General features: G+C 37.6%; 6 protein-coding genes across 16 annotated transcripts; 3 read left to right on the plus strand and 3 right to left on the minus strand.

Annotated features, from left to right (window-relative positions):
* The first annotated feature begins 879 nt into the window (after positions 1-879).
* On the plus strand, positions 880-21,833 carry LOC135461250 (HMG box transcription factor BBX-like). Its single transcript, XM_064738258.1, has 11 exons — positions 880-964; positions 7,199-7,401; positions 8,317-8,488; positions 9,197-9,525; positions 10,919-12,165; positions 12,651-12,752; positions 14,519-14,682; positions 15,546-15,683; positions 17,933-18,439; positions 19,050-19,160; positions 20,514-21,833. Exons 2-9 carry the CDS (start codon positions 7,201-7,203, stop codon positions 18,391-18,393), a joined length of 2,814 nt encoding a protein of 937 aa, XP_064594328.1. The 5' UTR covers positions 880-964; positions 7,199-7,200; the 3' UTR covers positions 18,394-18,439; positions 19,050-19,160; positions 20,514-21,833.
* A 3,589-nt stretch (positions 21,834-25,422) lies between these two features.
* On the plus strand, positions 25,423-67,608 carry LOC135466486 (anoctamin-1-like). Of its 8 annotated transcripts, none has more exons than XM_064744018.1 (28): positions 25,423-25,667; positions 26,869-27,010; positions 35,995-36,041; positions 36,990-37,151; positions 37,987-38,082; positions 39,015-39,059; positions 41,306-41,332; positions 44,945-45,093; positions 45,979-46,094; positions 47,595-47,633; positions 50,784-50,839; positions 51,514-51,617; positions 52,011-52,145; positions 53,072-53,232; positions 54,595-54,677; positions 55,337-55,417; positions 57,101-57,130; positions 58,020-58,097; positions 58,801-58,965; positions 59,428-59,576; positions 59,791-59,845; positions 60,166-60,266; positions 60,959-61,095; positions 61,609-61,761; positions 62,328-62,380; positions 62,661-62,836; positions 63,287-63,401; positions 63,862-67,608. In XM_064744018.1, the coding sequence occupies exons 2-28, from the start codon at positions 26,938-26,940 to the stop codon at positions 64,165-64,167; spliced, it is 2,892 nt and encodes a 963-aa protein (XP_064600088.1). In that variant the 5' UTR covers positions 25,423-25,667; positions 26,869-26,937; the 3' UTR covers positions 64,168-67,608. The 8 variants fall into 8 exon arrangements, with proteins under 8 accessions (XP_064600088.1, XP_064600112.1, XP_064600120.1 ...); XM_064744027.1 differs by lacking the exon at positions 25,423-25,667 and adding an exon at positions 32,289-32,496 and having other exon boundaries at positions 26,901-27,010; XM_064744042.1 differs by lacking the exon at positions 41,306-41,332.
* Positions 67,609-67,724: 116 nt separating this feature from the next.
* On the minus strand, positions 67,725-90,876 carry LOC135466528 (EF-hand calcium-binding domain-containing protein 6-like). 2 transcript variants are annotated; one of them, XM_064744071.1, is made up of 22 exons: positions 90,674-90,876; positions 87,601-87,683; positions 87,130-87,227; positions 86,631-86,705; positions 86,155-86,221; positions 85,074-85,237; positions 83,608-83,745; positions 82,497-82,848; positions 81,651-81,799; positions 80,803-80,910; positions 79,812-79,931; positions 78,254-78,430; positions 77,509-77,656; positions 76,432-76,485; positions 76,128-76,198; positions 75,510-75,661; positions 74,524-74,729; positions 73,556-73,642; positions 73,287-73,372; positions 72,829-72,916; positions 70,161-70,229; positions 67,725-68,326 (listed from the first exon to the last, which is right to left on the minus strand). In XM_064744071.1, exons 3-22 carry the CDS (start codon positions 87,219-87,221, stop codon positions 68,111-68,113), a joined length of 2,619 nt encoding a protein of 872 aa, XP_064600141.1. In that variant the 5' UTR covers positions 87,222-87,227; positions 87,601-87,683; positions 90,674-90,876; the 3' UTR covers positions 67,725-68,110. The 2 variants fall into 2 exon arrangements, with proteins under 2 accessions (XP_064600141.1, XP_064600133.1); XM_064744063.1 differs by having other exon boundaries at positions 90,231-90,876.
* Positions 90,877-90,945: 69 nt separating this feature from the next.
* LOC135466538 (baculoviral IAP repeat-containing protein 7-like) lies at positions 90,946-99,549 on the plus strand. 2 transcript variants are annotated; one of them, XM_064744091.1, is made up of 7 exons: positions 90,946-90,989; positions 92,611-93,822; positions 94,931-95,103; positions 95,824-95,842; positions 95,963-96,133; positions 97,432-97,620; positions 98,402-99,549. In XM_064744091.1, the coding sequence occupies exons 2-7, from the start codon at positions 92,877-92,879 to the stop codon at positions 98,596-98,598; spliced, it is 1,695 nt and encodes a 564-aa protein (XP_064600161.1). In that variant the 5' UTR covers positions 90,946-90,989; positions 92,611-92,876; the 3' UTR covers positions 98,599-99,549. The 2 variants fall into 2 exon arrangements, with proteins under 2 accessions (XP_064600161.1, XP_064600153.1); XM_064744083.1 differs by lacking the exon at positions 90,946-90,989 and adding an exon at positions 91,000-91,493.
* A 2,938-nt stretch (positions 99,550-102,487) lies between these two features.
* LOC135473720 (uncharacterized) lies at positions 102,488-108,263 on the minus strand. Its single transcript, XM_064753589.1, has 6 exons — positions 108,014-108,263; positions 107,676-107,740; positions 107,134-107,171; positions 105,460-105,539; positions 104,172-104,234; positions 102,488-103,544 (listed from the first exon to the last, which is right to left on the minus strand). Exons 1-6 carry the CDS (start codon positions 108,197-108,199, stop codon positions 103,440-103,442), a joined length of 537 nt encoding a protein of 178 aa, XP_064609659.1. The 5' UTR covers positions 108,200-108,263; the 3' UTR covers positions 102,488-103,439.
* Positions 108,264-131,602: 23,339 nt separating this feature from the next.
* Positions 131,603-139,936, minus strand: LOC135477914 (uncharacterized). Of its 2 annotated transcripts, none has more exons than XM_064758145.1 (2): positions 139,814-139,936; positions 131,603-135,346 (listed from the first exon to the last, which is right to left on the minus strand). In XM_064758145.1, exon 2 carries the CDS (start codon positions 134,666-134,668, stop codon positions 133,637-133,639), a length of 1,032 nt encoding a protein of 343 aa, XP_064614215.1. In that variant the 5' UTR covers positions 134,669-135,346; positions 139,814-139,936; the 3' UTR covers positions 131,603-133,636. The 2 variants fall into 2 exon arrangements, with proteins under 2 accessions (XP_064614215.1, XP_064614207.1); XM_064758137.1 differs by having other exon boundaries at positions 139,464-139,934.
* Between the last annotated feature and the right edge of the window lie 4,243 nt (positions 139,937-144,179).

Here is a 144,179-nt window from a genome sequence, read left to right on the forward strand (position 1 = left end):
TTACTAACTCGGCTGTCAGCGGACCATTTGTCGACCCTGTCTTATAGTTTACCTTCTCCTTGAGATGCATGTGTGGGACTCTAACATATTATCTTATTCATAATTTGTTCAAGTCGAAAACACTCGTGTCCTTGACCTAAATTGGCCAGGTATAAATTTATGATACCTTGAGGGTCTCTTGTGGGGGCATGTATGTAAATGGTGGCCTGTCAAAAACCCTTGTGCCGTGGTCGCATGACCGGTAGGCTATGGCTATGGTCAGGTTACGATTCCTTAGTTTTATTATTAAGGTTTCAGGCATTATTACTGACAGTTCTTAGCCTTTGATCTAATGCGCGGCACCAGCTGAATGACTCCACCGCGTGGCCCAGATTAGTCCTACCTGTGTAGATGTCAGTTGTGGAGCGTCACCTCTGCGAGGTCACGTGGATTGTCACTTTTTAATTTGCAAGTGTAAGTGAGAAAAAAGAAGCCCAAAGTACATGTACTCTACCGATGTGGAATCCATCATCCCATAATCTACCATCATCGTAAAATTGAATATAAAGCTATAGTACAATTGCTGCATGCAGAAAGGAAGGCTTAGGCCTTTAGAGATCGACATGCATGGCCCATAAAGCAGCACATGGTTGCATGTTGAAAGATGTACAGTGTTTAATGAAAGTCAGGACATCGCTTGGTTGATCTCAAAATGACAGTAATCACTTCAACAATAAAGTAAAAGTCCGATCGAAGTGCTAGAGATAAAAAAATTTGATCACCGACGATCGTGGAATGAAATAACTTTTCATGTAGTCCGAGGTTGATGTGTGTCTGTCTTGGGACGATGACTTTTCACCATATGGAGCCCCACCAAAGTAGCTACAGCTCGCAGCCCGGGCGGAAGCCACGCGGATTCTCTCATCATATGTGTCAATTTCTACTTTATTTTCTTGTTATCCGAATTCTGATTTTCCCTAAAAAGGTAAGTACAGTAGGGATTAGTGTGTTAGTTACAATGTGACAGTGACGTCTGAATGAGTTTTCTGTCAGAAATTTACCCCAGACCTGTTGAAGTTGTGCGGGTGGACTTGGCTGGCCGTGCGGTTCACTCCAGTCTGCAGCCAGCTGACAGTTTATACCAGCCTGCATGTCCCCCTGTGCACTCTGCATGCATAATTAGGCGAGATGTTTCACGGAAAAGTTTGCCAATCATGGCATCAATGTGCCCATGTCATTTGGTTACCAAAAGGGGCATATATCCGGCGTGAATTGTGTGATAAGTTGAAGCACGAGCCCCGTGTGCAGTCGTTTTCTTAACGACTTACGAAGGGTGATGGCCGATTGAGGTCATATGCTACTTTGTTGGCTTCACGGGTGGACCGGCCCATGTACTGTGCGCTCATCTACAAGCCACAAGTTAACGTTTACCTTCTCAATGAATGGATATCCGTCGCAATTTTATCTCCAAACCCATCTACTATAATTATACATTCGCCTGTGTATTACGACTTCATATCTGTTACATCCCGCTAGACACTTTTGGATGGGGATTTTGAAGTTTGATTGTTTACGGCTGAGGAACACGTGTCATGCCGACATAGAGCAGACACCGCTCTCCAGCACTAGTGTGATGGACGGCTTTGCAGTTGGGAACGCGAACAATAGCTGTAGGAGCAGACATTTCGTGCCGGAAAGTTACAATAGAAGACACTTTTCAGTGAAAATAGGGCAGTTTGTGGTGGTTTTGTATTCGTGGCCAAATCTAGGGCCGATCTACAGAGCCAGCTGTGTCATGTGTATGATGAAACATGCATGTCATTCTTAGAAACATTTCATAAGTCTCTGCTTTAATGGCCCCAAATGATTTAACTGGGAATAAAAGATTTTATTTGTCCAGTATTTGCACTATTGTTACTAAATGATATTAAACAGGTGTGAATATAGCCCAAAGGTAAGCTGGACGTCCCTACAGTAACGCGCAGCTTCGCTCATGGACTTCCACACGGACAATTTCACCAAAATTCCAGCTCGAACCCTACCTTATTTTTGCCATCCACTGATTCTTTGATACAAAAAAACTGTAAACATTTTAAACCAGGCATCAAGAAATCATCTTAAATTGCAAATCTTAAAGGAGAACTCCCAACACCTTTAATTTCGTACTAAATGTTTGTTAAAAACAATATTTTTGCTATGTTAGTATGTAAATTACATGTTAAAAAATTGCAAGCCCTGTAAACAGATTGTTGGGTGGGATAAAATTTTCGCAGCCCATCACCCTGCCAAAATTTCAGACATGGCAGAGGTTAGTTTGGTTTGCCCGATTCAAAAATTTAACACGTTGACTGTCGGCTACGAGATATCTTGTGCCAGCATGTGTTATCCTATATGTCCCTGTGAGATAACTCGTATTAAAACACACGGTGACGTTTTGCACCACTGATCTGCTGTCAGTGGTGATAATACAACTGGGAAACTTATGGCAGTTTTTACAATACATGTACTAAATGAAAATAATCCCTTGGACTGTATCATTTATGTTTCATCACTTTTATTGGACCTTTCTCATGCAACATTTATGAGGGTCAGTCAGGCCCGGAACTCAGTCAGGTGAACACCAACTGTCAGTTGTTCAAGAACGTGGTATAGTTTGAGGCATTTGTCAATGCGAAGCGCTGGTTTTTCAGGACAGACATCACACATGTACCAACTTTCTCTTCTGTGGCCTGCCTTTGTGCATACCCAACATGGTTTAGTCAGTTTTAGTTTCTTCTCAGTTGGTGGTAAACAAGATAGGAAGTGAAATGTGTTCACAGGTATTGGTACAGGAGATGGGCGACAGACTTGAGCAACAGCATCACCGAGAAGATAGATTGTAATGTGTTCTCTGAATTTCAAGAGTTTCATGTGGTTATTGGGAGAGTTTTCGTGTTCATGAGACCTACTTCAATGATATGAAGTGTCATCCTTTTATACCATCTGAGAGTCTTACGTAGGGTGCTGTAGTATGAGAGGGTCCGGCCAGATCTGTCTATACCGGACATTCCAACATTGTAATCGTGAACTGTGTTGGGCTTTCGTGACACCTTTTGGTTGCTGTTCAGAGTGTCTACCATTTCGATTTGATTCATCTTACTGATGGTGATAACATTACGTTCTCCCTCCACTTACACATGACTACTGAGTCTGAGCACCTCCATGTGTAGTTGCCTTTTTTTCGACTTTTTGCTTACCACCTCCTTTGGATTTTCTTTCCGGTCAAACCACAGTGTGCCGCACAGGTAAGTAGAGCGTTGAGATATTTCACCAGACCCAGAGAGCTGTAATAATTATCTGTAACGATAACATGGCCTTTATCTAGATAGTCAGACATCAGATCTAACAAGCCATCTGTCCCAAGCCATCATCGCCATCAACACCCTTGCCACTTTATTTGCGAACTGTCAGAATCAGGCCCCTAGACTCCTACAATTCATACAGTTTGATTCCGTATTTGTGTCTCTTGCTCTTTATATATTGCCGAAATAACAGCCTGCCACACCACAACACCAAGGACTCGTCTATAATTAGTTCTTTTCTGGGATAATAGATTTACTTCGTCTTGTTGAAGTGATCTAAGATTGGTCACACTTTGTAAAGTCTGTCTTCAGTGGGCTGTGCGTTATCCGCAAATTGCCAAAATTGCAACCGTGAAGGGAAACGATTTGTACTTCATCACACCTCCGATGCTCCGGAGTTCCGAATTACTCCAATAGAGTTCTAATGTTGGGAGTGTAACGGACCCCATCTGGATCAACAACCCATGGAGCTGCTTCATTTCTACAGCATTTGTTTCTACCCAAGAGTTTATGTGTGATGATCAGCGGTCTTCATTTATTAATTTCAGCCTCATCATACCGGTCAGTCTCCATAAGGAGGTTGACAACTTGTTCAGCATTCATTCGCGATAGCAGTTTTTCTAAGAAAAAATATAAAAAAAAAACAAAGCAAAGAAGAAACCACTTTGTAGAAAGAATAATTTTAATAATATTAAACAGTAGGCTTTCAGCTTATTCAGACATCTATTTTTATCTGCTGCAGTGCCATAGTGGATGACTGTCAGCCCTATAAGCTGTAGATCAGGGTATGTTTGTATGCTTGGGTTTATACGTAATTTTTCAGTCATATGACGACGAGGAGTCATTTGGTGCATCTACATATGCTGTGTCCTCTTCCATCGTCATATGACTCAAATTGTTCAGTAAGAGGTGAAACCCCAAACATACAAACATACATCTTGTGTCTCCTTGTGGCAGATCGTGTCCATGCTGCCAAAGTGCTGCCACCACTGAAGTATCCTGCTGAAGACACCAAACGTGATACCCCACCCAGTCATGTTATACTGACACCAGGGCCCATTTACTTGCTTGAACTTTTCAGCCATGTCAGTGCTGAGCACCAAAGTAGATACTAAGGAGAGTGCTTTAAATTTCAAAATAGGAACCCTAGTACCGCCTTGCTTGGTGCTGAGCATAAGAGGAATAAATTGGGTGAGACACCCAGATCTGGTGTCTTTAACATGGCATTTCAGAGAGGCAGTCTTATAAATATGCTGACATTGGGTGATGCCTTCTACAACGCACCACGGATGTGACATGACTGAAATATTATTCAGAGAGATGTTGAGCCCCCAAAACAGACATTACATATTGTACTGTGTCAGTTACTATGTGTGTGCAGCCAGTGTGGGACATTACATATTGTACTGTGTCAGTTGCTATGTGTGTGCAGCCAGTGTTGGACATTACATATTGTACTGTGTCATTCGCTATGTGTGTGCAGCCAGTGTTGGACATTACATATTGTACTGTGTCAGTTGCTATGTGTGTGTTGGACATTACATATTGTACTGTTTCAATTTCTATGTATGTGCCGCCAGTGTTGGTAATGTACATTATTGGTCCTCTTTTTGGCGAAGAAATAATGTGTGAAAATGCATTTATTTTCTTTTTGAAAAGTTAATGTTGTTCTAGCTGGGAGAAGCACGGATGTGCATCATTTGGAGACCTCAGATGCTGACGAGGGATTCGCCTTTCAAATCTTTCGTTTCATTCAAATTGATTTTTACAAACTGTCTCTTTCTTGACTTACTACTTTGTTTTCTTTCCTGTCGTGGAATGGGTTTTGGAGGAATCATAAGTTCAAAAGATAAAGTTTGAATCAGGAAGTAAATGTGCCTGTATCAGTCTGCTCCATGCCCATGCCTATGTAATGTAAATGCACACTCCCAGATTGAAGCTGGGATACTTGTCAGTAAAGTGTCATAGTAAAAGTTTCCTTGTTTGAGCCTAGAATAGCCCTGAACAATAAAGTATCTTGCAGTTGAATATGGCTGTCACCAGCTCAGAGTGAAACATCTGGAATGTGAGTGGAATATGATAAAGCCTACATCTCCCACCTTCTTAATGTTGTGGAATTAAGATTCAACATTATGCCATTGTACTTGTAAAACCTCGGCGCAGAATCAGGAAGCTAAAGTTAAAAGATGTACATGTGCATCAAAACATACCAAACTACACCAGCAAGCAGGTTAATTAAAAGCATATTGCCCAATGGTTTATTATGAGTGATGATGTAGAAAAATCAGTCCCTCAGGAGTTCGGTGGTTTTCAACCATTTTTTAGTGTAGCCCAATAGGTTTTGACCAGTGTGTTTCGCCTAGGTGTGACAGTTTCCCCTGAGCTAAGACTTCTTGATTTTCTTCTCCATAAGGTTGCCTAACCAGCTACAAGTGTTCACCTGTCCTTCTTCTTGCTCACTGTTGAGCCTTGTATGATACTATTCAGTAAGAAGCCTTCAAATCATCATGAGAAAGGAAGTTTTCACAAAACTAACTGCACAGTTATGCCGAAAGTTGCTGCCCAGTGGCTGACAAGAATTGTGTTGCCAGTGTACTCTCAACAGCTGGGTATTGCTACTAGGATGTAGGGTGAGATAAGGCACAATTGCTGGCTAAATGATCGTAAGTTCTCCCATAATCTTGCAATGTTTCAGACATGAAGTGAAATATTTTCTAGTCCAAAATGAAACACCATTTGAACATATGAATGTGTAAATGTATGAGAGAGAATTGTGAAAGAAAAGAGATGGATCAGGGAGTGGGCCTATGCCTCATGGTCATTAAAGAAGCTAGTCTTTCAGCCTCAAAAATTGCGTAAGATGTGGGTTCAGTCTAAGGGGGAGCTTTGACTGATTCCAGTGTTCAGTGGGCCATGGTGGCAAAAGATAGTCGATGCTATCTCTTGTGTAATCGTACAAGAAGTTGGAGACCACTTTTCTTACACCAATAGTCAGTTCATGTCACATGGAAAATCTTGCCTGTACCTTGTCGTAGGTCTCTATATCTATGTACATAGCTTAAAAATTGAAAATGTTCATATTGAAAGCGTTAATATTTGGTGAGAAAGCGTTACCTTCAAGTCTGAAATTATAGTGAGCATGATGTAATGCAAGAAAAGTACACATGGCATACATGTGTTTTAATGAGAAAAAAGCCAAAGAATGAAGTTTTACATAGTATACAATGGCATCGAATTTTGGTGTGTCGCAAAATCACTCAAAGAATCACCACATCGTTAACAGATTGAAGAAAAAAAACTGTGGAACGAACTGGCTGAAGGATACTTTGTAAGCTGTAAGATTTGGAAAATAAGACGTACGTGGAGAAAAGGTTTAAGTAGAGAAATATAGTGATTGGTTAAAATGTGAACATATCTGTATTCGATGAAAATTGAAGAGAATGGATGGTAAATGGGTGAAAATGCAGACCTGTGCATTTCAGTAAACAAGCCTCCCTGGGTGAAAAACCTAACCTTGCATTATGAGATGGAGAGTCAGCAAAGGCAAAGAGAAACTGAAATACTCATTCATTGTCTGGTTTCCTTACAGGATCTGTAGATCTGTTTTCTAGGAAATTGTCTTCATTGCAGTTTACTGTTGATAAAAAGAAAAACATTTTTCCACAACTGAATCTGGCATTGATGAAATATTGACGTCCTGTTGTCCAAATATGTTTATATTGGGCGTAGTTTGATAAATAAATTTTGCAGACAAGTATAATTTTGACTTATATTTTTGATTGATGAAATCTTATTGGTCGGTACTTGATGCTCAGTTTGTATATTTTCTGCTATGCTGTATGCAATTTGAGTAGAACATTTTTTCTTTTGCTCGGCAGGTATGGAGAATTCCGAACACTCAGATCGGAAGGAAATCCGTAGGCCTATGAATGCCTTCCTAATTTTTTGCAAGCGTCATCGGAGTATGGTGAGAGAAAAGAACCCACACTTGGACAACCGCAGTGTGACTCGCATTTTGGGAGAGTTATGGGCTAATCTGAATGACCAGGAGAAGACTGTGTACACAGATCTAGCAAAACAGGTATTCAAGGGAGTCTTTTGTTTTTTCAATGCCGTCTTTACTCACTTCCCAGTGTTATCCAGTGTAATCTCCTATCGTGACTTTCCTCTAGGTTTCAGATATAATCCAGGTAGGAAAGTGTTGCAGGAACAATGGTCTATTTTAGGGTAGGAGGGTGAATGAATGTTTTCCTTTCTATTTGAATTTACCATAATGTGTGTTTTTTTGACAAACACAGTGCACATTTTTCCTGAATAAAGTGGTCATTAGCCTGACTGCTTCCTACTATATGAAGTTTCACATCATTTTCTCAACGCTCAACAAATGAATATACATATAGGACAAGTACAGTTTGGCCCAGTGACAGTGTACTGAGACCGAATGAGACTTTATATCTCATGTATTTATCTCTCTTTATATCTCTTTATTGACTGAGCAATAAAAATCAACAGTGTGGTGAATGGGCCAATCAGGTGTCAGTTGTTAGTTCACCCATTTAACATAGTATTATGACTGCTGAGTTATAAGATATTAAGGTGTAAGTTGTTTGCTACATCTAACTAGGATGTGGTAGAGAAAGCACGAACAACTGAACATTCTTATCCACAAGGGCTTTCATGAACTTTACCAACAATCTAACATTGGCCACAGTGAACATTATTTTTCACAAATGTTGAGGTATCATTGTGGATAGATTACAAGAGCAATTACAGCACAATAAAAGTGTTACATTTTTACACAAATGCAAAGGGATGAGCACGATCATTTACAGTGACACGAAATTGTTAAAATTTATAGTCACAATTTCTTGACCTAATGGATGTACTTCATGTACAATTGGAAAACATTGACACATGTATTGACGTACATGATCTTTCATATTATATATATGTGTGTTATCAAAGTTCAATATGGGGCTTATTGCTTGATTTTCAGTACAAGGAAGCCTTCATGAAAGCCAACCCTGATTACAAGTGGCACAATCCAGAGAAGATTTGTTCAGTGGCAATCAAGCCTATTGTGGTCAAACCTCCAACACTATTGAGAGGTGCCAAGAATGTGTTGGACTCGCTGTCTTCAGATGGCATCGTCCCTGGAAAATTGGCAGGTAAGAAAAGTTTGAGAATTGCAAAAATTTACAGTAAAATTTCATGGAATTTGTCATTGACTGATGTTTGTGAATCTCTTAGTGAAGCACATACAACGCCGCGTGATTTTTCACCAACTACTGTATTATCATCAAAAGTTTATCATTTTTTGTTTGATTGCCACTTAAGAGTTTATTTGTGAAGTTTGATAACTGTAATTCTTGAAACCTTTTGCAGGTTTGGAAAGTATTTATTCAAGCATATTCTAAAGACATTGTTGTCTTATTATTCTGACATTCTGTTGACTGATAAAATTGTATTTTTTGTGAAGCTCTGAAACTGGTAAATCTAACCAATGTAGTTTTGTCTCCAAAATCAAATAAAAAATGTGCATAAATTGCACTGAAAGCTGCTCTTTCATATGCAACAAAGTTGAGAAATTAGGGTAAGTTCTTATCAGAAAAACTTAAGTGTTCGCTACAAAAGAATAATTTTAAGGACTTTATCTGCTTCTGAAAGTACATTTTCATATTTCAGGTGAAATACAGTAATCACCCTTCTGTACAACAGCTTAGCAATTAATTCATAAAAAAATGTCATGAAACTTCCACAGTGTTTTGCTGTAGTGTAACCTGAAATTTAGTTGTCCTGCTCAATAGTTTATATGTGACCAAATTAATTTAGAAATCAATAATCATTAATGAATTTTTTATATGTTTCCATTAAAGATCCATCCAACATGGGAGGTCTAAATCTGCTGTTGATGGCGGGTGAGCAGTCACTCGCGCCCAAATCGCAGAGTGGTGAGCAAGATCCAGCCATCGCTCCACAGACTGGTGAGCCTGACCGATTACCCATGTCAAGTGGTATCCTTGCATCGCCGGGTCCATTTATCACTTCACCAGGTCAACTCGTCACATCAGCACGTCCAGCCTTTACATCACCAGGTCAGGCTGTCACATCACCAGGTCAACTCATCACATCATCAGGTCATGGTCAGATGAAAGAAGAATCAACAGCATCACAAGAAAACACAGCACTGTTGGAACTAGCAGAGGTGGGTTTACTTAATTTGAAGGGGCAGGCACGTACCCACATAGTTTTTGATACTGTTAACTGATATGGGTGCACAAAATTTGTGCGCTTTACAGAGCATTAACATTTCTTGTCAGTCATTCTGGTACATGACTAAAGGCGATGACTTACCCTATTACCAGGCCCCCCTGGTACCCCCACCCATAAACTGTATGTTGTGTGCCTGAAGACTGTCTTCATTCTTTTATTGTTTCATGTTCTTATTTTCTTATTCTTCTTTATGTTATGTGGCTTGTGTATTCATTTGCTGTGAAAGACACTTTCAATGTGACGCCTACATTGTCTGGAAATTTGCAATGATTAACAAGGTATAAGAGATTTAGGAGATTAATAAATAGGTGTCTGGGAGCTTAAAGACAAAACATGTTGCTCCATACTTATCAGTCTCATGTACTTTGTCAGTATGCCTCTTTTTTTTTTTTGTGGATGTTGAAGTCTGTCTTCATCTCCAATGGCCCTCTTTCTGATAGAGCATGATGTGAAACTAAAGCCAGTAAAACTTGATTCCTTGTTTCTTTGTCAGAATATTTAGCAAAATTCGAAACTTTTTTGTGGCTTGTTGTCGGGAAAATTTCACATTTTATTATCATCATTTGGCTGTCTTTTGTGATAGTCTCAACTTTTGTGACAGTTACTGGAAAGAAAAAAAATAATGAGTTCTGATGGGGGGTGGCAGTGGGGTGGTAAAATAGCATGTGGGTGATGATGGGAAACTGTGAATCTAGTGTGATTGGCCTAATGTTTAAGGGTGAAAACAGCCACTCCAATTTCAGATGTGGAAGGTGCATACATGCATGGCTTGAGTTGGACTTAAATCCTACTTCCAGGTCTTGCTTCATAACAAATAAAGCTGTACTCCAGACTCTAAAGTTTATATTTGCAAGGATAATTCTTCGTTTTATCTGCCGAAAGAACCAGCAGAACTGTTTGAACCATTAAGGTGCTTAAACAGTAACAGAATTACATTTTGGTGCTGCTACTAAAGCAAGGAAACAACTTCATTGATTCATTTATTTATTTATTTGATTGGTGTTTTATGCCGTACTCAAGAATATTTCACTTATACGACGGCGACCAGCATTATGGTGGGTGGAAACCAGGCAGAGCCCGGGGGAAACCCACGACCATCCGCAGGTTGCTTACAGACCTTCTCACATACAGTCGGAGAGGATGCCAGCATGAGCTGGACTTGAACTCACAGCAACCACATTGATGAGAGACTCCTGGGTCATTATGCTGCGCTACCGCTTTAACCGACTGAACCACGGAGGCCCCAACTTCATTGATGTTCTGCTTTGCTTTTTGTATCATCCATCAGAAGTAAGTTTTTGTGTTTGATCATTTCATCATTTCAGATGTGCAGCACACAACTTGTGGATTCTAGCAAGGTTGTGTCACTCCAAGGTGTAAAACTTGAAAGAGTACCCTCTACAGAAAATACACAAGTACCAGTGTTGTCCAGCTCTTGTTCCCAGTCACCTATGACAGGCTCCAGCAACCTGGTTCCTTCCCCAGTGATCTCCAGTGCAACAACAAATAGCAGCAAGTCCAGCGCGCACTGTCCAGCATGCAAAACATCGTCCAGATCAGCCAATCAGCTGCTGTACAGCCTGATCGCTGAGAAGCCAGAAGTTTGCCTCCTGCCAAAGGAAAACAACAATGAGGAGCAGAAAGAAAGCAGGCATGTTCACGAGCCGGATAAACCTGATGGTAGCGACCAAGTCATGAGCTGTGATAAAGTTGTTGTGAACCACATCATAGACCAACTGTTTACGCGCGATTCCTCAGCCCAAATTGCCCAGAAACCGTTGGCGTGCGAGATCAGCGAAAAGCGAATGAGTCACTCTCAGGTGGAGGCAGTGGTCAAAGAGCGCCTCAAAGCCATGAGTGCACCACAAAGCATCGAGGAATGCATGACCAAAATAATCACTGAAGCATACGCTACGCAAATTCAAGGTGACCTTTGCAGGGACAAGCAACGATGCGAGCAACCTGTTGTTAGTAAGTCTAACTCCGAAAATTCGTTGATGAGCCAAATGCTGCGGACGGGCACATACCGCACACCAGGGAAAGTGTCTCAGGAAAGTAAGGAGAGTGTAATGAAGTCACCACCGTCTTTGCACACCAGTTCAGTCTCGGCAGTTGGAACGCGCTTTGTGAAACCAGATCCAGTGGTCTGGGGAAAGTCGATGGAAGCCAGGATGAGGCTGCCCAAAAAACGGCCTTATCCAGGTGACATTGACTGCAGTGATTCTTATGTTAGTGATGACGGGCAAATATCACCCATGGTGTCGCCGAACCCCAGTACTGCGGAGTCTGTGCTCTCGCCGGTATGCAGTGATACGGCTTCCAGCACAAGTCCTAGATACGACAACATACAGTACTCGTCAACGCTTGACTGCTCAGGCAGCAACAAGTGGTCAGAGGTGCTATCAAAAGACTATGATAAAATGGAATCAAATAATTCCAGAGCCACGAGGAAATCCAAGCGCCGCAACAGAGGCCAGCGCTACATGGAACTGATCAACGAGGGAATAATTCAACCTTCGAAAGAGCGACTTGCTGCAATACGAACCGAGTCTCTCTCCAGTGTGGATGACAGGTAAGAAGGTTATCTCGTTTGACCTGATATATTTCTTATACATGCTTATCTTGAAATTTTGTGAAAGGTGAAGTATTAAATATTGATACAATCTTGATACACATTTCTGTGCACTACCTTGACCTCCTCTAATGGCTCCTCTACAAACTAGGTTAAACTGCTGAAATTATAATCTTAATGCCATACTCAGGACTTTTTCACTTATGTAATGGCAGCTGCGGAAATGTCAAAGCTTATATGTTTCCATCATGTCATGTGTTTTGATGAAGGTGAAGTTAATTCATGCCAATTTTTTTTGGACGCTAAGTGATACTTTAGCATAAAAAATTCAAACAATCATTTCAAACATGTCTTAGATTTTAATTTACTCACAGGCACAGTAACATACACAGAAGCTTTTCTCTTAGATCCTGTGAGACAGATTTTCTTTAATGTGGGTCATGGTAAGATTTCAGTTTGGTGTGGATTCATTTGTTTCAGTCCAGTGATGACGAGTGGAAGATAGAAATAGGTGAAGAATCTTCGTGTCAGAAATCAAGGGGAGATAATGACAGAAGTGACTCTGAGCACTCACGGTACAAGTCTGGGTGAGTGTAAATTGTGTGTGAATGAGCGCAATGCTTCTGTTATTATCCGATGTCCTACGCGGGTCCTACGGGACCTAACAAATGTATGTTGTATATGAATTTAAATTTTTTGGTCAAATCATGCTGTCCCTTATTTCCCCCTACTGCACATCTTTAAATTAGATATGAGGCAGGACTTCATTTGATTGCTATTGACTCTATTTCTATTCACTCTACTAGGACATATTGTATTAGCTGAAAGATATTTTAGTGGCCCAGGTGATTAACACGTCAGCGTAATGTTGGCTGCCATTGTATGAGTAAAATATTCTTAGTACAGCGTAAAACACCAATCAAGTAAATAAATAAATAAATCAGAGATATTTTTAGCTCCGATGAGTAGCTCATGAGGAGTAAATGCATGTGCATTTTTGAACAATTTGTATAATAGAGTAAAAGTATAAGAACTGGTGTGGTCCCAAGCTTGTCAAGTGATTTTAAGCTTGGAGAGTGATCTCAAGCTGACCAAGTGATCTCAAGCTGACCAAGTGATCTCAGGATGGCCTAGTGGTGAACCACTAGCCACTTCTGCTGACTATAACACTAGCCAGTGACGAAAGAGGCCACAGATCCTGATCCAGTTGTTGCTGGGTTATCTGAGGAGATAAAGCAGGAGATTTAGTTGCTGGTGAGGTTCAGTCTACCCGAACTACTGTTGTATTTGGAAAATATTTGAGTACTGTTATGTTGTGAAATACTTGAAAAGTGAATCACACTAAGACACCATTGGTGACCACTGTGCCTACATGGAGCATCTGGGTCAGCTTGAGGTGTCACTAAGCTTGTGCTGTTTTGGCTGCCATCATGGTGATATTTTACATGTTGTTGGTTTTACGAGAATGCCAAGCCCATAAATACATACAGATAGATTTCTTTTTATTTGTAGGCCACAAGTTCATTAAAAAAAACTTTGTTGTGGGAAGAAAATTTAATGATAATAGAAAATATAGAGAGGCGAATTATTTGGATAAACTGTCTGTGCAGTCTTAAATGGAACAATTAATTTGCTGAAGGGTTTTATTGAAAAGTAATATAAGTGGGAAAATGATATGACTGCTCTGCAGGATACCTTTTATAGCAAAAAAAGATGACTGTAAAATGTTAGATTTGTCTATGATGGCTTAATTAGGCTCGATCCTTAGTTGATTTAAGTGTAGGATTTTATTTTCCAGCATACTTACATTTGTGCTGTGGGAGCCTTCGTGGCTGTGTGGTTAGCATGTTAGCACAGCAGAATTACCCAGCCTCTCACCAATACGCTGGCTTTGAGTTCAAATCCAGGTTGTATGTGAGAAGGTCTGCTAGAAGTGATGAAGGGGATAGTGCAACGACTGGTTGACCCGTATCAGTATAATGGCTCGGGCGGGGGCGGCTTACTTGCCTTTGGTAAGTCGTCTCAGTGAAGCAGCACTAGATAAAAGAGCGGTGGAAATCTGTCCTGCTAGAAGGAGGCACATTATACGACATGCACCCTAAGGATTCCGTTCGTCGTCATATGACTGAAAAATTGTTGAGTACGACGTTAAACCCCAAGCACTCACTCACTCACTACTAGAAGTGTGCAGATGGTCGTGGGGTTCACCCAGGTTGTGAAATATTTTTGAGTACGGCTTATGACACCAGCCAAATGAAAAAATAAATCACTTTGTCAGGTTGGGGAAAGTGGTTCCAATGCTTATAATATGTAAGATTGAGTTGTTCATTGACCCTTTCTTTATCTGTTCCAGTGATTTTGACCTTGAGGCTCACATAGCCACGCTCCCTCCATGTTCTATGGATTCCTTAAGCAGGAAGAAACGTCGTCATGCATCCGGTGGGAATCAGAATAACAACAACAACAACAACAGCAGCAGCAGCATTTGTGGGCACAAATCCTCATCTCAGTCAGAGGGTGAGTCAAATCAGGTCATTTCTCCTGCTATTAGATATTTTCCCAACCCAAACTTTCCCTGCTAACAGTTTCCACACTGACAATTTGCATGATGATAATTTCACAACCAGATGCATGAATTTTCCCTATATGAGTGGGGGAAAATATCTGGTGGAGAAAATGTGACTTGAGGGAAATTGTTGGTTGAGAAATTGTCTGAACTGCAGGCAAACCGGGCTAAGTGAGCTGGAGGGAATGTATGCACAAGGTCTCCTTAAGCAGCCTTTGCATATATATATATATATATATATATATATATATATATATATGTGTGTACATAAAGACCTACCTTTTGAGTTCTCATGGTTAGTGATGTTACAAGGAAATCTGAAAGTTAAATGGAAAAATTCAAATTTTCAAATTCCTCCATGAGGAAGAAATGAACCGTTTTTAAGCAAGTATCAGACCAATGATAAATAATTGAGTCAATATTGACATGGATATGGGACATGAAAGCATAACACATACTGTTTACCCTAGTGTGGTTAGTATACAAGCGTGACACAATGACTCTGTAGGTTCTCATCAGTGTGGTCGCTTTGAGTTCAAGTCCAGGTCCAGCTCACTTCCTCTCCAGTCGTGTTAAGGACGGCCAACAACCACTAGAGAATTGTGTGTTTCCTCTGTGCTCTGCCTGGTTTCCTCCCACCACAATGCTGGCTGCCATTGTATGAGTGAAATATTCTTGAGTAGGCCGTAAATAGATAGATAAATTTTGCCACAGTCCTTTAAAAAAATTTATTATGTGTGAATCCATCTGCAAAAGTAAAAATAACTGATGTGCCTGATTAAAACAGCAAAAGGCCTTTGTCTCTGTTGTTCAGGTGGAGATGTTGAGGTTAGCCTGACCCGTCCCCCGCATGTTAAACTGACTGACAACGGTGTAGAGGAAACAGTCACAGGCAGTCGCAAACGGAAGGCTCGCAAACACAAAATTACACATTTAATAGCGGTACAGCCAGGTAAGGATTAAGTTACAAATTCAGTTCGGCTTGATATGATCAATATTAATGATATGAGTCTTTGCTGGTTCAATCAACCAAAGCCTTGTTCTCAGTGAAGTGCCAGACTCAAATCCCTGTTTGCTGGTTTGTATGAAGCTTAAAACAGGAGATTTGTGAATATATGGCTTCGGCTGGGTCTAACTCTCCTGGTGGTGTGTAAAAAGTTAAAACGTTCACCTTGGTTGGTATTCAGCATGAAGATTCAGTGTCAGTATATTGTGAGTGGGTGGAATGTCCTTTCTGGTGTCATTGGAATGGTGTTCAAGTGAGGTAGCACTGTGCCATCATTAGTCACATCATACTTCGAAAGCAACCCTGTCGTGATGTGATCATCATAAAATGAAAGGGTATAAAACATACGCACGTGTTGATTTAAACACTAATCACGCCCATAAAAAAGTATGAATAATGATCCTGGTTAAAACCCTAATTCCTCAACCTTTTTGCATATGAAAAGAGCAGATTTCAGGGCAATTTACCCTTATTTTTAATTGTATTTTCGAGACAAAACTACATTGGTTGGATTGGTAAGTTTCAGGGCTTCACAAAATTATGATTTTATGAGTCAAAACAGAATATTGCCTTCAGAATATTGTCTACCATATATTGTTTACACCCAGAGAATATGTACAACAACAACAACGTAATGCTAATTTCTCTGACCGATATCGTTGTTATAACAAATCCTACTCTAAACAGACTTCTGAGACTATTACTACATGAGAATCACCACTCACTACTCTATACCAGTCTCAGAATGATTCCAAGGATAAAACCATAGTTACGTCTTGTCCTAAATGTCAAGAAATGCCTTCCACTTTGAATGGGAACTAACAACAAAAACTAGTTCTCAAGGATCGACCTAATAAAAACTCTGCCAATATGACTGTTTAAAACGTCACCAATTAGCATTTAAACGGCAAGAGACAATAGTAATCCACATTCATAGTGAAAAATAGCACTTTCAAGAAACCAAATCTCTTGTAACTGTAACAAGAACTATTAAATATCAGATACTATACTGACATTATCCATCATTCTGTCAATCAATCATGGGGCTACACTCATAGATACACAAAAGTCACTAAAAGTCAAATTCAGTGATGGTATCATTCCTGAGATGTAAAGGAAATATATTATTGAAATTTCAGTGTTCTGTTTACCATCCATAGAAATGTTCTGGAAATAATGAGTATAATTAAAGTCTGACTGTCTTATGATGTTACTACTCTCTCTGTATCTACAGGTATGTTGAATGTTAAATTTGTCACAATATGCTGGAATAAACACCTTGCAAATATGAAGATTTACAGTAAATATTTAAGAAATTGAATATAAGGTTGCCATGCAATAGGTTAAACTCTTGTGATCATGTTCAAGTTTTGTAGACTTTGTGATTTGGCGGAAACGAGCAGATTAATGATGTTTTGTTAGGATTTATCATCGGCTTCCTGCGTTGTGTGAAAAGAAATTGCTCCTAAAACTATTCTCTACTGGTACATATGCAGACAAACCCATGCAGACACACCCACGCAGACACACACACATGCAGACAAACCCACGCAGGCACCCACCCATGCAGACACCCACCCACACGCAGGCACCCACCCACACGCAGACAGATACACACGCAGACACACCCACGCAGATACATCCACGCAGACAAACGCACATGGATGGACCACTGTTTGATATAATTTATATTTTAAGCGTATACGTACAACATGAGCGTAGACATATACGTTCGCACATGGATAACTTGCTAAGCTGTGTCCAGTGGCATGAAACACTGTATTTGAAATTGGATAGTAAATCTATTTGAAAATCCATTCGGCCCTGGACCTGTTTTAGCATATGATCAGCTCGAAGTAAAAGCATGAACAAATGCCTGTCAAGAGATGTGAAAGCACACTGGCCATCGAAAATCTTTTTGCCAGCTGCATTGATTGGGATTTTTTTTTTTTTTTTGATATTTTTCTTATCACAAGACAGGTCACTTGAGTTTTCCACTTAAATCATCTCCAAAGTATCACAGAGCGGCAACCAGGCCAATTTGGTTAGGCTTTTTTGGTACTATAAATCTGCTGTAGTGTGTGAAGCTCTTAGTTGTTTTCAGACACTTCACCATGTGAATCAGATTGTATATGTGCTTTTAGTGACCTTGGATATGTTAGAATGACATTTGTGTTTGGATGTTGTATTGTCAGGATCGGCACCAGCAGCAGAAGTGGGGCCAAGAAAGACAGACATAGTTGCTGAGGAACAGCCCCAACAACCATGCCTCCAAAATCAACCATTTACTGCAATAAAAGACGGACCAAGCATCAAATCTGAAAAGAGAATAGATTTTGAGGATAACATCAGCGTAGCCGTCAGGCTGAAAGATGAAAATGTTGCGGAGAATGCGCTAGTGGAAAACATTTCCTTGGACCCAGTTCCAGCAAATTTTGGTCGCTCAGTAACATTGCCGTTTCCACGGACAGCAACATCCTACAAAAGTAACATTGTGGTCAAAGAGTGTAAAAAGTTTGATATTTATGAGTTTTCAGAAGACAGTGAAGAACTAGAGAGTTCGCCATCATTAGCTCACCATGGTTACTCAGACAAACCTTTCGGTGTTAGTCCAAGGAAGGTCCAGCACCGATTGGTTCCTAAACAAGTAGAGTAGACATTCCGGGCTTAGGCCCCATCTGACACAGCTTCCTGCTTGACATGTAAGTTATTAACGACTTCCTTGGCTTTAAATTTGAATTAGTAAGTCATTAATTACCTACATGAGTAATCTTTAATGTACTTAAATGGGATATATTGGAAATTTTCTAAGACTTTTATGGCACTTTCCTTCTGGCAAATTTATATTTCTGGTGAATTTTTATGTTTAGTAAACTCATTATGTGGCTAAGTTCCACATACAATAATTTCAAACTCAAAAAGAAGAGGATGTAAAGTTCTGCTTTCGGTCATTTGGAATTAATTAATTTAATTCAATTCTGAGAAATCAGTTAAGCTACTTGTTTTTGTTGCTTTACATGCTAGTCTAGTGTGGTTTCAAGAATTTTTGAAGGAGTTATTTTGGCAATTCCATGTACTTGTTGTATTTCATGTGTACATCATTTGATGATATTTCACTAAGTAATTACCATTTTTATGATTATTAAATAGATTGCTGTGCAAATTTGATATGGTTATTTTGAGTGCATGTACTGTATATCCTTTGAAAATTATTGTTGATTTTCTGCACAGATAAGACAGATGTGCTAATGTTAAAAGCCTTGTCCTGACATGTTGTATATCTAACCAGTTTCTCGCCCTCTTCTGTGCCAGTGGGGCCTCCAAAGATCGTGTATAGCCCTGTAAGCTATCTGAGGGGGCTGGTGTGTGTTGTCTCACTGCTCAGTGTAATCTCCCTCAGGTTTGGTACTTCAGTGTTAGCAGGTGAGAGTTCATACAAAACTGTCTGGCTTTTTCACTAGATTACTGTACCTTTTTGCATGTTTGCAGTCTGTAGCATTATTCTGTGAAGACTTTTTGAGAAGCCCTGAAGTTGGCCAATGAAACCAATTTAGTTTTTTGTCTGAAATCAAATGAAGAAGGTGCATAAATTAGGATGATTGGTTAGTGCAATGGTGCAGCATAATGATCCAGGAGCCTTTCACCAATGTGGTCCTGTGAGTTCAAGCCCAGCTCATACTGACTTTCTCTTCGGCCGTATGTGGGACGATCTGCAGCAACCTGCGGATGGCCATGGGTTTCCCCCAGGCTCAGCCTGGTTCCTCCCACCATAATGCTGGTTGCCGTCGTATAAGTGAAATATTCTTGAGTACAGCGTAAAACACCAATCAAATAAATAAATCAATAAATGAGTGATTATGGTTTAATGGGGGGCCTCCGTGGCTCAGTTGGTTAGCACGCTAGTGCAGCGTAATGACCCAGAAGCCTCTCACCAATGCGATCGCTGTGAATTCAAGTCCAGCTCATTCTGGCTTCCTCTCCGGCCGTACGTGGGAAAGTCTAATAGCCAGAAGATCTGATAGCAACCTGTGGATGGTCGTGGGTTTCCCCTGGGCTCTGCCCGGTTTCCACCCACCATAATTCTGGATGCCGTCGTATAAATGATATATGACCTAGGCATGTAAAAGATGGCATAACAAAGTTTATTACAGCTAACAAAGTAACAAAGCTGAACATCTGACAAGCCGCAGACAATCCCGCATCAACAATAAAGATGTTTGCTTAGCAGCAGTTACCTCACTGACTATAATCACCAAGGAATAGTGGCTGAAATAGCATTGAGGTGGCGTTAAACCATAATCACTCATTTATTGATTTATTTATTTATTTGATTGGTGTTTTACGCCAATCTGTTATCTCTACAGAGCAGCTTCTCTTATGAGTTGGGGGCCTCTGTGGCTCAGTTTGTTAGCACACTAGCGCAGCGTAATGATCCTGGAGCCTCTCACCAACGTCGTCACTGTGAGTTCAAGTCAGGCTCATGCTGGCTTCCTCTATGGCCGTATGTGGGAAGGTCTGCCAGCAACCTGCAGATGGTCGTGGGTTTCCCCTGGGCTCTGCTCAGTTTCCTCCCACCATAATGTTGGCTGCCATCGTATAAGTGAAATTCTTGAGTACAGCATAAAACACCAATCAAATAAATGAATAAATCTTATGTGTTAAAAGGCATTGTCTGTAAGTCTACCATGGCAGATGTATCTTGATGTTTTGAAACTCTTGATATAAGAGTGTGCGTGTTACCAGCTCTTAAGACCTTTTCTGTTTTCCCTGTTTCAGTGCACTCCTTTATGGATAATCTTCAGTGTCAGCAGAAGCTTCTGTGTTGCTTTATAAACTGTCAGTCAAACTGCTCGAGTGATTGTGCCCGTCCCCGGGAGAAACTGCACGCATCCTAATCATCATGGCAGTATTGTCCCGTGAAAGCAGCTGTTGAACTATTTATACATGAATCTGTCTGGTTGAAGAATCTGTCAATACAACTATGTCCTGTTCCTGCTGGTTGATCAATTATACAATCCGATCAACTGAAGAAGAATCTGCGACTCCATGTGTGTTTGGTTCCTGGTCAGCCAGTTAGGTGAAGCTGACTACATGTAGTGGAAGATTTTCTCTAAAGAATCTGTGAATGCAGACATGTTTCGTTCCAGCTGGTTAATTAGTTATGTGAATTTGGTCATCCTCTTTCACGAAACGGACTGGTAGAAGAATCTACGTCAAGCAGCAATGTGTCTGGTATTGACAGTTACGTCAATCTGACTGGTTGGAGAATCTGTCCTAGTTCACTACTTTCCCTGCATAACCACTCTCATGAACCTGACTGGTTGAAGGATCCGTCAACCCAGCTGTTCCCTCAGATAACCAGTTCTGTGACTTGGACTGGTTAAAGTATCTCTGAATCCAGTTCTGTGAGTCTGACTGGTTAAAGAATTTTCTCTGATTTAACTTGTGCTCTGTTCCTCTGCAACCAGTTCCACGAATCTTGCTGTTTTCTTAACCAGCTTGTTGTGCAAAGAGTTGCTGTTATTGTTGCAATTTTTGATTCCATGGGATCTTGTTGGCTTTGCCAAAATGTTAGTAAAAAAAGTAAAGATTCTGGTGTTTTCATTGTGTGAATCGATTTTATGAATTCCCCCTGATGTTATCAGCATGTGATAAAACACACAGCCCATGAAATGTGACTGGTTTGCATAAATGTGTCTTGAGCATATTAAAAATATAGACATTTATCTAGAATTTCAATTGCCATGGAAATCATTTTTCCTTGCAGAGTCATAATAATGAAGAAAATGCATTTATTAAATGCATCTCATCTGTGTATAATATAATTTTTCTAAATACATGTACATGTAAAATTTTGTTAAATGATGTATATTAAATTGAAATATATTATTAGGAAGTGCCGATATGATGTCCTGAGTGAGAAATACCAACTTGCCAAAGTCATAAAACTGTTGAATGTTGGCCAATTCCTGGTGTATGACAATGAATACACCTGTGAATGTGGGAAGAATATGTTAATTGATACCTATTAATATTTATCAGAATGATTGTCTCTTGTTTGGTTGTTATGTACATGATTGCTTATAAAAAATAATTACTGTGATATCAGAAAGTGCTTTCTGTTGAATTATCTCTTTTTCATAGGCTTTAAAGGCACATACTCTCGAAAGAAATTTTAGAATTTTTGAGTTGGTTCAGCTAAATACGATTTGTATTTGACTCGGGCCTATATTTTCTGAAAAATGTCAGTTAAGAGAATTATAATGGGAAATCCGTCACTGTTCTACATTGTCCATCCACCATGGTAACACACACATGAAGCAGCGCAATGTTTTCCTCAGCGCCAAAAAAAAAAAAAAAAGTGAAAAAGTTCGTTTTGGCAATGACTGTTATACCTAAGACATTAAAATCATTGACATTGTTTTCCCCCATCGTCTGGGTGTGTGCACAAGAGGGAATATGTCAAGTACTGAACATGGAATGACAAGTGAGTCAGCCTTGTGTTAGTATAATGTGACTTGATCACGTGTCATGACTGGTGTCTGGGGCAGGGCAATCCAATCCAGTGAGGCAGCGCATGAACACCTGGACAGTGGAAGTGGTCTGTTACAGGGTGACAGTCTCATGACATGACTAAAACATTGTTGAAGGTGACATTATACTCAAATTAAAAGATTCCCTTGCCGCTAATGTTCTTGCAGCTGTGGTGGTAAAAATGATCCCAACAAAACCTTTAGATACATTTAGATAACCTTATATTTTCATGAAGTTTGTTGGGGATCACTGGTTTTAGTAAAATCCAAAAGTAGGCCAGGCCCCAGGATCATGAAGCGATCTTAGACTTCAGTTAAAATTTAAGTTATTAAAATTTGTATGTTCCTTTCCATTATTTCAGCTGAAATTTGCTTTAAAATAACTTACCAAAAATTTCAGTGGTGAGGCAATATTTTGATCTTGTTACGTAACACATCACAAATTTAATCTGATTTAAAATTTTGACTTAAGTCTAAAATCGCTTAGTGATGCCTGGGCCTGTAACAGAGAATGAGCCGAAGTTTATTAGTGGCTATATTAACAAACTGAAGCATGGAATTACCGCTGATATTATGAGCATACCAATACAGCATACACATTGACCTTGTGTTTGTGAAATTTGTGGACCTCATTTAGGAACATTTGTCGTTACTGGCAGATGGCTTGTGATTTATTATAAACATACTGGTCTCCTCCACCTTTGAAGTGAACTCCTCGTGCGTGAAATATTTTTGAATGCGGACCCCAGTTCTACCAGTCAGAGCATTAAGCCTGTACTGGAGATCAGAACTACTGCCACATGAAAAGATTCTTGAAACCATTTTTGGTTCTGGTTAGTAAAACTGGCCAAAATATATGATATATGTCTAAAACATACCGTGTATGCCTGGTCCCAGGATCACAAAGAAATCTTTGAATTAAGTTATATTTCAGATCACTTCAAAATCAATATTACTTACATAACAAGGTCAGAATAGTGTTGACAACATAAATTCTGTGTAAATCATTGTAAAACAATTTTCAGCTAAAATAACGGAAAGAAAAATACCAAGTTTAATCGTATAAATTTAGACTAAAGTGTAAGATTGCTTTGTGATCACAGGGCTTAGAGCCTCCAAAGTAAGCACATGTTGGTTGGAAAAGGAACGTCGCTACTATACTTTCTCCTTTTGTATAGACTGTATCTAGAAAGAAAACATTCATCATTAAATATTTGCTGACATCAAGCAATCATAAACAATTCATTGCATTGGGACAGACAGATAACATGCAGAACATATTCTGAAATCTCCACATAATAAGGCGTGCTTATCACCCTTGCAACAACTTATTAATTTGGGCATGGAACACCCTCTTTACTCTAATAGGTGTTATATTATAGGACAAATACAATCACAAACAGAGGTAATATCAGAAAGTTATCAGATAACAAGCTCTCTTTTTCAAGTCATAGTGTGGATTCAACCCTTTTCATGCTGAAAATTTCAATAACACGACATCAATGTACTTCAAGCATGAGCTTATAAGGGATTGGCAGGACTATGTTTAATAATGCAACTAAATGTAATGATGTAATTATATGCATTCACAGTCTACAGTAATAGCCTTGTTAAGCCGCAGCGAACATCTGTCTGATAATATAGTTCAGTCGAGGTGCGTGAGAACTGCTTGTTATATCTTCACTCAGATGAGTGAATTATAAAAATAATAAGAATAATATATATATATATATATATATATATATATATATATATATATATATATATATTTGTTGTTAGACTGATGTCCTTGAAGCCGAGCCGTGATATTTCGCAGTATGTTGATAAACACGGAAAGATGGAAAGAATTGCTACATGTAGCATTTAGTAATGTGCTCTCTTTTTAATAAGATGTAAACTCTACAGAATAAAGTGGGAATTATTTAGTAGTTCTGTCATAAAGTGCAATTTTTATCCATTCATGAAAGAGAAGAAAAGAAAACACTTCCTTTACAACACAGACCAGTAGGCCTATACTTTGCGTGGATATTAAGGGTGTTGGGTGTTATAGCTTGCTGAGCTCAGCATGTTCACACCATGGGATCAACCTGTCACTATGGACAAACTCTGATGTGGGTGAATGCCTATGTCATTAACCCAGTGTTCCAAGTGTGAAATATCTGACATCCCTCAAGCCATGGTTATATCAAGGCCTAAGGAGGATTTTCACCGCTGACAGCTGGTGTCCATGCTGTGACAGACATTCTACTGCCCAACACCTGTGGTGCTGAATATATCCTGATTATCACACACTAAGCATACATTTATAGGGCCTATATATAAATGCTTATCTCAGGAAGGAAGAATGGTTTGCAATAATCAATGTGAAGATCTTAGACTATACAGGCAGCACAATTTCATTCCCTGCAGGACATTTACCCATTTTACTTTACTTTGACATACCCCACCCTTCTACCTGCCTTCTCCATTTAGGAAATTTAGGGCCATGAAGTTCATCAGGTCCTATCGTTCAGTTTATCCTAAATATGGTATCATCAATCCAGATGCAGACTCGATCCCTTATAATTAGGAAAAAAAAACATTCTTCTGACTTCTGCATATGTGAAATTTATCTCATCAACCTTTACCGATCATTTTTTCTGACTTTTCGCGCATTGTTCAGTTAGGTTCCACCCTAAAGGCTAACTTAACAGGCTACTTGATTCCTTGTCTCAAAACTTTGGACAGTTAATTGGTGTGGGTAGTATTGAAAACAAATTTTATTTTTCATTGTCATTGCTGCCATCTTTTGTGATAATTTTTCGCCCTTTTCGACAATTTCTGACAAAAACATGAAATGATACGTTCGGATGCAGGGAGTAATATGACGTGCCGGACGGAAACTAAGAATGTACTGTGATGTGATTGGCCTATTGCAGCCAGTGCATGCTATAATATAGGACTAGATAAATTGCTTGCCACAACCATCTGATCTTTTCAAACAGCTTTGGTCATTTAGATTTTCCCATTTATTTCATAGTATTAATAACTGTATGATCACAGCACTAGATCCCAAAATTTTGGAAATAGCACTTCATAAGCCTTCGAAATGTTGGCTTTTAGGAATTAGGAATAAGACAAAATTTTTCAACAGGCAGCTGCAATCTGTTGGGGAATATTAAACAATGGAGTTGATGGAAAAGGTGATGTTTAACCCCCGTAAAAGCCAGAGTTTACCAAAACTGCCCGTGGCCGGCTTTCACTTCTCGGACACGCCCACCGTGAGGTGCCACCGGAAATGAGAATGTGCGCATGCGCGGCTCAATAGCCTGTTTACGGAGTCCGGAGAGCGAAGACTTGCAGGGATAAGCTCGATGAGCTGTAGACTTTCTCAGATAACACGCCTGCAGGAGTGAGGGTGAGTACTATCGTGTGGTAGAAACTTCCAGCGAAGTAGCAGATTACTGTGTTAGCGATGTTACTGTGGTGCCTAGCCTGTCTCTATCACTGAAACTGATTAGAAGCTGTTGTGTGCGTCTGCGACAGCGCCTCTCATTCAAAGTATCAATACGGTCACTGAATGCTTACATGTTTTCCTTCATTTGTTGCAGACAGTATTGCGGTAAGAAATCAATGCCACAAAATCCCATTTCATTGCAGCTAAATTTGGCCTTGAAAGTCCCATAGCTGATCTTAATTGTTTCAAACAAGATCTTACTACGTCTTTGTTGTGATAAGGTCACCTATGTATCTTTATTGTCTAGTGAATAGTGCATGTTGAAAGGTAGAAAAACTTAGGGTTAACCATGAAAAGTCTAGATCTGGCCCTAGAATTGTGCTACATGTAGTTGTAAAGGAGGTTTTCTTGAGCATTCATAACATTGCTATGCATTGAATGATTCACAATCTTTTAACCTATTGATAGACATTTTCATGTAGGATTGCCTGCTTTCTTTTGTGCTATTCATAAAAACACACAACTTACAAGTTTAAGTGGGTAATACATGTGCAGTTTATCTAGATCAATTTATGCTTTATATAAACAGATTTATTAAAAAGGTGACAGTGAGGAAAACCCAGAAATATAGTTCTGTTCTATGAATGGCCAAGTGGGGTTATCTGGGTTTATTTCAGCACCAGTGTCTTTAGTGAAGTTGAGAATATGGCAAGTTATGTATTGGGTTCATCGCACAGTGCGAGTTAATTGTAATAGTGGAAACAAAAGAGACTGAGTAGGTCATGCTGTGGACTATTTAGCTACTACATGTACTTGTAACTTCTATGAGGAGTCCACCACGATATAGCCGAGATATTACCGATGTGGCGTTAAGCCATAATCATTCATTCTATGAGGAGTGGAAGGAAAGTCTGCAAAGTTTTTAAGGAACTTTCAGTCAAGTGATCAGAAACATTTATCGCAGTTTTGGAAATTTTAGATTCAAATAGAAGTAAGTCTTGTGATGATGAATTTTTGTCCAGGTTTGGCAGAGACACATCTTGAGACGCAGTGAATTTGTTGCATCATTAACAGAATTTCACTGTGGCATTGCTGACAAAGTTGCATTTTTTTAGCCTTGATCTACCCACAGGTAGTAATTATTCTTAATTTTTTTTTTCAGCTGGAGTGGCTACCACAAGGGCCGGAGGTGCAGATTTTTATTTGTGACTGAGATTTTACCCTTGCCAAAATGACTGAACCCAAGGAAGAGGCCACTATTGATATGAACCTGCCTGTAGAGGAATTACTGATACCTGAAGAAGGTGAGGTCAAAAGAGTTAGTTCATTTTATTCCCTCAAATTACACTAAAGGCTGAAAAGGAAGTAGAGCTATGGTCAGAATTATTTCGTTCCCAGGAATCCAGAAATAAATGTGTACAGCAGAAATTCTTATAATACTTTGTTTATATGGCTATGATTAGATACATGCACTTGTATGTACGTGTGTGTACATATTCATGTCTGCCACTTTATTATCCCCTCGCTTTGACTGCTTGTGAGGCCTTCTTGACAATGAGTGGTTGATGGTGCTCGAGTGCCTGTTTGTGCATTCTCACATTCGGTTTTAAAGACCGTTTGCTTCTACAAATATGGTATGCATGTCTGTATGTCATTCTTGTGTGAGGAAAGGTTGTGAGTGACTTGGCAAAGGTTGGTGGTTTACCTTGGGTACTCAGTTTTCCTCCTCCACCCATTAAACTGACAGCCATTGTATTTTTTTTATATATATATATCGGGTGCGCATAAAAAATGGGTCGTACTTTGATGCTGCATTGCTCAATTATCCTTCGTTCAAACCCTTTCAAACTTTAGACATTCAGATGGCATGTTATTGTTAATATACTGACCAATTTTCAAGGTCATAGCTCGAGTAATCTGTACACAGGGTTAAAATGAAAATATAGCCTCAAAAACGCACGTCCCTGTGACCCACATTGCATCACGTGTCAGATGTCATGAGTAGAGCGCGCGCTGCACCTATTTGACACGCGTCAGTCAAGTGTCGTCTGGAAAAATTGTCTGGCTCTAGTGTCAGAGAAACCCTTCTGCCAGATAGGCACAAGTTTTGCTGAATCAAGACGGTTTTCTCTGCGGCGGACAAGGTTTTTGTGTTCCATGAACAGAAATTTGTTTGATTGTGGCTTAACATCCTCAGGAATCTTTCACTTGTACAGTGGCAGTCAGTTTATGGTTGGAAGAAACTGTAGTGTCTGGTGTAAACCACCAACCTTTGGCAAGGTAGTGACAAACTTCCCTACATGTGAGACTGCCATCATATCATTTTGTCACATGAAAAGTTCCAGGTCCTTTCCGTTTTTGTCCCTTTCTGCATATGATGTCTTCAGCTACTGGCATCCTGTGATGTTAATGAAGCAAATAATCTTTCAGCTAATAAGTACCCATATATAAATCAGTTTTAGCTTTGACTTTGAAAACTACGTGTACTTGGCAAGTGATGCATCTTATACTAGGTGATGATGTATATGTTATTCTTTGTGGAGTATGCTTCGGGGCAGAGTGTAATTGTTCTGAGATGCATGTATGTACTAGTATATGATATGATATTTTGTATGATATGGGATTTTAGGCAAACTGCCCAAGTTCACAATGTAGGCGTCACATGTATTTATACTCACATTGCTAGCAGTAGGCTAACATATTATAGTATAAATTGCTGACCAGTGCAAGATTATTACCTTTTATATATCTATACATACACATTAACATAATCCCTAAATGTCATGATAATCGAGCCAAAATAGTACGTGCATGTACATGTATACTTTGAACCTATATTTAGCAGTGAATAGTAACCACATACATTTATCTATGGAACTTTAATACACGTAGTTAGCTTCACTGGCTGACATGTAAATGGTGTTCTTGCTGCGGACGACTGGCCCTTTGTCAAACGGGTGTTCAAATCTGGATAACACTTTGGGCCTGCAGCCTTACGTCAGTAGGGCTGTCTGGTACCTATCAGGAGGGTGCAGATCTCCACCAGTGAACTTGACAAGTGATATTCATCTCGTACCTCACACTCATTGAGTATCACTTCTCTCAAGCTGACAATTCCTGACACTCTATCCTTCAGCATATATGGATAATATTATACAAGTGATCTATACATGTGTGTGGCAGCAACCTGCTGATGATTATGGGTTTCCTCGTGCTCTGCTCAGTTTCATCCCTCCAAAGTGCTGGCTGCCGTTGTAAAAGTGAAATATTCTTGAGCACCATGGGGCCTCCGTGACTCAGTTGGTTAGCTCGCTAGCGCTGCGAATCTCTCATGACCCAGGAATCTCTCACCAATGCGGTTGCTGTGAGTTCAAGCCCAGCTCATGCTGGCTTCCTCTCTGGCTGTATGTGGAAAAGTCTGACAGCAACCTGCAGATGGTTGTGTGTTTTCCCCGGGCTGTGACAGGTTTCCTCCCACCATAATGCTGGCCGCCGATGTATAAGTGCAATATTCTTGAGTACGGCGTAAAACACCAATCAAATAAATAAATTAATCAATATATTCTCGAGCACCTGGTAAAACACCAATAAATACATGTAGGTAGATGAGTTTACATATATATTTGTCTTGTGCATGAACATACATGTGTCTTGTATTGCATGTTATGCACTGTTACTTGAGAAAGCTGCATGCGCTGTAAACAGATCACTTGGAAAAGCCAGCTTCATGTATAATGGGTTTTCATTCAGCCATACAGGGACTGTCATTACACAGCATTAATTAGTGGAAGGTGGACAACAGCATTCCTTATATGACTTACTCATCCTTATGAAGGCAGTCCATAACACGCCCAACTAAACAGAACTACGCAAAGGAGTAATTCAGAGTAGCACATGTAGGTGGAGGGGGAGGAAGGAGTGTCAGGGACCTGCACTGTCATCCACACATATACTGTAACCTGCTTTCATTGTGTTACACACGTGCTTATCATATGGGTGTATTTCTCTATGTCTGTGTGTAAGAACAGTACTTTCACATGTTATAAGACTCAGCATTTTTATTTCGCATGTGTTAGAAGGCAAAGCCATTATTCATAAATACATAGTGGTGGCATTCCTGTAACATTTATAGTTTGTTTTTAAATCAGTGCACATGTATGATCAGAAAAGCAAGATAAAAAGCATTTACATAAATTGCCCCAAAGAACAAATGAACTATGTGAGTTGTTCTCATGCTTTTTTTTAAAAACATGTTATTAAAAAGTAATAAAGCAGTGAACTTGTGGATTTAAAAAAGTATAAACAATAATACAGATATATCATTAGGATTCAGTACTTGTAGTGCTTGGAGTTGTTACTATTTTGAATGGGGGGGAGGGGGGAGTGGGGGGGGGGGACAAGTACCTGAAAGGAAATCATGCATGTGAAGGTATCACATACAGTTGTATGGTTAAGCCTAGAAGTTGATCGTATAACAGATTGTCATATGTTCAATGTACAGTGTGTATAAATGTATGCACACTTGAGGTTATTTGGGTCAGTATGGGTTTAAGGAGCTATGGAGTAAACACTCAGCTTGACTTGGTGCAATTATGGTGTGTGCATGCAACTGTGTGGGACTAGTGATTGTGTATCTGTGAACTTTGCCAGGTACAGTATTAAAGTCAGACCTTGGTAGGGGAGATATATTATAGCTGATTATCCTGGCAAGATTGGAATAGTGTTCCAGAGCCCATCACACAAAGAGGGTGTAACTTACATGTTAGTTGTGTCAAACTTAACTGTCGTCATGAAACGTTCTACAGAGATATGTCACCATGGTACATGTCTGCAGTTACATTTGATGTAATATTACACCCTCTCCATAAAACAGGCTACAGAAGACTGGAAACGATCAAAATAGGATAAGCTGTTGACTGAAAACTTGCCAGTGTTACATTAATACTTATTTATTTGACTGTGGTGAGAATGACACATTATGTGCGTGGGCTGATTGTCCTATTTAAGATGAAATAAAGCAGTCAGAATGATACAGATGTTATACAGTGCAACTTAAGAGTTAAGTTACAACTTATTAATTATCTAGAAAGGCTTACAAGGGTTATATATGTTGGCTCATATACTTTCAGCAGTTTATAAATGCATCAGCAGCATAAATAATGTTGGCCTACTGTGCCTTCTTGCTGTTCTGATGAACTGTCACCTTAGATTTAATACAAAACACAGAAGTGGTATTTTGTTGCAATTTTGAAGCCAGCATATTGTTTAACTTTAAACATTTTTCCAGTTACACATTTACAGTTTATTTTTAGGCTTTTAACTAAGTATTTTGAGTTGGGCTCAGAAATGTTTCACTCATTTGAGGACAAAATTGGTTGTAGTTATATAAAAACTTCATATGCAGCTTCATAACATTACCTTGGCTCACCCAGTCTTAATGTAATCCTGGTAATGCTTTCTTTAATTGTCTATAAGTTCTCTTGACAGGATGATAATCACCTTTATGTAATATTCACATGTACATGTGTGTGCATGTAAACAACAACAACAGCAGGAATGTCTTAATACTGTGCATGTATAGTATACAGGACAGCCTCATGTGCTCTAGTATATGCTTAATGTACCTGTATTAAATGAATTCTTTTTGTTTCTCAAAGCTGTCATAATGTTATACCCAGCTAAGTGGCTCTGATAACTTAGTACTATTTATTGCAGGGCATAATTGCTTAGTTAATTGATTTTTATGGCCTTCGGGAATATTTGGTGCATCTTGACTTGCATTAATCAGTATGTATTAGTGTATTCATGGGTTACGTAATCTACATGTATTATCTTCTCATCAAAGTATCTCAAAAACAAATTGAATAATACGGCTCAAATTTGTCTCTCATATTTTTACTATTGTTATGATCTACATATTTTTTGAAGGACATTGCACTTTTTATTTATTTATTTTTTATCTTGTCTTTTAGCATATTTTACTGGTTTTGGCCTTTATCAGTTTTCTTCTGATATAAATTAATGTTAACTTACACAGTTAGCAGGTCGATTACAGCATTTAGTTTGTTTTCATTTTGTGTTTTTAAATGCAGAAAAGTTAATGTGAAGTTCCAATTAAGTTCTGATTACATGTTTCCAGCTCTATTAGTTTCTTTTTTTTCTATTTTATTTTAATATTTTGATTTTTTAAGATGCTGTACTATAGCTTTTCCACATTTGGTGATTTTCAAACTCAGTGAAAGTTAATATCGTATTGATTGTGCATGTAATCAATATATTTTTAAGAATTACTGATGTATGGAACAAAATAGTTCACTTTTAGGTTGGGATGCCTTGCGTAGTGTATTGTTTGCTTTGTTGACTAGTGTTTGTTTTGGATTCATCAGATTTGACATCACAGTTGTTCCCAGTAGTGTAAATTAGAATGCATGATTCATTGCCGCATTTACTTAGCAGAATTAATCTCATTTTGATTTAATATGTTTTTGGTATTGTGTCTAGCAATCATGAGTATGTACATTGTGCATGGTAAGTTCTGTTTATCTAGTGTGTGCAAGTCCGTTGTTTATCTTTTCCCCACAGTTGAAATCTAACCAAGTGTGACACATAATGCTTGCATGAGAGCTGATGTCCACCGCTGAAATCACAGCTCGAATCGGCTTCTCTTGCGGTTGACGCAAATTAAAATCAGACCGTTCAGTCAAGGGAATAGTCGTCATGAATAAGCAACCTGTAGAGGGAATTCGCATTCATGATCTGCGGGATATTGAAGCCAACTCTTCCTCAAAGCGTAAGCCATTCTGGATTCGGGTGTTACTGCTTTTATACTCGCTTATTAACACTGCACGACGCCATCATTACTAATAAAACATATGCACACACCTCTTCCTGATTACTCCAGAAGCCTCTCACCAATGTGGTTGCTGGGAGTTCAAGTCCAGCTCATGCTAGCTTCCTCTCTGGCCGTAAGTGGGAAGGTCTTTATGCAACCTGCTGATGGTCGTGGTTTTCCTCCAGGCTCTGCCCGGTTTCCTCCCACCATAATGCTGGCCGCCATTATATAAGTGAAATATTCTTGAGTACGGCGTACAACACCAATTAAATAAATAAGCAAATCTTTCTGATTACAACGCTGTTGTTGGGAGACAAGTCTGCCTACTGTGATGCGTGCTGGATGAAGTTTGTTACCTACTGATAGATAGGCTGTAACATACATGCATAAACTAAGGGAACGAAGCGATCTTAGACGTCATTCAAAATTTCAAATCAGTTGTTATTTCTTATGAAACAATGTCAAAATATTTCTTAACAACATAAATTCTGGGTAAGCTGTTGTAAAAGAAATTTTAGCTAAAATAACGGAAAGGAACACACTAAGTCTAAGATGGTTTTGTGATCCTGAGGCCTGATTGATATAGGGTGTTTAATAATTGTAAGCCAGATCACTATAGTATGGCTTTTATTGACTGAAGACATAGGATTACCAATTCTTCATGTGAAAAGAAGCTAAAACGTCCGAAAGTTTTTTCACCAAAATTTCTGAAAGAATATATACAGATGTGTGCAATAACAGCTCAACACAAAAAAATGGGGGAACTTACTTAGAACAGTGTTAATATATGACAGAGAAACTGAACTCATTGTCTGCATCCTATCATTAGGGTATCTGACTGGTGTGGTGTGGATAGATTCTCTAACCCTTAGACTCCTCTGTTGAATTAGGCCAAAATAGCACAGAAAATGGTGTTAACCCCAAACTTTGTTAAATCCTTTTAGACCCTTTCAGACATAGTGGAAACTTCATCGTAGTGTAATTTGTGCCTGCACGCAGTAACAAAAGACGACTGATGGAATTATCCATAATACACACCAAAATAATAAAAAAAAGAGAACAAAATACAGTAATTGCTCTTTGACAGTATTCCATATTAAAGGGTGTGCATTTTGCAGTTACATGCTCACATAGCTAGGATAGTGTGTAGTGACCCTGTGTGATCATTTCTCCGCCTTTTAACTTTGTTTTGCTTGAATTTGGTCTTGTGATGCAGATTGTATGCTGGGTACATTGATTGTTTCCCTTTTACCAGCTCAGACAAAGCAATACTGTTATTTATACCTTAATAAAAAACATGTAAATTCATACAGCATGTGAATATCAAATATTCTTGCATAAGCTCCCTGACCAGTGTCACCACCCTCACACTGTTCTCTGGCTTATCGAATGCAATGCTATCCCCCGTAACTCATTTCATTATTCCCAATACCTCTTTTGTAGCCTTTTTTACCATTCCCATAACTTGTTCACATCTCCCAAACTTGTTCCATAGCCAATTTCACCATTCCCGCATACCTGTTTCTTTTGGCAATAGTCGATTTCACTATTTCCAAAAACCTATTTCATAACTAATTTCACCATTCCCAAACTATATTCCATCACCAGTTTTGCTATTCCCAAAACCTACTCCATAGCGAAGTCCTCATTCTCAAAGCCAGTTCCCCAAACATGTTCATAGTAAATTTCACCTTTCTCATAACCTATTCCATAGTCAATTTTACCATTCCCAAACCCTGTTCCATACAGCCAGTTTTACCATTCACAAAGTCCTGTTCCATTTAACCAATTTTACCATTCCCAAACCCTGTTCCATATAGCCAGTTTTTACCATTCACAAAACCCTATTCCATTTAACCAATTTTACCATTCCCAAACCCTGTTCCATATAGCCACTTTTACCATTCACAAAACCCTGTTCCATTTAACCAATTTTACCATTCCCAAACCCTGTTCCATATAGCCAGTTTTACCATTCACAAAACCCTGTTCCATTTAACCAATTTTACCATTCCCAAACCCTGTTCCATATAGCCAGTTTTACCATTCACAAAACCCTGTTCCATTTAACCAATTTTACCATTCACAAAACCCTGTTCCATTTAACCAATTTTACCATTCCCAAAATCTGTTCCATAATCAATTCCACCTTTCCAAAATCCCGTTGAATAGCCAATTTCATCGTTCACAAAGCTTGTTCCATAGCCCATTTCAACATCCCCCAAAACCCTTTCCTTTAATAGCCAATGTCACCTCCCCCAATATTTTCCGTCAGTAATGAAATATCATTTAAGTTCACAGCTTGAGGCTCTACACTTTCTGATATGTCTTTGATTGCATGTGCATGCATTGCTAATACCTTGGATTCTAATGTGGCTGCAGGCTGATTCTTCTTCATGATAGAAATGGTCTTCATGATTCTATCCTTGGCTATCCTTTTGTTTGATCTCTATATTCCCGTTGCCTTTGTGGGGCATATGTGTTTCCTGTGGCTTGTTACATGTGAATCTACCTGATGATTTAAATTTATTTTTTTTGATGTTCTTAAAAATAGCATTTATGTGATGACAACTTGATGGTAACACCTAAGATGCTCTATTGTAGAAAGAGAGCATACATGTGAATATGTTTTGAAGTTGCATGTTATGGAATAATGAATACACTGAAAGTAATTGAATAAAGGACTTGTGATGTGTGTTGGCTTACGTGTCGGAGAAGTATCATCGAAATGATTACCTGGATGTAACAACTCCATGGATATGTTAAATAATGTTTCTGACTGATGTTAGGAACTTAATTTGATATTAATAGTCCAGCATTCTTCTTTTGTTGTGTATGAAGGAAACCAGTGTGCAACCATGCGCTTGTTTGACAGTGAATGCAAATAATATGTAAATACCCTTTACCTTTTACTACCGGTACCTGATTTATCTATTTTATTTCCATGAACATTTATTTGTTTGCTTCTTGTTTGCATGGTTTTCTAGTGTTTCTATTATTATGCAACATGTATACACTTCTGCAAGTTTTTACACTCTGTGCGTTATAGCTTAGAAGAATTCACACACAAATAGAATAGCTCTATTTTATCTAGTGTGCTTTGCTAAGTAAAACATTAATACATTGTGGTGTAGACTTAAGATAATTTATAGAGTATAATAATTTGTTACCCGTTGCATGCGGAAATATATGTATGGGATTAAGAACACAGCTTGTTAGTAAAAAAAAAATGCTCTCTAGCTGCTTGCATTAAAACGTTAAACATACCGGTACCTTAATTTATTGTGTCACTGATATTTTACTTGCCAGTATCTGTATATTTTGTTGCACGGCTTTGCATGTGAACTGCTTAATGGAACAGTTAGAGGGTAAAGCTGAGTGCATGTACTAATTCTTAGTAAGGGATGTACATGGAGTTTTACTAATACCTCACCTGGTTTCATTTGTTTTCCTCAGATTATGGAGTGGAAGCTCAAGCTGCTAAAGTTGGAAATCCAAAAGAGGTAGGTTTCTGTTGTCTTTGAGAATAAAAAAAATGTCCTGATGAAGTGATGTTGCCAGTATTGGACATTGCTCTCACCTCACATTTCTGTGTGAACAGTGTCTTCAGTAAAAAGATGTAATTCTTCAGCCTTTATGCATGTTTGCAAGATGTTAATTCAAGCATATTCTGAGGGCATTTTTCTGTACAGACAGATAAGAATTAGACCTTTTATGAAGCCTTGAAATTGGCATCCCAACCAATGTAGTTTGTCTATAAAATGAAATGAAAAAGGTGCATAAATCACACTGAAAGTTGGTCTTTCATAAGCGAAGTTGAGGAATTAGAGTAGTCTTGAGGGTAGTGGCTTGTTCTTAAGTGATGCTGTAAAGTTGTATATATTGTATATATCTATCTGTGTCAGTTTGATCTATAATGTGGTTGGCTGTTGACCCAGTTTTGAGCAATAGATACTGTTTTCTTTTGATTGATTAACTCGTGTATCTAGTATCCCATTTGAATTTTGACATTATTTGTGGGAGATGTGGCCGCACACATCATCATGGTGCTGAACCTAGAAATATAAATGTGAAGGCTAAATATGTACATTATGTATGTAGGGTGTAGAGGCAGGGGTCAAAATGTTTGATATTTCTTGCTCTCCAAAGTTTTGAGGTCATTCAGTATGATTTAAATATATGAAATTCCATTTACATCATTGTAAAACAACATAGAACTGGATAAAATACTAAAAAAAAAGGAATTTATTTGTCTGATATTATGAATTTTGCTTCGTATAAATTCATCTATTTGATGACCTTGGCTGAATTCAAGACCATCATTTTTATTTTGAGCTCTTAAAAATTAGTGAATGGCCAAACATTTTGACCCCTGACTATATTGTATACATGTATATTGTTTTCCATGTGTATAATACATGTGCCACACGTGAAATTCATATTGATTTCAGGGATGGGGCGTGTTCTTCAATGATGGGGTTAAACGAGTGGACTACATCCTTGTGTGGTCTACCAAGGGTAAAGAGGCCAAGCTGGAGCAGTCTAAGGAAGCACGGAGGATTTATGAAGACAATTTGACTGAAGAGGGCCTTCTGCTGGAGTACGATATAAAGGTACAAAGGATAGGTGCACTGCTGCAGCCTTTCTGTGCAGTTCTGATCAGACATAACTTTGCAATATGACATGCAAACCTTACAGCTTCAGCATTACAATTGAAAAGGTCTTGAACATGATTTAAATATCAGGGAAGAACATGTAAGCATTCTTTGTAATCTGCACTGGGTACGAAAAAAATTTTTTTATTTTACTTCAGTTCCTAATTTAATTCATGAGACGAATATAATTGGGGGAAAGTATGCCATTTTTGTAAATATTACTGTTACATGTAAATAGCAAAAAAAAAACAGTTGTATTACTGGGATAATTGCAATATTCCATTTGCTAGCAGTTTATGATAACTTCCATCAGCCAGACCATGCCTGATAGCACAGTTGGTAGAGCGTCTGCTTTGGGAGCGGTAGATCCAGGGTCAATCCTAGGTCAAGTCACGCCTAAGACCTTAAAAGAGGGACTTGTAACTTCCTCACTTGCCGTTCAGCATGAAAGGGATAGTGGGACTGGTTGACCTGTATCAGAATAATGCTCGGGCTAGGTAGCTTACTTGCCTTCGGTAAGGCGTCTCAGTGAAGCAGCACTAGATGAAAAGAGTGGTGGAAATCCGGCCTGCAACAAGGAGGCACATCACATTCACTCAAAGGATTTCTTCGCTGTCATATGACTGAAAAACTGTTAAGTACGACGTTAAATCCCATGCACTTACTCACTCACTACATCAGTCGGTGTTAAAGATTACAAATGAACTCCACAAAGGAAAATCACTCCCTTGTAATAGCACATAATGATAGACCACTTTGATTGCATTTTGGAAGGCCTGTTATTTTTTCTCAGCCCAACAGGACAGAGCAGTATGTTAAAGTCCACGCTCCGTGGGAAGTGTTGACTCGCTACGCTGAATTCATGAAGATGAGGATGCCGATGAAAGAGGTATGATGTACATGTGTGCAAAACTGAGAACTCTGGTTTCATTATCACTTCATCACCATCTACTGTCTCAACTAAGGGTTTTACACTTAGTGGCATTGAGATTTGTTATGACCCTGTGTGATGCAGTCGCTGTCTGCAGAGTCGCTATCTGGCTGCCTGCATTGTGTGAAATGAGTAGTGACTTAGGTTAAAACTTTTAGCGATTTCCCTATTTTCCTTGTAACTTTGGAAATGTTATATCAATCTGCACACCTGTTTAGATATGGCATGTTCTTATACACTGCTAGAACATTCTTTTTCACTGAGAAACATACTGAATTCAGTAATTTTACTTTTGTGGTGTTTTATGAAATCTTACATTTTTCACATTAAGTAATAATACTTGATATAATATGCAGCATAGGATTGATGAATAATGAAATAGTTTACAAATGTTTGAGCATAGATATATATTTTTTAAATATTATCTTAACAAGTATTATGTAATGTTAGAAAGGAAAGGGAAAATGTTACGCTGTAATTTGTAAAAGGAAAGAGCTCTTGGCGCTGTTGCTTTGGCTAGTTAACTGCGATAACAAGCTATTGTTAATGAGCATTGAATAATAATTAATAAAATTGACATTTTTTTTGCTTTCAAAGGGTAATAAATAATCATATTCTCTTTCAAAAGGTACCAGTATGCGGTATCTTAGAATAATTTACCTGTGATTTGAATATTGTAGTTTCTGATTACGAGCTGTTCTTTTGTTGTGTCGCTTTATGTGTGTAAAAAACCATCTACATACAGTTTTGAACATTATCATGTTCATTGTTTTGAATGTTTATATTTCAGAGTTAATATCTACTTCAACTAGCATTTGTGCATGATTTGTTAAGAATAACACTACTTGTTCTTCTTATTTTATTTTTTTTCCATCTCTTGTGTTGTACAGTCCGCAGCACTCTCGGCTGCTGAGATGAAAGTTGACAAACTTGAGGTCAGACATCCACCTTTTCCTTTTGTAGCATGTTACCTGTATATCTTAACTCACCTGTAGTGATGTAGTCTAGGTGTGCATGGTTTTAAAAGAGCAGACCACCTTTACATAAGGTACATGCATGGGTTCTCTGAGAGAAATGCATATATTCAGATTCCAAATAGGATTTTCATAATTTTTATTTATGTGAATAAAATGCAATAAACATTGTGGCCTACTGTAGACTGTTTGGATCATATTGAACGGTGAAATCTCAGGTTCCTTTTAGTCTTTAAACATGCTCTATCTGGTATATTTCCACAGAAAAAACATAAAGAAATATAGTACTACTTGTATATTGATTTACGTGATGACTAGGTAGAGGGTTTACTTCAGGGGCGGTAGATCCAGGGTCAATCCTGGGTCGTGTCACATCTAAGACCTTAGAAGAGGAAGTTGTAACTTCCACGCTTGGCGTTCTGCTTTGAGGGGAGTACAACGACTGGTTGACCCGTATCAGTATAATGGCTGTCTGGGGCGGCTTACAATGCGTTCGGTAAGGCGTCTCAGTAAAGCATCACTAGATAAAAGAGGGGTGAAAATCCACCCTGCAACAAGGAGGCACATTACATGCACCCTAAGGATTCCTTCATTGTCTTATGACTGAAAAATTGTTAAGTATGACGTTAAATCCCAAGCACTCACTCACTCACTCACTCACTGTATATTGATAATAAACATAGAAATACAGCACTCAGAGCATGGTTAGCAGCTGAAAAGGATTGTTGACATTTCTGTGCTTCAACTGTTTTTGATATGGTCCATAGAGTCAAATGTAAAACCTCAATCTTTGGTAGCATTTTATTCCCTGTCAAAAAAAATGTCAACAAAATCATGAAAACCATACTTAAAATCAACACAGAATGGCTTTTTTGGTTGATACTGCAGTATATTTAAAGTTGGTCTATTCTTTTCATACAGTCTCTACATTTTATTTTACAATTTACTCTTGGTTTATGGATTGCTGCTTTAAATGATATTTCTTTCTTGATTGAAACTGTAATTCTTCAACCTTTCTTGATTAGCTTTACGTGGTGCATTTTTCAGCATGGTTTGTGAGCTCAGTTCTTGTTTCCAAAGTGATAATTAAAAAATAGTGATGGTGGTATGCTGTTATTGGGCAATCAGAAATAAGATTAAATTCCAATATTTGCAAGCTACCTGTCAGACTTAAGTTTGTTCTTTTATCTTTAAAATTATATTGGCCAGCATTTAACAATAGAATAAATAAGCTATAAATTCATGGAATTTTCCACCAACTAAGCATCCTGATGTACAATGTTGGTGAAAAATCATGGGAAATTATGTGTAAATTATGAGTAAATTGCATAACTTCACGGAATATTTCACCCACTAAAATCATCCTTCTGTGCTACAGGTTGACACCATGACAATAATTTGGTGAAAAATTTCATGAAATCATAGCTCATTCACTGTACTACTCAGATTATATATATATATATATATATATATATATATATATATATATACACTAGTAATGGCACCTTAAAAGTTAATCATTATATGAAAGGTCGAAGAACTATGGCAACACACGTAAAAATCATTCCTTTGGGATATTTTCCCCCAAGTGTGAACTTGCACAGACAAAAAGAAATTCTCTTATTTCAGTTTTCAACAATATGCATGAAATGAAATATCAAGATATTAATCCTTTCTGTAAACCTTTGTAGCATTTGTTTTTAGACTTGGATATGTTTTATTTAAGAATGAGACCCAGTACTATCATCAGTTTTATGTTATTTGTATATATGGAGTGGATGGTCATTATTGTAACCATTGGTTGTTGTACTATGGGAAGCGGCATATCTTCTAACAAAATATTATTTCTGTCTTGGTAATAAGAAGATAGCATAACTTTTTTCCCCCCATGTCCCCCCAGCTTATAAACTTCATGTCGTAATGAAAAGACACTTTTCTTCAAAAGTTATGAATATTTTAATTCAGTTTAAATGGTGAAAATGATATGTTGAACAATTCAAAACTGATTTCCTCATGCAGATTTCTGTACTTGACCAGGGGTATGGCATGCATTTGTTGTCTGTCAGTGGTTTCAGAATCTTTCGCCTGGTTCTCCTATATCTGGTGGTTGACAGACCTATGACTACCGGCTCTGCGAGAGCCAGGCTACAGATATGCTGTGCACAATTGAAGCTTCTTTTACATTTTCACCTGCATTTGTTTTATAGCCTCACTTGCGTTCCTCGGCATCAAAGGTTGGTTTTTTCAGGCTTGCAGGCACTGATTGCTGTGATCTTGTTGTATTGCACACCCAAAAGTTCACACTGAACATGTACGCATAGTGTAATACATGTAGGTGTGTTCGATATATTCTCACTAGTTGTCACACGAGTGCATTAGTCAGTATGTCTTAATGAGGTAAGATCATCCCCGTCCACATTTTCCTTGGCCTTCTTGCAGTATTTTATAACAATAAAGGTGCACATCTAATATCCTAATATCATAATTCTTGAAAAATTGAAAGAAAATGAAAGTCAAGCAGAGTATGCTTGTATGCTGAAGCTTTTGAGTTGTTTTTCTGCCTGTAGAAGGTTAACCTCAAACTTGGGTTTACATCTGTATGATACTACTGATGACAGCAGTTAGTACAAAGTTACGACTGAGAAATTTGCTTGACTTTTTGGGCACTGCTTTCATAGAGTTGCAAGATTAGTTGTTCCTGACTAAACAAATCCAGGTAAAGAGGCCCCATTATCTTTCATTTGATTGATTAGGAGTATGAGGCATTAGTTTTTGTTCCACGGCAAATTTTAAGAATTTATGTGAACTTTTCACTTTCAGTTTAATCAGATCTAGTTTAAGGAATTTAAAGTTTGTGTCACAAAAATCTTGCCAAAACTCAATGCATAATTTGGCCAATAGCTTAAATTTGTATCTGAAGTCCCAAGAAAATGCTTGGCTCAAGGAAAAAAAACCCAATGAAGTAGACTTGTCTTTCTATACGTGATAAATGTTTTAACTGGGCTATTGATCAGTGATGCATGTATACTGCCTCTACCCACAGAATTATTGTTTGACAAGATTGCATGTCATGATCACCAGTCTCATGATTGCCAATATTTATGTCAAGTGCTTAGTTTAAGTATTAACCAGAATGTGAAAAATACAAATACTCTTTCCAGTATCCAGATACTCTGTCATAAATTGCAATTTCAGCGTGAAAAAGGGATTAGAAATGAGTGTACTCATTTCTTTTGAGAATTTGTTATGAAGCAATCATAATTACCTGACCCCAGGATCATGAAGTTGTCTTAGTCTTAAATCAGACTTTCATTTGAATATAGACACTGATTTTCAATTTTGTCATAGAAGACAAATAGGCCACTTCTAAGAACTAAAAGACTGAAGTAAAACTCCAATCATACATAAATACTTACGTATTTAATTCAGAATTCCTCAGGTAGTGTAATTCTTCAACCTTTGCATGTTTGCATGGTGTTTATTCAAGTAGATCCTGAAGCCATTATTCTGTGTAAACTGATAAAATCACTCTTTTTGGGAAGCCCTGAAATTGGCCAATCCAACCAATGTAACTTTGTCTTCAAAATCACGTATAAATGTGCATAAATTGCACTGAAATTTGCTCTTTCGTATGCAAAAAGCTTGAGGAATTAGGGTTAGTCAACGTTTTAGCGACATAAACTGTTTTAGATTTTTTGACTTAATCTGACTTAATCATAAACAGCTTTGTGATCCTGGGGCCTTGGCTTTTCAAGATGTTTGTGTTTATAACTGTTTATTCCAAACCTGCCTACAGTGAACATTTGATTTTGAGATTGTCTTCTCAAACTGACCTGTAGACACCCATAGCATGCTGTAATAACCCAGTAGCTTATTTATTCCCATTGCACATCTCTGCTGCATTGTGGGCTTAACATGGTGCTGGAGACACCATTTTTGGTCATGCTTTGTGTACAGGGTTGATAATGATGTTCCTGTAACAATGTCCAACTGTTATCTTTAAAAAAGTTAAGAAAGGCAAGACTGAGGTTTTAGGTGTTTCAGAATTCTTTAATCAAAATCTTATGTGAAATTTTGATAATGAAGACGGAAAATGTACACAAAGAATAATATTGTTGGATGCATTTAATTTCTGGAATGACAAATGTAGTAAGACTGAGGCATAGCCTTATCATTACCGTGCAAGCAAATTTGATCAACAAGCCCACAATGAACAGAGTGAGTAGCTACAGTACCTAGGCAGTGATGTCACTGATCTGTTGTACATGTAAACCTATTGTATGCAAACGCTTCTAACATTCCATTCATGATCATATACAAGTTTATTATGAATATGAATGTTGATATTTACATTATCCATTTACTAAAATAAACTTTGTATTCAGCTTCTATTTATAAGTGAGTGATCAGTATAAGTAATGTTTGTTTACATTTGTTCGTGTGTTTTAACAGTGTTTATAAGCATATTGTTCCATTTAAAGATCATTATCCTTTCACATTATGTCTCTTAATGTTACATGTAAATATAATCATTATTATCATATATATATGTATATATATTCCTCACCTTTCCATATTAAGCGTCAGTGTATTAATCACAATTATGTATGGTAATTGGCACTTACTTTTGCATTATTTTTCATTTGCCTTTTTTTATGTCCTAAGCTTTTCACCATACTATGTATGCAATGATAGTGTCACATATATGTATATGTGCAATATTATATGTACTTATATCAAAGGAACTAAAACTTTCACAAAAACTGAGAAATTTCTATGCTTTTTGTACATGTAATTCTGAGACATTTTATCACATTCAGGTGTTTTAAGTCATATTGCCATGTTTGAGAATCCAGAAAGCATGTCCCCATCTTACAAACAACCACAGTCTAGCATCCTTTAAGCACATCCCCTTCCAGCAAATGCAACCCCACCCAGAAAACTTGTCCCCACCCAGAAAACACATTCCCTCCCGGCATCCTGAAGCATGTAACCTTCCAGCGAACACCTCCTCTTCCACTCACAGCTTCCTGCGAGTATGCCCTCTTCCAGCAAACACGTCCTCATCTAGCAAAAACACCCCCATCCATTATCCAGCAAACATGCCCACCATTCAGCATCAGTAAGCACATTCCCATCCAGCAAACATGCCCACCATCCAGCATCAGTAAGCACATTCCCATCCAGCAAACATGCCCACCATCCAGCATTCAGCAAGCACATTCCCATCCAGAAAACATGCCCGCCATCCAGCATTCAGCAAGCACATTTCCATCTAGCAGACATGCCCGCCATCCAACATTCATCAAGCTCATTCCCATCCAGCAAACATGCCCGCCATCCAGCATTCAGCAAGCACATTTCCATCTAGCAGACATGCCCGCCATCCAACATTCATCAAGCACATTCCCATCGAGCAAACATGCCCGCCATCCAGCATTCAGCAAGCACATTTCCATCTAGCAGACATGCCGCCATCCAACATTCATCAAGCTCATTCCCATCCAGCAAACATGCCCGCCATCCAGCATTCAGCAAGCACATTTCCATCTAGCAGACATGCCCGCCATACAACATTCATCAAGCTCATTCCCATCGAGCAAACATGCCCGCCATCCAGCATTCAGCAAGCACATTTCCATCTAGCAGACATGCTCGCCATCCAACATTCATCAAGCACATTTCCATCTGGCAGACATGCCCGCCATCCAACATTCATCAAGCACATTCCCATCCAGCAAACATGCCCACCATACAGTATTCCACATCCCCGTATTGCACACAGGTGCCCATTTAGTCATATATGTTTGAGTAATGCATATGCATCCCCTGCCACTTGTTCACAGGGCCATGAGACTTCATTGAAGGCCTCCATCTGGGAGACTGTGACCGGCATGTACAAGAAACTCTACAAGCCGTTCCAGATTGACAGCCCAGACTTGAAGCCTATCCCCAAGACATTACATTGTCCCTACAACAGAGACAAGGACTATCTGTGAGTCTGTGAGACAGTGTGTTATAGCAAAAATAGGATGTTACTAATGGCTGTTTTTACAATTTCAGGAGTTTGCTATAATATGTAGTGTTTATATATTCATTCCCGTCATTATTTGAACTTTTCAAGATACATGTAACCTTGTAATGAAATATTGCTTGTGTTGAAAAATCCAGAATGACAGAATTATCAGTGAAATAGATAAATTGAGCAGGTCATGGCTGAGCTGGGTTTAAAGACACTCGTCTTTTAATTGCCTGGTTACCCGACTCGCTGTTTATTGAACCTGGGGGATGGTCCAGTATTTACCTCAGACTCGGCCAGGTTTCCTCTAACCATAATGCTTGTGTCCATCGTCTAACTGAAATAATCCTGAGTACGCCAAAACCCCAACCAAATAAGTAAGAACATTACTGTTTACTGGGCTTTGGTGATAATAAGCAGAGCTTGGGTGGTCTTTGCGGAGTCTTGCGTTGGTTAAAGACCACTTGTCTTTCACACGTAGGGTGTACATATCTGTGCTGTACACATGGGAAAGTTCATCAGTAAATTGCTGAAGGTTGGTAGTAATCTTTGGCACTCAGGTTTCCTCCACCCTTAAACTGCTTTACACATGGGAAAGTTCATCAGTAACTTGCTGAATGTAGGTATTAAATCTGGGCACTCAGGTTTCCTTCACCCATAAAACTGCTTTACACATGGGAAAGTTCATCAGTAAATTGCTGAAGGTTGGTAGTAAACCCTGGTACTCAGGTTTCCTCCATCCATAAAACTGACTGTCATTGTATAAGTGAAAGATTCTTGATCATGGCATCAAACAACTATCAGATAAGTAAGTAAATAAATACTGCTGTGAACACACTCCTCCACCTTTGACATTTGCAGGTTTGATATTAAGGATCAAGTGAGCTTCTTTGACAGTGCTCAGAGAAGTCGTATTGTGGAATTCATCCTCAGAAGGAAACATTTTTCACAGTCTGATAACAAAGATGTTTCTTTCGGTAAGCTTTTTACTATATTTGGCATCTTTTCTAGTCATTTTTGGGTCATTTAGACCAGAATTGTTGGACCTGTTTCAAACTGGACTTTCCAAAAGCTTCCACATCCAGCAACACAAAAAGAGCAAAGCTAAACAGAAAGTGGCATGGGGTTGAAGCGCACCTTGTAATTGTCACAAATGAGGCTTGTAAAGGAAGACCATACAATAAAAATGAAATTTTGCTAATGCTGTCGCTCAGTGTCAGGTATTTCCAAATTGTAGTATGACCTGTAAAAGTTGTTTTTGTTGCACATTTTTACCAGTCTTGCTCTTGAAAAAGAGAGTTATCAGTAATTGGTAAGGATTTTCATGGCTGGACATACTCTACCTCTATCTACTGTTTTTCTTTCACGTACTATTGTATATGAATCTGTTTACTTCGTGTGTGTTTGCTACCTATACTTGGCATAAAGTAGGGGGCCTCTGTGGCTCAGTTGGTTACCGCGCTAGCGCAGCGCAATGACCCAGGAGCCTCTCACTAATGCGGTCGTTGTGAGTTCATATCCAGCTCATGCTGGCTTCCTCTCCAGCTCCTCTCTTAAGTGGGAAGATCTGCCAGCAACCTGCAGATGGTTGTGGGTTTTCCCCAGGCTCTTCCCAGTTTCCATAATGCTGGCCGCCCTCGTATAAGTGAAATATTCTTGAGTATGGCGTAAAACACCAATCAAATAAATAAACAAATTGAATAAAGTAAGCTTCAAACGTGTACGTTCAAAATTATCACAGCGTATATGTCTGTCTAGTCTTGAGTGTCTACTTTTGCAATATTTTAGCCTTACCGCTGGATCAACAAGATGTATATGCTTATGTGCAAACTAGAATGAAGCTTCAGATAGGAAATTGTACCAAAAAGTACTTGGCAACGTCTCTGGTGTTAAACCACTGGCACAGGAGGTGCGATTTCAATCCTGTCCTTGGACGGGGAATTTCAGTTGTTTGAATGTCTGTATGTGACAGGTGAGAAAGTTACCAAAGCTTGGTGATTTAACCTGCCTGGGCACTCAGGTTTCCTCCACCTCTACAATTTGCTGCAACAGTGTTAGGAAAATATTCCTGAGCATGGCATCAGACAAGTCAAAAACTGTCTTCCATGACTAAGGCATTGGTACTCATTTTGTCTGATTCTGACAGCTCCATTGATCTCGAAAAGGTGTTTTGAGGCTTATTGGAAAGGAATGAGGTATTCTACTGGACAAATATAAATTTCCGTATGAAAAACAATTTTTTCTAACCTTTATTTGTCAGTAAAATGCACTTATTGGGGACAAGTTTTAGGGAATATAATGTATTAAAAGTAAATATAAATACAGGACAGTTCTTTGTAGCGTATGCATGTATTTTTACGGTGTATACATGTACACATTTAATACAGATGCAGACCTGAATAATGTGGAGTTCAAATCCAGTGTGTGCAATTTTATCGTAGTGTGCAGGCGACTCTTAATCTGATGTACTATTTCAGGGAAAAAAAGTCAAAAAGTTCGCAAAGCAGGGTTTGCAGGTAACATGGGAATTGATTTAACTCAGTTGTGTGTTAATATTAAGTCTTGGGTATTCTACCTCACTGAAGTCATTTATGGGCGGAAGCAAGGTTATGCAGCATTTTTGGCAAAATCTAATTATTAGCTTCATTATTATTTTGAGCCATAACCCAATTCCAAATTCATTTTTGTGTAAATTTGGAAATGTACATTAATTGACATACAAGTTATGGTTAATGTGCAAACATTTTTTATCATTTTTTTCCACTTCCTTTCATGTAAAAAACAATATACTTATACGAGATAACTTTCTTTCCCTCCATTAACAAAAGAGGTAGACCCTGAGCCTGCTCTGTGTGAAAAGGATAAACTTTGTACATGTATTGTTACAGTTTTTTTGTTGACAGCACAAATTGTGATTAACAGAAAGACATTGAGTGTATTGTTAAGTGTGTGCATTGTCAGCATGTTAACAGTATGTCATATCCGGGAAAGAGGTTGACTATTGTCTGATTAGTAGTGTTCATTTATGTTCAAGTGATACGTAACGACACCAAAGCTGTTCTGTACCCAGTTCATTTGGAAAATATTATAAAGAGCACAGATGTGAAAAACTAAGTTGTAATGATAAGAAAGAAGTGTAGCTTTGCAGAAGTCAGTTTTTGACATCTCTATAACTTGTAAAGATTTCTGTACTTTTTACCTGTTTTTGTTTGTGTCACAACAATTCAGAATGTGAAATGGCTGCTGGACTCTAATAGATGGTTGAGTATTTGGCATCACCTACTTTGGCATCACTTTAATTTGATGGTTCACAGTGTTTGTGTATCATTGAAGATTATGGCTCATGTTGTCTCATATTTTTCCTTGAGTCGCTGTGCCTGTGTAGCTACAGTCTACAAATTAGGCGTATACAGGCTATAGCAATATAATGTAAAGATTGTGAAAATTTGTGTCGCATGTTGGAAAGTTGTCCATTACTTGCCTGTGGTCTGTGGTTTTCTTAAGGCACAAGAGTTTCCTCTATCCATTCATAGTTCTGAGGATAACGTTAAAGGATGCGCAAAATATTTGAATTTTATTTTTTCGTATGTAGTTTAGGATGTGTCATAATGTATAATAGCACATAAAAGCTTCTCACCTTACTTCCTAGGGCACAGAAATAACTTTAAACTATAGTTTTTGTCCATGTCATCGGTGGTCAGTTCGGAAATTGTATAGCCTTCAGTCATGACATCAATTTTGGTAGCTGTTAAAACAAGTTTTTGGTTAGATTAGCCAGAGTTGTGGTGCACAGAGGGAGTTGCGGCACGCTAAGGGTAATATTTAAAAATATTACAGCCATTGACAGAAAACCTGTATGAAATAGAGGGCTTAGTAATAAAAACATAATGATTTTTTTTTTCATGGCCTTACTTGTTATGCTTAAAACCATTATCTTCGTTTTAGAGTTGCATGTATTTTTCATGTGCCAGTCACTTAAATTTATATTACTGAACCTTCATTTGATTTAGCATGTGAAACATATCCCTTGAATGCAGCTTCCCTTGATTAGTTTGATCTATTAGGGAAGCCTAGATCTCTTCCGGCATGCCCCTTGTCTCTGCTGTTTTGTGTGACCTATTCTTTGTAAATGTACAATTGTCCAGTTTCCAACTGTAATCTTATGATTTGCTGTGATTTTTTTTTAATGTGAAGAAAGTTTATTGTACATGTTTGACAGTGGTGACACATTTCGGTCTGCTCAGCTCTGTTAATTTGATTTTAAAAGTTTCCACCATAGTCCATTTGCCCTATGATCTTGTTTGGTTAATTCTCAAATAGAATTTACCGTTACCACTGTATCTGTATTATCTTATGTAGATACATATGGTTTAAATGTAGTATCTATATTATCTTATGTAGATACATATGGTTTAAATGTAGTATCTATATTATCTTATGTAGATACATATGGTTTAAATGTAGTATCTGTTGGCAATCAGAAGAAAAAGAAAATACTCTAAAATGTATACCTGCTGATAATTTCTGCAACTGCATCTTGATCTGAAGCTTTTTTGATTTCCCCGTTTGCTGTTTTGTTTGTCTTGCCTTGTGCATATAATGAACAGGTTTTTATTATGCACACATATTAATGTAACAGACCCATATTATAGTAACCCAGTCTGTCGGCAACCTGCTGTTGGTCGTTGGTTTCCCCAGGCCCTGCCCAGTTTCCTCCCACCATAATGCTGGCTGCCGTTGTATGAGTGAAATATTCTTGAGTATGGCGTAAAATATCAATCAAGTAAAAAAATAAATCAAATAAATACAGTAACCCAACATTTTTTTCCCATGGTAGCATATTAAGTAAAAGGTGAGTGATGGGCTATTATGGTGCAATTGTTGATATGGCAAGAGCTTAATTATGAAATCAGTTGAAGTATTAGGGTAATAAGCCGTGGCTGGTTGAGTTTAGAGAGGGATATTTTGCATCATGATTGTTTTATAAAAGTCCCATCTTGTCGATGAATTTTCAGCATCTGGACTGTATTGATTTGATTTCTAGATGCTCATTTGAATTGATTGTTTAGACTTTATTTTGACCTTTAACAGTGTGTATTAAGTGAGTGAAATACATACCCTAAATTTTCAACCTTTTCAACCACACCTTCCACCAATATTTTAAACATTCTGAGAAAACTATGTGGTGGAGACAAATAGTTTGCATAGTTATATGAAGCTTACATATTTAATGGCACAAATCATTTTCATAATAATTATATGTATGAATTCCACTGAAAAAAGTGCTAAAGTGATTGATAAGGTTGAAGTTTACATGTACATTTAAGTACATAATGGTACATATAATTTTTTTTTTTTTCTAGCAGAAGTTGTGAACATGTATTACTGTTGAGTGTTCACTGTCTTCTACACATATGACCGTTGACAAACACAGTCTGAATGAAATGTCATGTAATGCAGACTGCTGATGGTGGGCTTTATCATTTGACTTCATCATTTGTGAAGTCCATTTGACTTCATCATTTGTGAAGTCATTTACTGTTTATTGTTTATTCAGGCATATAGCCCCATTTACAGGAGAGATAGTGATAAAAAACACAAAAACTATGTATTCTTGTTGTAAAAGTCTAGACCATAAACTCATTTCCTCACGTGTATTGTTTCAGGCATCAAGAAAATGATAGCTGATGGCCACTTTGCAGCATCTTATCCACTGCATGAGGTACTGAATTTCCAAGGTTCATTTTTTTTTTGGAGTGATACATTCTGCTTGGTTCATCCAGAGTTTTTTTTTTGTGGGAAGTTTGATTATTTATGTATCAGAAAAACTTACAGTATTGACATCAAGAGTATCATTTTCACACCTTCATATGCTTCTAAAAGTGCTATCTTACATACTAGATTCTAAATGAAATAAAGTAACTACATGATCTAGGTGATCACAGTCAGAATGCCTTTGTTCCAGCTTAATGGATAATAGCTGTTTGTCCAAATTCACTACCCTTGACAGATAAAGTAGTTCATTTGTCAATGTCCTGGTTCCTGCTCAGCAATGTGATCGGTTAACTTGCAGTGCAAATTGATATCTGCCTATTAGCTCGGAAGTAATCAGTGTACATTGTAAACCAGGCACTACCTGTAGCTAGCCATGCAAATTTCTTCCACTGTCCATGAAAACATGACAGTCTATGGTGAAACATTTTGGAAATGTAGTGAGTGAAATGTTTTCCTTGTTAACCTGCCAGGTAGTTGTTAATGTGACTGTTGTTCTTCCACCTTTCTGTCATACAAGTGAAACAATCTTTAGCAGAGTCGATCAATAGATCAATACTTCTGCATGTGCTTGTGTTTGACACAAAACTAGATGTGCTTCATCGCTTTGTTTTGCTGTTGTAGGGTCACTGGAAGCCAAACTCTGCTCCCAACAGGAGGAAAATTCTGTTTGACCACTGGGCAAATTGGAAGAACTTTCTGAAAATACAACCTCTAGGATATGTCCAGTATGTCCTCGAAATGTATCTCTAAAATTACGTGAATATTTGCAGAGGAGTACATAACTGTGGTAGTTGAAATACAAAACTATTAGTTTTCTGGTAAATGTAACATAAAATATATACTTTACCAGTTCTTTTTCAAGTCGAAAATTTTCAAGCAATATTAATACAGACAGGGGAAATATCTTTCAGTGCATCATCCTATGTGTAAGCCTTATTGAACACGATTCTTTTGCGATACATGATTCATTGTGATGCATGATTCATTGACTTCTCAGGTAGGTTTCATATAGTATTTATCGCCACGGTCATATGGCTGAAATACTGCTGATGTGTCATTAAACCCCAAGCAATCTTGTTATTTGATCTTTATCAAGTCCTGTATTTGCATATTTCTAGGCGTTACTTTGGAGTGAAGGTTGGTCTATATTTTGCCTGGCTGGGGTTCTACACAGCCATGCTTGTGCCCGCATCAGTCATGGGTGTGTGCGTCTTCATCTATGGATTGTGTATCATGAACAGTAGTACCCCAAAGTAAGTCTGTAGTCATGCACAACTATGTAACTCTTTCTGTAGCACTCAAATTTAGGACTAAATTGTTTCCTCATTGAGTAAATTAAAGGCATGGAAGTGATACTCAAATGTAGTACTAAATTGTGTTTCCTTGTTGAGTATATTAAAAGCATTGAAGTGATACTCAGATTTAGTACTAAATTGTACTTTTTTGAATATATTAAAGGCATTGAAGTCATACTCAAATTTAGGACTAAATTGTACTTTTTTGAATATATTAAAGGCATTGAAGTGATACTCAAATTGAGTACTAAATTGTACTTCTTTTTTTGATATATATATTAAAGGCATTGAAGTCATACTCAAATTTAATCTTAAATTGTGTTTCCTTGATGAGTATATAAAGAGCATGGAAGTCATACTCAAATTTGGTCCTAAATTGTTTCCTTGTTGAGTATATTAAAGGCATGAAAGTGATACTCAAATTTAGTACTAAATTGTACTACTTTTTGAATATATTAAAGGCATTGAAGTAATACTCAAATTTAGGACTAAATTGTTTCCTTGTTGAGTATATTAAAGGCATGGAAGTGATACTCAAATTTAGTCTTAAATTGTGTTTCCTTGTTGAGTATATAAAAAGCATGGAAGTAATACTCAAATTTGGTACTAAATTGTGTTTCTTTTTTGAGTATATTAAAGGCATTGAAGTGATACTGAAATTTAGCACTAAATTGTATTTCCTCATTGAGTATATTAATGGCAGTATTGAAAAGGCCTGCTACAAAGAGACGCCATGTTAATATGAGCAAAATTATATTAAAAGTCATGCTGATTCAAATCCCAAGCAAAGGAATAAAACAAATGAATAAAAATTGGCATTTTATTTGTATCAAAGTTTAGGCGTTTCAAATCAACCAACACCATTCTTGTGTGGCATGTTTCAGCGCTGAGTTATGTGATCCCAACAACAACATCACAATGTGTCCTCTGTGTGACAGAAGCTGTCCCTACTGGAAACTTTCGGATGCCTGTGATCATGTCAAAGTCAGCCGGATTGTGGACAACAGGGCTACTGTGGCCTTTGCTGTCTTCATGTCACTCTGGGGTGAGTGATGGGAAAGATTCAAACTTTATATTCTTTTAAAAGTTATTGTTTACCTGCATAAAGTGTGTATGTTCTCTTCAGTTTTAATTCTAAACTGGGTGTTGACACAGTACACTACACTACACTACAGTAGATCATTTGAACCAAACTAATGTAAACCTTTTTCAACCCCTAAAAGCACTTTTTTCAGTGGAAGTTATGTATACAGTTTTGATGAAAGTGATGCTAAAAATTATTTGTTTGTGTCATTAAAGATGCAAGGGTTCATAAAACTGTGCTAATCATTTCTCTAAACCCCACAGTTCTCTCAGAATGTTTCAAAATGTTGCGTGCAGAGGTGGTTGAAAAGGTTGGAGAATTAGGGTAAAAGCAGCTATATGATGAGATATAATCTGTGCTGAAACCTGTGTGTGTGTGTGTGTATATATACTTCAAAGACTGTTTTAAAGATTGTTAGAGCTTTTATCAGGTTCCTGGCAATTTAGGAGCTTTAATCAAGACACTGTGTTTTCTTTTACCCATAAACCTGACAGCTGCCATGTAATGACAAATTTTTGAGCATGATTTTAAACACCAATCAGATGAATAAAATTCCCCCCTCCCCCCCCCCCCCAAAAAAAGATGTGTGATATTTAACTATACTGAGGTAGAATGCCAGCAGCTCTAATATAAAATCATGATGAGGAAACAAGAGTGAAGTCACTGTTATTTATTTCATTGTCTCTGATTTCAAGTCCAGCTCATGCTGGCTTCCTCTCTGACCGTACGTGATCTTTCAGCATCGTGTGGATGGCCAGTAAAATAAATAAATAAATTTATTTGATTGGCGTTTGACGCCGTACTCAACTATGTTTTACTTATATGACGGCTGTGGTCGCTATGAGTTTAAGTCCAGCTTATGCTGTCTTCCTTTCCGGCCATACGTTGGAAGGTCTGTCAGCAACCTGCTGATGGTCGTGGGTTTCCCCCGGGCTCTGTCTCGTTTCTTCCCACCATAATGCTGGCTGCCGTCGTGTAAGTGAAGTATTCTTGAGTATGGCGTAAAACACCAATGAAATAACTAAATAAATATACTACGGCGACCAGCATTATATGGTGGGAGGAAACCAGGCAGAACCCAGGGAAAGCCCCGACTATCCACAAGTTGCTGGCAAACTTTCTCACGTACAGCTGGCCATAATGCTGGTCACCGTCATATAAGTGAAGTATACTTGAGTATGGCGTAAAGCACCAATCAAATAAATAAATAAATAACTTACAGCTGGAGAGGACTTGAACTCACAGCGACTGCCTTGATGAGAAGCTGCTGGGTCATTCTGTGTAGGTCACCACATTATGATGTGTGCTGTATCCCATTTACAGGTACTTTATTCCTGGAGTTTTGGAAGAGGAAGGAAGCAGTGATAGCCTACAAGTGGGACATGTCAGCGTATGAAAATGAAGAGGTATACTATGACTTCATTTGACTTTCAGATATGTAACAGCTGTGAACATGTACACGCTGTTTTTCCAGTATGCTGTAACACAGAAGTTTGATTTGAACAATCTGAAATTTACATTTGCTTTAGTACCGACAGATTATTAGATTTTGGGACAATGGCCTCTACTCTACTGCTTTGTTGAAATAAAATGCTTTGTGGGGTGGAAGGGGAGAAAAACCCCAATTCTTTTTACCACCTCTGCAACCAATATTTCGAGACATTCTCAGAGAAGTATGAGGTTTAAAGAAATATTTGGTCACTGTTTTATGAAGCTGGCGTCTTCAGTGACACATATGAATTCTATTAGCATTATTTTCATAATAATTGTAAGAATAAATTCTACTGATTAAAAGTGCTTTAGAGGTTGAAAAGATTGATGATTTACAGTGGACTAGTTACATCTACTATTGTATCCAACACCTTAATACACATAACAGCAATTTAGCTCTCTGGTTTTATTTATTGCCATCATTATTGAAAAGTTTATCAGTAATTAGAAAGGCACATTGCTTTCTGTGTGGTGTCCTCCAACCATAAATGAGACCGCAAAAGACAAAAGGCTCCAGCTTTAAAGGAATGGCCAAAGAAATGAAATTAACTCTGGGTGTTTTTTCATTCTACAGGAGCCTCCTCGCCCTGAATATTTGGCCAAGCTGAGCCAGGAGGATGGGAAAATGGAGAAACGAAGACATCCAGTCACAGGGGTGAGTTACAAGTGCTTTCAGCTCAACTACATACCCCTACATGTACATTTAGTTAGTACCCTAATTAATCAGCTTTTTCACGTATGAAAGAGCAACATTCAGTGTGATTCATGCACTTCATAAATATAATTTTGGAGACAAAAAACTATATTGGTTGAGTTGTCCAATTTCGGGGCTTCTCAAAAGATATAATTTTTTTATCAAGTCAGTACAGAATAATGCCCTCAGAATATGCTTGAATAAAAAATTTAACCAACTTGTAGAAAGGTTGAACGATGATGGAACAAGCCCACCAAAGCTGTGACAATATCCGAGCTGACAACAAACCCATTCAGTGTTGTTCAGCGGCAAACCTTTAACACCCTGATCACATTGATTTAACATTTGACAGCAAAATATTTGATAGGTATGAACAAGTTGGCAGTTGTTGTCATAGTAACAACTATGCCTGAATTGAAAATATATTGCATTTACATTGTAGTAAGTATGTTTACTACAAACCCAAACAAACAAATATCACAAGCGAGATAAACGCAATCAAGTTCTATGTCTTGGTAAGTTGTGGTAGCATTCATGGTTCTCATTTTATAGTACAAGTTAAAATGCTTGGTTTTGTCATTTTTTATTTATTTTTTTGTAATTTTTTGTCAAGATATGTTAATTATTTTAAGTTTATCTATGCTCCATATTAGTACGCTTACATTACTGCTTATTTAACAACGCCAACATTGTTGTTGTTGCATGATATGTTGTATAACAATTGCGTCTTTAGGTAGTTGTACATCGATTAATGGCATGTAGAGCATCCAGTGTTTTTCATCGCTTTACCAAACATCTGTCTGTAAAACCACCTCCGTGTTGACAATAACTGAATCATCATAATGATCCAATTTTCATCTGCTAGTTCACTTGAAATTCAGGTTTTCAGTCATTTAGTAGGAAGACATAACCATAAAATATTTACCCTTAATAACTTCTCCAAATAATTTGGACTAAGCTCTGTTAATAGCAACATAGCTTCCAGAGAACTCCAAGCATGAAACATGGAATGTTTGCGTTGGAATAATTGTGATAGACTAACCATGTTAGTAATAACTCTTCACACATTTAATTTAATTTTGGAGAAAAAAATACACTGGTTGGGTGGGCCAGTGTATTTATATCAGCGTACACAGAACAGTGTCCTCAGAATTACAGTACAGCACTTACACACACATTTTACCTGCCTATTAGCTTTGAAGGGACAGTGGAGGTCTCTGTATTTTCCCACAACTGGAGATTGGATTGTCTGCTGCGGCCATAACAAACAAAAGTTGAGGGTTCTGGTAGAGTATTCACCACAAGATGAGATCATTTGTTGATCATTTAATTGCTGTCACTAGTGCAGTCCCCAAATATGCCAGTGCTCTTCGGCATTTGACCTTGGATCTTTATGAAGTCCATTCAGTGTGTCTGCCTGAAATAGAGTCTATTTGAAAAAGAGGCTTTGTGAAAAGAAGGCTATCAAAGTTTCCTAGTTTTGTAATTTTCAAAACATCACAAGGTAAACTACTAAGGGTTGTTGCTATGCACAGGAAAATGTTTAAACAGTAAGCATGATGTATCGTTATTGTCGCATGTGTGTAGTTATAAAGCTGTGCTCCTGTATTATGTGTTGTCACCCAGCCTGTCAATCTGTTTCAGAAGTCTAATATAGACTATATCCAGATGTGGGTAAGAGTCCACAGTAACATTTTTGTTCATTATTATAAACTGTTTTCATCACTCTGCCTCCCTTTTCCTTAACAGTTTGTTTGCATTTTAAAAAACTGAATACCGTGCTCTGTTTGGCTCAGCATAACAACACTTATTAAACGAACTTTATTCACATGAAATGTTTGCCTTGTACTTTTGCCAAATTGTTGTCATAACCTTGTGACCTCTATCATGGTTGACCATGGCTGGTTGCAGTGTACAAATAAAACTGACCTTGCTTTTGGCATGAGGACTCTAGAGGGAAAATTTGTTTGGAATTCATGGAAATTGGAATATCTGGATTACTGTCAAGCAAGGAACTATTCCATCATAAGCTTTGTTTTGCTTTGGATTTTACCAAAATTGGTTATTAGTTGCTTCAAAGTATAAACGTTATATTGTACTTATCAAGCACTTTTTAGTTGAGAAACAAACAGATATTGTTTTGATATATATTTACCCTATCCAGGTGTGTTTTTGTTTGAAAATAACCTACTTTGCGTGTTAACCTCTGTTACATGTTGTTCTAATTGCAATAATAAATCAACATAAGAATACGAACTGGACAAGAAAAGTACATGTACATGGTTTTGGTCAAAATTGCCTTTACCACATTTTAAGCGTTTACACATGTTTGATGCCATTGAACTTTGAAAGTCAAGATTGTTGCATGTTTTACATGCATGCTTGCTGCTGCATTGCACATGTTCGTTGCTTTAATCTTCGACTTATGTCTTGTCAGATATCCTATCATGCAGAACCTTGCATCCCAGTCTAACACCATGTCTTTTCCAGCATTGGTCATCAGTCCTGTCTCTGAATTTTGCCTACAGCCTATAGTTTTACCACAAGTTACTATCTGTTTCAGAATCTAGAACCTCACATACCATTTTGGAGTCGGAAAGTCCCAGTGTTACTGATGGCATGGAGTACCATGCTGTTTTTGGTAAGTTGTCCATATTCTTGGACAGATGTAAGTAAGGTACATGTATTTTTAGAGATATACAGAATAAATTTCATAGACTCCCTCTTAGCCCTTTCTGAATATACTCACTACTGGCCATCATCTTATACTTCATGTCAAAATATCAAGTGAATAATGAACAAAATATTATGGACTACTTATTATAGACTTAACAGTTTGTCCCCCCCAAAAAGTCCACATAAATGTACTAAAATGTTACTTTTGGTGCTGAAACTACCCACCTACCTTCCATGACAGATCTCAAAATGTCTTATAACTCAATATTATCAAGTCTCAAACTAAGGCAAAATGATTGACTTAGTCATGATCAAAGTTTTAGGTCAAGAACAGCACTGGTTATTTTAGTTTGGGAGGTACACAGAGGAAAACATAATGACTCCCCCCTGGTTCTTTCTGGGTTTGTCCACTAATGATCGTCATCTGAAATAAGTCTGATACAACACATCACAATATTTCAAGCAAATAAAGACAAACATATTCTAATGAAATCAATAATTTACTTTGAACCAGAATTCTGATTTACTTACTTATGCTAGCTTGCAAGTGTTATAATGTTATTTTTACGTCCCCCAGGTTTTGTGCCATAGTCAGCATGTGTTCTGACAATATCTTATGTTTTGGGATAACATGTTTTTTATGTGGTGTTTTATGTTCACCTTGGCAGGTGTCTGTAGCCGTCGTGGCAGTTATTGGTGTGATTGCTTACCGAATCTCCATTCTTGCTGCTCTCCAACTGAGAAGTGAGGAACTCATCTATAAAAACGCCAGCTTAGTCACCACGGCAACTGCAGCCATCATCAATTTGGTTGCCATCATTATTCTTAATATGGTAATTTGGATTAAGCTCCGTTAATAGAAATATGGCTTCTTAGGATAAGACAAACCATGTTAAAAATCTATGGGAAAGAAAAAAGAAGTTGGGTGAAGTGAATAGAGTGGTTGAAGTTGAGTATTTATAAAAGCAGGTTTAAATGATAAATAAGACTTATATTGAATGGTTCACTTATCATATCTGTAGAGTCCTAAATATCAGCTGTTTAAAGAAGTATTTAATTTTGTTGAATTCAGATAACTAAATGCATTTTTTTTTTTTTTTGCTGTATGTGTAGACTTATCTTGGCTATAAACTGACCTGTGACCCCAACATTTTTGATTAATCCAACCGACTAGAGCAGTGCCTGTTCAAAGTAATTCATCTTCACCGCAAGTTTTTAAATGGCATGCTTCTGCTTTTAGTGAGGAATGTAGGTTTTGTTTACAAACCGAACATTTTTTTTTCTCTGTCTCTCAGATCTACAGCCGCATGGCTTTCTGGCTGACAGACATGGAATGTCTGAGAACACAGAGTGAATATGACAACAGTATCACCCTCAAACTCTTCACCCTGCAGTTTGTCAACTACTATTCCTCCATTGTTTACATCGCCTTTTTCAAGGGGAGGTAAGTCACACACCTATTAGTACAGTATAATGAAAAATGATTTTAGCTTAGTGCACTATTTTGCAGCCATTTAGTACACACTTCCATAAAGTTTGCCAGATTTCTTATGTACATTGAGCAGGAGTCAGTAAATCTAATGGCAAAAACTTTCATTATTTTTTTTTTTAATTTGAAATCTTTTCTATTGTTTTGTTGTTTTTGTTTTGTGTTTCAGATTTGTTGGCAGACCTGGGAAGTACAATACCTTGTTTGGAGCCAGACAAGAAGAGGTGGGTAACCTTTATATTGGTAACAAAGTATTTCTTATAGTGGACATTCAGAAGTTTTGACGACAAACATTCACTTATACACAGAGCTGTCTCTTTTAGTCTTGTACTATTTACACAGCTTGTTGAAATAGACAGTGTTGAATCTGAGTCTACCCCAGTTAAACTTGGGGTGTGGCTTACTGGATCAGTTTTTTCTCTGAATTCAGGCTGTAAGTCAAGTAGTTTGGCCATTGTATAAGTTAAAAATTCTTGAGCATGCTTTTAAACCACCATCAGATAAACAAATAAGTAAAACTTGTCCTTGTTTTGCTGCGTTTCAGTGTGAACCCGGTGGCTGTCTCATTGAACTGTGTATACAGCTAGCCATCATTATGATTGGTAAACAACTGATACAGAACAATCTGGTGGAGCTTGTCATCCCGTAAGTTCAGTAACTTTTCACACTGGGCTAGTCTATAAGCTTGAATGTCATTTTTTTTAGGGGACAGTGTTTGAAACCATGTACCTCTTATCTGATATCAAGACATCAGTCAAATGTTGCATAGTCTCCCCAAATCTGACTGAGTGTGAAGCCTTGCCTCGTTCATATTCAGGAGCGGTAGATCCAGGGTCAATCCTGGGTCGGGTCACACCTAAGACCCTAAAAGAGGAAGTTGTAACTTCCTCGCTTGGAATTCAGCATGAAGGTGATATTGCAACGACTGGTTGACCCCAGTATAATGGATCGGGCGGGGCAGCTACCTTTCCTTCGGTAAGGCCTCTCAGTGATGCAGCAATAGATAAAAGAGCGGTAGAAATCCATCCTGCAAGAAGGATAAATGTTACATACATTCTAAGGATTCCTTCGTTGTCATATGACTGGAAAATTGTTAAGTAGGATGTTAAACCTCCAAGCATGCACACACGCACCTTTGTGACTCCTAAGCAGTAGATGATGCTTGTGTGGCTATTTGCATGTGTAAATCACATGTGGAAAAGTTTAATAACTCACCAAATGCCGATGGTTACCACAGACACTTGTTTCCTCCACTCAAGGAAATGGCTGCCTTCTGTATGTGTCAAAAATTCTTGAGCTTAGAACTAAATAACAATGAATCAGTTTTTTCCCCACAGTAAAGTCCTGAAGAGAATTCGCAAGTTTTGTGCCAAACAGACCAAAGAGGAACGTATGGCAAGAACGGCGTGGGAGCGGGATTTCCAGCTGAATTCCTCAGAGAGCATGTCCCTGTTTTATGAGTATCTGGAGATGGGTAAGTCACATTAGGAAAGATATCCTAGCATGACCTAGGTCTTCAAAAGATTTGGAAATATTGGTGCCATCTTTAAAAATTTCTTTGGTGGGCATATCTGAAAAAATAGTGTAGGAATTCTTTTTTTAATTCTAGCCTGTGAAAAGATTTGGATTTTAAAGAGATTAACAAAAAAGAAAACTCCTTGAAGTAGGACCCATTCATGGTGGGCTGGTAAGGGTTTGTACGCACGGTGAACATATTTCTAATGATGGCCTTAACCGTTAATATGGGATATCATATCATATAATATAGCCGTCAGTATGTCTGATGCTATGAACGCCACCTTGTGACATTATCTGTCTGCCCTGGATCCCCATAAATGGCACATTTGAATAATCACTTGTGGAAAAAAATCCCTGTTCCATGCATGTAATTTTTGACTGTGATTTTAATACTATTTTAATCTCATTGAATCACTAAGTTACATCGGTCAGCACTTAACCTATTCTACCGTTCTGTGCCTCTATTCAGTTCTCCAGTTTGGCTTCCTCACTCTGTTCGTGGCTGCCTTCCCTCTGGCTCCACTCTTCGCTCTGATCAACAACATTATAGAAATCCGTCTTGACGCCAACAAGTTTGTGAGGGATTTACAGCGGCCCTCAGCAGAGAGGGTCAAAGATATTGGTAAGGAAGTCAGAATACAATAGGCTTTGTAGAGGGCCTTGAAAAGCCCAGAATTTAAAAATAACTTTTCGAGGCCTTGGTGATCTATTTAAGGTCTGCAGCACTCACCTAAGCTACTGTAAATACATGTAGTAAGGAGATATTTATTTAGAGAAATAGCACATTAGAATCCAAGCATTCATTCATTCTTGGAGAAATTTGTTTTCCAGCATCTTTGAAATTGCTTAATGAACTTCTGTTTTGTATGGGAAAGTTCAACAAATTTAGGTCATTTTACATTGTTTTAATAAGCTTGTGTAACTGTGGTACATTAATTCAAGTAGCATGGAAAATATGAAATTTTGGGCCTGAAAAAGTGTGGAAATTTGAACGTACATGTACTCTGATAGTCATTTGTGAAGCAGGTGGCATATGTTGTGAATATACATGTATCTCCAAACATTTCAGTGAATCAGGCTGAATTTTCATTTATTTAAAAGGAAGGGTTTTTTTTATGTGCTCAAAATGATTGAAGTTATTAAGTTAGATTTAAAGTAAAATGTTAATACTGGTCTTGTATGTTTCAGGTATTTGGTACAGTGTGCTGTATGGTGTGTCTAGAATTGCCATTATCTCCAATGTAAGTTATCTCCCTTGTGTTGTTAGCTCTGACAAGCATCTCTGTAAGTCACTCTGTTCATTTGTCAGTCAAATTCAAAAGCTAACTTCCTAACTGTACCTGTAAAGTGGGAAGTAACCACCTGATGGTCGTGGGTTTCCCCAGAGCTCTGTCCTGTTTCCTCCCATCATAATGCTGGCTGCCGTCGTATTAGTGAAATATTCTTGAGTATGGCGTAAAACATCAATGAAATAGATAAATAAATCCTACCGATACCTAATGTTGTCTTGTTACCTTGTAGGCCTTCATCCTGGCGCTGACGGCTGACTTCCTCCCACGACTCATCTACAGGATAGCTTACAGTGAGGATGGCACCAGTAAAGGTTTCTGGAATGGCACGCTGTCCTATTTTGATACTTCTGATTTTGAGAATGGTTCACAGCCACTGGACATTTCCAGAAAAGTAGACATATGCAGGTATGCATAAAAGAGTTATATCATCGTCTCTAGTCAATATTTTGCAAGGTTCCCAAAGATTTAAGATATTCCGCTTTCTGGCTCTGTCGTCATTTTTTGCTCATTGCTATTTCGTAACAGTAGTTGAACGATATGGATGATAAATTTGTTTACTTTTATTATGGGTGAGTATAATTCTCTTGTATCAAGCCAGGAAATAGTTACCTGGCATTTTTGAAAACACTCCTCCAGACTAATTGGTAAGGCCCATTTTGTCCGTGTTATATAATATGGAACCAAGGTTACTTGAGTTTGGTATTATCTTTGCCCAGTTTTATAGAACAAGTGAAAACCACTTTGCGAAAATGGGATGTTCTCAAAAATATCCAGCACCTATTTCCTTCCAAGACAAGACACGCCAGGGTTAAATTTTTCCTTCACCTACTACGTTTTTACCTGTATTTTTCCAAGGTATCGTGATTTCCGTAACCCCCCATGGCACACCCCCTCCAAGGACAGGTATGAGTATTCCGAGATGTACTGGCACATCATGACTGGCAGACTGGCCTTCGTCGTCGTCTTTGAGGTAAGTGGAGCTGACACAGGCTCAGTGTACATTAGGGGTGTAACTATTAGAGAACTAATCGGATGTGTAGATCGGTTTGTGTTGCATGGTTTTCTCACAAATCACATCATTTTACAGTGAGAAATATGACTGAAGTTTTTTTGAAAATGGCCCATAGGGAATGTTTCTCAGAGGGTTGTAAAGTTACACCGTCCTCATCACCGCAATGTGGCATTCTGATGGTATAAGCTGCTTTGGTGCTTGCCCCGTAGTGAGCATATCATATGTGGAAAAACCCTTCAGTCATTGACTTAATTTCTGTGGTTTAGCTTGGGGCAGGGTTTAAAATAAAACTGACTGCCATCGATAAATTAATTCAGTATGGTCCGTCAGATATTTAAATATAATAAATGTTAGCTGTTCATGTATCGATTTGCTGTTCATGTGTGCCTCACATGTCACTTTTCTGTTCACTCAACAGAACGTTGTTGTTGTACTGACAAGTCTGATAGCCTGGATGATTCCAGACATGCCGATCAAATTGAAGAACCAGATCCACAGAGAGAATCGCATTATCAACGAAGTCATCCTGAAGACAGAGCTGCAACGAGCGCAGTTTCGCGCTTCAATTCGAGGACGCCCTAATCAGGCGAATGGTACCGACCCAAATGCTCCCCCCATGGGACCACCACTTGGGAAGACGAATCTACCTGTGGTCGATGATGGAGAGATGGAATTGAGGGAACGAACGAACAACGGCCGGAAAGAACATGCGACATACCTGTAGTCCGGCAGGCACGCTCCAGTGGTTGACTGTCACCTGTCTGCCCACAGTATGACCATTGGTCATCAGTGCCTTCTCAATACTCATTTGTGTACATAGCTCACTACTGGCTGTTGTAGAATCGACTAGCTCCTCTCTAATGTAACTTAATTGTTGTAAAGATGCTAGAGTGGTTGAAAATGTTGTTTTAACAGGATGCAGGAAAATTCGTCAGAACAGGCCTATGGTTTCTGGACATTTAAATGACAGTGAATAGGTTAGATGCTTTTTGGTTTTATTGAATTTATTGTACAGCCCCATATTGTAGATATTAATTCTATGATCATTGATATGCAATCCATTTAACATTGTTCAGTTATTTTGTCAACGAATAAGTTTTCACTGATGCTGGCAGATATTATACCGATCCCATACATACCTGTATTCTTCTAAAATTTGGGACAGATACTAGTAGTGTTGAAAGTAGAATGACATTTCTTTACCAGCCTTTTGGAAAAGTAAAAATATGAGCATGCCCCTTGTCTATGTCTAACCTTGTGAGAAAAAAGAAAATCAATATTCCCGCTAGAATTACATATATATACACTAAAATGAGCAGACCAGACCAGGTGTCCAAATTTTAGAAGAATTGGGGTATGCAAATTTATATACATATAAGGAGATATTTTTATAGACTTATAAGCTCCAAAATGCATACGTGTTTACCTTGCTCAGGTTGTAACGTGGAAACAACGCATTTGAGGTGTTCGTTGACATGTTTTGCACTGTTGCTACATGTGGTTATGCTCCTTACGAAAAGATCAAGGATCTGTTTTAAAGAATTTGCAATCTGTCAGAAAATATAATTTAAGACATTAAACACAACTTAAAACGAAGGCCTAGTTTTTCAAGCAGATAGATGACCAGAAATGCTTCATCACATGTTCAGATGAAGGAATATGTTTCTCCCATACTCTTGTTGTGCCTAATCAGTGATTGGCTAATATTTAGTCGTTTTATGTGACGTAAGCCAATAAAAAGTTGTTAAATTCTCTTGTTAATCAAATGAAAATAAGTAAAGTTTGCTCAGTCAGTGTCGAGCAAGCCAGATTTTGCGAAATTTCACCTAGATTTGACCAAATTATGACTAGAATATGTAAATAAATTCCCTTCATTGCAGGCCTAGAGATTTGACAAAGTGCAGAAATGTGTAATTCTAGACTGCAAGCACTTTTAGCTTAGATACAGCGTCCAAATCATGGTCACTGTATTAAAACTTGAGAACACAAACCTGATGATGTAGCTTAGAGACAATGACTTATCATTGAATCAACTTGACTATGACACATACAGTGTTTGGCCACATGTTCCGCTTGCCAGTCGCAGGTGATTGTACCAAATAATGAACTACTGATTCTGATCATTGGGAGACTTTATGTATTTGGGCATTATTATCCTTAGTCGAGTCTTCCTGCTAAACCGCCAAATCAATCCTGCTTTAACCCGACTGCAGACTAGAAATGTTAGCAATGGTGCATGCAGGCATTAAATAGATATACAAGTATGTCTTTGCTATTAACGGTGATATATTTGTGATTGTAAGGTCATCAATCCCTCGGCTATCCGCCCTTGTAAAGTCATAATGTATTTAACTGTTGTGGACTCGTAATAACTGCTGCTGTTGCTGCTAACTCACAGTAACTGCTCTTAGTTTTTTTTTTTTTTTTTTGCAGTGTGAATGTAGGGATTGCAGATTGTTTTCTGAATGCTCAGATCTGAATTTTATTCAAATTAATGTAGCATGTGAAATATTTTTTTTTTGGAGCAAATTAGTATGTCTTGGTTGTGTTGAGAGTGTAACTTTTGACTTTACAGTGATACTTGTGTCATATGTTATCTTTAATGTTATTATTGTGTGGCCTTTCTAACTTAACTGTGAGATTTGGTGATGCTTCTAACAGAAATACCGGTACTCTTGTAACATATTTACAATATCTGTGTGAAATGCAATATTGGCACATGTGCTTTTGAAATTACACTTTTTTGTGATACAAAGCTCTCTGGCAGAGTTTATTTTGTATTTCTCTACAGTTTTGTCTGCACTGTTAACAGTTACCCTGTCTAGAGATTTTTATTCTTTTGTTAGAATTTTTACACATCATGTATGTTAGATCTGAACTTGGACTTATCTGATCTTTTGTATGAAATTGTTTCTGGTTTGTTTTTTTTTTAATTATTTTTAAGGTTATTTTATTTGTTATTTCAGCAAACCCATGGTAAGACTTGTTCTATTAAAATTTTTATATAAACGTTTTATAGCAGACCTATAGGCCAGAATTTCTTTTTGGTTACATTTACATGTATAGTCAGTCTTTATTATATACACTCTGCATGTGCGTACATTGACAAAATTACTCTTACTATATGAACGAAGAGAATTTGGTTGGAGATATCATAGATAAGTGTTAACCCCATACCATGTATTCTTAAAGTATTTATCAATAGAAACTTTATATTCACAGAGCATGTGATATTGTCTCCAGAATCTGTACATGTAACTTATGCTTATTCATCAACAATTTTACAGAAAAGACTCAGTCCAGTTATCTATCTCCCTTCAACTCTGACATAACTTTTCCATAGATCCCTTCCTTTAGAAAAATTTCTGTCATATTGTACTCAAATACATGCACCGTAGAGATGTGTGTGGCTGAAGTTGTGTGTGACAGCATGTGATGATTGAACAAGCCAGCCAACCAGCCATTTATTCATATAAGGTGAAAGTCCTTGCATGCATCATTATTCTTGCCACCCAGCCATTATATGCATAGATTCTCAATTGTATTTGATTCAGGGGTGAAAATAGGAGCGTGTAATTCATGTACGGTGAAATCTCGCTTTAAAGTGAGATTTGCATGCTATCAGATAAACCTTTGACTATGTGTTGCAGAAAATTCACCATGAAAAGCATGATTTTACATTACATGAATTGTATCCCAGTCTAAGTAGGATCTGGGGCCATTTCTGACTCGTCAAAATTTAAAAACTCTGTACGATGCTTAGCTTTTGGTACAGTAAGTTGAAATTTGGACCCATTTGTCTTAAGATAACATTGATGAAGGGTACAAAATATTAATTTCTAAAACCCCCCCAGAATTTTGGCTCTGTGGAATCCACCCCTGGTTGTGTCAGTTAGTTACAAAGACCACATTTTATACTGTAGGTGACCAGTGCAAGCCACATACTAAATCAAGTTGTAAATCACACATTGGGTATGTCATTGTAAGTGGAGGTATTGGTAGACTAGTCAAATACCCTTTGGACAGAAGATGCAGTCCTTTGTTTTCGTTTAAATAAACAAGTTTCTGATTTGTTTTTCACAGTTTTATTTTTCTTTAACTCTTTGATGTCTGATAAAACAGTTACATAATTTGACATGCATTTCATAAATAAAGGTTTAAATAACAAGCGAACTATTTTGTTTTTCTTCATTTCTTGTAGGTGCTATGTACATAACAATATATCTCCAAAAAGAATAAATAAAACTTTCCCTAAAATAAAATATAAGAAAAGGAAAACAATTTTGCGTACAACTGGAAAAGTCTCCAAAAAGTTAATAGCACTAAAAACTAAAAAGTGTACTCTGACCTTTTTCATTATAAATTTGAACAATCCAAGTTTAATGAATTCTGTTTTAGTTGGACAACTTTGTTGATGTAGAAATACAAGACTCAAAAATAACAAAAATTGAGCAATTTAAAAGGCTCCTCCTAACATAATTAAATAGTATATAAATAGAAAACTATGCTGCTGGCAGTAAAATTACCCTTGTTTTAAATATTATACACAATTGAGGTAGGAATGCTTAATCAAATGTATACCACAGCCTTCATATGGCAAGATTTTAATTGGCAAGGTCATCTGTATTTCTTGATCTGATACGAAAGCAACTTTATTCACAAGCTATCTACAAAAGAAGGCACTGCTCTAAGAATTCATTGTATGAGATTTTCCCATCCATGTTGGTGTCAAACTCTGACATGAGGTGGTAGGTGTTGCCCTCCGTGGAGCTTATGCCAAAGTCTGTGAGGATACGACGGAGTTCTGAGGAATCAACATACCCATCCGAGTTCACATCCAGCGCCTTGAAGGCCTGTCGCACACTCTTCCATCTTGCCAAGACCTTGAAAAGAAAATGAAGGGAAACAATAAATCTTTAGGAGAAAACACTTCAGCTCTGGCCGTACGTGGAAAGGTCTGTGAGCAAACAGGAGATGGTTGTGGGTTTCCCCCGCACTCTGTCCGGTTTCCTCCCACCATAATGTTGGCCGAGGTTGAAAAAGTGAAATATTCTTAAGTAAAGCGTAAAACACCAAACAAATAAATATATAAGGAAACACTTCGGTCAGTAAATTGCAATGGAAAATTCTTTACATCCAACTGATGACATGACATCGTCACAAAATAAAAATACTGGCACCTGCTTGAGAGTAAAGAAACAGATCCGATGAAAAGTGACAAACAGAAAAAAAGTAAATTTTTTTTGTTATTGCTGAAACACACATTGGTGAATACAGTTTTTTTTTTATTTATTTATTTATTTATTTACTTGATGGTTGTTTTATGCTATACTCATATTGCACAGTGAAGGAACATTTTTCGAGTGAGAGGTGAAAATGACAACCCACGAGACGCGAAGCGTCAAGTTATCATTTCCACCTTTCACAAGAAAAGTATTTATGATATTTAACCTCCACTGTGCAATATTCTATTTATTATTTATATTTTGACAACATCATGATTTTGTGTATATGAACAAGTTTAAGCAATGTTTTTAGCTGTAGGCCTTCACAGACTTGTGTATATAGCTTGACATCTTGCATGACATTGTGTCTTGTTGCGTGAGGTAAGACGTCATTATGACGTCATTCTGCTAAGCTTGAATTGGAAAAAATGTTTCTTTGTGACATCATGGCGTCGGGGTGTGTAACAACAAAAGTGATATTTAACCCTAGCCAGTGAGATATCACTTTCATCAGTGACGGAAATCCTGACATTTCACCTTTATATAAATAATAAAGTTTCTTATATATTTATTTATTTGATTGGTGCTTCACACCGTACTCGAGAATATTTCACTTACATGACGGTGGCCAGCATTATGTTGGGAGGAAACCCACCAGAGGGGAGCAAGCCAGCAGGAGCTGGACTGGAACTCATAGCAACCATACAGTTTTTTAGTTACAGCATTATGACAATAAAATGATATCTTTAAACATGGCAGTTCCTGTCTCATCTTTATATAAAACCACTTATAGATTATCATGATTTTTGTCAAATTTGATCCCATATCCACCCACGAACTTCATTCAGAAGAATAACGATGACTGAATGGGTTGCTATACTGTAAATGCTGCCTAATGTTAAAATTAGTACGCTGACCCTACCATGCTGAAAGCGACAATTTAAGTAACGTCGTACCTTGGAATGCATACATTCAGAGTATATTTAGGCGGAGGATATTTTACTGATCGTACTGGAGAATCACATCATGTTAGTTATTGTTTTTCGTCTCACATTTGTCCATGTGCGCTTTATCTCTTCCAAGTTTATTACTTGTACCTCCGTCTTAAAACAAAACTTCCAAAACAGTGTAAATCTATGATCTGTGTTAATGTATGGGTAGATTTTGAATCAGGTTCTTTTTCAGAAAATATTAAGAAAACCCCACACTGAAGAATTTTTTAACCCACAGGCTCTTTGCATGTTATTCTTGGGCAAATCACACATGACTCCCTGCTTCCTATCTCTGCCCAACCTCTGTCTACTCACAGCATCCAAGCTCATTTCATATTTTTTCTTTGGACAGAAATTGTTACAAACAGCAAGTACTCAGGGCACAAGGTAAACGAAGGGAAAGTGATTTGACCACCTGGGAGCAAGCAGAATGTAAATCATGTCCATTTGGATGTGAGGGCTAAGCAGAATCTAATGAAAAGATTTGAATAAAGACTAACCTGTTTCTGAAACTGCAACAAACACTTCTGCACGGGCTCCCTGAAATCTCCAGCGGGAGCTGTTTGTGGCTGTAACATATCACACAAAACAAGAGCATTAACATGATAGGCCTAGATTGATTTGATTTTGAGTGATTGGTGTTTTACGCCATACTTAAGAATATTTCACTTATACCACAGCCACCAGAATTATGGTGGGAGAAACCCAAGCAGAGCCTGTTGGAAACCTAACCATCTGCAGGTTGCTGACAGACCTTCCCACGTACTGATAAGCCTTGATGGGCATTGAATAATTCAACACATTTTAAGTCAAGTTGTTGTTGTTTTTTGGGGGGAGAGGGGGGGGGGAGGGTGTATGTTAACAAGTAAAGCTTCTACTCAAAACTTCTTGAAGCCTCACAAGTCACCTTTATACATGATTATGTAACATGGACAATACTGGCTGTACTGCTTCCTTCAAAGGTTGTCCACAAATGTAAAGTTGCAAAATCAAAGCTTGATTTCTTCAAATGGGAGCATTCACTGTGCCAGACAACTTCTTGGAATAAAATGAAGCAATTAATGTAACTACTTAAAATGACTTTCATCCTCTTACATATGATCTAAGCACCATTGTAACTAACATCCTCACCATAACAAATAGACTGGTAGGAAATTTGTTTTGAAAATATTCTGCCAAATGAACAACATGAAAAATGCACATTCACTGCCTACATGCCAATTTCAACTAAATACAACACCCACAACTGCAATCTGTGTACCTTCATTTGAACACTATTTATTGCTATGGTCCAACTTCCACCTGACACGTTGCATCCTGTCCTGTTACAACTGTACTGCACAGTAAATTTATATCATTATTTATTTGGTGTAAACAGGGTGGGAGAAACCCACAACCATCCGCAGTTTGCTGGAAAATCTTCTCATGTACGACCCGAGAAGCCCACAAGAGCTGGGCTTGAACTCACAGCGATCACACTGGTGAGAGGCTCCTGGGTCATGCGTGACTTTGATGATGGATATGTATTGTTCTCCCTCTTAAAACATGCTCAAACGTGTGAACAGATACATCAGATCCCAGAGCTTCATGAGCCATGTATTTTGCAATATGGTGTAGTCTGCAATTGTGGCTACAGAGATCGGACTTAATTGTAATTAATGCATACTGATGAAATACTGTTCTGACAGCGAAAAACAAAAAATTTAAATCTTCAGAATATTTTCACGTACACATCTCCAAGATAAGAGGGAATTACAACAATCTCTTCCATTTTTATACAATGGATGTTATTCTACTTCTGTGTAACTGTCTTTCATGTAGGACTTGTCCATAAAACCAAATTATATTTTTTCTGTTCAGTTTATTTATTCACCTCACAATTAAATGATTGCCTGAATAGATATATGGTTTAACACCAGATTGGCAATACTGCCGCCATCTCTTGGTGAGAATGTGTCTAAATTATGAGACAGTAAATGGTTTTTGATGTCATGACAGCAAACAGACGGACAATTTTAAAAACAGCTAAAGAACAAACCTCAGTTAAAACTCCAAAATCACAATATTTGCAAAATATATACAGCGGAAAATTGAATCAAGAAATATACGTAGAACTAATATTTCAAGATATATGCCCACTGCCTTTACATATTGCTAATGATTCAAATATAAGGTCAAATGTGTGGAACTTTTGCCAAACACAAGCAAAGTCCACAGTCTGCCTCATTGCCCAATAAAATCTATGTATTTTTCAACAAACAAGTTCAATGGCATATGTAAATCAACGTGGCAAATAGTTTTGTTAGTTACCCTAATGCTTCAACCTTCTCAAACACCAGTGCGATCAACATTTTGAAACATTCTGAGAAAACTATGAGGTGTAGAGAAATAATTTGCACCGTTTAATGAACTTTGCATCTAAAGTGACACACACAAAACAGTTTTAGCATCATTTTAATAATGACTGCATGCATGAATTTCTCTGAAAAAAGTGCCTTAGTGCTTGAAAAGATTGAAGAATTACAGTACACAGAATTTTGCAGTTACAAGTGTGGGTTACAAGGTGTCAGAATGTACCGAACCAGTGAGCACAACAGATGAAGTGGGTAGAGTAAGGTCATTAGAGGCACTGTTAAAAAAAATGGTCTTACAATCTTGTCTAGTCTTGTCAAGAAGCTTTGCCTTTAGACAATGAGGCTACTATACAGGTGGATTTAAATAATAAAAAAAAAGAGAAAAAGTGCCAGTTTCAAAATGATGGATGCAAATAGTGCAGTGGAAAAAAGATTTACTATACCAGTGACACATGATACCCGTAGTCAAAATAATAAACTGAAAGCATCAGAAGAACAATGTTTTCTACATGCACATAGGGAAGAGAAAGAATAAGCATGTGGAGAAATATTCACCATGAACATATAAATAAAATATAAATTAAAAAGGAAACAAGAACATCTGACTGAAAAATACCTTTTGATGCAGTTTTTTTGCCCTTTATTTAACTTATTGGTGTTTAACGCAATATTCATCAAACTTTTGACTTCTACAACAGTGGATATAGGTGTTAGAAACAATAACTGCCTTTTTTGTGCTATTTTTATGATTAGCTGAGCCATAACATCATAAAACTGAAATTAAAATGTTGATTACAGTAGACATATAGCTTACCCGTGAGCATCTGCTACCTGATGGTGACAGTCCTGAGCCAAACCGTCTGCTCTGTTTGCACTGCATCATGAAATCCATGTAAGCAAACCTGAAGTTATCAAACAGGCAGGTTCAATGAAAAATGAAAAGACATTGAAGGGAGTCTATGAGTCTACAACCTGATCATATGCATATACATGTTTAGATGCAAAAAATTTTGACCGCGTGTGTACATAAAATAATTAAGTCAGTGTATCAAAGGAATCTTTAACTTTCACATTTTTATTTGATTTTTTTTGCAAATTTTTTGCAAGTTTTTCGAAAACATATTCCTGTGATCTCTTTTCTGGCAGTCACTAGATCTACCTCTGATATATACAGTCTGTGATATTTAAAGTTGGATTAGTAATCTTCATTGTGTACAGCTGTATGCATTGTGATAGACAGAAATGTAAGCCCCAAGTTACACAAAGACTAACCTGCCATTCTTCTTCGTGTCATATTTTTGAAGAATTCCTGTTACTTCATCTGCAGTCAACTTGTCTGTAATCTTGCTCAACAATATCTGGGTGATAAAACCAAAAAACTCATTGAAACTTGCCAAGAAATCAGAATTTTCAGTTCAGTTGAGTCAAAAATTAAGTTTTCCAGATAACAAGGGTAAGGAGGAATGCCGGGAATATTTCAATACAGGGCATAAGTGATGTTGGCTTAGGGAATAACCAGGCTTGAGTTCAATAAAGATTACCTTCATCTCCGCTACAGGAATAGTGGCAAAGCCATTAGCATCCAGCTGTCTGTATCTTTTCTTCAGAAAATCCCAGTTGTCAATTACCTGTGAATAAAATTGAACTGTGAATACCTCCTGTCTCGTAACTCTAGAAATCATAGGAAATGTGTTCAATTGATTGGGATTTTTTTTTTGTTTCTTTTTAATGCCACACTCAGGAATTTTTCACTTGTACCTCTGTTTTTGGTTGTATGGGTTGAGGATATTGGAGTGCTCCAACATACATCGCTGCTCTTCACCTAACAAAAATGCCTTTTGACAGACCTGAGGCCATCCCACCAAGCCGGACTTAATTAGCTAGTGGCTAATCAGCCGTGGCCAGACCAGGGCTTCAATGGAATTAATCAGCAAGGGGTGTTTGCAGCAACTGGCACTTTGCACCATGATCTTAGCAGCTATCACAATCTTATGAACAAAATGACAAATATACTACAATTGTTCTAAATATTTGCCCACAATAGTGCATTTTTACAACTGCAGAATAAAATATTACTTTTGGTGCTTAGACTTGCATTTATTTTCAGCAGGATACCACCCAGCCTTTGAAACAAGTCTCAAGAAATCAACAGAAATTCCAGATTAAATCAGACAAAATCAGTAATACATACATATTTTACCATGAGCATGGACGAAATTTTAAGTCGAATACAGAATTCAAAGAATTCAGTCCTGTTGACTTTTTTTTAATATCCAGTTGATTTATTTGTTCTATAAGCAGTACAAAATATTCCCTGCTCCAATCCTGTGTAAATATCACAATTAAGAAAGAATGAATGAATATGGCTTAACACCACCTTGGCAATATTTAAACCATATGATGGCGACAGAATGAGATAAACATCAATGAATTAATCATCAAATGACAAATTAACTTGTTAATGGCACATATAAGAGTAAACCAGTTAAAACAGTAAGTCATCACTTACCTGGCCCTCAATTTTTCTCACTGCCTCCTCCACTTGTGTTTTGTCATATGTTAGCTTACGCTCGACATCTCTCACAGTTTCCACCTTCAAATCTGTCCTTGCTCTTCGCACCTTGCGTATGTCCTCATGTCCTAGTGAGATTTTCTGTGTCTTTTCTGGCACAAAGGTTTTAGCTCTTTTGATGACTGGCATGATGTCTTTTGCAACTACAAAAATACACAAAATTTAAATATAAAATTTAACAAGCAAAAACAATATTTTGGTAGCACTTCATCCTAATTTAACTAATTTAAGTTGTCCTTTGGTCAGTATTCACATGTTGTGAGATTTCACATGACTTGGAAAAACTATACGACCCTTCCCGCATTTCAAATTAATTGTTCTATACCATTGTATCTACAACGATGTACATGTATGATTATAATATTATCTGAAATAAAATTAAAACAGCTGACAAGTATAAATCACAGTATGAATAGGTAGGATTTCAAATGGTTTTCATGACATTTTTTCACATTTTTAAAAGGGTATGAAATACCCACTAAATATTGAGGTGCGACTATCTAAACCATATAGAACAAACTGAAGCAAAGTGACATCACAGATTCTTTGTACCTACTAAACCTGCTCTAACTGCTACACTCAAAATGACTATGCATGCAGTACTACCTCTACACACATATGTAATGTGAACAGATTAACATTTTTAAAAGACTAAAAAAGTCTGTGACCTCATTATGCCGTAGCCCATTCAATATGACCCCAAAAGTCTAGTGCAGAACCTCAATTTTTGTTAGCATTTAATTCCCTATAAAAAATGTCACAGAAAGTTTTTTTTTACATTTGGAATATTTGATGCATGAAATGAACTTTCAGGTGAGGCATATTTTGTTTAAAAGTGTCCTTTTCTTCTAACCGAAACAACAACAAAGTGCTAAGTTGCTGGGAGGATAGAATGGTGAGTTTGTCCATGACACCCCCCTTACCTTCTGTTTTGCTGTGCTGGTTAGGGCGGGATACATAACCCTGCTTCATGTAGTGTGCCAGGAGCTGAGTGTACCCAATGGAATCTTCAGGTCTGACACCCAGACTGGACCACAGTAAGAGAAGCTCTTCTGGGTGCAGATTTATCCCACACCTACGACAACAAAATGATAAAGGAATGCCTATACAAAATCACTTCCACAATATCAAAAACAGGTTTCTTTACATCAAAACAGCACAAAGCCACAGACCATGTTTAACTTCTCCTCACCCCATAAAGAAAAAGGGAACAGATACCTAACCCAAGAAGTGATGATGGGAACATTTTGGGTTTACTAATCAAAACCACAATCTGACAATTCTCACTGCTTGGAGTAAAGTTTATGGTAGTTAATTCATCTAATTGGTGTTTTATCATTACATAGGTGGAAATAAACGAGCAAAGCCCTGTACAACCCTTACGCCAGTGGACCCCAACACGCACACCTTACACAATCGTGGACAAACCTCCTGTCAACAACCTCAGTCTATTGACCACAAATGAAACAAGCCCTTACAGCTTTAAAAATACAGGAAAAATACAACATACTTAATTACAGCAGTCATGAATGTTTACATACGATTTCATCAAGTCCTTAAATTGCAGCCTATTCACTTTCTCAATTTTTCTTCTGTCCATATGCTTGAAATTCTGAAAAGAAAAAAAAACATGCAATATTAAAATCTTTAACACATTTTTCACCTGAAATAAATCTACAGCTTTAATACAAAGTTTCAAAAATCATCTTTTCCGGCTTGAATAACTAGTCAGCATTAAATACCACAATGACCTGCAATTTCTTTCATTTCACCTCAAAAAGAAAAATCCAAGATTCCTGAAATACGTCAAAGCTGCAACAATTTTATTTAAATTGTTCAAAATACCTTGTCAAATATATGGAGCTTCCGTTTCAACATTTCTCCTATTTTCGACTCTAGCTGTAAACAAAAAAAAAAAAGAGAATAAGACAGAAAATAATAATAATAACATAGTTTATATATTTTAAACACATATGTATTATCTATGCATTCAGAAGGGTACATGGGGATTTAAATCCTAAGTGAAATTTCAAAATTTTACACCCAGGGTTTAAATCCCTACATATCCTTCTCAACTTGCAGAAAGCAATTCTTGCACATATGCAGAGTTGAGCTAACATAAATCATGCAAGCCTTACTGACTGAAGACAGTGCTGGTTTGATGGTGTGGCATCACAATGACTTCACAGAGTCACAAGGAAAGGAATAAAAAAGCCGCCCATACGGGTATATAAATCACATCATAAGTAAGTGTATGTCGATATTTTAACCTGTCTGATCAGCCAGTGGCAATGGAGAATCACTAATGATTTACATATTAAACGAAAAAGATCTAAGAGCATTAAAGGAGAAGAAAATTTAAATATCAAACAAACACCACTGAAAAGAGTATGCATTTCCTCGCAGGTGCATGCCATAAAAAAATTCTACTATGTTCCTCGAGATAATAAATTATAAATAAAGTCAGCGCCAAAATCCGATGTGGGCAACTCCATTTTGCCTAAGAACTAGTCCTGAAGTCTTCTGTGCTAGGAGGAGAATTGTTGTCTGAAACCGCTGAAGTGCAGTTCGTACATTTCCGGAAGAACTCCTCTTCCCAGAAGGTATCAAACAGGAGGAAGCGCATGGTATAGTTCATTTTCCACTTGACGATCGGGAAACCGGAATGTTTGACGTAGTGTCTGAGTTTAAATGAACTAGCCGGCAGTTTTACCGACTCTCATTGGTTGAGAAGCAACACACCCCCAGCATAAATTACGGGGTGTTACAGATGGACGACACGATGGACTCAGTGATTTATGCCAGCTTTGCCGTTTTCAGGCTTAACGTGTATGCAAAAAAATATCAAAAATCAAAAAATATTTCAGTATTTGCTATTGTATTATAAACACTTCTTGTTTTTTTAAAGACATCTTTTTTTACCTCTTCAACAGCAGCCACGTTTTCACGTTGCTGTTTTACATCCACTATTGTTTTTTCACCCTCTTCTTCAGCCACCAAGGAGGTATTTGACGCTTGCTTCAGTACTGGCGATCTGCCCGACTCTAGCTTTTTGTTCCATTCCTTGGCACTGGGTAAACAGAACAGAGAAGGAGAAATAAAGATCTAGGTATAAATCATAACACCAAAAACATGTTTACAAGACAAGACACTTTTGCAACATGAATTCCCCAGTCTTGATAACTACATGAAACTAGAATACAGATATCGAAAATACCTTACTTCCAGATCCCACAATTTCAACATGATCCTGTTTAAATTTGAAAGGTTTCAAATTGCCCTAATGTTCCTAATGTGAATACCATGCAACTAAATGTTGACAAGTTATGACTACAGGTACAACATCACACCGAGAAATAGCTACGCAACATTATGAAATGTGTCATCAGCATAATCTGTTGGCTAAATGTACATACATGAATAAGTACCAGGATGGAAGCACTTTGTAAATATTAAACTAAGGATGTACAATAGGAAATAAAATCAGATCTGTAGATCGCAAAGTACATCAAGGGGGATAACTATGTCAAAATTCAACATGATTTCCACATGCTACAACTGTGTCTGCAGCATCAAAATTTTAGCTCATAGTGCAGGAAGATACATTTCCGTTGAGAGTGATTCTGGAGACGATATTGCTTTATTAGTCCATGGTCCTGTAACTCACTTTGACGTGAAGGCCTGTAGAAGTCTGTGGTAAGGCACAAGCCCCTCCTCCTGCTGCCCGATGTCTTTCACAAGCTGGCTGAATTGTTTGTGAGAGAGCTGGTAGCCCAGGAACTTGTCAAGGACATCACACAGCTCGTACTGGGTGATTACATTCACATCATGAACGTCGTACTTCCTGGATAACAAAGTATGAAACCGGCCAGGATTAGAACCTTAGGGAGGAGACAAAATATAGGAAATCATGGCCGTCCCAGCACTTTTATTTATGAACAACACAAACTAAGCTCTGAAAACTGGAATTCTGGTACTCTTCACTTCGGCTGCACAATATAATGCGCAAACATAAAATTCAACCATGCCAATTTGAATATTCAGAGTTTTGTTTTTGTTGTTCTACTGAAAAAGAAGTCTGTCTTCAACACTGTTTTATCCTGCAGAGCCACATGGGTGTGAGATTGGGTGTTTAAAAGACTGATCAAATAATCAATAATTTATTTATTTATTTATTTGATTGGTGTTTTGCGCCGTACTCAAGAATAATCAATAAGAAAACAACCGTATAGCTCTACCCTAGTAGTGCTGTCTCTACCATCATTCACCAATCCTGACACTGCAATGGGTTGGTGTACGCTGTCACTGTTAATCTTATCGATCAGATATTGAGGGAGCTTTGATGATAATATAATTGTTACATCAACCTGTTTACCACTAAATCCTACTCAGTGGGAAGTAGGTCTTGGCAGAATGGATAGGTCACTTGTCTTTCAATCAGGACACACAAGGTGTGGGTTCAATCCCAACCTTGGAAAGGACATTTCTGGATCATCTTCTCTCAGTCTTGGTGACAATAAGGGGCCAACATAGGTCGTGTGACCTTTTGTACAGTCTAACGTTCATTTATACATCACATGCCGCAAACTTTTCCTCCGACCACAAAACTTTTTGAGAATACCATTTAACAACAATCAAATGATTACAATAAATAAATTCCCTACCCCAAGAAAACAAAGCGAATATGTAATAGCCATGGGTACACAGAATCTGCTGTGTGAGATAGTCAGGTGGAGCTGCATTAAAACTGGGGCTCAATCCTCATGCATGTTAGAAAGTGGGCCGTTGTTGCCTTTTGTATGTAAGAATGTATGTACCTTCACTTTTCAGACTACATGACACTTTCCTTATATACTGATATATTTTTGGATTGGACTCTGAAGTACATGAGTTCTATATATTGTTGTCTCTGTGAAGGTTTCATTGTAAATTGACCAAGCTACCTTCAATAAATAAAGATGATATTATAAAGTACTGACAGGCTGGCAGTATAGCCTACAGTAACCTGAAAGGTTTGGCTGGCTGATTAATTGGCCCTTAGCACTGAATGCTCCACAATTTTCACTTATACAATCATGATCGGGGTTTATTTGTGGATGAAATTAGAGGGCCTGGAATAAACCGCCGATCCTCCATAGATACTGGAAAAACCTCTTTGATATAAAGCCCACACAGCAGGAGCTTTAACCTGAAAGGGTTGTCATATGGTGTCCAGCTGAACTTACCTGAGCATCCTGACGAAGCGTATGAACTCTCCGTGGAGGAAGAGCACCAGCTGAACCTCCAAGTCCTCTGCAGACAACTCCTGGCATGATGAACTTTCTTCAGGTATTCCATTCTGAAATCTGCAAAATAGAAACACATTTTTTTTTCATTTTATTCATTTCATCATAGGTAGTAATACAACAATAAAACATAGATATATGAGTACTGGTAAAAACAAAAAAACCCATTCATATAATAGACAGTGTACAACAGTGATATGATACATACAGTAAATCACACAATATTTTCACGGACTAATCACCCTTTTGTACAACAGTTGGTAAATGACTCAGGTTCATATCTACAGTCATATTTTAGTTCTGTAAAATGTTTACACTCCCAAACTGATGAGTGTTCAAACTATTTAAGGTGTATTAGTAACAGCAAATGAACTGAACAAAAAAAAGTTTTGATACAAATTTTTTTCCCTCAGATTCTTAGTGGCTCTCAGAAAGCATCACAATGAATTGCATTATATAAAATTTCTTGGAAAATTTCTTGCATGGTCACAATGTTTTATTCTGTAAGGTTTGGGATCAAAACCTACAATATTTTTCTAGACATGACCTGCAGATACAGGAGGCTGATTTGCAAGTGAGAAATTCCATAAAATTATAAGTGATTTAATTAATATTAGTGAAATACATAAATTGCTGGCCTGTTAATAACAAGAATATGAAGAAATCACAATGATGTTTGTACCAGTACTTCTGCTTGATAACATAGATCCCTTCCACGAATGGTTGTCATTCCACAGTACACCCATACCTAAGAAAACAAGACTTCTGACAATACTTTATGACTCACTCAAAGTCAGTACTGAGACATCCTATTTTAAAGAGATGACAAAAGACATTTTAAACAAATAAAATGGATTTTGCATGGGCAGAAGCGACTAAAGTGCACATTTGTCTTTGAACAGAAGCTAAGACATTGAAAACAGGGTCCTACCTTTTACCAGTAATGATCTTGTGGGTGAGGCTGCCTTCACCTTTGCTCTGATATCTGCTCAAGAATTCAATGTAGTTCACTTCGCCCTTTATGAGCTGCAGATTACACCTGTGAGGCACAATGGATGATGAAACATACCAGTGAGTAACTCTGATACGATATTTTAATTTCACATTCAATTAAAATGTTTTAATATGCATATATATGCTGAGGGCTTAAATATGGTGGACCCAGTGATACCACCAGTGATACCACCAGTGATACCACCAGTGATACAACCAGTGATACCACCAGTGATACAACCAGTGATACCACCAGTGTATAAGAGATAGAAAAATTGTATGACAGATACTCAAATTCTATTGTAATTCTATTTTATGTATGAACATTTTTTTAACAAAGAGCAATGAAATATAACAGAACCAGTTAAAGCATAAAAAATGTGTATGAGAGAGACTCAAACTCACTGGTAATTCTATTTCTTCTGTACATGTTTATCATGCTGAGTACAGCAATATCATACAATTAATGAAAGCTGATTTTATAAGAGAGATTCTTACTACAATCTATATTCAAATCCAAAAATTATGGATTCAAACTCAAAATATGTCCCTGACTTCAGTAACTCAAAAGAAATGCATTGTGTGTTAAAAGTGGACTCATATTGTAAAAGATTAACACCGAAAGAGTCAAGACATCTGAACAAATATGTCACCAATATTTTTTGAAATGTGTGAACCGCTAAAACCATGGGGGGAAAAAACGACAGCCCCATAATTTGTCAAAGTGTTCAACGTCCTGACAAGTATCAGTAATCTAAAGCACACTTCAGGGAGTCTATTCCTTACCTCATAAAGAAAACATCCAGCTCAGTGAGTGGCACATTATACCCAAACTCCAGGAGGACCCGGCGAAAGTCTATCTTTGACACATAGCCTCTTTTCTTGTGATCAAACAGTTGGAATGCAGCCAGCATTAAGTTGTATGGTTCTTCAAACTAGAGAAATAAAATACCATTTATCTTTCCAATTACCAGGATGGACGACTGCTAATAAGCAAATGTTGTAACTAATGAGCAAAACATGCCAACATGTTCACTACTTCTTACATCTTAACCATAATACTCTCGAAGATTTGTTTCTGTCCTCAAATTTTATATTATGCACCCCTGCTTTCACTGTTCTTAAGGCCTATGTGACAATAATTCATCAAAAGCACTTATTCAGCTGTTTGCAAAGCCTCATTTTCATTGAAGACTACTTGTTTTGCACCAATATGCATACATATATGTGTGTGCCCAGTGGAAAAGCTTGTCAATAACCTGTCAAAGGTTAGTGGTTTTTACCCATCACACCCATAAAAACTGACTGTTATTGTGTACCAGAAAAATTCTTTAGCCTTCATGCTAAAAAAGAGACAATCAATAAAACCAAAATCAAATCATGTTATGCAAAACAATCTTGAATTTGCTTGAACAAACTATTCTGCACCAAAACACGCACAAACAGCCAAGTCTACTGATTTCAAGTTGCCTCGGGCCATGAATCCATTTCATTAAAACTTGCTAAACTCTGTAATATGAAACTATTATGCTTCCAAGTACATAAATCAATCCAAATTGTTGGAAGCTTCAAGCTTCTTTTTACAGTTGTTAAGAGGCAAAAGAAACAGTGATTTCAGTGCAAAAGTCTCACCCTAAAAATGAGACAGTCGAGGATGTTTTCCAGTCTAGGCTGTATTTTGGTTGAGGATGTGCGTTTGATCTGTTTCAAATACATCTCAGATTTTTTCCTCTGCACCTCCTCTGTGTCTACGGGTGACTTGTTCATCTTCTCGCTTCCACTCCCATCAGTTTTTTCCTCCTTTTCATCCTTCCATATGGCACTATTTGTCACCTCTAGCTGGACGGGACTACTTTTCGCAGATTTCTCTCTGGTTCTGCCCATACAGCTCTGAGCCCTCTGTTCTGGTTTTCCCTCACTACCCAGTCCCAGTATCTTTAACAGATGTCTTGTCTTGATAGCACCTACGCCTTCCCAATCAAACCTGTACAGAAAGCACTACCATGACACATTAAGGTAACACACATGCTTTGCTAATAGTACCCAGATATATCCAAAATATGAGATTAGAACCAGTGATTTTCAGTCTACCTTTCATGGATTTGTTGAAGTTAATGCTGGTTTTACCATTGCAAATTGAGTTTTCAATTCAATGGTAAAACCAGTATTAAGATCAAATATCAACTGACTACATACACCAGAGGTTAGTCCCATTATTATCCAGTTTAGCAAAACTTGCATACTTTCATGGAATTTTTTGAAATTCCAGAGTTCTTGAATGTTGTCATGATACACCATCATGTAATTTTGCAACATTTCTCCCCCTTTTTATGTAACATTTTTTCCCTTGTGTGGTTTACAGGACCTATAAAGTTACAATGGAAAGGTGTAACACTGCTTGAAGAGTTCTCCCTCAGCTGGTATCTTTTACGACAGGGGCTTTTTCCAGCTGACCAATCAGACCTGCATCTATACACGTAATGCACAAGAATGAGCAAGAAATTTTTGGCCACGTTTTTACTGTATGCATTTGAACATAAATGAACATCAAAGGCATGTGACAAAAGAAAAGGCTTTCAATTAAATTTAACTTAGAACAAACTTAAATCTATTCCATTATGATTTAAATTTCCAGCTGCACTGTAGAATCGGCACCTGGGATGTACACACAAACAAACAAAAATATACATATATATATATATATATATACACATGTAGATGTAAATATATAAACTCAGCCAACCTGTCCCAGACTTTATGGAACTCCTCATTGGTCATCCTGAGTCCCAGGAGGGCCATGGCTTCACGTAGCTGTGGGGGAATGACCTTACCACCCCTCCTAAAGCAAGCTCCTGGTAGATACATGGTCAGATCAAAATTCCTGAAACAGCAAAACACATAATTTACCATCTCTTCTAATTTATTCATTTATTTGATTGGTGTTTTACTCCCTACTCAAGAATATTTCACTTATACAACTGCAGCCAGCATTATGGTGTGAGGTAACCGACCAGAATCCAGGAGGAACCCACGACAATCCGCATGTTGCTGGCAGACCTTCTCACATATGGTTGGAGAGGAAGCCAGCTGGACTGAAACTCATAGCGAAAGCATTGGTAAGAGGCTCCTGGGTGATTGCACCTCGCCATCTCTTCTAAAGCAATGCTACAGGACAATACATGGTCAGGTCAAAATCCCTAAAATAAAATACAAACTTCAATAGCACTGGAATACAAAACAGCAAATAAAAAGCTAAATTTGATAACACAGACATTGTGTTAATAACAATGAAATAGTAAAGTGAGCTGTGTTTGTGAAAATGACAATGATACAGCATTAATAATCAAGGTATCTACAACAAAATTGCTGTTTGCATAATTGAGTTGTTTAACATATGACAAAAAACTTTGAAATTTGCTTCAAAATGTAGAAACAGTGCTGGCATTGGTGAGATCTAGGCTCCTGGTTCATTGTGCTGCGTTAGAGCACTAACCACTGGGCCTTAGATGCCCCTCAAATCTTTTATTTAATCATTTATTTGATAGGTGCTTTATGCCGTACACAAGAATATTTCATGCATACAACGGCAGCCAGCATCATGGTGGGAGGAAACCAGTCAGGGCCCGTGGAAAACCCACGTCTATAAGCAGGTTGCAGGCAGACTTTCCCACATAAGGCTGGAGAGGAAGCCAACATGAGCAGGACTTGAACTCACAGCGCTAACATTTTTCAGGTGTTAAACATCTTAATTCATTCATCGATCAATCCATGACTGTAGCCTCTCAGACAAAATGTGGTAAGCAGCCATCAGCATTAAAACTGAGCTAAAGGATCATGCAACAAGAAATGTAACCAGTTTGTAAGAAACTTGGCAACCAGTGAGCTCATGTATAAAAGAACATGGCGTTGACAGATGCCTGACTCAAAAAGATGAACAGGAGAAGGAAAAAAAATTAGACATAACTAGCCTGAATGACATTACTGTATCATATTTTATGACCAACCCAGTCAGAGATCACAATACACAGCTTTCGACCTACGCCAGTATGACAACATCACATTGCAAAGGGACCTCACTCTCTTGTTGTGACATCATACCTCGAAACATGTGTAGTATATAAAACATGTCAGTCTGAATGGCTTTTCCCTGGCAGAACTTTTACAGTTTAAATTTAAATCGAGGCTCTCGAGAGTAAAATACTGTCATACTTTTCTCTGGCTTTCTGCTTGAAGGCAGAGAAGCTAAATGTGCCAGACTGGTAAGTGGTGTCTCTCGTCCAGAAGTCAATATTCCTCAGGTGTTCTTCTGGATAACTCTTCTTTTCCATAGATGCTTTCTGGTATGGGCTCATCCACTCCATCTTTGTACTATTCTGTAACACAGATGTAGCCCAGTGTATGTAGTACACCATCACTGCTTTCAAAAATAATGTAGAATTAATTAATTTACTAATTAGATACTTCTGACTTCATATCACCTAGTTATTCTTGAATAGTAAAGACCATAACATCACAGTAATCACAGATGTAACTGGCGCATTTGCAGCAAGCAAAACATCACTTACTGCCATTTTCAATTCGAGTCAGTTGCCCTCAGTGTCATCTGAAAAAAAAGACTCATGGCATAACTGGGTTGAAAACAAGGAGATGTACATCATCTAAAGGGCGACTGATTTTTAATTTGTGTGTTAATAATGAACAGAAAGGAACTGTTAACTGCAATGTTATGGTCCTTATTATTTCTGCATAATGAGGCGATATGAATTCAAAATCACTATAAGATCACAGGACACCTCTTTTTGTAGCATACAACATTGGGACTTTGTGGACGGCACAGTCGACAGGACAAAGTTCCAGCTTAGTGAATGCAACGATTCAGAGTAGTTAATGAGGAAGCTCAGCTGGGAACATTGTCAACTGATCTCAGAGATAGGACAAAACTCATGACCATCTGCTCGTTGTTAGCAAACCTTTCCACATAAGACCAGAAAGAAAAAAAATAGAATATACATTTGCCATAAAGACAGTGATCCAGTCTTTCAGTTTACACAATGGTTTTTCTAATTTACAATTTAATAAACACATTTGTGTCCACAATGTGCTATCAAATTTTAATATCACAATATACATGTATACTTATTTCATTAATGTTTTATGCTTTACCCAAGAATATTTCACTTGGAGAGCTGGGCATATTCTTGAGCATAAGCTGGACTTGAACTCAGACCAAATGCATTCGTAATATCACAATATAAAGCACCATTAAACACAGACAATCAATGTTTCATACCTCATTTTCTTGAAAACATGCTACAAAAGTGTCAAATGGAATAGTTGCCATATTGTCCAATCCATGTCTGAAAATAAAAAGACTTTAACACATCATGACTGAAATATACCACAATGGAGTATTGTTGTATGTACTATAAAAACCAACAGGTAACACATGTATACATTTTGAATTTTTTTCACCATCAATATTTTATTTGACTACAGTGTTTCGTAAAACCACAGGCAAAAGTTTCTCTCAATTTGAAAAACCTCCACACAACTACATATACAAATAATAAGTTTATTTCAAAATGTCTACATTGGAAAAAATGACTGAGGTGACAGGCCTGCAAATGAGGGGTCAACGAATGTGGTCTATGCACTGAATAATGGCAACAAAGCACTGAATAATGGCAACAAAGCACTGTAAGTGCACTGCATATTAATATCACAAATTACACAGTTTTCAAGAATTTTATACAACAAACCACACACCTCTTCAGAAATTTATTGAACTGATATCCATCAATATATCCAAGCATGGCAAACATGATGTGACGTAGAGCTTCCCTGAAAACAGAAAAAAGTGACAATATCACCAACTATCTTGAGACATTTTCACAGTATCACACTTGACAGCATACCGAAAAATGTATTGGGACTTAAACATTAACATGGGACATTAAAATGCATATGAACTTTACACTTTCTGATGTATATATGAAGAGAGCACACAGGTCATGGGCTAATTGTTTAAAAGAGTATTAAAGCTCAGCCAGGCTTAAAATCTTAATGCCAATCTCGTCCAATTGCAAAGTAAATGGCACTTCAGTCTGGGCTAAAGTCGAAACTAGACATGTACAATACTCAGTCGCTACCAAGAATGGATTTAACACACACAATAATTTTTTTTTTGACTTATTCATTTATTTTCTCTTTTTGTTGTTGTTTGTGGAATGTATGAGTATCAGATACAACATTGCACTGAACATACCTAGAGACAATTCCTTGTCCACTAGAGTCATTGGCTCTGAATAGGTGACGGACACTGTAAAAACCTGTCTCGAGTTTCTCCAGCATCTGCATGTCCAACTGAAACACAAAACATTAGTTTACTCCACTGTTCTTTCACGCCATACTCAAGAAAACCAGTTGTTTGTTTTTAGAAGGAAATGGAGAGTGCCCAACATAAACCATAGACCTTTGGCAATAAACCAATGAACTTTTGCACACTTGATGTAAAGATAAATTATTGGTGTAAAACAAGCAGTTTCAAAAAACATTACAACCTACATTTAAAGTTGCTTGTCCACAATACTAACAAATGAGAACAAAACACGTTTGAATCTTATTTTAGCCCGTTAACAAGTCAGTTAACAAAATGCACAACGCAAGGAATGATCTACATTTGTATGCATATGAGATAAACTTTACACTTTCATTAATGATGACATTCATAACTAACCTCTTCCTGTTGATTTGGTGTCTTATTTCGAACCCTTTCATTCTTTTTGGGCCTCTTCACTGGCGGGGCATTTTTTGTAAATTCTGCAAAGAAAATCAACCACATGGTTGGATGTTTTTGTACATTTTCCAACAGTTCAGAGCTAAACATAGAGAAAAAAAAAGTATGTTTTCTGAACATACATGTCAAGACAAGGTCAGTACCAGAGATGAGCATGTTGAGTTTATGTTTGTGTTCCAAAGAACTTGACATTATAAAGTTGTGTAATTCGGCAGAAGGCAATGCTGTTTTATGAGTTACAAGATTTCCTTCCCTTTGCAGAGAGCTGGAAAAAATAAAGTATGAGGTCTGAGCATGTCAAAACAAGGTCAGTATCAGAGATGAGCAATGAGGTACAAGATTTGCTTCCCTTTGTGGAGGGCTGGAAAAAATAAAGTATGAGGTCTGAACATGTCAAGACAAGGTGAGTATCAGAGATGAGCAATGTGGTACAAGATTTGCTTCCCTTTGTAGAGGGCTGCAAAAAATAAAGTATGAGGTCTGAACATGTCAAAACAAGGTGAGTATCAGAGATGAGCAATGAGGCACAAGATTTGCTTCCCTTTGTGGAGGGCTGGAAAAAATAAAGTATGAGGTCTGAACACGTCAAGACAAGGTCAGCATCGGAGATGAGCAATGAGGTACAAGATTTGCTTCCCTTTGTTGAGGGCTGGAAAAAATAAAGCATGTGGTCTGAACATGTCAAGACAGAGTCAGTACCACAGACGAACAATGAGGTACAAGATTTTCTTCCCTTTGTGGAGGGGTGGAGAACCCCATAATAATATTGTCATATTTGCTAGTATAAGAGTGTTAAAAACTTTGTGAATACAGTTCTGCACATAAAATATTCTGTCTACTGTCCAGTTTATCAAATCCATATATTTCAAATACATCCTGCTGCAAGATTTTAAACATCTGCTTACCCATAGAAATTAGTCTGAAATGATGGGAGCAAAGTTCAGAAGAGAGAGTTGGAAATTTTCTTTTTCTGATCAGCATCTCTAAAGTCGTATACATTTAAAGTCATATACATTTATACAGTCTCAGTAAAACCACTATAATCATCTTGTTAGACAGAAAAATAGTAATATGAAAATCTGCATGTAAGCAGAAATGAAAGAATATGAACTGTGAAGAAGCAATATATTGTTCATACGCAAATAATCAACAAGAGCAATCAATAACCAACTTCCATCAGACCACACAAAAAAATATAATAATAATAATAATAATATAAAAAACACCTACAGGCCTGAGCTAACACCAAACAGGAGGGTTTTAAGCTCTAGAAGAAAGACTATGTTGGAATTTTCATGATGTCAAATATGCCTTAGTGGGCAACCTAACCTGCCTAAAAGATGTTGGTCCAAGCAGTGTACTCTTTTCTATGTTTTAGTAATCCCTCACTGTTTGTGTATAGTTATGCTAACAAAGCAAAGATGTAGCTCCCTAAAGTAAAACAGCAGAGAATAATATGTTTTTATAAATCTTGGAAGTGACTTGTTCAAGCAATGTTTCCCATTGTTTGTTTGCTTTTGGAATATTTGCTTTATGTACCCAAAATCCTCAACAAATTCCACAACTTTAGTACAATTTTAGATGCAATTTGCTTTCCTGTCAAATATTAGGCATTTTTTTAAATACTGTCAAGCAGATGTATAATTGTTGCTCAAACCGCTTGAACTAAAACTGGTAAATTTTCTTCTCCAACAATGTTGTTTCTTTTGTATAATATAATTTACATATTTTTGAGTTTCTTGGGACAGTTCATTTTTGGTCTTGTTTCACAGTGTAATCTTTGATTATGAACAACTGGGTATATATATCTTCTGCATGCAGAGGATGCAAGGTTCTCTTTTAGATAATGAATGAGGCATTGTATGCTAACGATAAACATCTAACAGAGATCCCCTCCCAAAACATAACCGGAGCCAAATGTGATCCATGAAAAGTGTTATCTCCTCTTTTAAGGATTGCTGATTATGAAAATGTCAGTTAGGAAATGGTTCAAAGGCTCTAAGTACGGATCAGAAAATACAAAGCACTTTGGAAAGGGGTCTCTGTTAGACGTATGCTCACAATAATTCATTGGGCTATATGTGTAGGTCAATCAGAGAGTTGGATTTCTTTAATTCATATCACAGGTGTTTCGCACAGTAATGAAGATTTGTTTTTACTTGCATGACAATGGTCAGGTGTATGAGTGGGGGAAACCTGAGGGCATGGCATACACTTCTGCCTTTGGCAAAGTATTTCCTGACTCACAGCAGTTGCTGAACCAGCAATTGTGCTGGATTCCAGCACGGAAAACCACTTCCCAATGTAAAGGGACATATGGTGATGTTTTGTCTTGAAGTGTGGACGATTTTAGTAAGGATACATGTAATTCAACCATTATCAACTTAATTACAGTTAAAAACATTTTTATCTTTTAGCTTCTATACTGAAATGTCACAGTGACATTGCAACAAATTCCACATTAATACCTTTATAGGCTAGCTGCCATACCGATTATTGAGACATCAATTTCTTTCAATTTAAAAATGTTAAAATTATGACAGCTCTGGAATTTAAATTTGTATTTATACCTGGAGGCCATTTTAAAATGTGTCCCAAGGAAGTGTTGTTATTTGAATCAAAATCTGTGGGTCCCCCAAAGCTGCCAGATTTGCCATTCACAACACTGGTAGCCGAACCTGACTGCTGTCCTGTTATCTTAAGCATCCGGTCCACCGAAAATCCGGAAAGTGGATGCTGGATAACAGGGTGGCACTTCTTAGGGACTGGTGTTGAACAGCGGGTTGAGCTTCGGGAGGCCATATTTGGACACACAACAACAGCGCCAACAAAGCTGCCTCTGTTACACACAACAATCTTTCTGATCTATGTAACAGCTGTACACGAGCTCACAACTAAATTGCTGTCCCATCTCCTAAACTTAGTGTGACGATTTAGTATTATCAACAACCAACATTAATCAACTCAGGAAATTTGCAACAGACCGTTGTCAAGCGTGGTGTTTTGCTCATACCCGCCGTCTGAAATGAATGCTGAACAAGCCGCAGCACGACAAACGGCCAAAATTTTGTTACGAGTAAGATTCGCTCAAATAATTTACAGACGTTGTCGTTTAGTGTGCTGCAGTCGGCGCTGTTGGCTGATTCAACGAACACTGACACAGTCTGTGCTTAAGTTGACTCTAGCATCTGTTCCTTGTTGTCTCCGTGTGGTGGCAGTGTCCGCCATTTGTACACACGTGTACATGGAAACCAGGCACGTGACCTGGCTGTACACGCCCTCTAGCGGACAGATATGAGAACTGCTAAAATATAACAGCTGAAACCGAGGTAACTTATTTACATTTGTAAGCTGTCTTTTCCACCTGACAGTGAAAAGAGTGCTCCGGAAGGGTCTAGTCTGTCTTTTTAGACTTTGACCATGGATTATAAATACAAAGAAACATGAATGGAAGAGTGTGAATGGAAGCCGGTCCTGGTTTCAGAATGCGATAGCATAAACATCCGGGCTGAAGATGAAATGCGTAGTATGTTTGGAGAAGTTGAAAATGAAACTATGCTCGACTAATGAGTGTGACAAAGTGAAGTAAAAGGATAATTTAATAGGATGTTAACATAACGTGCACAAGTGGACACATAGTGTGTGAACATATGCCCTCACTTAATCCAACTTAATATATGGTCATGAAAAACTGCAGGAAAATCTTGAGTACCGGTATAATAATAAACACCCAGTCATTCTCAGCCTCAAGCCTCACTGTGATGTTACACCCTCCATATGCTTACTCGTCATTCTCAGGAATTGCTTTCTTGTTTACCAACTACTACAGTCAGGTTTGTAATATATTGGCCGAAATATCCTGTATGCAGTCATAAGTTATCTGTTATCTGTTTAGTGTGGCTATAGGTTAGTGTATCTTTCTACTATATTTAGGTTACAGGCCACGCATTTATCATGATCGGTACTGGCTCTCTCACTACATTCAGTTTCACAATGTGCAGGTAGCATTGTACTGTTGCCCCTACCAAGACAACCAAAATATCTTGTCGATATCTAATTTCATTTTGCTAGCTCGGCATGTGTGTGTCAGACACCTATTATACTGCATGTGCTTTGTGAAACATACCCCAACTCCAGTGTTCAACATATAGCTAACTACATATATATTTTAAACATTATTATTGTAGTTTTTTTGCTTTTTTAGCAAAATGTTTACATAGTGTGTCTATTTAGATATTTTCCAGATTGTTAGTAGTTTATTAACAACTTGTATCTCTGTAGAGGACTGGATATAATTAACTGAAAGATCTGTATAATGTAATGTGTGATATATGTTGATGTACATCTGACGAAAGAGTTAGTTATTGTAGGTGATAAATATATGTCAAATAAACCAGAGTTCATTACCCCTACGTTGTATGCAGTCACCTAAATGAAAGAATACAGTATTGTAGACATGTAAGTGACGGGAATCTTATATCTTAGTAAGTACTTCTGTAATCCATTTGAGTATTTGTGAGCTGTTTATTCTAGTATATTCTGAAGGCATTATTGTGTGTTGACTGATCAAATTACATGTATGCTTTTTGTGAAGCCCTGAAACTGTCTCCAAATTCAAATTAAAAATCTGCATAAATTGCACTGAAAGTTGATCTCTCATATTCGAAAGGTTGAGGAATACATTCACTCTAAATTAAGACCACCCTGATGTAAGGCCACCGTAGAATTCATTTTGGTTCATTCAATATAAATCGAGAAAAAAAATATTGGAATTAATAACGGTAGATGTTACACCAGTCTTTCAATTGATGTTTACTTGTTTCTTTTTGTTTTTATCGTTCACTTTAATCACATAACAGCTAGTACACAAAGATTGGATAGTTAGGGAATTGAGGTTTATTGTTCTTAATATTACTAGTTTTAATTTTTTAATTTCATTGTATGTTAAAGGGTTTTACAGCAGTGCATTCAGGGGATAGGGGATTTTGAGGAAGTCATTGGATGAAGACCACGTCATACAGGATGATAGCTGAGAGTTAATGCCCTAGTCAGTGCTCGTCACAGCCAGTAAACCTTTGATTTCTTGGTGAAATACAGGCTTTGTTTGAATTACTCTTTCTGATGACAGCTTCAAGTTAAATTCTTTGACACATATATAATTTATCTGAAAGACTAAACAAATCCAGATAGTTTGTGATGGCGTGCAAAACTGAACAATGCCTTTGGGTGGGAACACTGAACATAATTTAAAACGTGAAGAAATCCGTCTGAGAACTTTCATTAATTGGCCAAGTTCCTCGCTAGCTCATCCCATCCTGTTAGCTCAGGAGGGGTTTTATTACAGTGGACAGGGGGATACGGTGACCTGTTACAGCTGTAAGAGGGAAAAAAGTGACTGGAAGGCAGAGGAAATACCTTCTGTCACGCACAGGCTGTTAAGCCCAAGTTGTCCAATCGTCACAGGTACAGCAGAAGACAACGTCCCTATCACACCACCCTCAGACGCATCGGTGGCAGAAGCATTGCTTTCATGGTTGCAACAAGGACAGACAACTTTTGATTCTACTTTAAAGTTTGCAGATCTCTTGGACACAATAATGCAGAACACAAACGGAAATCGTTCAAGAATGACTTCGAGGCAGCTAAACAGCTCAGTGGTGACTGATGCCATGGATGAGCTGGACATGGAATCAAATGAAATGGGCTGTGAAGTGATGGACATAACTGATGAACGTTTAGTAGAAGAAGAATTTCGACTTAGCACATTTGTGAACTGGCCCCAAGATGCTCCAGTACATCCCCGAGATCTAGCTAAGGCTGGGTTTTACTACACAGATTGTGTGGACAGAGTGAAGTGTGTATTTTGCAAAGGAATTCTCAGAAACTGGGAGGAAGGGGATGATGCAATGGCAGAGCACAGAAGTCATTTTCCAAACTGTCCTTTCATTAAAGGGGATCCTACAGACAATGTACCCTTATCAAATGCTGGTGCGTCTACTCATGTCGTTATGATGCGCTGGACAGATGATAGAGTTTTACCAGATCGGCCACGCCACCCAGAATTCGAATCACAGTCCACCAGGGTGTCATCCTTCACCAAGTGGCCTCCTAATAAAAAGCAGCGCCCTCAGGAACTAGCCACAGCAGGATTTTATTATGCAGGTAAGGACAGTGTAGCTGCTGATTGATAAATTTGTACATGTGTTACCCTTTTGGGAGGGGAAGGGGGCCTGTACATGTCCCTGTACAGAGTGAGGAATTTGGTATCTCTTTCTAATTAGGCCATTTTTTTATAGCAGACATAGAAGCACAGTAACCTAGTAAGAGGAAGATAAGGACAAAGAGGACTGTCACAGTAGTCGAGTTGTCTCATTGTGCATTCAGATTTAAGCCTAGTTTTATTTTTAGAGTTAACTAAAGTTCATTATATTTGTGTGATATCTTTCTGTCTGGACTGTGATGGGTGCTCAAGAAGACAACTGGCAACAGTTTTATCAGAAAAATAGTAACATTTGCTATCAGTATCAAGTATTGTCATTTAAAGTGCTGTTAAAATCCCTAGAGAAACAAGGCCAAAATATTAAAATGATACGAAGGATACCCTATGGAACAAAGCTAAGCTCAGCTAATGGTTCAACGAGATTTACTATTTACACTATTTCACTCCTGTAAGAGAAGAGTCCCCAAAAACAAAATCTTTGGTAGTCTCTGTAAAATTTTTAATTTTCTTGATGTGACATGATAATATTTATTATGTGATGAATCAGTCAGATGTGACGTCGAGTAACTCAGTTATGCTGGATTGACTTCCTGCACATATGAAAGTACAATGTCATTTGGGGCTAGAAGTCACCGATGGATGATGCCAAGTGGTTTTGCATGACGTTATACCAGGCAAATGGGAAACAACAGATAATTTTTGTTTCCATATCATTCTCTGAACCTAACTACAGGGGTTTTAATACAATGCCATTTTTTTTTTTTTTTTTTTGACAATTTATCAAAGCAGTTCAGATCCTTATGATTTAACCCTGCATTGAGGACATACAGGTCTTGAAACTGGAGTAGCCATTTAACACACTTAGTTACAACATTTTCTGCCCTTTGCAAGAGGGTGTAAAATCAGTTTGTTGAAAATTTTGTGGTTGGTCTCACAGCAGGTTCTCTAGGCTGCCTTTAGTGAAATGACAGTGTAGCCAGTAGAACTCGCTGGAAGCGGAGCATCCAGTCCTCACAATTTTGCTCACTTTTTTTTTTCTGTTGTGCCCAGGTTATGGAGATAATGTGAAATGTTTCTTCTGTGATGGTGGATTGAGGAATTGGGAGCCACAAGACGATCCTTGGACGGAGCACGGGAAATGGTTCCCACGGTGTGGGTATGTCCTCAAGGTCAAGGGAAATGACTTTGTCAACAGTGCCCAGGCAACTAATTCTCCATCCAGGGTGAGATAACTCTTCATTTGCTGTCAACCTTTGACTCCTTAAGCGTTTGACCTATATAAACTAAATGTTAGTGTTCTTGCTTGAATAGTCTTACCAACTATAGAGATCAGGCCATCCTTAAACAAAATTTTGTTTGGCCTCACCTAAATTTATTTAAAAAAAGCAGGGAAATATTATGTTTCTTTCCTCTGGCTAATGAAAAGAAAGGGACTAAATAAACAAAAAGCATACCAATAAAAACTTTTCAGAGTCGTGTCTTTTTATTTTTTTATTTTTTTTGAGGGTGGACATGACCATACACCAGAACTGCATTTGTTAATTTTCTAACCTTATTACAGGTAACTTATATATGTACATGTTTGTATATTGAAGTGCCTTGCACAGTAGAGTACGTGATTCTTGGATGAAGCATTTAACACCAATAAAAAAATAAAAACACATGCAAATTCAGTTTATAATTTACATGTACGAAAGGAAATTAGTATAGAAACTTAGGTTGAAAATCATATAATTTTTAGTCAGGCTTTTATATATATACATGTGACTGATTAAAGAATTAATCTATGAATGGTTAATGTGTTTGTTTAAAAACATTTCTATATTGATATCTTAGTATGCTTTGATATGATAAAACTCTCTTTGAACATTACTAATTCACTTGCTGGTTTGTAGACACTAATATAATAAGTAATCATTATGTCTTTCTTTGATTTTTTTCAGGGACCTGGAACTGGTTTAGGTAAAAAGTCATTTTCTTCTCTTGTCAACTACTTGTCCGTCTTTTCTGTGCATGTCAGTGTGAATTGCACTTGTAGTGTGATGTGTTGAATGGTTTGTTTGCTTGCTTTTTTGTGTCTAGGTGTAATGTTGAGGACACGTGAAGGATCTTCTACGACAGGTGGTTTACACCATATAGAGCCCCGTCAAGTCAATGCGAGGATGGATACTCCTACAGTCCAGGCAGTGCTCAGTATGGGATATTCCCGAGACAAGATTAAAAAAGTCATTCAAAGGAGACTACAAACAACAGGTATTCAGATGTCTTTATTTCCCAACTGCAAATTTGACTAATCGTGAACAGCATTATTTGCAAACATGTTAACCAGGTGTAAAAAGTGTAAAGTTTCAATTGGTTTTCTGGGAGAAACAACACATTTAGAACACTTTTGTCATCTTCCAAAAGCTGGAAGGAATCTTGTACATTATGAGAAATTTCCTCCATAGGTCCTTTATCTGTACAATGTCAGTACAATACAGTAAATTCAAGAACTACAGTTTAGTATTCCCGTTCTTTTGGACAGTTTGGGCTTGTTTTGCAAAGGGCACACAGTGCTATGTGCATGTACCTACCATGGTGACATAATACCTACAATACTGGTTGCTGTGGAAGTTGCTTTCTCGCAGCTCTTTGTGAATATTAAGTGGACACATGCTTCAGCGAATAATACCTTCAGCGACACCTGTCTTTGGCAGTAGAATGTCAACTATTGAGCTTGTTACTCAGCCATAGCAGAAATGTAAGGCAACTTTCAGATCATATTGCGATCAGCTAATGATCAATATTATACATTATTGGCATTAATTATTTTTGCATTAGCTTGCACCTCTGGTGTTTTAAACTTCAGGATTAATCCATATTTCATACTTCGACCAGAATGCCAGCTCTGAGGCAGTACAAGAATATTAACACATATTACAACATGTATTTCTAAATGTATATTAAAATTATATATGTTAATGTGTTGTATTATTAGTATTATTAATACTACAATGGGTGGTCTCAGTCGGTTAGCGCGCTAGCGCAGCGTAATGAAGGTCTGCCAGCATAGGTGGGAAGGTCTGGCAGCAACCTGCGGATGGTTGTGGGTTTCCACCGGGCTGTGCCAGGTTTCCTCCCACCATAATGCTGGCTGCCATCATATAAGTGAAATATTCTTGAGTACGGTGTAAAACACCAATCAAATAAATAAATAAATTAATACTACAATGAGGCTGCACCTAAAACATGACCACATCATGTAACGTATAATTTAAATTGAGTATATGACAAGTATGGTGTTAAATATGTTAATTTACACGTATGTCCTTGGGCAAATAATTTCAAAGAGAACGAGCAAATTCACAACAGCTGTGACATTTCTCTTGCAATATTTCATGTCATCTTGCACCCAGTGCAAGCCTTTTTAAATGGCCTATGTTGAAAGAAAGGTTGTAAAAAAAACTGTCCAACCATAAGACAGAAAGGGTTAAAAAACATGTGCACCAACATTTGAATTCTCAGTGTGTCATACTCCTACAAGTATTAATGTAGTTTATTATTGCTCTCAGGGGATGACTTCCCCAATGCTGCCTCTCTGATGGAGGCAGTGTTTAACTTGGAGGAGGAGGAAGAAACACAGAGTGGCTCCTCACAGACATCTCGGAGAAGGCCAGCGCAGAGACACCTGGCACAAAATGCTAACTCAGCTACCTCCTTGGGCTCAGACGTCACCGGTGCCAACAGTGATATAGTTGAAGGTAGTCACCTCAGCAGTAATAGCTGCATGTGTAGAGGTGTCACATGCCAGCATGCTGCAAAAGTACTTCTCCATACTCAATTTTGATTTTTTATTTGGGGTTCAGGCCTCTGGCTAGAAGACCTATCATAATTGTTTGGACTGTTCTTCTTATTATTTTTTTTTTATGGTTATTATTATTCCTCATGATTTTGTCGCTGAGAAAAATTGGTGAGAGCTAGAAAACTGAAATTTGAACACATGATAGACCTAGACCTAAACCTGTGGGCCATAACGTTTGATGACGATCGGTCATTTACATATACTAGTACATACTATACAGTATACATGTACTTACATTGCACTAAAGCAATGAAAAATGTAGGCTTTCTAATAAAGTTGGTTGTGTATCTATACATTGACACTATTAAGGTAACTGGAAGTGACACTGCATAAGTTGGCAACACCTTGAACCCCGGCATCGCTGCTTTAGCAGCTATATTTTGTTCTGTAACTGATGAAAGCCAGTTCCTGGTTTCTTGAAGTTCAAAGTATAATTCTTTGTTTTACTGACAAAAATTACCAGTAGTGAATTATTAATCCCACATCTAGTGTTTTTCTTGTCACTCTCCTTTTGTACTTCCGTCATTCGGCAGAGTACCATTAGAAGGTTTTAGGAAAACTTACCTTATACAATGACATAATTTTATTAATTCCCCCAAAAATATTAGAAACATTTTACCAGTATATGTTTTTTGATAGTACCCCACTATTCTTTCAATGCATAATGTTTTTATTTACAGAAGCCCACAGTTTGTTGGAGGAAAACCGAATGCTGCGTGAAGAGATGACGTGCAAGATCTGCATGGACAGAGAATCCAGTGTGGTGTTCTTGCCATGTGGACACCTTGTATGCTGCACTGAGTGTGCACCGGCCCTGACAAACTGTCCAATTTGCAGGGCAACCATCAAAGGAAGTGTGCGCACATTTATGTCATGAATACATGTATATCCTTGGATGCCAGCCATAAAAAAATGTGTATAATGGGGATTGTGCGTACACTTTTGACTAAAATGTATCCCTGTGCCCCAGCCATGAAAAGCTGTTTGGTCAGCAGGGATGATTGATGTATGAGATGATTGTACAATGTGTCTTTGTGCTTCAATCTCATCAGGGCAACCATACGTTGGGAGTGTTGCACATTTATGTCACAGCTGTATCCTTCTGCCCTAGTGAAAATGTGCTTAATCAGCATGATGGCCTAATGTGAACAAGTGTGGTACGTTTATATCAGGAATCAATGCACCCAGCCATGATGAACAAGCGCCTGTGTGAAGTGTGGAGATTTACCTTCATGTAGTGTGCAGCATGCATTTCATAGTTGTCCTGCAAAGTAAGAGATTTAAGTTTTATATGTAAGGTGTGCTTAAATATTTACCACCAACTTACAACTACATACATGTATGTGTAAAAAGCAATGTTGAATGAAAGTGTATACAGGATGCTTTGTGTATTCTTGATTTTCAAACAATGACTGTTGACAACTTTGATTATGATTGTGCACAATCTTGGGGCATCTTTTGTGAGGCTTACAGTGAAATGTATCCCAGCCAAGAAGAGTTGTTCATTTTTCAGAAGTGTGTTATAAAAGGCAGCTTGTCTTACCTATGTGCTCTAAGTTGAGAGCATGCCAGCAAAGAAGAGTTGTTCATTCTTCAGAAGTGTGTAAAAAAAGGCAGCTTATCTTACCTATCTACTCTAAGTTGAGGGCATGCCAGGAAAGAAGAGTTCTTCGGAAGTGTGAGTGAGCAATTTTTAAAACTACTGTCATGATAGTGTGTCAGTATTCTTTTAATTGTAATTACTAATACTGCAAGTCTGTTTTTGTCACGCATTCGCATGCTTGGTGAGATTTCCATCAAAAGATCTGAGTAGAAACTTGTTTTCCACTGATTAACAACTAGGTTAACAACTACACAAGCAGTATATCCCTGAAAATTAAACTCAATTCGACTAAAAATTTCAGTAAAATTCATTCTCGTGATGAAGGCAAAATAAAGTGCCCAAATATCAGTCAGAATGAATCGTTCATTTTTTTGTAGTTTCACTACTCTTGTAGAGCACCTGATCAGGATGGATATATATCAATATTGGTACATGTTGTCTTTACCTGAATCTTCACCTCTATGATTTGTCTTGGCACTTGGCACTTACTTGCACAATTTACTCCTACTTGCTGCATCTGCACAGTAAATAAACAAAAGGTAAATAACTCACCCCAATAGCTATGTAAGATGGCATCAACCAACCTTTGAAATCTCAGTATTAAAGATATATTATGAAAAACAAAATGGTTGTTAGTCAAACCATGTATCATTTGTATGAGATTTGGTACTTCAGAATGTTAGATTTCATTTATGAGGTACATCCTGGTATTTGATGAATTGGTTGTTCAGGGGCTCAGGAATTTTAGTATGCCTAAATGTAGGCCTGTTGCTAGCGATGAGAATACTCAATAATTTCAGTCATGAAGTACAGACTTAGTGTCAACTGATGGTGTTATTGGGAGTGAATTATTTAATGATTTGATTGGGGGTTTAAAACCATTCTCAGAAGTTTTTTTTTAACAAGACAGTTTTCAGGTTTATGAATGGATGAAACCAGATTGCCCAAGGTAACCATTGACTCTCACCTGGCACTAACAAACCTCCTGACTCGCGAGTGCTTCAATTAAAGAATGACAAAAGTCAGTGAATACATGTACATGGGACCATAATAAAAATATTTAATATTCTCTAAAAATGACAAGATAATAAAACATATACATACATCTATGCCATATTAATGAAGATCTGTGACAAAATATATTTCATAGAAATAAATACCATGATGCCTAAGTGATGCTAAGTTAGAAACAAAATAATAATAATAACTGTAATAATAACATGTAATTACAGATAATACTAGAGATTTAGACTCGATGTAAATAATTGATTTATGTAAATTAAGGATCTTATGTAAATTAATGTCATCCACTTAACATTAAAAATGTTTCTCTTCTTGACACATGAACCATTAACAGCTACCTTGAAAACACATACCATCTGGAACTACTTGTTTGTAAAATACAGACATAACACTTAATTTATTTTCACATATAAGTAACAATAGTTATAAGTTTCTAATCATTGACCAGGACCTTCGTCTACAGCTATAGAGTTTGTTTGCCTTGAAATATTTATTTATTTATTTGACTGGTGTTTTATGCTGTACTCAAGAATATTTCACTTATACGACAGCTGCCAGCATCACGGTGGGAAGAAACCAGGCAGATCCCGAGGGGGGAAACCCACGACCGGCATTTACATATAAAACAACACCTATGACCTAGAGGGTGTATGTGTTTAAAGACAATCTTTGCACTAAAATCACTTTAGGGAACCTAAACGTGTTCATATCAACACATTTTGACATTTTAATGCAAACTAACAGTCAATGGGACAAAAATGACACGACAATGGAAGGCATTATTTGGCTGCTAGGCATGTGCAAAGCAAAGAACTAATAGCAAAAGAATGGTTTCACAGTGTTCTTCGTGTTACACGTGTGTAACTACCGTAACATGTAGTACTACAGTGGTCATAACGTTGCCACAGTGATAAGTGCACATGCTGCTGTAACAGTATTGTTTCTTGCCATTACCCAAAGAAGCACTTTTCTGAATGTGCAAGTCGTACAACCCAAGAGTAAATTAGATATTGGTTCTTTGTCTTATCAGATTATTCTTTGAAAAATCATAGCTACAGCTTACCAAATAGCTAACTTTCTGACATTCTCTGAGACATACAAGCTCTGAATGTGAAGTTTACCAAGTAACCTGGAAGACATGAGAGAATGTGGAGAAATCTGATGCAAAAAATTTTGTTTGTAACCACTATAAAATTCATGACTGAAGTCACTACGCTTGTTTCATCGACAATTTCATAAGAATCACAAGTACATGTAGTTATAATGGTAAGTGTGGCATAAAAAGGGCGTGGGACAGAAAATAACACTCGACTTTACAAGCATAAGAATTAAATTGCCTAAAAAGAACAATCATAGAGGGGTCCCATATTTCAGGAGAAAATGATTTTTTTAATAAATAGAACACCCCACCCGCTCCCCCCCCAACACATGCACCTCATCTCTGCAAAAAGAGCATTGAAAATAAAAATAAATTGACCCTGTTTTTTGCACAATTATCAACATGATGTTTTTACATTATATATATATATATATATATATATATATATATATATATATATATATATATAAACGCTTCTGGTGAACAATATACATGTCAAATTGAACTATGACGTACGTGTGACGTAATTTATGTGAGTGGAAGGCTACTGCCAGTATAGATAGACATGGGAGGCCTAAGAATGTAGTTGATTTACCGTTTGGTCAATATAAACTTATCCAGTACACAAAGCATAGTTTATAGTTTTCATTTGAAATATATAGTTCCCCTTAAATTACAACCACCTTTAAAATTTCCCATTTTCTGTTGGAACAAACCCAAAAAGGTAAAATAATGAACACGTTTACAAATCACTCCTCACCACATTGGACACTACCTTTGGCTTGGCTAAAGTCAAGATAGAATTCTTCACCTTATGCTAGATATGTATGTGTAAAAACGATATTTGTAAAATGCTGTAATTCAAACTAAGCTGGGTTCATGAAAATACTGACAATTTCCGGCATACAAAACTAATGCTACCAAATACATATATATGTATGTATTTATATATATATATATATATATATATACATATATATATATATATACATATATATATATATATATATATATATATATATATATATATATATACAGGTGTAGGACAAAAGCACTTACTCCCTCCTCTCTCCTCATTCAAGACTTTGGTCAGGAATATTTAACTCTTATTATGGTTAATGGATGAAACAACATACACTCAATCGATACTAAATAAAAATCACAGGTTTGATACATACTTCCACAGACTATCTGACCTCTAGTGATAACCTGTGTTGATCTCAGGTGTCAGAAGCCACGTGCTACGATTGATTTACAGGATTTCAATCAGGAAAATGGACAAAGAGTATCTCCATTAATACAACTGCCCTCAAAACAGCACTTTATCTCAGGTTCATATGAAGAGCCACAACTGTCAGAGAATGAATTATTCTCTTTAAACTAACATGTGACACTTTTTTTTTCTACCTGTGCAAAAGTTTCTCTACCTGTAAACATTGGTCTTGGGCACTAAACATCATGCTACTTTCTAAGAAATACAATACTGATAATAAAAGTTCTAAGAATAGATTTGATATGGTGAATTCTGGCTCAAAAAATATTTTGGAAATTTCCAAAAATAATGTGGAAAAACACACCTGTTGCTTGCGATGGGTAACCTTTGGTTTCACCTATCACTGAGAAAACTAATTTTAATTTAGTAGGTATAACTGCATAATTATAACCTTGTCAGTATATTATTTAGAATAATCTTCAATGTCATCGATCATTTCATTAGTCACATGACTTTCTCATTTTTCCCCATTTTTGAGAATTGTGTTTCAAGGTGTCTTTGCATTCAAATACAAACAAGTTAACAACATTACTACACCCATCAAATAAACAATGTTCGACTGAAAGTGAAATCGGCTTCTGGAGCTTAAACTTTACATCACCAGCAAGAAAACTGCTGCTTCTGTTTACAGCTGGCAGTTTAGCTTTCAGCACTCACACCATCCTCATAACACCATTATCAGATATTATAAATGGAACTGTATAATGAGTCCAGTCTGTATCACCATAATGGATGCTTCTTAAACATACCCTTCCAGGAGGTTTTCTCTGCTTCATCAAATCTTTTGTTCAAAAATAACAATTTTCTTTCCAATTCATCTGTTTCCTGTATGACAAGAAGAGAGACTGCTAAACCTATGCACAGTATGTTTCATTCGTTTGAGTGGTATTTTTGACCATACGTAAGTTTTTCAGTTTAATTCCGTACAGTACTTTTCACTGGTCTGGTTTAGGCATGGAGGAAACCGGACAGGGTCTGTCAATACCTTCCCACCTCATGAGGTAGCCGATAACCTTCCAATGGTCAAGTTCCAGCTGGTCGACATAAATTCAAAGACAATTCTCAAGGGCATCAGGTCCCCCGGCAAGGTATACATCAGCTAGTAAGTCACTGAAGGCCCTTTAAAGCTGTGAAGACCTATATGAAGTAACGCTGAGTTTAATGTGAACCTTTACATTTGTTCAATATTTCAGTAAGCTGTATTCAAGATGACTTCTCTTGTAGTTTTAGTGTATGGCATGAAGGCAACTTGACAAGGAAACCCAACAAGTCAGAAGGTAACCACTGCACAATGCAAAGTAAAGAGCTCTGCATCTTGCTTTTATAAAAACCTTGGCAATTATAGCAAATAATATGACAAAGTACATAGGCATATGTATGGGATTTTTTACAGCATCACAATTCAGTGGAATATTTCACAGAGATTAGTGTACGAAGTAAAATGAGTCTTACAGTTTTAATCCTTTGCCTTCTTCTTGAATGCAAATCTGATGTGACTTTTTCTAAAGTTTCAATCTGCAAAAAAAAAAAGGAATTCAAAACAGTTTTAATCTGAAACATACCAGTCACAGGTTATAGTACAATGCTCTGTATTCTGTACTTTAATACATATTCTATAAACATACCTACAAAAACTGGGGGTTTGGGTAGTGCTGTCATAACTGATTTACATATTGGTTGTCCTATTAAGTCTAAAAGTTAACGATTCACGATCACTGTTCTTAGGTACTATTTTTGTGCATGGAATATGAAGACATGACATCAATTGACAAGCATTAAAGGCATTCATTTTGTAAACGAGCCATTGGACGTGACCTAACCAAAACCACAACAGTAAGCATAAACGGTTATATACATGTACCAATGGAGAATAAAACATAAAATATAATGCCATAATCAGATGAAAGAGCATAAAACTTTATTTGAAAATATGGTCTTTCATATTTTATTTTATTTTTTCTTTAGGAGGAAAAGATTTTTAGAAAATATTTTGTATGGTGGGTATTTGTTATCATCTCCGGCTATATATTGCCTTTCCTTAATAATGTTCTAAATAAGTATGTGATGCATGTAAACTTGATGTTTATATCCAAACACATGCATTTAATCTGAATTATGATAATATTTATCAATATATTAAAAATATAAATATGATCAAAATCCAGGTTGAACATCTGTTAGCTGAAAAGACCAAATTCTAGTGCAAATATATTTATTAAACATGTGTTACATCCTCATTTATAACATTAGTATGCAAAGACAATATATACCATGAGGTGGTACCAAATACCCACCAAACAAAATTTATTTCAATTTCTTTCTTTTTGAGGAAAAATCAAAAAAAATATTGAAAACCACAGATAACCACAGATACAACTAACTTCTCGCACTCTTTCATCTGAACAATATGTAATTTCATGTTTTCTCCATTTTTATCAAAAATGGGGGCAGTTCTGCTCAGTCCTGTTTATATTTTATTAAATCTTGAAATCCAAAGGGCCTATTACTTCCTAAATATATATTGGAATAGAAATAAAATGTAGCTTCAAAGTTCAAATCATTCAAGACATTCACAAAAATCCACACTGACTCATTCTCGTCATTCCACCATTCACACTCCCACTATTACTCAAGTCATTTTGACATATAGTACTCTCACTATCTGTCCACACTATTTATGTTATGAGTTAAGTCGTGTTTCTTAAAACGGTCCAGCTGATGAAGTAAACATCTGACTCACCCGTTGTACAATGCTGGTCATCTTTTTCTTCATGGTTTCATTGTATGTGGCCAGTTTTACAGTTCTTGGAGAAGGCTTTACTATAGATGAAAAATATAGTCAAATAATGAACATGGGTGGGGGGAGGGGGGAGCTTTAGTGTAAATATGCTCACAATAATGAAAATAGGCATACATAAGATTGGGAAGAAATTCTAGTGACTACTCATGGACAAAGAAAATTTTAGAAGATCCACCTATTGATATCCACTTTCAATCAGTTTCTTGACCAAAGTTCGCAAGCCCCTCAAGTTTACAAGCTTCCAGTGAAGCAGTTCAATAGATATCATGCTAACAACATGAAAAATCATTACCATATCATACAAATGGATATAAATCTGTCAAATTTATGTCATTGAGATCCATTTTCTGTACATTTCTGGGTTAAAAGTAGGTGCATAAGCACTATAAGTTGGCAAGTTCTAAGTCAAATGGTCTGTCAATATAGCGTTCAAGGACAGAAGGACGAATGCCATACCATCAATTTATTTACTTATTTGATTTGTGTTTTACGCAGTATTCAAGAATATTTCACTTATACAACGGTGGCCAGCATTATGGTGGGAGGAAACCAGGCAGAGCCCGGGGAAAACCCATGACCATCTGCAGGTTGCTGCCAGACCTTCCCACTTACGGCTGGAGAGGAAGCCAGCATGAGCTGGACTTGAACTCACAGCGACCACATTGGTGAGAGACTCCTGGGTCTAGCGAGATACTAGACTAGCGCGCTAACCAACTGAGCCACAGAGGCCCCCCATACCGTTAATGATGAGCATATAAGAAGACCTACTCAAACATTTTAATCATGGCATACAGGATGAAAAAATTATTTGAGACATCAATGACCCCTACAGTGGTCCAAAAAGTCAATCATTAAATTTAATTGCATTTCATTTGGTCAAAAAAAAGGAAGACTACAAACGTGTATTTGTGCACACACATACTTTTTGGTGAAAACTTCCTTTTAATACTTTCTTTCAGTTCAAGCAGTTGTTTCCTGGATGTTTACAGATGTTTTCCTCAAAACAGTGATTCATTGGTGACAAAGATGCACGTGACTGACTTTCAGATTAAGGGGTCAAGAAAACACAGACAGACACCAGGATGCTATAGTTCTGAATGTAAAGCTTAAAGATGACTCATATTCCACACTTGCACTCTATTGGTTCAGCCCTTCACAATTCTAATGACACTGAATTTTCACAGGCCAGGATTTCAGGGATATACACTTATGATTATCTCTCATGGGATTCTCCAAGTTTTGTGTTCTTGAAGTTGTTCTTGAAGACAAAGGGAAGTTTGTATGTGTATACACAGCTAATCTGTGTGCAAATCCGGAAAAAGTTTTTTTATTATTTTTCTGGTCCGGTGATTATATACTGTATGTTTCATTAAATATGGAAACACTGTAATTATATGAAACAGGTATTAAATTTTGTCACCAGTCACAAAATAATTGTTCATAAGGAAGTTGATTGATGAATGTATTATAGGTTTATAATTTATATGTAGTATAAATATTTAGATAGCTATAGTAAAACAGACATTTCCATTTACTTTTCACTATGCAAAAGTGACATGAATCAACATAATATTTGTGAGGGAAAAAAAACACACTTATATTCAAAATACCTACCAGTCTGATGGATTCTCACAACTTCCAGGGTGTAAGGCCTATAAAACAATGACATTAGAATTAATTCTGATGGTATCATCCGTATATCACTTGATATAACAGTAAGGCATAACATAAACTGCATCTAGACCTACAGTTATTAATCCACCTAGATACATTAGAAACTTGTAGTATTTTATTAGTATTTACTACTCAAACAATTTCAGTCAGTGTTATGGGTAGAGGAAATTAGAGTGCCCAGCATACACAACTGAAATGCAGATCATATTTGCGGAAGACAAGGAATCTTCGAAGAACTTTAGACTGTGTAAAAGGCCACAAATGATTGTCATCGACGTCTAATTGTCACCAAGGCACTTCAAGCTTAGAGAGCAGGGGAATCTACAAATTCCTAGTACCAAGCCGGTTTTGAACTCCCTCCTCGTGTCTGGGTGTACACCTGTCATGTAAACAGCTAGTAAAATGAGACTGTCTAAATTAGTCACGAAAGGTATAAATCAATCTGTAGATGTCTGTTTTCTTAAACAATGATGTTAACTTACTCAGCCTGGATATTTGTTTTCATCCCAGCACCCACAGGAATCAATGAACCATTCTTATTTCTTACCTAGACATAGAATACAAAGTGAATCAAACATCAAACAAATATGAAATGAGATTTACAACAACTGTTTGACTGGTAAACACATGACATTATTACTGCCATGTGTGTATTGAAAAATACTTAAATACATGCAAATGTGCTTAATTAATGAACACATTTTTTTCAGCGAAACTTTTTTTCTTTAAGAATCTGATGCATTGAAAAAAACAAATGAACAACAACATCAAAACTAATCATTGCTACAATGCAAGTAAAAAATTCTATATAATGACTTACACGAACAATTCTGTTATTCTCTATGTCAAACTCTTGTTTGATGAAGCCTTGCACAGTTTCACAATCCAAATCAGGTCGAAGAGTCACACACTTAACAACCTGGTCTCCTGAAAGGGGTGGTGATGCCAAATCTAGAGAGCAGAAGCACTTAAACATATCAGCAAAATAAGCCCTTGGATCCATCATGAAAGATACATTTGATTCAGAAACACATTTAACTTGAGGAAATCCAAGCTTAGTTGAATAAGTGTCACTTAAATGTAAATAAATCTTAACTGAACATTTAACAACATTTTCAATGAGATACACATTTCACAATCTAAAGAAGTCAAAACTAACATCATCTAAATAATAGATGTATAATCACTGGCAGAACTTTTAGCTCAAACTGTTGAACAGCCATATAAAAAGCTATCCTTTCCATGATTATCATTTTTACTTAAGTTTTATTTTCACAAACTTCAAAAATACATAACCCAAGAAAAAACATAACCAAAAGCAACCAGATGTGAATATATATTCAACCAATATTTTTGCATGATTTACTCTCTTGCGGAAATTTGATTTTAAATCAATTTTCTTACAACATGTTCTATCTCATAAGACTCTGCAAGACTGAATGGTGTGACAACTGACAATCTGAGAGGTATATAACGCTATAGTCCATCAGTTTAGAATAGTGCATAGTTCTATAAGTTACAGCAGCCTTTGTCCTGAAGATGTTGTCCTTAACACATCACTGGTATTTGAAAACCTGGCCGTTTCTGTGTTGAATACATGCTAAAGAACCAAAATGCACAATTCTTATGCTATTTAAAAAACCTCTTCATGCTGAACTCTCCACAGCATGCACATATATCTATAAGCTATGCCTTGCTATTGAATTAATGTTTAACCCTGCATGACACCACAAATGGCAGATCAAACAAAGAATTATTATTTGTTGTCAGCCAGAAAGGGTTATCTCTTTGGAACAATGATTTACAAAGCTACGTGGAATTAGCTTTGACTTTGCTTTGACTCGCCCCCAAGTGGTAGAAATGTAGACTGGGAGAGCCCAGCTTGGAACAGCTTTGGACTGATGGGGATAACCATCGCGGCAATCCATACCTCATACATCTTAATCATTTGGCTTTACTCCTTGGTGGTCTGGGGGATATATCCTAGACACATGCAGAGGTAGGTGTTTTTCACCCAGCTATAAAAACATGGAGATATGACTGTGTGTTAAGTCATAACTATAAAACACGAAGACATATTTTATAGGTTACACACTGATTTGGTAATACTGCCACACAGACATTTTAGGCTGTTGACACACTATAAATATCTGCACTGCTATTTTGCACCTTGTTGCAATATAAAAGAATTTTGTCTGTGGATAAAACTGAAAATTTTTTTCCGTCTTATTACCCAGCCCCCTGGAGGTTACCAAGGTAACATAATGCTATGACTTCAATGCCAGCTAGGAAGCCCAATGCTCTTCCCAACTTCCAGCAGCCTCAGCTCAAAAAATGGTGGTCATGCTAGGTTGCTTTTTGATATGTTGTACAGAAAAGTGCAAGCTGCATGTGGTATGGCATGGTACCACGCGAAAGTTAGGGGATACATATTTAAGGGGCTTGAAGTTGACAAATTTATTACATAAATGGTAAGGAAAATCAATGCGCTCGTGTAACCTATGGAATAAAGTAATGAACAGAATAACTGTCAAAGACTGCAACAACAACAACACTTTCAATATCAGTCCATACACCCACAAATCAGTGATTTATATCTATCATTTGTAGCCACCGTGCCTGCTAAATCTAGTCGATGCAGTCGCAACCATATATTGTTTTCTGTGGGACAGGAGTTTGTTGCTGTCATCGTTTTCTCAGCCGACTTTTCGGTCTGAGAAACTCCTGTCAGATTTGTCACTTGTTTGACTTTTCAACCTTCAATCACAGAAGAGTTCCAAAAGTCTATATTGAAATGAAGCTCATTTATATCCTTGACCTGCGTAGAAATCACAACTTTCCACCTCAAATGCACCAAAACTGGTACATTTTTTAGGACTTGGTTCACAGCTTCTTTTGTAAGCCAGGTGCTATAGACGTTATGACAAAGACGTGACGCTCATGGGCTCTTGCACTACAAATAGTTTCGAAACTGGAGATAAAAAGAAATTGCCCGAAAGACGGCAAAGGGATCAAATAAATTTATATCAATGACTAAACCACATCTACAGCAGGGTAAACAGTTTGTGAATATTGAAATAATATGTAGATGACTCAAACATTTAAGTACTTTTATTTATGTACAAGTTAAATGTAATTAATGCCATCGTCTCAATTTGCTGAAACTTCGAATGGAGAGTTAGTGCCATATATATAGGGCTGTGTGTAGTTGCATATACAGCATGTCTATGCCCCAGTTTCGCGTAATATACCCTCCAATTCATTTCATGTAATCTATGAATATGAACTCAAATTATTCAGTAGACATCACATTCGTACCTGTACTATTTATAGTGTTAAAATGATTCTAAAGTTTGAAAAAATATACGGGTTATGCAACCTGCTTTATAAATTTTAGGAACTCTATAACCGATTTTGAGCGATAAATTATCACTTGTAATTCGATATTTTGTGAATGCTAATTAGTTATGTTATTCTACAATAAAATGGCAAATATTCGATTGAATTTACGCTGATCGATTTTTTTTTTTTTTTTTTTTGCCAAAAATTTTCGGTAGGCCTATAGGCTCTTGAAGTGAGCTTAATTGTGTTAAAACTTGAGCATACATTGCTTATGTGTACTGTCGACTGAAATTGTAACTAATCAAGTTGAAATGACAACAAATATAGACAGAGCTGATATCTTATTCTAACAGTATTTCTTGTGGATTGTTTTTATGGGTAGAGTTGCAGGTAAGTGTCAGCGTCAATAGCAAATAATGATGTTTTCATTACGGAAGGAATATCGAATGAACACATTTCACATGCTGCTGGCTTACATCGCCAATATGTGCAGTAGTGGTACATGTTACTGAAGTGATAATAATAGTTATCTAATAAAGATGTCTTGTGTTCGTACATTCGTCTGAAGTCAGGTAAATGTATGAAATACCGTTGCTTATTGAAGCCAGATAAGGCCATTCGTCGTGTAATCGTTCCATCGCCCAGTTGCTGGAAATTTGTGAACACGTGTATTTACAGTTGTACTATGCACATTTGTTATTCACTATAATTGTACGTTAAACCATATCGTGTAGCTAAGCCTACATTTTACATATTCTTGTCTATTTTACGTCACCTTAATGCAATTTTACAACAGAAATCGGTATTTTGTTAAATATTTGGGTCACGCCACAGAGGTACATGAAAAGGTACTCTTAAGACGACGACTGTGGCTTGAAGGAAAATAGTTATGCAAAAAACAATTTTCTCTTAACCCCTCTATTTATATGCATATTTTAGGACATTTTCGGAAAGGACGTCATTGGGACTCGAGACCATTTTTTCGCCCTTATTAGGAACTTATGAATAAAACAAGAATGAGCCGCAGACTCTGTATGTCATACCTAAGAAAGGAAAACGTTACAAAATATATAGCAATTTTTCTTACCTGTACAACATGTACATTCCACGAGAGATGCGTCACAGCAAACCGTATACGGTGCTGTGACAATTCACTGCATTATCCTTTGCTGTCTTTAAGGAACTACGTCTACCCGACCCGCTTGAATAAGCACTGTATAAATGCAACCAAATATGGTCACAATTGTATAACATGGTGTTCTCAGATCACCCCTCCACTATTCACGTTCATTCACGAACGCAGAAAGCTTAGTTAAATACTGTGTTATGTGGTTTATTTAATATTCGGCGGTAGGTAATGTTGTAGCTGAACTATAAATCCGCCCCGTGCAAAAGGCAAGGGTGGATCCAATGATCCTTGGCGCACTCCTTTTATTTATTTTACTAAGTACAAGTAAGTTAATAGTAGATAGAATTTGGACGGTTAAACGGAATTCCCACGACATGTTCTTTTGAATGTAGTATCTCTGTAAATGCGGATAAATAGAATTATAATAGATGACGATTTTACAAGAGCTGGTACGTGCGTGATTCGTTACTTGGGCGGAACATAACCCGAAAGTCAATCTCCTCGAGGACAATGTACAGATGTAGGCCAACATGCGTATACATATATACATATGTAGTAGAAGCTTCTGGATACTTCTGAGCAAAATACGTGTACATGTATGCATGACTGCGAGCATTTTTACGCCATATAAGCATGGAAAGGGACAGGCTGTGGAAGACATGCTATAATGATCTCACTGGTGTCTCAACCTGCAGTTAAACATCACGACTGTTGGAACAATATTGGGATGGTCATCTTGGAATCTTTTGGAGATTTTGTCATCAGGTGAACTCGCCGATATAATTTACTGTCTTAGAAAATACCAATGGTGTTGTTTGACGACATGTCATGAGGAACACTGTATGTACCAGTAAAAACTGCGGAAGTGAGTGGGTGGAAAGTCTGTAGGCGAAGGAAAATGCAAAAGTATGAAAAATGCAAAAGTAAAGAAACGCACAGGGTATTTAACCAATTATACTAGTTGTGAATTATTTAGATAAAGCGTAATTGTTCAGACATTCTTCACTGTCTGTAATGGCGTGCTAAAAATGTATGCATGCAGGCCTAGTTATTGGAAAGGGAACTAGAGTGACACAGTACGCCATCGACCTTTAGCAAATAAAGGATTCACTGCTTTGTTGTCTTGTTTTCGAAAATAAATTCCCTTTCCGAAAATGGCATAGAACTAATACCATATGTGTAGAACTATTCAAGGACACGTTATGAAATAGTGCGCGCCCCCAACGACCATGGGACTTATTCACGAAACACTTCAAGGTATACATTTCATATTTATTGTGACTTTTACTGATCGATTTTTAATTGAGTGTCAAAAACTGTAAGAATGTCAAAAACTATACAAATGTTATACTTTTCACATGAAGACGTGCTGTCGATACCGAAAGGGCTAATAAACTTTTGCGGCATGACAACTAATCGATAAGGTTATCATCAATATCGAATTCTTATTCCGACTTCTTCATAGTTGTTAGGACGTGCATGTTGGGTTAAGATAACCTCTTCATATACAGGTCATGCACGCACGTATATTTTGCTAAACACATGCAGTGAAGAAACACTTCTTTAGTTCAAGGCTGAACACCAGTTAATAAATACATCACTGGTTACACTTTATTTTGGGAAGTAAGAAAATGCGTATCATATGCGTACATATTTTATCAAGGTTTGTAACACCAAAACAAATATATTAAACTTACAAGGAACGGCTTCACACAGATTCTTATGACCAGTCTTCATGGTCAGATATGCTATAACTGTGAAATGAAAGCTCTTTCTTGTTCAGCTTATATTAACTATCACCTATCACGTTAAGGGGGCCTCGTTGGTTCAGAGAGTTATAACTCTGAACAGCTGCGAGCCATGTCCTTAAAATTGAGCAATAGAGGGTTGCAGATTCGAGTCCACTTTTGAGTGCGACTTTAAGTCAGGAGATTTGTCAGGTTGGAGGCGGAGGTCGCTGGTTTACTTCGGACATGCCGGTTTCCCCCATGCACCCATAAATCTGACCGCCATTCTATGTAACTTGTGGCAAATTCTTGAACATGGCGTTAAACACCAATCAATCAAACAATCAATCAATCTGGTAATGAACCATACCTCCCAGTGGTACTTATAAGAGAGTGAAAAAATAACCTGAATCTGTCTGTGATTTGATACGTGAAGATATATTTGTTTCGCACAAAAATGGCTACAGGCCTACACAGGTGAGAATGTTTACAACGTTGTCTACATTGCCGTATATGGTCGGACTGCTGTTATCAGTTCTGACGCATTTTCAGTACGCAATAGCTGGGATTGATATGTGCTAATGATACACTGGCGTTGTCTCTGTGTAGGCTATAGCATGTTGTCTGCCATGCGGGGGATATCGCACAATGAGACCTCAAAACAGTAGTTATTAGAACGGTATACAGGTGAAAGGTGGCTGGGGTAAAAAAAAGGTAGCGCATTGTGAGTGGGCTAATCAGTGTACCGGCTCAGGGTCTTATATAAACTTTAACACCCCTTCTGCAAACAATCCTTCTTCCGCAGACTCTACTTGTATTTGTCCATTTTTCATTGCCGCTCGAGGGGATCAAATATCTTTGACATGGCACCTTTGTTATAAAATGGTCCCTGGCAAACAGACTTGAAGTACATATGCTTGTAGGGGCGACATCTCAACCACACAGGATCTGTTCAAATGTGACACTATTCTTGTTGCCCTGTGCCCTGATCACTCTACCTGTGTATATGCTTGTACGCGTACGCTTACATTCTCTGTACATAACATTCGTTCTGACTTTACTGAGATTTACGGACTGTATAGTGTACAGTATATAATCTGCATGCTGGTCTCAAATGAGCTTTCATCTTGGCATATACAGTGCCACTACCACGTGCTCTCTGTGCGTTTCTTTCATGGGAGAGTATACATATTTAACATATCGTTTTGATTTGCATACAAGAACTATATTTTTTCTTTAGGGAGGGCGAAGGTGTATTTTTAATATTGACTAAACCGAAACTAATAATACTGTTCAAAAAAAAAAAAACGTGTACTGTCTGGACTTAAATTAATGTGTAATCTGTACAAAAGAACTATCAGCTTTGGAACAGAAATGCATTTATTAGAACGCAGGAAACGTACAAGATGTCGATATTATCAACAGTCCATGAAGTTTCATATAGCTTTTATTTCTTTGGTTGATTGCTATTTAACGCCATACACGGCATGGGTGCTTCAGTTATGCGATATTTTATGGATGGAGGAAACCGGAGTGCCTGTAGTAAGCCATCAGCAAGCTAATGGCGAATTATGGGTGAACTCTCCACTTGTGATATAGGCCATATTGGTGAAAGGCAAGAGATCTCCAGCGTACTCTATGCTAGGCCGTGCCAACTAGCCACTTCGGCCAATTATTGCCAGCAAAGCGCCAAAAAGTATGGTAGATTGGGAAACTAGAAAATTCCCTGACCGAAAATGGGATTGCACCAACGTATTGTGTGATCTAGCGATTGAAGCACAAACGTCTCAACGATTCGACCACATTACTGTCATTATAAAACATTATAGTTAATAGTTAAGCAAGATAAAAAGAACACAAAAATATATACTGGAGGTCAGAAATGAACTATACATTAAAGGTCATGCAAATCAATTCGTTGAAGTATTAATAACGTAGAGAGAAATCTTCTCATTTACGTTGATGCCTGTATACTGCTTTCTGGAGTGATCCGTGTACTTATATGCATGTAGTTATGATTAGCAGTTTTATTAACTCAGACTTTATCAGTGACAATTAAGAAATATCTCCAAGTCTTGATATCATAGCATAATGTATTTCCATGTAGCCTAGAATTATGTTTTGAAACAAATACGTATTGTCTCGCTGTATACATTCTCCTAGCACTAGCAAATAAATTTAACTTTATTTGATTGGTGTTTTTACGACTCACTAAAATAATATTTCACTTTTATGACGGTGACCAGCATTATGAAGAACCCGGGAGAAACACACGACCATCCACATCTTGCTGTCAGACCGCCCCACATACGGCCGGAGAGGAAACCAGCATGGGCTGGACTTGAACTTACAGCAACCCCATTGCTCAGAGGCTCCTGAGCCATAACGCCGCGCTGGCGTGTTAACTACCTCGGCAATGGAGGCACCTAACTTCCCATTGGTCAAGTAACTGCATGTATGGTGAATTTAATTTGTATGGTTATTGAATTTTATTCCAGCGTTTGTGACATTATGATCATTCCGGAAGTACTCGTACACTCGGCCATTTCCGTAGCCATCCCAAAGTAGGCGAAGTAGGTCCCGATTGTGCACTCCACAATCGGCATTGTTGTTTAGACCTGGATAGAGCATGTATCCCAATTTAGACTAGTGTATAATGTATCACTACTAGACTGAGAGCTCAGTGCACTTTCGCAGACTATACTGTCTGGTACCAGTATTTGCCCTGTCATTTCGCCCATGACTATAAGCTTCTCAATTTACCTCATTGTAAAAGATCCATTGATCTTATAGGTGTTTCAAAGTTTGTTTAGGAATTATGATGTTGTACGACTAGAGAAACGTGAATTCCAGCAGTAAAAGTAAAGTTAGTGACATTTATTTTTGAGGTAAATTTTTAGGTCGAGTACAGGGCATCAACCACTGGAAAGATACATGAGTAGACACCGGCGGGCTCAGGGCGAACACCTGAGATGACATAGACTTGATTAATCGTGTGCCACGTTCGGTGTTTGACTGACACCTTGCAATGGCGGGTCTCATCAAAGGAACATAATGCGAACTCTTTCAGGACTAGTCTAACCACTTCAACTAACTGACAAGCTCGTCTTCTTTTATACAACGGTCCGAAGAAAGGCGGCAGATAAAAAAAAAAGACGCAGCCTATCAGGTATACAAAATACACATAATTCCTCAGAATGTATATAATATCAAACTGTATATCACCTACACATCTGTCGGGCAGATTAAAAAGTCACAGGAATAAAGGAATTCCAGTTTCTTTATTTGATTTTTATTAACATGGTATTTTTTTCTATCCCAGTTTCCTCCAACAGATTGGCAAACCAGCCCACTCGTGTGCGTCGAATTTGTTGAAGGATTAAGCCGGTATTCGATAGCATAGTCTTGAAACAGGAGAACTCTATATATATACATATACAGGACTTCAAAACAGGACTTGCAGGTGCTGTGCTGTGTTTTTTTGATGTCGTCCCAACCCACGCCGTTTCACAATTCAATTTTGTATGTTTGACATCAACTGAGCTAAGTGCATTACCGCGTGTCATGCCGTAAAGCAGTCCCGACATGTGCGGGCCATAAAGAGTAGCGCTATAGATTGTACGTTCAGTTCGCTGCACAGTTGGGCAACTTTCTAAACCCGGTAATTTCCTTGCGTTACTCGTGCATTTTAGCTTTATCTTTTACTTTGCTTAGCAACATGGTTTTATTCGCTTCCGAAGCCCTAAGTAATTAGCTTATCGTATTTCTCTGGTTTTCCGGTGCAATTATACAATTACCAGAACGAAGAGCTCATGGACGTATAGAATACACGTACCTGGACAATGCAAGTTTCATTCCGAACGTCGCACTGTGAAATGAACGCTGTATTTTTTTTTTTTTGATATACCTGTCAACATGACAAACAACATATGTCCTGTATTGCCTGAAAATCATAACTGGCCTGCTGTGATGACCTTAATAAAAACAGGCCGGTGCGGTACCATGCCGAGCCTTTGCTTGATGTCAAAGGGCGGACAAATAAAGTTATTTCGGCCACATATATTAATTTAGGTTTAACCTTTGACTCACCATCGTATACAAATTTAATGTGACCCAGAGTAACGAGTGTCGTTTCGAAGAATTTTAGTTTAACACAGTTCAAGAATCCACGGTGTACTAATTTCCACAATATATAGATATACCTCCCACATACTCGTCATAGATATTAGTCATACAAAACTCTAGATTAATTTAGTACAAACATAATGTGTGAAAAGGTTCATTTAGCTCTATATATCGTAATTACAGTGTTTTGTTCAGTTGAATCAATTAGCACCAAATATTCCGTTCTCGTCCATTATTTTAACGACGTTAGGAAACTAGCTTTCAAACAATTATATATCCTTTCACGGATAAATTACACTTTCTTGATACATAAATGACTCTGAAATCATTTACGTGATTTAAAAAATTTTTTTAGCTATGACACGAATAAGCAGTTTGGAAGACGAACTGTGTTTAATTTATAGATAACTGCAAACATGTTTACGTTATAAGGGTTGGTAATTGCAAATCACTTACGCCTGATGGTAAGTGACATAAAACACATGCGTGAATGTGGAGGAGGCGGTGATTCATCATTAATTTACATCATGCACCCACACATTTGCGTTACACAAATGACTGTATGGCCTATACATCTTTTTTTTCTGCTTTCGCTTTTGTTTGAATTAATGCTCTGGTTAATCTCGATGTGATCAGATTGTCACATGTACTCACGGTATATAATAACAATGTAAGATGAATAGGCGTCTTGGCTGTTTTTGACCTCTCGCGTAGGCGATAGACAGCCACACAATCACCCCATTGTATAACCGCAATCATTATTTTGTTCACCTCACCAGGAATTCCTTTCTAATATATATATATATATATATATATATATATATATATATGTGCGTCACCTTGTCACAGAAGTGTGCATGGTTTCATTGCCCAGTGGCGTTTAGACACACGCATGTTAAGTAAAAGTTTGTCGGACGCGTGTATATACATATAGTGTTAGTTTGCTAATAGCTTAATTGGACATAGGCGCTTTGAGTTTCATTCTGGGCATCTGTTAACATTGAGTTTGTCAGTTTGATCTCATTAATTAGTTAGTACCATTAATTAGTTTGTACCCGTTCACAGTGAGTTTGATGCTTTGAACTTGCTTCGGTTATAGTTTGAACTGTTTTTTACATTGAGCTTCAGTCAGTTTCCATCCATTCACGCTGAGCTTCAGTCAGTTTGAACTTGTTTTACATTGAGCTTTAGCTTGTAATCGTTCACATTTAGCTTCATTTGTTTGTACTCGTTCACGGTGAGTTTAACTTAGTTTGAGCTTGTTTCACTCTGAACTCTCAGTTAGTTTGTACTCGTTTACACTGAGTTTCAGTTAGTTTGTACTCGTTCACGATGAGTTTCTGTTATTTTGTCCTCGTTCACACTAATTTTCAGTTAGTTTTTACTTGTTCACACTGAACTTCGGTTCGTTTGGGTTTGTTTCACACTGAGCTTCATTTAGTTTGTACTCGTTCACGCTGAGTTTCAGTTGGTTTGAGCTTGTTTTACAGTGAATTTCAGTTAGTTTGTACTCATTTACACTGAGTTTGATGCGTTGAACCATTGCGAGTCAGTTTGGACTTGTATATTGAGATACGAAGTTAAGTCAGATTGAACTCATGTATCATGGGGTCAAGTCAGGTCGGACCCATGCACATTGACGTCAAGTCAGAATTAGTTTTGGTATATATGTATTGCGTTTCGGTGTACTCCATGTATTAAACCCATTTACCACGATTAGCTCTAGACCGTGTATGTGTCGACTACATACACAAATGGAATGTTTTCATTATTGTGTATCTGTATCGTACCTTAACCGTGTATATAAAAAAAATAACTGTGTACTGGGTTGCGGATTTTCTAGTCTAGGCACAGTAATACATAATTGTATGGATCAGTGAAACACGTGTGTAGTCGCTTTCTGCACTACATATGGGCGTACATAATATGTTATATTTTTTCCCTTAAAACCAGTCCAAAACTAGACAGCATGAAAAAATAACACTTTTTTGGGTTGAGTTTCTTACCACCTTGCTCAATTTTAGCATTTAACTTGGTGAAAGAAAAAAAAACACATTAGAAAACATCACCTTGCATTTCGATAGCATCGAGGTTGAGTTCGATATGAACTTTTTTTCTGTTACAAATAAAACACCTTTCTGTGTTTTTCGTCGTGCTTATTAGTCTGATGTCAATGAAATATCCTCATATTTTCAATATCCGTATTATCCTTACATCAACTCCTGAACGGGATAAAACAAGCGCTACCATATACTTCCTTTAGCAGTCTTTTTTTATTGTTTACGTATACCTCTGATGCAAAAAGAGCTTCATGTGTCATGTTGTATATCTGGTGAAACAAAACAAAACAAAAAAATGCAAAAATAAAATGTTTCTTGACAGTGTATTAAGGAGCATTTGCTCTTGTCCCATGATAGACTCTCACTAACGAGGCAGTAGTGTCAACTTTGGTGGCATCCAGTTTGCCGTGGCCTTGTGCTGAGTAAACTTGTTATATCACGTTGCATGCAATACAGAACGTCATTAGTCAACTTCGATCTGGATACTTCAACAATACATGAAATGTCATTGCATAAGTGAGATTTTATTGATGTTTTCGTAACATTTCCCCCCACTCATCCCTTCTCAGTTTTCACCTCAGCAGGTCACGAATCCAGTCAAATGGTGTTATGTCCAAACAGTGAAACATGTCTATATCTATATATAGTCATGTTGCTTTGACGAATACAATGACTAAGATGATGATGGTAAGCTATATAGATGTGTTTCCTTGTGATGGAAACTATGTGGAACGTCCATGAGTCACTGTCAGGGAGTTCTGTGTGTTGACAATCATTCTAACTCTAAACCTTTGCACACATCTCGCATATACCGAGGCTGTTGTGTGTATAAGGGCACGTGTTCGGTATCCAGTGCGCGCCAGCTGCCGTACAGAACAGAAATATTTAAGGCGTAACATACAATAGACCATGCCACGTGCTTAGAATAAAACATCACACGGGCTTGCACACACATAAAAACTTACTGTATGGCTTCTGTTCACGATACAGAAGAACGTCTAAAGATACAACGAGTACGTAATTCGCAACAATGCTGCTCATCGGGTTTTGGCGCGGAAATGTTGCAGACAAAAATCAGGCAACTCAGCTATGCACCAATTGTTGCACACAAAGCCTTTGCTTTTGGTCGTTGTTGTTTTATATAGCTATGATAGACTCGCATTATAGATGACTAATGCACCTCCATCACCCCCACCCCAAAAGGGGCGAAAGAGTCATATAACGTAGGCCACGCCCGTACCACAATACTGTCAGTACAAATTTGGCTGTAACTACAACGGCTTTTCATACATCATTATAGACAGTTGCCTTGCAACACGCGGCAACAAAGGTTTCGGCCATTGGAAACATCTCTGAGGGCCCACAAACATCTCAGTGTAGTTGCTCTAGCTCAGGTTCTTGCCAATGAAACCATGCCATTGCTCCCTGATTTGGCGACTTACATGCTCTTGCGGCTGAAAATAAACCCTGTATATCCCCATAACTGATCTACGCGCCAACATGTATCTGAAGAAATGTTTCAAAATACGATGCACTAGTAAAACTTACAATCAATATTCTCTTCTCAGAAATGCCTTATGTCAACAACTCTGGTTGCTGTTATCTGTATACGACACAGAATAAAAAGATGTATTTGAGAGAACTATGCACTGACACTTTGAAAACCGGATCCTCCGATTATACTCAGAATCGATTATTTTTAGAATCACCGTCCTATTATCAACGTCAAAAATGAAAAGAAAGGAAGAAGCCTATATGTGAGAACATTGAATATAGGATACGAGTATATTCTATACCAAGCACCGACAAAAACTCCTGGAAGACTACTTCTACTATTTTTATTTAGTATCTACGGGGCCTACTGGTGGTACTTTTCCGTTGTATCTTATTCATGAAGGCTATAAGAGCTGGAATCATCGCTGGCTCAAACGTGACTATCAGGCCCTTGAACAACATAGCCGCGTGTTCGAATCCAGCTCTGGTCGCCTCCACTGCGTCTTGAAATTTATGTAGAAGTATACATGTCGAATAGCCTAGCGATGTGTAGGCCTTTCCTCCACCCATAAACTTGACTAACGTCATATACGTGGACAATTTTTAGAGCACGACGTTAAATAACAATTGACAAAAAATAATTATAAAAAATAAATCGATTTCGACAGTTAGCGAAAATCAGCCTCTAGTCTTGTTCCATACTACGCATGTTTATATGTTTGTAAAAGGTTAGCCCTGACCATTCATTTTTTCAGATGGTTGTTACCGTTCTTGTCACATAATCCTTCCTGGAAATCATGTGTCTTGTGGGTGGTGATGAGTTTCCACAACCAGGTTTCCGCCGTATTATAAGTGAAATAATGTTGAGTACGGCGTAAAAAAACTAATGAAATAACTACTTAAACGTTACATGAAACTGTTGGATTTAATTTTTCTTTTTGGGGTATAATTATGTAATTCTTCATTTTCCTTAAAACCATACTCTTTGTTTTATATGACCTTTATCAGGTATCCTTTAAATAAATGAAGACATTGGCAAACCCCCTACGTCAGAGCTAGAAAGCATCAGTTCTAAATTAGAATTTTGGCATAATCTGCACTTCTTGGGGAGAAAAATCGCAAAGCCTATAATACGCCTTGCTGGCGTGCTAACCCCCTCCGCCACGGAGGCTCTTGCGCCTTTTAATCTGCCAATGTTTGTGTTGGCTGCCTTGTCGGACAACAACCTTCATAGGGCGAATATGAATGGACAATGAGTACAGCTCCTTATCAGTATCAAGCGACATGCATGTACCAGCACACAGGCTGTACAATGGCTGTTAACAGAATATCAATCTATCCTTCCGACTTCGATAAAACACACCCAAGGAGAATATGTTTGAACGTGAACATGAGATTTAACGAGCAACGCTGAGAATGAACTGTACGAACAGCTGAAAAGGCTCAGAAGAAAACATGTGCTAAAAATGCAAATGAGTGTGGATCAGGGTAGAGAACATCTAAACGATCGAAGCTGCTACATAATATGAATTTACTATTGCCAAAGGAATCTTTGAGGCGGAAGTCTTGAGCGCTCTGAAAGCCCCGATTTGAAAGTCCTTTGAATCATTGCATTGGCGGTGAGGAACATATCCAGGCCATTGCTGCAAGTTCTGTCGTCTAAGTTACGTTCGTCCATGTCTTTGCGATGGTGATTTGTGGGTTATATTGTAATGTAGTGTCCTGAAATTCAACAAGAGAACAATAGTCAATCTGGCTTGGGCCCAGATCTCGATTGTGCATGACACTGGTTCTATTATATGCAACCTTGAATGTTGTACTTGAATACTGATGAATAAGGTTTGAAACAATAAAGTGATTTAAAGGTATTCTGGGACGAATCTGTATAACAGATATAAATATGTTTGTCAGAGGAGAACAACATGATGTAAACATGCGCCAAAGAGAAAAGGCCTACACTTATATCTGATCCTCTCTCTTCTTGTATTATATTAAATAAATGAAAAGGGTTGTACCTGAAGACTCTGTTTGCATAAGAGTGCAACCACCATCTTTAGGTATTAGTATTGTTACTATAAACAAATCTTGAATTGCAATATATTACTGATGAGCAATTAAAATTCCCAGCAGCCTTGCGACGGCTTAGATATGGATTAGTCATTGATGTATGTGCTTGCACGTTGCTACCATATGATCTCCAGGACAAAGGCCAAAAATACAAAGATTGCAGACGGCTATACCCCATCATATACCCTGTGCAAATATACCACATATTTGAGGTAAACTACTTCTCTAAAGAATCGGCCTCATAAATTATTCTCTTTTTTCATAATTCAGCTTGTGAATTATGGTTTATTGTATGCTTGGAAAAGCAATTACCGCATATCTGAAGTGACGGTTGGCTTGTCATGAACGCATTTACAGCAGCCTCGTGACACATACATGCCAAACTAACTTGCCTCATGACAATAAAAAAGCTCTAAAAACTATACACCATTATTAATAGGTCAATGTTTGTGATATTAGATTGGAAAGGGAAACATCCAAGGCTTATCGCAGTGAAACACAACCAATGAAAAGCCAATAATGAATGCAGGGAAATAAGATTTAAAAGGATACAGTCTTCGACACAACAATGCAATTTCGACCATTAGAAGTTTCTTTGTCAGATAAATTACTATCACCATATATTCTAAATTAATGGTGATTGACTGAGCCATAGTAATGAATTGAGAATATGTGTTAGGGACGTTAAACATTATATAGACCTAGCTATACAGCACTACACCCATTTAAGGTAAACCTTGAAATCTGTTTGGATGTATTCTATAATCTGAAATTCAAACATAAAGATGTTAAGTTGAGAATTAAGTAATATCTGTATATAAATATGTATGTGTAAATCACAGGAATGACTCTATATAAAGCCAAGAGTTATATTGTCAAGCCATCGACAAATTAATATGCAAATAAAACTACCCAGTTAAGCAATCTATAACCAAGCAAGTATCATGGATTTATGATCAATAAAAACCCGAACTAACCAAACCTGGCATCAGGAATCAGGTCATCTCTCAGATCGATGAGTGATATATCGATATATCAGATATATCAGATATATATATATATATATATATATATATATATATATATATATATATATATATATATATATATATATTTATGTGTGTGCCTGTGTCTGTGTCTGTGTCTGTGTGTCTGTGTTGGAACGGCTTAATTTATATCCACTGAGTGAATCAAGCTATCAATCAAATCACTTGTAATTTTATGACCCAAGAAGTCCAGAAATGACACAGGTATTCACTAAATAGCTGTGTTTTTTCAGCCCAGTTGTTGAAAGACGAATATACCAGAAGTTTAACAATATCCCAGATCTTAACACTCACATGTTTTCTCTCATAATGTGTGGACCGGTGCCAGTTGATCAAATAACACGGGTGTGTTAAAATGTAGGACAGCGCCTTTGTATGTATTATACAAATATATAATGAATCATACAATGAAAAAAATTATACATTCACCTGCAAATAACGCGTCTTGTGTCTTTTAATTCATGTATACATATTCAGAACGATATACATGGGAACATACATGCAGTCCGATACAGATGAATAGTGAAACGCCTAATGAAATAATTAAATTAATAGAAATGACGTGCATGGAAAAGGACGCATTCCTTTTCTACCCTGTTTACATGTAACATAACGTCTTTACGATTATGTGCATGTATTGTTGGCGTGTCATCCTGTGTGTCAGTTTTTAGTAAAGCTCTGAATAAGGTGCAAGGAGATGGACAATAAGACAAGTTAAAGACTGAAGAGCATTCTTTGATGTCCAAATGTGCAGTGTTCTGTTATCTCAAGTTGTGTACGCACGTCATAACCTTGAACAAACAGGATTTACCAGTATTTTGTTTACTTCACAGTTTCATTGCTTTTTATATAAATTTGCTGACAGCATTTTCTTGGGCAAGACAGGTAGGCGACGGATGAATACCTATGAAGAATAACACGTTTCGTTTTAGTAGATGTAAAACCTACATTATATTTGATTATATCAAAGGATGCAAATGCAAGACCGGGCAAACATTTTTTTTCACTGTATTCATTTTATACACATAGTTACTTTTAAAAGCAACTGTAAACGAACGTTGTTAGCTTGCATGGTTCACGTCTTACGGAAAGACATTGCTTTTGGGAAAAACTCCCAGTGTGTCGACCTACGTGGAAGCCATATATGGGTTAATATACTCCCATATACCAAACAACTCACGCTAATCAGTAATTAAGAGAAAGACCACACGCCATACCTGTTAAAAGAAAATTCTATACGAATCCTTAACACTAGAAGATGATGTAAGGTTTGTACTTCCAGCCGTGTTTGACTATTTTTATAACATTTTCTCAACGTTGTGTCTGACGTACACTCCATGTTGCATGGCGAGCATTTTTGATATTCACTAGTTTTCAACCTACACAATAAGCTTTCTCATTTCACCATTTATTGCGCTCTGCATTAGCGTGCTTGTGACGCTTATACCATGTCCTTGTAGAATTATGGTTCATTCATTCATGTCTGGCAATGACTGTTTAGAACAATATCTGATATTCGCCACGATATGGCTTCAATACTGCCGAAATGCCATTAGGCCATTATCACTCATTCATTCTGGTATAGGCCATTCACCATTCAGGATTACTGTACTTGACATAGAAGTTCACCGCTGACTAAGTTACTAATTTCACTTGATTCTGTGAGTTCTGTTGATCCTGGAAAGGCGACTGGAGTCATAGGATAATACCCTATGGGAAAACTGTCAGTTTCAGAAGTAATACTTCATGACTTTTATTTGCCTAAAAAAATGTACCTTTCACATGGGGTTAATATTAGGAGCAAATACAATATGTCTTACATGCGCTTGTGTCCATTATACTTGATATACGCCAATGTCCACTTGACATTTTTCATTTGATATGCGCCATGGTCCACGTAGGACTATGCCTTAAATGCACGAGTGTCTATATAGGATTATGTCTTATATGCACCAGTGTCCACGAAGGACTATGTCTTATATGCACCAGTATCCACGAAGGACTATGTCTTATATGCACCAGGGTTCATGTAGGATTATGTTTTATATGCACCAGGGTTCATATAGGATTATGCCTTATATGTACCATTCTCATTTGTGTTATATACACACCAATTTATTGACTGATTGTTGTTTATACTCAAGAATTTTTCCGTGGTAAACCACCAACTTTGGCAAGATACTGACGAACTTTCCCAGGCAAGGTGGACAGGCTTTCAAACCTTATTTGTGGAAGACAAGTGCATGGTGTTCACACGATCGCCAACCACCACTTATTATCATCCAGGCCATTATATGCACACAAAAACACTTAATTTACGCAACACAACAAAAACGTGTGAATTTGGCAACAAGTATTGTGTTTAACATCCAAAACATCTTGTGCTCAATTCATTCAACACAAGACCGTGTATTAATTCATCAGAACATACAGAGTTGTTCAAATATGGCACAAGACTTTTGTTGGGAAGAAGACAAGTCTGTGTTCATACAACACAAGTGTATTTTGTCTGTACGAACAGCGAGATGGTTGGAATCTATTCCTTCTTACTATTCTCTCGATAGTCGAATCGCTCCTGATCAACACCTAGCAATGCTTTTCAAAATGTGAAAATCATGGTTCTTCGATCTCCATAATAACATTATTTTACCATTATATCCTTAGTATACCAGTATTCATCCAGTCAAGATGCACATTTGTGTATAATATGAAATTAAGTTCCAGACAATGCTAATTACGTGTCATAAAATCGTGGTAATGAACAGACCTTTGAACACTTTAGCTCGCATAGAATTCGGAAAAAAGGGAAATGACGGAATATCTTTGGGATAATAAAGCAGTGTCAATACCGACAAAGAATCCCTGGCATTTATAATTACTTCTTACTTCCGAAATCATTTACACTATATTATCGAATTTGCTTATTGGAATTCCACGTCCATTCTCAATTCATACATTAGGATATGAAAACATGACAGATTTAAAGAAGCTTAAAATAAGCCAAAAAACGAATCCATCCAAATTAAATCTGCTTCGATGCACTGTTAGGGGGCTGGGAAGAGCATTTGTGAAAATTCACGCCTAAAACAATTCGGGATTAAACAGCATTGGTTATTTGTAGTTCGTCCTTGCTTTTGCCATGTCGATTTATGCCCCAGCGTAGTATACACCTATATAGCGACTTGGACCCGAGTCGCTATCGCGCGAGAAAACGTACAGGCATTCTTGCCTTTGGTCTTGTTATATGACTAAAGCTCGTCTCAGAAAGGGACAAGACTTTGTTCATTACCATTTGGAATGCGGTAATTAGCATATAGTTAATAAACATTTTTATTCGATTTAAGATGCGATTATTAAGGACTATATTATAAAGAACGTTAGATTTCAAAAAAGTGTAAGACACGAATTTATCTGTTATAAAGTAAATGTTGGGAGATCTTTCCTACATGCAGTATTTCTCCACCAAAATGACTCTAAAAAATAACCGACAAAAAAAAATTAGACACAATGTTGTGAACGTTTTTAAAAGAAACTATTTTACAGAATGTTTATAACAGGCAAATACGTGGAAATGATCTCGGGATATTCATATCTATATAGGATTTATATTTTTCGTCATAGGTCCATAGCAAAATAATGTTTTATAGCAAGACTGATGTAAATGCGCTCTTTAGTACGTAACATGTACAAGTCATGCATTCGGGAAATGAACACAAGCATGATGGACTGTTCTTGTAGGGCCATTGTTAAGTCTTGTGAAAATCTGAAACACGAAGCCTGACACGAAAAGACAATCCCCACAAACGGACCTGTTTCAACCATAGGCACGTCCTCTTAACTTAGAACACATTTCAGTAAATTCAAAGTGTGAACGTCAACAAGCATGTGAATAGGATGTATACATATAAACTAGTTCTACATCAAACAACAATAAGTTTGCATTTGTAGTAGAGTCACACACAGACATTGTAGGTCTACCGGTGGATCTACGTCATGCTTAGTTGACTGGTGTGAATGTACACCTTCCGTGGTATAGGCCTACTTACTTACAAAGTACAAGTAAAGTCAGCCCACGCGTGTTTCACTTACAGGCGTAAACACCTATTATTGTGGTACTAAAAACAGCATATTGATGGCAAAATATATATGCATTATTCAAACGTCTAAAGCCTCTTCCACCGATGGTTACGATCTGATGATCACCTGAATAAACGCCCTGAATTCTCACGAGTCGACATACATACATGTGTCTGTTAGAGTAACGGGGTTTATACCTATATAGGCATGGTTTAGTCCCACATGTATATAGAATAACTGAAGTATCACAAATTAAGTTGTAATTTAGCTGTTTTAGCTCAATTTTCCCCCACTTTATTGTCTTTCCAGCTCGGGTATCCATCAATAAAGGATACAGGTCGCGATTTTACAAAGGTAATTCAGCTAAAACCCTCTATATCAGTCTGGAATATAATGTAATGTAATGCTTTTGAGTACGAGTCTTTACGAGTGCCTCCAAGCCTGAACTGTAATAGTGAATTAAAAAAACTTGGCCCGTTAGAACAGCCATGGTTCGCGGCTTCCTTGTATGTGTCTTATGTAGTTGAAATAGCGGTATTTCGAAGATCATTAGTGATTTTAACTTTACTAACTGACCACGCCTTTATCATTATATCACGTCTTCACCTAATATCGCTAGTATAATAGCTTGAAAATGAACCCACGTAAACCGTATCTTGCTACGGGCCAAAATAGTCAGTAAGATGTCAGTCTCTGATAAGCAGTCAAATGGAGTGCCCTACCTGAAACCCTTTATGCCACGCTTCTCTTATGTGCCCGAGGTTTGAGGAATAATTTGTTGATTGAGTTAGCACGGCTTCATAAAGAACAGCGGACGTCTGCGTATACAGTATAAAGCTCGGCGTGATAGTATATAGCACTTGTTCTGATACTGTTCTACAGATACAATTGTCTACTGTATTCCTCGAGGCTATAAAAAAAACAATCAACCGTATGTACTAAATGCTTTTCACATCTTTTTTATCTTCGACTACGTATGTCTACATTTTATTCGATGTTTTCAGATTATAATATTAATCATAATTCGATTACACATACACATTCCCAAAGAAAAAGCGAAAACAATATGCGGGCAGGACTTCGTTTGACATTTTTCATCCAAATGCTCAACCCTATTTGGGCCTTTAGTCAAGAACGTTAGTGTTCTGTCAATATTTAACCACTGCTTATAGAGAAAAGTCTGCAATACTATAAACGCGAAAGAGCCAATGTTTCGAACAAAATATATATGAAACCTTTTAATCAAAAGTTCTCTACGGTACCAGTGGTTCTAACATTAACATTGGCTCTGTTTAAAAACCATAGCTTTATGATACCATGCTTGAACCTTTATGTTACATATGTGATATATATTGGGCGTATTGTTATAAGGAAACAATATACATGTATGTACCATTCATGAAGAATGCTAACTTGTTTATTCCTTGTGTTAAAATCCTTCATTTATTCGTCAGCCTTCACTACAACGGTGATTGGCTCTTAATTACTGAAGGTATCCCTCGGGTTTAATCTAGATTTGTGTACAGTGTGTATTTAGACTAAGTCTGATATTTAAGGGCACAAGTTGGCACCGATCGATTGCACAATATTAATTACCAGTGATATCCTGTGCATTGAAAATAAAGCATTCATGCAGAAGCTGAAAACTTGCAGATAAAAAATGCCATCGATCGTTCTTCGTCTCCCTCCTCACCCCCTAGTAACGCTCCGTCGCCTAGGCAACGCGTCTAATAATTATGGAGTTTGGCAAGCTGATATACCAACGTAACTGGAAGACACATGTATTCTCGTACAATCAACATGCAGATATGATATACTCAGACTTAGAACACAAATGGTGGAAATCAGATCAAACTTGGTTTAATTGCTGATGCATGGAAATCTCAATTGCGTGGCATACAAAAAAATCAACATAGGATGCTGTAGACTATACACATATACTAATAATAATACATAAAGATAAAATTTGTCAAAAGTTCCACGAAAAAAAAAAACCAATAACAAAACAAACAGAGAAAAACACATCAACGACAATGAAAATAGCTCTATATCTATGGAGGGAAAGCACTAATGTCTCTGAGTTTCTATATCTACATTCTGGGTTAAACTGTGACACCAGTGAGACAAAACATATGGCGTATCAATTTGATCAACAAAAGGTTTATAATTATAAAACATGTTAAATAAATAAGTAACCAGAGAGAGCAGAGGCTATATGTATCTATAGTTATCTATGTTAAATACAGGTGTATGAATTATATACAAGTCAAGCAATTGAATACACCGTCAGAAAAGATGGCTTTATATGTGGTTGTTCTCAATACAAGATCCATTCTTTTTTATACATACTGAACAAATCTTTCTATAGAACATAGTAAATTCCATAAATAGTTTGTTCTAACGGATTCGTTTTAGAACAAAGTGGAAAAGGTGCAACGCGCACTAGGAACCTTCAACTATTTCTTTAGGTGAAGCATACATGCATGTAAATTTACAAGAACCCTTTATTCTGAAGGTGTATAGGCCTATAGCACCGCTCCGATGGGCAGATATTCTGCTCGATGCAGACAGAAAACAGTATATACATAGTTGTATAGGTATGTATACCGGTATAAGTGATAGAGTGAGATAAATATACAACTCATTTCCGCCCCTGAAATGTCACCCGTGTTACACATCTGTGATAATGGTGTGCATATATGTATACCTACTGAAGCGGTTCTATTCTAGGGCCCTGCCCCAAACCTGTCTAGCCGCAGGTATTGCGCATGCCTATTAATTCGGGAATGTTATACAGCGTGTCAAGACAATTATAAAGTGGTCAAAAAGGAAACAATCTTCTCACCCCGTGTAATGGACGAATTACCAAACGTAATTTACCCAACCCTGAATTTGTCGACTAACCTTAACTTATAATATAAATGTTGCCGTATTAGCGTACCTGTAATTGGTGTATTTTCAACAAAACCGGATCTGAGACGAGACTGGGTCTTTTAATATATAAGGTAAACAACGATGTTTTTTTCCTCCCTCAATAAATACAGGTAAGATTACAGAGGGAGAAATGGGAAATGGTTTACATGCATAGCTTAAAAAACACGCACACCCCATTTGCTCTTCTACTAAACCTTGATAGCGGCAGTTCTCATACAGGGCGAACAAAATTCTGCATCCCAGATTCTTTGATCTTTTGTTTAGATGGGAGAGAGACAATTATATATAAAGTGCGATTAACTTTTACATATTCACTGAAGTAAAATAATAGTTTTTGAGAGCAAATTTGAATTCAGAATAAATTTTCTTTTAATTAAAATGTTATTTAAATAAGCGCAGGAACAAATATATAATAATTTTTGGTAAGCCAGATTATTGGATGATATTCTCCCAAACGGATACAAGACCAGGACAGCAGAAATGTTCCAAAACAAGTACCGATATTATCTTTAAAGATTAACATAGTTAACCATGTACATGTTAAACATCTTAAATTGTAAAATTCGCGAATTTAGGGTCAAACAGCGCTGACAGTTTATACCATGCAGATCTCGCCTTTCCATGCATGCCATATGTATGTATTATACTCGAACTGCAACATCTATAACAACTGTGAATACTTTCATTCTAGGTCACCGCTATGCACCTGGCTCAAAAGATCTATGACGTTGAACTATGAATAATATTAAAAGGATGATTCACCAAGTTACATCCTTACCTTGAAAATGGACGAAATAAATTGTATTTATATGTACAAAAATCTGGATAAATGTACACGCAGTACATCATTGACTTCCATCTTATTTGCATATCTGCATATGACAAAGTGATATCGAATCGCCAATGATTGGACACAAAAATAAGACTATCGCCGATTATTCTATGATATAATATTTACAATTTAGCATCAGTTGACTGAGAAATATATCCTCCATGTAGATCCATGCGTATACACCCCGTTATCATATTAACACGACATTGTTCTGACACTGAACAAAATGCCCTTCGTAGATCGTGTTTTTGCTGAAGTGCATATACAGGCAATGAGACCATCTTTACAGCAGAGATTCGACAATCTTACAAGCTGAGATAACTTATCCGTGTAGCTCCCAAATTTTCAGATTTGTCAGTTCAATTTATATACACATCGGAATAAAACGCAAAAATGTCTAAGCTTTATACGCTTATATACACTTAGCAAAGATATATCTGACTGGAAACGATGCATATAATTCACTTCAATATTTTATAAAGCTATGCTCAAGCCCCAGTCATTTGTTCCTTTTTAACTCGCTTTGCATAGCATCATTCTACTGGTATGTTCTAGTCTGAGTGTGTCACACAACTGTACATTCAGAAATTATACACCCACCTCCTCCAATGAACATATAAAAGGAACGGAATAAAATATACAGTCTTTATGGTGATAACATGTATAGCTTTGGCAAGAAAATAGTGTCCTCGCATTTATATATCACATCATAAAAGCCTGATGAAGTATATAACAAAGTATTTTCAATCACATTCAAGTGCTTCTGATCAAGTTCAAACACATCCATACCTGTCCACACAGTTTTCTTTGAGTGTAAGTCAAGTTCGTCCAGTTCCGTTAATTCGAAGGCACCATCAACCTGAAATAATCCTTGCCAACACCCTGACACACTATTTGTCCACAGAGAACGCATAACTTGCGTCCACTTATCTCCTCTGCTGCAAATGCTTTCGAAAGCATGTTGTCACACATATTGGGCATTCTTTTTCATTACGCACACAAAAAAGAAAAACCTTGACGATTCTCTCGGAATGAGTGCGCCCGTATAGTTTTGTGCATATAAAAGTCCTTCAAATCCATATTTTTCATAAACGTAGATATTTTCCAATGATCCTGGTACCAACAACATAATTAAACCATAATCCTGCAACAGGCTATAACGTTGTATTAAACTATGATGTGTCTGACTAGCCCATCCGTCGAATGGATAGCCCTTAAAGCCATTGAACAAAAACGAAACTTGTCCCCCCAATTCCACAAACTGAAAACAACATTTCCTGCATTGGAGGGCATTTTTTAAACTCAGTAATCCGTGGAATCCGTTCCTAATACATATATGTATAAACTGATATTAAAATAATGCACCACACTGCCTTTTCTTTGGAACCATAGATAACAAGAAAATGCCTTGGACAAGCTGGGATAGGGTAATACATACTGATGATGGAATCGCGAATTTTGCATCTGGCCTGTAGGTATAATCCTCTTTGAATAAAGAAGAGGGCAAACAGCACCTTGGAAGCCAGATCTGAATTTCAGATCTCTTATGAATTCTGTTAGCGGTCATACGGTGTGCTCACCAAATTTCCGTTTTGCCCTGAATTCCGTTTTCACCAGATTTCCGTTTTCAACGTTGGATCATCATCTAAGTCGATGTTGCTGGATTCCTTGATATGATACAGCCTTCCGTTGTCGTTAATCTGTCGCGTTACCTGCTTGATCAACGTGTTCTCTTGTTGACCCACCATTTTCTGGATACGTTCAGCGGTGTAATTGAAATCAAACAGATCAGCGCGATTCTTCACCGATATGGTGTGATCGACTTCGATCATATTTTTCCCTTGCATGCAAACGGTTGGCGCCGACTTTTTCACGATCAGCTTTCCGACTTCCGCCAGGCAGAGCTGAGCGTTGGCGTCCTCGGGAGGGATCCCGTTGCCATTGGTGAGTTCTGGAAACTGTTGACTCTTCCTCAAGCTCTTGTACGTACACGGAACGCAGATGGACGAAGAATTGACCTTACTGTAGAAGGTAGTGACCACATCTCCCATCCACAACCTGTAGTAATGTCCGTTCAGATTGTCCGGCCTCTTGTGGACAACGGATAATTTGTTCAGCTCTTGGAGAACTTTGAGGTTGCCATGGTCTTCCTCGCACACGTCACACGGTATAGATGTGTACGTCATTCCAATAGTTGCCGTTTGAACGCTGTCCTCCTTCATTCGCCGTAACGTCGACGGCCGATCAATACCTCGGAATTTCTTCACGATCTCATCGAAGTTCGTCACAAGCATCGTGTTGTTGTTGTCTTCCTCGCCACCACTCACGCCATATTCCATAGAAGGGGCGTCGTACTGAGTCGTCGTTCCACAGATGGGACATGTCACTACGTTGTCCCTGACGTTTTTCCTCAGGCAATGGTGACACAGGACGTGTTTACAGGGGAAAATGTCCGGGGCTTTGGAAACTTCGAGAGTTCGTTTGTATTCCGTTTCGTGGTTGGATCTTGGCGTAAGAGGATAATGTCCTAAGTTTCTGGCAATAGGGGATTTGGCCAGATTATCGTCGGCGTCCGTGTCGTTGGGCAGGCATAACGTAAGATCCCTCGGTCTGTAGTGGTTATAGGCGTAAGGTAACTCCATGTTGATGGCGGAGCGGCACTAGGGAGGACCCGACTGAACCTGTGTACAGTGAAATGGGCGATGTGTCACCTACAGATTACAACATCAGCGCCGGGTTCTATTGGCCACATGCCATTCGTCCACGACACACCTATAGGCCGGTCTGAATTCACAGCTGTTGTTCAGTATATATAGTTCAGTCCCTCACGATCGATAGAAGCCGCGCTAATATTCATGAGAACACATAGACGTCTCAGTGTAAGCCATTATCTCGTTCATTTCATACAAAAGTGAGCTCAGCGGTACAGGTGAATTCCTGGTCTGTTTTTCTTTTTTCTTTTTTTTTTCAGTACACCTATTACATCTGTGTGCCTCTAGCCGGTCGTGGCTATATAAAAATCCCTCGAGCCAGGTCCCAACTGAAGTCGCAAAACGGATGTGAAAATAAGTTTACGTTGATACCGGGCTTTGGCTTGAGGTCAAATACAGTATAGGTGTGCACAGCGAATCGGTAATAGCTGAACTGACAGGCAGCGTCAATGTCAGGACTCTTCGGGTCACACAAGGCCGTATTACCAGCCTACTGTCTCTTTATGTAGGCTGGCTACCTGGTGAAGCTTGAAGCACAGTCGCTATCTCCACTTCACACATCACTCCCTCTGTAGAAAGTTATAGCGTACGGCGGGAAGAAGGGTTGACCTAAAAATATACAGACGATAAATACATCATTTATTATTCTCAAAGGCCGAACGTAATCACATGTTACCCAACGGATGTCGTATATTAAGTCGAATAATACTGCGTTGGTCTGAGGGTTTACGATCGAAATTGTGCATAAAGCATGGAGCAGGTAACACATGCATGTAAATACAGGACCTCTATATATGTATGGAGGTGTCACCATGATCTTATTACAGCACAACCAATAACCGTGATGTGAATATCATAAAATATTCATGCATTGATATATGGTTATATAATACGGACTACTTACTTCACGGGGTATAAAAAGTTATACCGTAGAAATTTTTATTGGTTTAGTGCTTAGTGTATTTCACCTAAAGTAAAGTCTTCTGCAGGTAGCGCATTTTGCTTCATTCTGATTAGAGGCCCCCACCCCTCCTTTGTTTTTTTGGTTGTATTGTTGGTGCAATTTGATTCAGTTCTTACCAGTGAAACTTATGCGTTCGGATTTAAAAAAAAATCATTTTAATGCCTTTATACATTTTACAGGCCAAACATTAGGTGAAATATAGTATACCGTGGTTTGCAACAATACACCTTATAAATCGGCGCATGTATACAGATGACACCTTATATATACATGTTTCCTGATGATATAAATCTAAGCACACATAACGTGTGGCTGGGGAGTGTCGATTGACTTAATATGCAGGTCAAAATCAATCTGAGTAACATATGATGGACATATAGACAAACGACAAATTTAGACTTCATTACATATCGTCTTCTTAACTGATGTTTCCAAGATGTCCATGAAAAAAGGAACACTTATTGTTTTTTCTTTTTTCATTCTTTCTTTTTTGTAAGAATATATATACACTTAAAGTAATACTTCGAACATTTATCAGTGTCGCCACTTTGTTTGATTTACACTCTCGCCACGATATGGCTGAAAGTTTGCTGATGTGGCGTTAAGCCATCATCATTCATTTCTTACACTCAAAAAAAAATCTGTTAATTTTAACAGAAAGTTTGTCGTCTAACTGATGCTAGAATGTATTCTGTTATTATAACAAAATATTGTGTCATATTCAACATTTTGTTACTCTAATAGAATCGCTATGTTGGATTAAACACCTACATTAATGCAATAATCTGCAGTAAAAACAGCATACATTCTAGCACCACTTAAACGACAGACTTTCTGATAATATTAACATTATTTTTTTCAACGGACGAGGATTATAACTTGTTTTAACATGTGCGTGCAGAAAATGTGCGTCCCAGTAATGTCTTTGTGCGCTTAAATCAAATGATAATCATGCAAACTACATACTCAATGAACGTGATTCTGACACTATAAACTGCTGTTTGCCAAAAGCTCTGCTTTCATGGACGTTAAATCTTGCACGTATATATAAATTTAGGAACAATGCTTTATAAACGTCTTAGGTAGGTCTACATGATAGAGATGACCCAGGTAAGATCGTCTATCAAGCTATACAGTATAAAGTATACATTGTCTCCAGTCAGTAACGTATATTCATGTATATACTGTTTCTTTGTCGCCCAATTACTGGTTCCCTCGTATTCATATTAAGTACGCCAGAGCGTATTGGGTTAAGTACATCTTACAGAATTTCGGTTTTTATAGATTTGCTCCGGATTTGTATGGTACTGTACCACTTTACATCACCTATATGCATACTCATCGGCCCACAATAACCCATGGTACTTCTTCAGTCTGATTATATCGCGACTATTATTGTGCAGAATGACGTGTTTTTTTTCTCTCTCTCAAAAGTTTGGAATTTCTCAATTAATTAACCCATCTATTTTTGTCCTGAGAGCGGCGTGTCTGTATTGGGTATAACTTACTTTCATACACGAAAAGGTTGGGAAATACTACATAATGAACCTATAAATACAGCTGTTATTACGAAGCCCTACATATAGCATACCGCGCCCTCAAGATTACTCGCATCCAGTTACATACAAATGCCTGATTATTTCCCCGGTTTAGGCTTTGAGCTCTGTGACAAAGAGAGAATATGTCATGATTTTAATGTACTGAATGCACTATACACTAGCTTTTTACTATATAAATGCGTTTTGTACTCAAAAATACCTCTGCAATTAAATGTGGTGCAGCGAATATTTAAGTTTAATTTAACTTTAATTTATACAATACTTATCAGTCTCTTTATAACAGATCGCAAATAGATTTTTTGCCACAATTGAACTGAATATATCAAGTTGGCCCATCAAAGCTGAAGTTATATACAATGGTGAACAGTTACTGATGTATACCTACATATATCTGTACGTACAAAATACAAAATTTTAATATATCTCGTATAACCCTAAAACCATATACATGATACGGAATAGTTAATTATGCTGTACATGCAGACATTTCATACAAAAGAAAAGTAGAACATTTAATGACGTTTAAATTCACAATTATAAGTTAGCTAACGACTATAAAGTGCAGCACGTAGCAACAAAATAACATGCTGATTGCCATTTCTGTGTCCAGGACAGAAACTGATGATATAAAAGTGGGGTGCGGCAACAGGCTCGAGCCTATCGGTGCACTGGTTGCCTCTTAAATGCCTTTATTCCGTGTGTAAGTATACCGTGCAATTAACTGTCCACGTGAGCTGCTGGTAAAATCCGAATTGACGCATGAATTTTACGATGCTATACAACACATCCACTGGATAAGGTGAAATCAATATCTTTACCTGTGTGTGTGCCGCTATGCAGGTAATCTACACAAGATGGCTGATGGTATTAGTAGGAATAGGGCTATCTCTTCTTATAGATCAGCTATAACTGTACCTATAGTATGCGTCTGTATAAAGCATAGTTTTCAGGCAGAGGCAAACTGCAACGCTATCTCGCATGTATATTTAACACTGTAAATACCCCATGCAGCGTACACAGTGCCATGGATACACCATCAGGTAGACCCTTAATTAGCTATATGTATGGCAATGTCTGGATGTAATAAAGCTTGCAGTCTACATAAATGCACTTTGCAGACAGATCTTAAACTATAACGAGAAATACATGCTTAAGTATACTGAACATGCATGCGTCTCATTTACAGACGTGATGTGCACGACTGAGCGAAGGAGTCCATACACGTAATGCGTTTATGCGTACCATGAGATGATATACATCTGAAAGCCTAATAAATTTTTTATTCCGGGACTGTGATTTTCGATAATTGTTATCACATACGTGATTTTTTTTATATTGAGAGGCATGTGGGAATTCTAACATACACGAGATGTTACACTCAAAAATTAATCTGTTAATCTTAAAAGAAAGCCTGTTATCTGAGATGCTATATAGAATGTATTGTTATTGCAGCAGATTGTTCTGTTAAATATAACACATATATTTTATTAATTCAACATAAAGATTCTATGAGACTAACTAGGAGCACTGCTCTATACATACAAATAATCTTGGTAGGCCGAATACTGTTCGCCATATTCAGATGGTGTATATATACGAGTACATCAATATACGTGCTAACCCCATTTCTGCTGGCTCATGTGTATTAAATCTATCTTAAATACATATGTTTATATTATGTAAATATATTTTATTTGATTAGAGCTGTACGATATCAGGCATGTACAATGTAAAGCTAATAACAAGAGGCCACGGGGATGGGATCTTCCACAACTTTACTCCTCCCCATTCATGTATACGGGTATACAAATCTTTCCAGAATTATAGTTAACCTATAGAGGAAAGATTCCTTCTATAAAAAGATGTAAACTTTAAACACCTTTCAGGCATATATTAATATTAAGGAAGGAAGAGAGAGAGAGAGAGAGAGAGAGAGAGAGAGAGAGAGAGAGAGAGAGAGAGAGAGAGAGCTCTATATACTCTGGAATGCAGATCCTCTGAATTTTAATACACGAAAGCTATTTAATCTCGACGACCATCTTTAAATTAAATAGCCTTTTGTACACGCAGATTAAATTTCAAACGCTAATTGCAACATACATACAGTATATAGGCTTATACCTAAGTACCGGTAAGTCAAGTGAACATCATGCATCTTATACCAGGGTAAGTCTATATATACATCAGACTCACAATGGCTTACCTTTGCGAGTGTCCCGTACAGGTAAAACTGCTTAGCAGAACTAATGAAACGAGACAAAGTCTGACCTCTGTGTCCCCATCAGGTGTGGGGGTGGATAAGAGATAATCTGTATATATAGATTCTTGACAGCTGGTCACAATGGATACTATAATTACCGGATAGGTATGGCTCCGAATGCTCCCACGGGACTTTCAGTTCTGAGGCAGTACGTATGTATACTATTGACAGAGAGCCAAAGGTGCGTGGCCAGGCGCGCTAAAAGCACCGTAATGAGACTGCCCGGTGTTAACTTAGAATGACTTGACACAAACTTCTGACGTTCAAAACTGTGGTGTGGATCACGACCTTACCTTTTAAACACACACGCGAGTTAACCTGGTACACGAGTTAAAACACAAGTCCTCCCCAAATCATGTCATCCACTCGGCCTTTCAGTATGTACGACTGAGGGCTTTACAGCCGTCTGTACTTATGATTAAGGACAGCCTCAACGTTAACATCTATACCTGTGCGCTTTTGTGTTAATAATGAACGGAACCACCTTGACGGTTCTCACCGACAAGATACGCTTCGCTAATTTTGATGGCGCGCGGGAAAAGAAACGTTCGGGCCGATGAGTGCAGGCTGGCAAATCTAGACCGGTGTTGTTGTCACCTTGGACAAAGTCTACTTCATAGCGTTCTTTCAAACACGGAACAGTTATAAACCTTGTTGCGTAATGAACTGTGAAACTCGTGAATGCAGTCCATATGGAAACTTCGTGTTTTGCTGTTTATGGGTAATAATGTTTTTCAAAATATGCAATAGCGCACTGAGCAAACGCTAACCGCCACAAACGCTGAACGCAACACACACGACCAATGACATATTGGGGACAGGCCTAATAAATCAATGTTTGCAACCACTGTAATCAACAAAACACTTGAATAAGTTAAAAAAAAAAAAAGTTAAAAACATAAAAGAGTTATGGACGTAGAGTTGACGGTTTCACCACGTACACGTTCCAACGGCAACAGAGTTATGGAAGCACAGTTAGCGGTTTCACCAGGTACAAGTTCCAAAGGTAACAGAGTTATGGAAGTAGAGTTATTGGCTTACAAATTGTGTACAAGTTCCAACGGTGACAGAGTTATGGATGTAGAGCTAACGGCTTTACAAATTGCGTACAAGTTCCAACGGCAACAGAGTTATGGAAGTAGAGTCAACGGCTTCCAACGGTAACTTAGGTAACATGTACTAGTATATAGATGTGATAAAGTTCTCTGAAGAGAAATAATTTTTAAAAATCATGTTATTAGCCTTGAATTAACGGTCATTCCAAGTCTAGAAATTTTAAATACATGTAGACAAATGTTTCGATCATTATCCATTTTATGGAAAAACGAAAATTAGAATTCAGTGGTTTGTAGAAGTTGTATTTATACAGCACTCATATGTGAGAGTTATGCATGTAGTCAACAATATATGGGCCTTTTTGCATGACAAACGAAAAGAATCCCTTCTAGATATACCGGTATATAGTATATACGACAAAGCAATTAACACATGTAAGCATACATGACAAATGGAACTGGTTTGTCCGTACATAAAATTGTAACTAGAGATACCGCACGTTTTCAAAACGTATTGCCTACTGTGTATATTAAACTTCAGACCCTCACTGAGGCACATGCACATGCAGAATTGCACAGTGTATATATCCTTCATGATGCATCTTGCAATGTGCAACGACACACATACTCAAAAAAATAACGTGTTAGTTTTAACAGAAAGTCTCTTGTCTGAGTGATGTAAGAATGTATTCTGTTATTCTGACATAATATTGTGTCAAATCTGAGATTAAGATAGACGTCTATCTTAATCCCAGGGCCTTGGGAAGGTCTACCGGCAACCTGCGGGTGGTCGTGGGTTCCCTCCCCCCCCCCCCCCCCGGTTTCCTCCCAATATAATGCTGGCCGCGTCGTATAAGTGAAATGTTATTGAGTACGACGTAAAACACCAATTCAATGTACATTATTTATAACTGCATCATAATATTTATGAGCATATAATGCATACTTGAAGGTATCCGTCTTTTGGTGTTTCAAGTTCAATTATTCTAAACATCGCTTAGGTCACAGATAGTTTGACCACGTGCTCATGAGGACATAGATGCGAATTCAAGACAGTCACTCGATGGGCAGCATGACTTCATGTGCACACAAATAGAAATAATTGATAAGTTAATGATACAAAAAAGATGACTTAGATTTAATGACATTCTAAGTGACTACGTACTTGACTGGGCGGCAGATTATCATTGAATTTTAGTGAAACAATCAATCACGGCATACAAAACCGGAAAGTTCACTTAACATATCTTCCGGAATATTTAGAAAAAAAAATACACACTACCGCGCAATGCACTGGATACCATTCGACCATACGCACATTTGCAAGAGACAGGCCCAACAACGTTGAATAATAAGTCATTGTTATTGGAAAACAATAGGTTTGTTCCACAGGGCTACCTGGTATACGAGTTTTACGAAAACTACGTAAAAAGTAAATGAGACATTGTGTTTACAAGCCTGTCAAAGACGTTGAAATGAAAATAAAACAGACCAAGGTCACAGAAAAAAGATTATTGTTTCCAACGCCCATGTGTACATTTGGCATACGTTTGGTACACTTGGCTATACAAACATTTAACGGATGTAAAGCCACTCCTTAAAGCCCGCGTGACACTCTGTGCGCACGCTTTACAGCATTTCCAACATTAGATAAGCTTGCCCCTTGAAGCCTATGCGTGCGAGGCACGTGGGTTCGTTTAGGACTCACCACTTTTGTCCTTGCGCGAACCTATAATCAGCATTCATCAATAAAACTGTGTCAGGTGATCGTTAGAATCGTGTTGAACGTACTTTAAATAAAGAGAATGCATGCAAGTATTGAAACAAACTTAACGAGTGACCTCGGCCTGGTTCAAGATTTCTGTACATAATTTGCTGGTGGTGGCAGAGATGACGCTTGCCTTGTAAGGAATATGACGTAAAGCCTGTTTGCAAACTAAAAATGTGGTCAGACAGACAGATTAAATTTTATTTGATTGATGTTAAATGGGACACTGAAGAAATCTTCCCTTATACGATGGCCGTCTTATTTTTTTTTTCTTTTTTTATTTATTTATTTATTTATGTTTTTTTGAGTGAAGGAAACTGGACTGCCCGTGGAATACCAGCTGCCTTTGGTAAGTCAATGAAAAACTTTTTTTCCACGTGTGACGTACAAGTATGTAAACCATGTTGGTGGAAGACAAGTGCTCTTCTATGAACAGAAGCCTGCGCAAACAGCCACGCGAGTGTCGTCGATCTCTTATTGCCACCGATAAAGTGCGAGAGTGTGCATGGGAATCTAGATATGAACCGTCTAAAACCGGGATTGAACCCGCACATCGTGTGTCCTTTCGATTTAAAGGCAAGAACTTTTAGTCATTACACCACGGTCCACGATCCCACTAGACCGACGAAAGGACACGTGAACCCAACCAGCTACAAAAATACTCCTTGGCCAATTCTGCCAGAAGGTAATAAAAAAAAGGCAATTTGTATCACGCAACAAATGTATGCTCGCGATTGAGATGCTTTCGATCATTTTGTCTACAGTATTACTTCAGCATCCTGAACACTTGTGGACAAAATACAATCCAAAGTTTTCTTGTGCACGTTGAGAAGGTTTATCGAGGCATACCAGTTGTTCAACTACAGTTGTGCTCATTCTATAAGTGTCAGCTTGTCCGCGGGTATAGGCGGTTGATGCACGTAATCGGTCTACATACAGAAAATAATTCATGTAATTTGAACCTTTTTATGATTCTACACATTGTCTGTGACATGGCGGGTCTTGAGGTCAGCCTGTCATTTACACGCTCAGGGTTCTAAGGTCATAATGTCAAACTCGTAAATCAAAATGTAGGGTCTGAATTGAATGTTCAGTGTACACAGTATAGAGATGGTGTGTGGATTATGAAGCCAGTGTTGCTGTTAAACGTTCCTTTCAAAAGTATAAGGTATACAGTTTTACATCCCTCTAAAGATTTAGTCATGCCCTGAAAATCAATGACTGTGACACTCATTTGTCAAGACCCTATGTCATATCTCGACTGAAGGGTATTGACCCTTGTGACAAATACGGCTGTCCAGATACTGCTTTAACTTCCACTCACGAGGCATGTTCACTTCATGTTTGTACACTATGGGGTCTCTTACTCGAACTTCCACGACCTTATAAAGCCCCTCGCAAATTAACATAATTGTACACTTGTGAGCCCTGGACTGTCTGGCGACCAGGTATAAGCCTGTGTTTGTAGAGATAAATCAAGTATGTATATGGCGTATTGAAAGCCACTAATAACGGTGATCCTAACCTTTGAAGTGTAAAGTCAAGCGGTATATACACATTATACGTGGACAGTCCTTCCGTTCCGCCTATAGCCCCGTACACGTGAACTCTAAACTGTGATCAAAAAAGTATAAAAAGCGTGAATCTTCCCTCTATGCTCCAAATTACTATATTAATCAACTTAAAAGTTGGCCTGAATGTGATACAAGCTAATAATACACGAATCCAGGATGTTTTACTGCATGTCTGCTTCATCCACATAAATATATAAGCCAACGGGTTAATCAGAATGTGCCAACTGAGAACGCGTATCTGACTGAAGTTTTACTCCATTTT

Source organism: Liolophura sinensis, chromosome 1 (genome assembly GCF_032854445.1).
Source record: "Liolophura sinensis isolate JHLJ2023 chromosome 1, CUHK_Ljap_v2, whole genome shotgun sequence".
In the NCBI taxonomy this organism is placed as follows: domain Eukaryota; kingdom Metazoa; phylum Mollusca; class Polyplacophora; order Chitonida; family Chitonidae; genus Liolophura; species Liolophura sinensis.

Excerpts from the sequence above, each read along its gene's own strand:
- LOC135461250 (XM_064738258.1), top strand. The coding sequence starts at position 7,201 with ATGGAGAATTCCGAACACTCAGATCGGAAGGAAATCCGTAGGCCTATG. Across the intron at positions 9,526-10,918 it reads CACTGTTGGAACTAGCAGAG|ATGTGCAGCACACAACTTGT; the intron begins GTGGGTTTACTT and ends TCATCATTTCAG. Across the intron at positions 14,683-15,545 it reads ATCCTCATCTCAGTCAGAGG|GTGGAGATGTTGAGGTTAGC; the intron begins GTGAGTCAAATC and ends TCTGTTGTTCAG.
- LOC135466486 (XM_064743991.1), top strand. The coding sequence starts at position 44,429 with ATGCCCGCCATCCAGCATTCAGCAAGCACATTTCCATCTAGCAGACAT. Across the intron at positions 52,146-53,071 it reads ATGAACAGTAGTACCCCAAA|CGCTGAGTTATGTGATCCCA; the intron begins GTAAGTCTGTAG and ends GGCATGTTTCAG. Across the intron at positions 61,762-62,327 it reads AGAGAGGGTCAAAGATATTG|GTATTTGGTACAGTGTGCTG; the intron begins GTAAGGAAGTCA and ends TGTATGTTTCAG.
- LOC135466528 (XM_064744063.1), bottom strand. The coding sequence starts at position 90,462 with ATGGCCTCCCGAAGCTCAACCCGCTGTTCAACACCAGTCCCTAAGAAG. Across the intron at positions 81,800-82,496 it reads TCGACTGTCTCATTTTTAGG|TTTGAAGAACCATACAACTT; the intron begins GTGAGACTTTTG and ends TTATTTCTCTAG. Across the intron at positions 78,431-79,811 it reads CGCTTCGTCAGGATGCTCAG|GAAGTACGACGTTCATGATG; the intron begins GTAAGTTCAGCT and ends TTTGTTATCCAG.
- LOC135466538 (XM_064744091.1), top strand. The coding sequence starts at position 92,877 with ATGCCTTTGGGTGGGAACACTGAACATAATTTAAAACGTGAAGAAATC. Across the intron at positions 96,134-97,431 it reads AAGGAGACTACAAACAACAG|GGGATGACTTCCCCAATGCT; the intron begins GTATTCAGATGT and ends TATTGCTCTCAG. Across the intron at positions 97,621-98,401 it reads CAACAGTGATATAGTTGAAG|AAGCCCACAGTTTGTTGGAG; the intron begins GTAGTCACCTCA and ends TTTTATTTACAG.
- LOC135473720 (XM_064753589.1), bottom strand. The coding sequence starts at position 108,199 with ATGATGGATCCAAGGGCTTATTTTGCTGATATGTTTAAGTGCTTCTGC. Across the intron at positions 105,540-107,133 it reads TGTGAGAATCCATCAGACTG|TAAAGCCTTCTCCAAGAACT; the intron begins GTAGGTATTTTG and ends TTTCATCTATAG. Across the intron at positions 103,545-104,171 it reads GAAGGCAAAGGATTAAAACT|GAAACAGATGAATTGGAAAG; the intron begins GTAAGACTCATT and ends CTTGTCATACAG.
- LOC135477914 (XM_064758145.1), bottom strand. The coding sequence starts at position 134,668 with ATGGAGTTACCTTACGCCTATAACCACTACAGACCGAGGGATCTTACG.